Source organism: Alnus glutinosa, chromosome 1, assembly GCF_958979055.1.
Source record: "Alnus glutinosa chromosome 1, dhAlnGlut1.1, whole genome shotgun sequence".
NCBI classification, from domain to species: Eukaryota; Viridiplantae; Streptophyta; class Magnoliopsida; order Fagales; family Betulaceae; genus Alnus; species Alnus glutinosa.
This window is the reverse complement of record NC_084886.1, coordinates 39,904,094-40,048,272: the sequence shown is the minus strand read 5'-3', so window position 1 is coordinate 40,048,272 and position 144,179 is coordinate 39,904,094. Positions and strand designations below refer to the sequence as shown.

Genomic DNA, 144,179 nt, shown 5'->3' with positions numbered 1-144,179 from the left:
TAATTTACTAATATTTTTAAATTATGTGTGATATGTCATTATTCAATATATGAGTTTTTCATGTTGACGACGTACAGGAGAGGATGACGCAGAGTTTATCTAGTGATCCAGCCGCCACGCAATGCGTCTTAGCAGACACGGTGCGTTGGGCACCGAACGACGCTTACGAACAGGCGGTTGGGAGGCCTAAGTATGAGGGGAGGGTTCGGCAGGTTGGGCCGAACGTTACACCTGTTCGGGGGACATGTTTCTCATATAGGCCTCGGTCACAGGGGGGGACCATCTCAGGGCACGTCTCAGGATTGGGCTGAACACGCTCGGAAGATGGAAGAGATCCAAGCGGAGCTACGGGCTGAGCGAGTGAGGAATGACCGGTTGGAGCAGCGCGTGCAACAGTTCGACGCCATGGAGTAGCGCATGCGACAGTTTGAGGTCTTCATGTCCTCCATGGGAGTATCAACACCATGTCTTGGTACTCAGTCTTCACCTACACACGTAGGTAGTACGCCGTCTATTAGTAGTGAATCTGCAGGTATGATTTATATTGTGTATAGGACAAAATTAATTTCAATTTGTTTTCATTACCCCTTTAATTTTGCAAGTAATATTATATACTTTAATTGTCTATATTATTTGCAGGTAATTCGACAACGGTTGGTACGTTGTCGCTTGTTGGACGACGGCTGAGCCAGCACTCCACTGTCGCTACACCTTCGCCCGCTACACCATTCCTTGCGCAGCAATCGCCGGTTGGCGAGAACACGCCTGGGACGGTACCTCGTGATTCGCAGGGACGCCCTTCAGATTTGTAGATATTTTGTGTAATAATTTTTTGTTTGTAAATATTTGCGTAGTTAACGAATACGTTATTAACTATTGGTTTGTGTAATATAATTTTGTGCTGTTTTTGGGTGAAATAAATATTGAGTTATTTGTGGTTGGAAATAATAAAATTTGAAAAAAAAAATAATAAAATTAATTAACCCAAATAAATTTTAAAAAACAATAACAAAATTAAATTGAAAAAAAATTCCAAATTGAATTTTTAATTTAATTATTTAATTGTATTTTTAATTTAATTTAAAAATACAATTAAATAATTAAATTAAAAATTTATTTAAATAAAAAATTCCATTTGGAATTTTTTTTTTTTAAAAAAAATCGGTTTGACACGTGTATTGAGATACACGTGTCTGTCAGTTTGGCACGTGTATGAGCATACATGTGTCAAACCGTTTTGACACGAATATTGCAAATACACGTGTCAAATCTAACACGTGTATGCCAATACACGTGTCAAACTGTACAGTTAATGACTTCCACATTTGACACGCGTGAGACGCGTGTCAAAATGCACGTGTCAAACCGTTTGACACGTGTACAGTGTTATACACGTGTCAAAATGCACGTGGCAATTTGTAGTGATTATGCATTATATTTTGGGGTGGATTTATCCATGCCTAAATCTTTGATATTTTTAATTTATTTTTTTAAAAAGAAAAGAAAAGAAAAGAAAACAGGAATATTTCGATAGTTTTGAAAAAAATTTAACAGAAAATCTTAACGAAGAGTTGAAACTGAAAACTTAAATAAACACTTTTTAAAATTTAAAGTTATGATTGCAAGATTCGGCTTTTATGCGGTAGTGCATATCTGCTGTGATATGTATTAAGGCTCTAGATGCAATGTTAGGAAATAATCCCGACTTTGCCAAATGGGCCAGATATTTGGTCCATCAAGCCCAATAACAGATTGCCAAAACCAGACCTATTGGGCTTATCAACTAAAAGGCCCAAAGAGTCAGGACAGTATTTTACCAAGGCAATCTCACCTAGAGTCTGTAAAATACCGAGTAAGCATGCACCACAAGGTCGATTGAAAGCCAATCCTACGGTAATCATAAGGACCAACTCACAGTTTACAGATGGTTAAAGACCTTTTTCACAATCTACACGACAGCGATTATTGCGGAAACACGCCCCACGATCTAGAGTCGATTGACGATCGACTCCACGAGGGTCGTATTGCATGTACCACGATCCCACAATCTAAATGGTCAAAAGTACTCCGGACCCGACACGTGGCCCAGCAAAATCACCGGACCACTCTCAACATTTTGTCTATAAATACCTCACGACCATGCAGGTAAAGAGGATGGACTTTCTTCAAAAGAAAAGAGATATACATTTGAGATAATATTGACTTAAGCATCGGAGTGGGATTGTCGGGTCCCCCTCGATGCAGTTTTCTCTTTTACAGGTTGGCTCTTCCAGTCCAGCAAGTTACCAAATCAGAATCTGTTCTAACATGCAACCAAGTGAGTTTCTAAAAATTCACTTTTCTGTGACTTTACTACGTTCCTTTCTTAACGAATCCTTCTTCTTTTTTTGGTACAAAGCCACACATAGACAGATGGATCGACCTACTTTTTTTATTTTTTATTTTCATCTTTTTCTATCTTTTGCTTGTGGGAAACGTCAATCTCCTTTTAATGCTTACTTGGGAGACCCCAAAATTGGAGGGGAAAATATTTTTGCACAATAATTACACAACACAAAACACATGAGGTGTGACTTATGTGGTTGGGACCCACTACATGGCGCTTACCCCATGTGTCTTGTGTTATGCAAGTGTTGTGCACCAATCACAACTCGAACTGAAAAATTGAAACGTCTCTGCACCCAAAGCCATGACCTCTTATTCTTCTAGGACTTGGATTTCTTAATGAATTTGCATAATCAAACTGAACACAAGTAAAAATAGGTCCGAGTGTGTACTAATGGGCATCCAACCCCCTATTTCCAGATATAGAGGTCGTCCAAGACTCCCCTCATAGGTTAGTTTTTGTTTTGTGTACTTTTTTATTTTTTTTTAACATTTTAGAAGTTTTTATTGTTTATGAAAACAAAAAACAACAAAGATTTCTTTTTGAGATGGTGTTGCTTAAAAGAATTAGTTTTTGCAGAAACAGATGTTAGAGAATATATGTTAGAAACTATATTTCCTATATTGAAAGGAAATATATTATATTAATATTGTATGTTACTTTCATTTTATAAGTTTGATTGGAATTATGTTTGATGGTAATCAAATCAATCAGATTTTATAACCATTTTTACCTATCTCAATTCTTCTATAAATATGAGTATTTTGTATTGTAAATCAATCAAGAAATAAGAGCATAATGCAGCCATTTGAGTTTTATTCTGTGGACGTAGGTCATATATCGAACTATGTAAAATTGCTTGTCTCCATTTTATTATTTCCGTTTTTGTCTTTATTTTTCCATTTCCAATGGTCTTGTGAATTTTTTTGTTTTGTTTTCTTGTATTTCCTTTTGTTCTTGATAGTCAATATTTTGCATATCTCCCCACCATTGATCTTGCATATATAGCATATGATACAAAAAAAATAAAATAAAAAAAATTAGTTGCTCTCAATGTTCAGATATGTGGCCACGATGCCAAGCCCATTCAATGGTTCTCCTTTAAATCCACAGTCGATTTCATCTCCTTCGGCTTATTCGATTTCGTATCCTCCGGCATATCCCTCTCCAAACCCCTTAGTCTGCACCACCTTCATCCCACGCCACCACAATCGTGCCATCAGTCCACTGTTGTCAACCACATAAACAACAACCTTCTCAGTCGTGATGTTTTGTATCCGGACACGACCCGGCAATTGTGACTCCATCACCATATCAGAAGTCGTACCACCCCCACCGAAAGCCACGTCGGATCCACCAAGTAGCCCTCTGGTGATCTGCGCCGCTAGCATCCCATAAAGATCCACCAGGTTCATCCGCTTCTCAACCACCGTCCACTGCAAATCCATCCACCACCAATCCACCGAGACTTCCTCACCGGAAACTGCCCAGCTTCCTCTCCTGAGAGCCACCTTGTGCATCTTCTCCTCCATTAGTCCACCGCCATACAAGGCTGTGCCGTCAGCCATCACCCAATCCTCGAGCACCTTGTGGATCTCCTTGGTTCACCATGCTGTATCAATGCCTGCTCTGGAGGCTAGGCGTAAGTTCTTATTTTCCTTGGTTTAAAGTGAACCGGTCAAACCCTAAAGATTGTAAGGGAGACGACAAAAAAAAAAAAGAAAAAAAAAGGGGGGGGGGGAAGAAACCGAGAAAAGAAAAGGAAAGCAAAATTCTCGCTTAAAAAAAAAAAAAACAAGAAAAAAAAATCCAGAAGATGCCAAGTTGCCTATATTATTTTGGCCATTTGTTGGCCTATTATTTTGGTCATTGTTGGTCAAATTGTTGACCTCCCATCGTTTAGCCTTTGTGGTATTGTTTAAAAATCATGCTAATTTCAGCCTATAGTTGGCTATCATTTTGGCCTATAGTTGGCCCGGCCATTCTTTTGGCATTTGTGATATTGTTTAAAACCCATGCCTTGTTTAGCCCATAGTTGGCTTTGATTTTAATTGGCTCATAGTTAGCTTATTAAAATTTATGGCGCACCGTCACTGATCACCTCCAGTCAACGCCATCAACCGTCGTCAATCGTTGTCATCTCCAAACAAAGAAGAAGAACTTATTGCAAACTCAAGCTTCTAGAATCCTTACACCTTGAGTTTTGGGGGAGGGGAGGGGGGGGGGGGGGGGGGATGTTAGAGAATATATTTCCTATATTGAAAGGAAATGTATTATATTGATATTGTATGTTACTTTCCTTTTATAAGTTTGATTATAAGTAGATTTGATGGTAATTAAATCACTCAGATTTGATTATCATGCTTATCTATCTCAATTCTCCAATAAATAGGAGTATTCTGTATTGTAAATCAATCAAGTAATAAGAGCATAATGTAGTCATTTGGGTTTTAGCTTATGAACGTAGGTTATAGACCGAATTACGTAAAACTTCATGTTTCTATTTTATAATTTCCACTTTTATTTTTATTTTTCCATTCGATTATGTTTTCTTTTGACAGGGGTTGTTTGGGTGAAAAAAAAAAAAGAAGTCTTTTGCAGGAAAAAAAAAAAAAGTGTGTTAGAGGAGGCGTAGAGGCTTCGTACAAGCAAAGAGAGAAATAAAAAGAAAAAGAAAAAAAACAGGTCTGTGTGTAGAAGCTTCGTACAAGAAGAAGAAGAAGAAAAAAAAAAAAAAAAGGACTTGTTAACTTCCATCAATCTGAAATGCCAAGCATCATGTGAGTTTGTTGTTCATGAGAGATCCTCAAGAAGGGTTTCGTTAGCTTGGCCAAGCATTAGCATTACAAGGAGACGTTTTCTACAAGCAAAGATAGAAAAAGAAGAAGAAAAAGATAAAACAGGTTTGTCCGTCTGTGCATGGGTTTGGACAAGAATGAATTAAAAAAAAAAAAGAAAAAGAAAAAAAAGGCTTGGTTAAGAAAACGAAGGGAGTAAACTCAGTCAAGCAAAAAGAAATTGAGTAAAGTCACGGAAAAGTGGCTTTTTGGTAGACGGCGTCAGTTTTTTGCTTTAAATTCCTTTGGTTGCTTTTGGACCCTTAATGCATGTCACAGCTGCGCAGTCAGCAGATATGTGAAAGTCTACCGCATACAAGCTAGATATATAATTATAATGGTAATGAAAGATAGTAAAAGAAAAAAATAAAAAAAATTCACTATTTATAACTTCTAATCTTTCGTCATTTTTTAATCATAATTACAAACTTTAAAAAGTGTCAATTTAAGATTTTCATTTTTTAATTTCAACCATTCCATGCAAAGTCAACGTTAAATCAAACAATTAGCGAGTAAAATGTCTCTTATACCCCTAAGATGTTTATAAAATTTCAAAAATACCTTGATATAATAATTAAAAATTATTTTTTTTTTAAAAAAAATAAAGTCTGACCTGCCGTGGGTCAAAAGTGACCCACGACGGGTCACAAGTGACCTACCGGGAGTCACAAATTGGGTTTCATTTTTGTTAAGATATAATATTGAATTAGGACAGAACGGTTAAAATAGAAAGATGAATATTTTAAATTGACATTTTTTAAAATTTGATGTTATGATTATGATTGTAAATGTAAAAAAAAATAAAAATAAAAAAATCAAGAATTGTAAGTAAAGTTTTGAAATATATATATATATATATTAGCAGTGCCAAATTCTAAGTGGTTGCAACCCGACCAGGAATGGTCAATTAGAATGACGCATATCATGAAGCCTCTTTCAGATTTGAGGGACAAAATTGAAGCTGAAGCCCTGGTGTGGATGAAAGGATGGTGGCAGCCATCGCTGAATGGAATTAAGTGAACTTCTTCAGTCCTTTCTTTTGGCTAAACAACAAATTCTGTGTTGAATACTTTTTCAGGTGTAAGTGGGGACATCCGAGATCGAAGAGAATGAAATTGGTCAACAAAGGGGGCATTGTCACAAAAGGTAGCTTTCAGGCTCAGTCTATAAATGCCAAGCTCCCCAACTCAAAAAACGCACCAAGTTCAATCAATCCTGCAACTCCTCTTCGTACGTAGTTTTCCTTTTATCAAGTCCAAAAGTCTTTGTTTATCATGGGAGTTTTCAATTACGAGGCTGAGACCCCCTCCGTTATCCCAGCGGCTAGGCTGTTCAAGGCCTTTATCCTTGATGGCGATAACCTCATTCCAAAGGTTGCACCTCAAGCTGTTAGCAGTGTTGAGAACATTGAAGGAAATGGAGGGCCTGGAACCATCAAGAAGATCACCTTTCCCGAAGGTTAATTAATTATAAGTTTTATGTCCTAATCTCCATATCGCATCTTTTGTTTTGCATCATTCGTAGCATCATAAATATATATATATATAGAGAGAATATTGAATGGAAGAAGTAACATGTGCTTTTCTATATATATTTGTGTATATCTTTCAGGCAGCCCTTTCAAGTACGTAAAGGAGAGAGTTGATGAGGTTGATCACGTAAACTTCAAATACAGCTACAGCGTGATCGAGGGTGGTGTCGTGGGCGACAAACTGGAGAAAATTTGTAACGAGATCAAGATAGTGGCAGCTCCTGATGGAGGATCCATCTTGAAGATCAGCAACAAGTACCACACCAAAGGCGACCATGAGATGAATGCAGAGCAGATTAAGATTGGAAAAGAAAAGGCCGAGGGACTTTTCAGGGCCGTTGAGAGCTACCTCTTGGCACACTCTGATGCCTACAACTAAATACTGCTTAGTTTCGATCGGCTTGCATGTGTTTTTGTCTAGCCATAAATACTGCTTAATTTCGGCTTGCTAATAAAAGAGCTTGCGCTTGTGATCATCTGCTTGCTGGAGATGTTATGTTGTAACTCGGAAGAATGCAAAGCAACCACTAATTTGCATCCATACAAATAATAATACAAATTATATATTGAAATTACAGTCTTACTCGCAAATTGATATTGATTTATATACTGCATGTGATTTTACCCACGGATATGACCGTCCAAATATAGTTTTTTTGAAGTCAATCAAATTAACTACTGACAGAAAGGTAGCAGTACTATTAGTTAATTACGTATCTTTCTCTATCATCTTGAAACATTACAAATTGATTAATTAATTGATCATTATTGATTGACTAACTTCATCATATTGCTGGACTTCGATTGCATCAAATTTATCAAAGTTACAAAGTTTTGTAGACATGCATGTCTAGAAAAAGAGAAAACATTATATATATATATATATATATATATATATATATATATATATATATTCAAAGGTCTCTTCCAATATATAGAAAAAGACCAATCAGTCAAGTGTCCAAGGTTACAAAGATCCCTAATAAACTAAGTCAAAGGCACTACGAATAGAGTTTCCTCTATCCGGACAAAGTCAGACTCATACCACAATAGACCAGAACTGCTAAAAAATAACCTAGTTAACAGAGAGATGCCTCTACGGTGTATAAAACGTTACTTGATCTAGGAGAGGATATACAATCTATGCTATAAAATAGCTTTTATAGACCAAGGTTCTGATTTTAAAAAGTAGAGCACCTGCGTAAAACTAACAACAAGACACACACACAAAAAAAAAAAAAAAAAAAATCGTATTATTATTTTAATTTTGTAATAAAAACATCTTTAAGTAAAAATGAATTATCTTCCTAATATGATAGATATATCTTGAATTATTGTTGTGAGTTTCATTTTATAGATTTGTGTGTACATGAATGTGTTTGTGAGTATATGTAGTTTTATGTGTGTGTACGCACATGCGTGATTAAATAACACAAATACTATAAGGGAGTTAACACATCTAACAATATCTGCATAAACACCATGTCTTAGCTTACTAGAATTCAATACTGAATTCTTACAAATAAATAGCCTATGAGCCTATTCAAATAGGCTTCAGAATACCTAATTTGACACAAACTCGGATTTCCATAGGCGGCTTCTGGACCATGCTTCTGGTTGTCCAGACCTGCAACTGAAACTTTATAAAATACTGGAGCGCGTCCGGACCTAGAAACCCTAGCGTCCAAGCGGTTGCATAAAGTAGTTCCTCCGTCTGCAGTCACCGCATAAACGTTCGGACTCTTTGCTAACAGAAACTTACTGACTTCAGTGTTATGGGCCGTCTGGACCGTCTTTAGGACCATGAGCTATTGACTCTATCATCTGCTGTAGCGTTCGAACCCTAATTAGACACTGAGTTTCTAACTTGGGCGTCCAAACTTTGGCAACTGGGCGTCCTGATGATGTGAAGGGAAAACCGACTTTTTGAGCTGTAAATCTTCAAGATTCTTTCATTCACCAGGATATTTTCTTCTTAGTGATATATTGTGAAGATTCTTGTTATGATCAGTCCTTTCTATTTTGGAAAATATATTTTGCAATATTCTTTTGGAATCCTCTGGAATTTCGGTGTCCCTGTTATGGAAGTCTCTGATATGAAAGTTTCATATATGGATGCGTTTTTGTCAAGACAGAATGAGCCAACTAAAATAAACCAACAATATCGTTGTACTAATTACGTTCATATATAATTTTCTTAATAGTAAAAAATAAGCTCTATAAACTTGTGGAGGAACGACGTCACATACTATATACAGTTTCGGGCCCATAATATATAGAGTGACGAAGTCAGAAATTTTTATAGAATGGGGTTAGGAACTAAAAATTTTTGTTAGTATGGACAATTAATAAGCTAATTTTTTTTTTTTAGCTAAAAACTTTATATTTTTATTTATTTTTTATTTTTAAGAATTGAGGGGAGCATGGCCTACCGGCCCTGTAAATCCATTCCGGAATATATATATACACTATTCTAGATGGAAGAGTTTTCTAATTAATCTGTTTATGAAGATTAGGTTTTTCCGCAGAGATTAGTACTGTTATACGCCTCTAAAGCACAACCTTTTTTCTCTTCTCAAGACTACCATGCATGTGTGATTCTTTTCTTTCTAGAGTTATTAATGTCTTGCATAAGGAAATAAATATTCACAAAATATATGGACAAAATTTTATTTTATCTAAATTAGATTATAAAAAAATCTGTGAAAATCCAATTTATTAAACCGAGATGTATATATATTCCCACATGCATTCTTAGAGCATAGGTTAGGTACGATCGGGGAGCCTTGGCGATAAAGCAGGAAGTTTAAGTTGTAGAATGCTTTAGTAAGGACGGCATCTAGAATGCATGGACTGACTGGTCGAGGTTTTAAAAGTCGGACGACGCCAATAAGGACTTGAAGCTTCACTTTCATTGTCTTGCGGTTTTTCTTTCAAAGTCGGCCGGCCATCCACATCCTTTTGTTTCCACTACGTACAATATCTTTTGACACATAAGATTTTATGCAATATGATAATGAAACCATTGACATCAAATTTCATAAAATATTCGTATACATATAAGATCGAGAATCTTCTAATTAATTAATTTTGATCTACTCCGCCGTCAGTGTGAACTCCATCGATCTGGGGCTTATTTTAGCTTGTGATAAGCCTGATAAGGTAAAGCAAGTGTTTGTATAAGCTTTATCATGCATTATATTTTGGGGTGGATTTATCCATGCCTAAATCTTTGATATTTTTATTTTTTATTTTTTATTTTTTAAAAAGAAAAGAAAAGAAAAGAAAACAGGAATATTTCGAAAGTTTTGAAAAAAATTTAATAGAAAATCTTAACGAAGAGTTGAAACTGAAAACTTAAATAAACACTTTTTAAAATTTAAAGTTATGATTGCAAGATTCGGCTTTTATGCGGTAGTGCATATCTGCTATGATATGTATTAAGGCTCTAGATGCAATGTTAGGAAATAATCCCGACTTTGCCAAATGGGCCAGATATTTGGTCCATCAAGCCCAATAACAGATTGCCAAAACCAGACCTATTAGGCTTATCAACGAAAAGGCCCAAAGAGTCAGGATAGTATATAATACACGTGTCCAATTTGGACGCGTGTAAAAATACGCGTGTCCAATTGGACACGTGTATTAATGCACGTGTCAAATTGTTATTTTTTCCCAAATATATATTAAAAAAAAAAAAATTGTGTTGTGTTTATTTTTTGAAAAAAAAATTAAAAAACTCCTTATCTTATTAACCATATAAATCTGTGAAAATACGGTGTACATAGCTTATACACATAAAATTATGTTTGAAAGCTATATGCTATATGTAAATTCTATACTTGGAGTTTATGCTTTTTAGATTCCTTATTTATATATATATGGTATACTAATAAGTACGTAAACCCTAACATAACTTACATATTGTACTATACGCATAATTAAACAAATTTGATGCTATATATAAAATTAAACCAAATAGTTCAAATTAGGGTTTAGTTTTGTACATCATCTACGTTTAGAAATAACAAAAAAAATTTAAAACATAACAAAGTTAAAAAACATATATTTAATACTACATATAAAGATATGCATGCATGTAAACGGTTTAGAAACTATATACAGTAACCTTGTTATTTATGGCTATATATAGTAAATGCAATTATTTTAAGGGTTCCGCGCTACATAATGAATTAAATACTTATGGTTTACTCCCTTATATAGTACATACATTTAGGGTTTATGGCTATATATAGTACATACACTTAGGGTTAGGATTAGGGTTTATAGCTATATATAGTATATACACTTAGGGCTAGGGTTTATACCTATATATAGTATATATACTTAGAATTATGGTTTATATATTATATACACTTAGGATTAAGGTTTATAACTATATATAATATTTACACATAGGGTTTATAGCTATATATATATATTCTTAACTATATATCATAATCTTAAATTTGTATCATATATGTAAATACTATACTTAGGGTTTACATGTTGAGTTCCTTATAAGTACGTAAACCTTATAGGGTTTACATATTGTACTATATGCATTAACATACATGTATGTACTGTAAATAGTATTCTTATTTATACATTGTACTAAATGCATAATTAAACCAAAATCGGTACTTTATTTATATATATATAACACCAAATTAAGATTTGGTTTTATACACCATTTACATTAAGAAAATAAAAAAAAATGCTTCGAACAAAGTTAAAAATCCTATCCATAATACTATATACATACATATATATATATATATAATATGCATGCATGTAAACAGTTTATAAACTATATACATTTATATACTTTATGGCTATAATACATAGTATACAATATATACACATAGAGTTAGGATTTATAGCTATATATAGTGTATAGTGGGATGGTTTATAGATATATATAGTATATAGGGTTAGGGTTTATAGATATATATAGTATATACATTTAGGGTTAGGGTTTTTAGCTATATATATATATATAGAACATACACTTAAGATTAGGGTTTATGGCTATATAAAGTATATACACTTAGGGTTAGTGGTTTTAGGGTTTAATTTTAATTTAGGGTTTAGTATAGTATATATATATATATATACTTAGTGTCATGGTTTAAATTTAGGGTTTATGTACATATATATAATACATACACCTAGGGTTAGGGTTTATGTACATATATAGTACATACACTTACGGTTAGGGTTTACAGCTATATATAGTACATACACTTAGGGTTAGGGTTTATAGTTATATATAGTACATACACTTAGGGTTTATAGCTATATATAATACATACACCTATGGTTAGGGTTTATGTACATATATAATACATACACATAGGGTTAGGGTTTATGTACATATATAGTACATACACTTCCGATTATGGTTTATAGCTATATATAGTACATACACTTAGGGTTAGGGTTTATGTACATATATAATACATACACCTAGGGTTAGGGTTTATGTACATATATAGTAAATACACTTACGGTTAGGGTTTATAGCTATATATAGTATATACACTTAGGGTTAGGGTTTATTGTTATATATAGTACATATACTTAGGGTTTATGTACATATATAATACGTACACCTAGGGTTAGGGTTTATGTACATATATAATACATACACCTAGGGTTAGGGTTTATGTACATATATAGTACATACACTTACAGTTATGGTTTATAGTTATATATAGTACATACACTTAGGGTTAGGGTTTATGTACATATAAAATACATACACCTAGGGTTAGGGTTTATGTACATATATGGTAAATACACTTACGGTTAGGGTTTATAGCTATATATAGTATATACACTTAGGGTCAGGGTTTATAGTTATATATAGTACATACACTTGGGGTTTATGTACATATATAATACGTACACCTAGGGTTATGGTTTATGTACATATATAATACATACACCTAGGGTTAGGGTTTATGTACATATATAGTACATACATTTACGGTTATGGTTTATAGCTATATATAGTACATACACTTAGGGTTAGGGTTTATGCACATATATATTAAATATACCTAGGGTTTGGGTTTATGTACATATATAGTATAGTATATACGTACACTTAGGATCTGGTTAGGGTTTATATATTTATACATATAATTTTTAATTTTTATTAAAAAATTATTAATATTTTTACAATTGGAGACGTGCAATAAAATTAGACGTCTCCAATTAGGAACGTGTATATTGTACACGTTCCTAATTGGCCACGTGGCCACCTGCCTCGTGGCCAAATTTTGGCCAGGTGCACAGCGCGAGACAATTCCCGCGCGCCACCAGGCCATTTCTGTAAGATTTTTTTTAAAAAAAAATTAAAAATTAAAATGGGTAGCTTCCTCTCTGGAAGCTACCCATCAATCTCTCTCACCCTCACTTTCATTGTCTCTCTCTCACGCTCGATCATTCTCTCTCTCTCTCTCTCTCTCCCTCTCCCTCTCCCTTTCCGTCAATGTCACCGGCCACCTCACCGACCTCCGCGAGTCCGGCCGTTCCTTCGGCCAGCTCACTGTCTCTATCTCTCTATATCTCTCTCTCTCTCTCTCTATACCTGTCGCTCTCTCTCTACATCTCTCTCTCTTTGAACTCCGGCTGGCTCCAAACACTCCGGTGAGCTTCAGGTCCGGTCCTCTCTCTCTCTCTCTCTCTCTCTCTCTAAATATCTCTCTGCATCTCTCTCTCTGCATCTCTCTCTCTTTCTGCATCTCTCTCTCTCTGCATCTCTCTCTCTCTACATCTCTCTCTGCATCTCTCTCTCCGACTTGTGTTTCAATTTTTTTTTTTTGTGTTTAATTAATTTTTTTTTTCCCACAATGCAGGTACAAAATCCACAACAAATATATACCGCATAAATTGTGAGTAATTTTTCCTTATTTTTGTCATTTATTTTTTCGCTATAATAAATGTGGTATATTTAAATGTATTTGTTTAAAATATATTCCTATTTGTTTTAATATTTTCGGACAATAAACGTGGATTTAGCATTTAATAGTCGACAATTTTTTTTCACCATGCAATGCTACTGATTTGGTTGGGTTTGTATATAGATTGTTATGTTGTTTTTTTAAGTTTTTTTGTAGTTTTGTATGTGAAATATGGTTACATTTTTTTTTTCAGATTTTTTTTGATATATTTTACTGTACTACGAATATAGTTTCGCATGGGAAACCAACGATTACAAATTGACCGTCCACTTTTTATAATATTACTCGTAGTATAAAATTTACAATATCATTTTGCCACTTTATACGTTGGTGTGAGGAGAAGACATATTTTTCCTAAGCATTCTTTACAATTCGCCTTAACAACAAAATTTAAAATAGCAACATAAAATAAATATAAGCATTTTACATATGGTCGACACAGACAAATTCATAAAAAATCCAAATATTAAAAAATTATTTCTAAAAATGGTTCACATATACCAAATCACCTTAAAATAAATTGTGGAATTGTTTAAAGTCAAATTTCAACAACAATGCTATATACTCTATTTCAGCATTTTTTTTTTATCTACAGAAATAATAACATAGTTTAATTATACATTTGTGTTGCTATTATCTTTTTTGACAAATTCTTACAAAAAGGATTTTCAAACGAACTTTCCCTCATTTAATAATAAAATGATCGTACCCTAACCCTAAACCCTAAACACTAAAAAAAAACAAAAAATCTTAAACCCTAAACCCTAAACCCTACGAAAAAAAACCCAAAAACTATAAACCTTAAAAAAACAAATACAACAACCCTAAACCCTTAAAAAACAACAATCAAACACGTAAATCCTTAAGAAAAAAACCTAAACCCTAACCCTAAACCCGAAAAAAACAACAATCCAAAACCCTAACTTTAACCCTAAACCCTTAAAACAGGAAACACGTAAACCCTTTAAAAAAAAATATCCTACACTTTCTAAAAAAAAAACCCTAACCCTAAACCCTAAACCCTAACCCTAAACCCTTAAAAAAACAAAAAATTCCTACACTTTAAAAAAAAAAAAAAAAAACTAAAACCCTAAACCCCAACCCTAAACCCTTAAAAAAACCAAAATCCTACACTTTCTAAAAAACTAAAACCCTAACCCTAAACCCTAAACCCTAACAAACCCTAACTCTAAACCCTAACAAACCTTAAACCCTAAACCCTTAAAAAAAAAAAAAAAAAAAAAAAAAAAAAAAAAACTAAAACCCTAAACCCTAAACCCTAACAAACCCTAAACCCTAAACCCTTAAAAAAAAAAAATAAACCCTAAACCCTAACATCATGAGCAGTTCTGCGAATGGTACCGTGCATATGTAAGGAAATAGTGGTAATTTTGAAATTGAAAAAATTTATGCGGGTTCAATATAATTAACCAATGTGATGTTTAATATTTGAAATTATAACATAGGTCGATAGTCTGGACGATCAACGTAGGGAGGAATTGGGCCACAACTTGGTTATGCGTTGTAGAGGGCTAAAGGAGACAGCGGTCAAGTACAACAGGAACGTGGTAAATGAGAAATTGTTTCGCACGCTTGCCCATGATGTGGGAAGGAGGACTCAGAACAGCGACGTATGTGTTCCAACCGTTGAAAGTGAAACGTACTACGGGCAGTTAACCGATATAGTTGAGGTCGAGTACTATGACAAGACTACGTACGTCCTATTTAAGTGCAATTGGGCAGACCCAACGATGGACAAAGATTCACAATAGACGAGTATGGCCTAGTGTTTGTCAACTTCAATCACCTCGTCCACAGGGGAGAACTGGTTCAGGACGAGCCGTACGTGCTTACATCTCAGGTAGATCAAGTACTCTACGTCGAAGATGGAAGGAACCCAAATTGGGTTTGTGCGGTTAGGACCAAACCGCGCAACGTGTACAACGTTGGCCAGGGGGTAGGGAGTAATGAGGATGGTACAACCTACCATGAGTGCGTGCCGCTCGTACTAGCCACTGATGACCTACCCGATACGAATGATGAATTCGAGTACGACAGGCCCGACATTGATCCGATTGAAGCTCCCGTGATACAATGATTAATATATTTGTTGTGAGTATATATTGTTTGTACAATTCGCTTGAACTCAATACAAATTTTTATTATTTGCATAAATTTCTATGTATAATTTGCATATTCATTAAAAATATATAAAATACAAATTCTAATTAATTTGTCTACATTTGTTCGCAGGTATTGATGGACCAGAGACCCCCTCCTTATGCATATCGAGCACCTCGCCCACCCGTGCCCCCCATGACCACGCCCACTGATTCGACGATATTATATACTGCGGCGTGGCCACACCACCCAAACGGGGCTTATAGACCATTGTTGCCGGGTATAGTGGCCGTGCCCACGTCAGATCACGGGCAGACCAGCACAGCTGGACCTTGCAGTTCTCCATTGTCGGAGCTCCCGACATTATCTCAGATAGGGTTCACCCAATCGGGTAACGTGGCTCGATGGTGGGTGCGAGAGGGGATGGGGTCATAGGGTTATGCGCCGTACTTTCCGTATACATATAGTGTACCTATGACGTGTAACCCTGATAGTGAGACGCAGGATGGTAGATTTTCACAGTCACAGACCGGGGAGATGCAGATGCCGGCTGTGGGGTTGGGACAGATACCGGCACAGGCGACAATGCAGAGCCAAATTTTGGGGGCGAGACAGATGCCAGCATCGGGGGCGAGTCAGGGCCCGAGGCATGTAGAGAGCCAGATGCCTTTATCTGGTGAGAGCCAGGTGCCACTTTCCGGTGAGAGTCAGATGCCAAATCTGGGGGGGAGCCAGAGTACCCATGAGGAGGACGTTGCGATGTTGGGTACCGATCAGTTGGCCCCCGGTAGCCCCCAGGATATGGATTCAGATGATGATCAATAGCCTCCACCAGCTGGAGGGGTTGGCGAGGAGGTTGCAGGCGACCCAGCGACCTAGCACATAGAGATTGACCATATTCGATTGATGGGTAAGTACATATTTAAACATACTTAAAACTCATATTATGTTACCAAAAATTTAATTTTTTGTTTGAAAGAAAAATAACTTGAATTTACAATTTGTTTATATATATATATATATATATATATATATATATGTTTTTTAGTGTTAATCAATTAAATGTTGAATATTTTTTTTCATTAGGGTATAATCCAGACGGAACCATATATTATGAGGTGATTAAGGACCCAGAGAGAAACTGGGTGCTCCCGAGGGGGAAGAAGGTTGTATTGCAGTACAATGATGCTCTACAACCTGTAGGACGAGCCTGCAATCGTTTTCGGTGGGCTGAGGACAAGCATATCAGGAGCGGGTCCTACATACATATGAGGGACGAATGGGCGAGGGTAAATAAGCAGATTAAGCATGCAATGTGGGACGCGCTGATGATATGTTTATGAATATAATTTATTTATTTATTTGAATTAAACTTAAGATTAATGTTTTTCTTGAAGTTTTTAAACCTATAATGCTTTGATTGAATGTGCAGGAGGAGTTCTACCTACCTATATCAGTAGACGAGCGCAAGGCACAACAGGAAGCATGGAATGATATTGGCCGTAAGCACCGCTCGTGGAAGTCGAGGTTCAAAACCAAACTATGTATTGGAGACAATGACACGCCCGAGAGTATTCGTGCGAGAATGCCGGACTATTTTTTTGCAAAGTATGACGCAACAGATGTAGAGTTCCTGCTGAACGATTGGTGCACTGAGCATAAAAGGGTATGTAGGCCAAAAAAATGTTGTGGTTTTTTAATAACAGTTCATTTAATTTTAGTTTTAATTTAAGTGTGTCAATGCTTACATTTTTATTTTCATGTTCAATGCATATGCAACCTCTGAACGGATGAAGAGGCTGCGGGAGCAGAATGACCTTCCCCATTGTACGGGATCTAAAAGTTATGCCAGATTTAATCACGATGAGGTATGAAAAAATATATGTTTATGTTTTTAATATTTGTTGCTAATTGTTTTTCTTTTTCTTTATGCTATTTTTATCGCTATCTGTTTGTTATATATTTTAACTGCATGACGACAGACATGTACATCTGGCACGCCCCCCACTCGCGCAGCGTCGTTCGTGAAGACCCACACAAGGAAGGACGACACTTACGTGAACGAACGTACACGGGTCCTATGCGTATGCTACTAATTTAATTTACTAATATTTTTAAATTATGTGTGATATGTCATTATTCAATAAATGAGTTTTTCATGTTGACGACGTACAGGAGAGGATGACGCAGAGTTTATCCAGTGATCCAGCCGCCACGCAATGCGTCTTAGCAGACACGGTGCGTTGGGCACCGAACGACGCTTACGAATAGGCGGTTGGGAGGCCTGAGTATGCAGGGAGGGTTCGGCAGGTTGGGCCGAACGTTACACCTGTTCGGGGGACATGTTTCTCATATAGGCCTCGGTCACAGGGGGGACCATCTCAGGGCACGTCTCGGGATTGGGCCGAACACGCTCGGAAGATGGAAGAGATCCAAGCGGAGCTACGAGCTGAGAGAGTGAGGAATGACCGGTTGGAGCAGCGCGTGCAACAGTTCGACGCCATGGAGCAGCGCATGCGACAGTTTGAGGTCTTCATGTCCTCCATGGGAGTATCAGCACCATGTCTTGGTACTCAGTCTTCACCTGCACACGTAGGTAGTACGCCGTCTATTAGTAGTGCATCTACAGGTATGATTTATATTGTGTATAGGACAAAATTAATTTCAATTTGTTTTCATTACCCCTTTAATTTTGCAAGTAATATTATATACTTTAATTGTCTATATTATTTGCAGGTAATTCGACAACGGTTGGTACGTTGTCGCCTGTTGGACGATGGCTGAGCCAGCACTCCACTGTCGCTACACCTTCGCCCGCTACACCATTCCTTGCGCAGCAATCGCCGGTTGGCGAGAACACGCCTGGGACGGTACCCCGTGATTCGCAGGGACGCCCTTCAGATTTGTAGATATTTTTTGTAATAATTTTTTGTTCGTAAATATCTGCGTAGTTAACAAATACGTTATTAACTATTGGTTTGTGTAATATGATTTTGTGGTGTCTTTGGGCGAAATAAATATTGAGTTATTTGTGGTTGGAAATAATAAAATTTGAAAAAAAAAATAATAAAATTAATTAACCCAAATAAATTTAAAAAAATAATAACAAAATTAAATTGAAAAAAAATTCCAAATTGAATTTTTTATTTAATTATTTAATTGTATTTTTAATTTAATTTAAAAATACAATTAAATAATTAAATTAAAAATTTATTTAAATAAAAAATTCCATTTGGAATTTTTTTTTTAAAAAAAGAATCGGTTTGACACGTGTATTGAGATACACGTGTCTGTCAGTTTGACACGTGTATGAGCATACACGTGTCAAACCGTTTTGACACGAGTATTAGATACACGTGTCAGATTTGACACGTGTATGCAAATACACGTGTCAAACCGTTTTGACACGAATATTGCAAATACACGTGTCAAACCGTTTGACACGTGTATTTGCATACACGTGTCAAATCTAACACGTGTATGCCAATACACGTGTCAAACTGTATAGTTAATGACTTCCACATCTGACACGCGTGAAATGCGTGTCAAAATGCACGTGTCAAACCGTTTGACACGTGTACAGTGTCATACACGTGTCAAAATGCACGTGACAATTTGTAGTGATTTTTGTAGTGATTATGCATTATATTTTGGGGTGGATTTATCCATGCCTAAATCTTTGATATTTTTAATTTATTTTTTAAAAAAGAAAAGAAAAGAAAAGAAAACTGGAATATTTCGAAAGTTTTGAAAAAAATTTAACAGAAAATCTTAACGAAGAGTTGAAACTAAAAACTTAAATAAACACTTTTTAAAATTTAAAGTTATGATTGCAAGATTCGGCTTTTATGCGGTAGTGCATATCTGCTGTGATATGTATTAAGGCTCTAGATGCAATGTTAGGAAATAATCCCGACTTTGCCAAATGGGCCAGATATTTGGTTCATCAAGCCCAATAACAGATTGCCAAAACCAGACCTATTGGGCTTATCAACGAAAAGGCCCAAAGAGTCAGGACAATATTTTACCAAGGCAATCTCACCTAGAGTCTGTAAAATACCGAGTAAGCATGCACCACAAGGTCGATTGAAAACCAACCCTACGGTAATCACAAGGACCAACTCACAGTTTAGAGATGGTTAAAGACCTTTTTCGCAATCTACACGACAGCGATTATTGCGGAAACACGCCCCACGATCTAGAGTCGGTTGACGATCGACTCCACGAGGGTCGTATTGCATGTACCACGATCCCACAATCTAAATGGTCAGAAGTACTCCGGACCCGACATGTGGCCCAGCAAAATCACCGGACCACTCTCAACATTTTGTCTATAAATACCTCACGACCATGCAGGTAAAGAGGATGGACTTTCTTCAAAAGAAAAGAGATATACATTTGAGATAATATTGACTTAAGCATCGGAGTGGGATTGTCGGGTCCCCCTCGACGCAGTTTTCTCTTTTACAGTTTGGCTCTTCCAGTCCAGCAAGTTACCAAATCAGAATCTGTTCTAACATGCAACCAAGTGAGTTTCTCAAAATTCACTTTTCTGTGACTTTACTACGTTCCTTTCTTAACGAATCCTTTTTTTTTTTTTGGTACAAAGCCACACATAGACAGATGGATCGACCTACTTTTTTTATTTTTTATTTTCATCTTTTTCTATCTTTTGCTTGTGGGAAACGTCAATCTCCTTTTAATGCTTACTTGGGAGACCCCAAAATTGGAGGGGAAAATATTTTTGCACAATACTTACACAACACAAAACACATGAGGTGTGACTTATGTGGTTGGAACCCACTACATGGCGCTTACCCCATGTGTCTTGTGTTATGCAAGTGTTGTGCACCAATCACAACTCGAACTGAAAAATTGAAACGTCTCTGCACCCAAAGCCATGACCTCTTATTCTTCTAGGACTTGGATTTCTTTATGAATCTGCATAATCAAACTGAACACAAGTAAAAATAGGTCCGAGTGTGTACTAATGGGCATCCAACCCCCTATTTCCAAATATAGAGGTCGTCCAAGACTCTCCTCATAGGTTAGTTTTTGTTTTGTGTATTTTTTTTATTTTTTTTTTAACATTTTAGAAGTTTTTATCGTTTATGAAAACAAAAAACAACAAAGATTTCTTTTTGAGATGGTGTTGCTTGAAAGAATTAGTTTTTGCAGAAACAGATGTTAGAGAATATATGTTAGAAACTATATTTCCTATATTGAAAGGAAATATATTATTATAATATTGTACGGTACATTCATTTTATAAGTTTGATTGGAATTATGTTTGATGGTAATCAAATCAATCAGATTTGATAACCATTTTTACCTATCTCAATTCTTCTATAAATATGAGTATTTTGTATTGTAAATCAATCAAGTAATAAGAGCATAATGTAGCCATTTGAGTTTTATTCTGTGGACGTAGGTCATATATCGAACTATGTAAAATTGCTTGTCTCCATTTTATTATTTCTGTTTTTGTCTTTATTTTTCCATTTCCAATGGTCTTGTGAATTTTTTTGTTTTGTTTTCTTGTATTTCCTTTTGTTCTTGATAGTCAATATTTTGCATATCTCCCCACCATTGATCTTGCATATATAGCATATGATACAAAAAAAATAAAATAAAATAAATTAGTTGCTCTCAATGTTCAGATATGTGGCCACGATGCCAAGCCCATTCAATGGTTCTCCATTGAATCCACAGTCGATTTCATCTCCTTCGGCTGATTCGATTTCCTATCCTCCGACACCCCTTAGTCTGCACCACCTTCATCCCACGCCACCACAATCGTGCCATCAGTCCACTGTTGTCAACCACATAAACAACAACCTTCTCAGTCGTGATGTTTTGTATCCGGACACAACCCGGCAATTGTGACTCCATCACCATATCAGAAGCCGTACCACCCCCACCGAAAGCCACGTCGGATCCACCAAATAGCCCTCTGGTGATCTGCGCCGCTAGCATCCCATAAAGATCCACCAGGTTCATCCGCTTCTCAACCACCGTCCACTGCAAATCCATCCACCACCAATCCACCGAGACTTCCTCGTCGGAAACTGCCCAGCTTCCTCTCCTGAGAGCCACCTTGTGCATCTTCTCCTCCATTAGTCCACCGCCATACAAGGCTGTGCCGTCAGCCATCGCCCAATCCTCGAGCACCTTGTGGATCTCCTTGGTTCATCTCCTTGGTTCACCATGCTGTATCAATGCCTGCTCTGGAGGCTAGGCGTAAGTTCTTATTTTCCTTGGTTTAAAGTGAACCGGTCAAACCCTAAAGATTGTGAGGGAGACGACGAAAAAAAAAAAAGAAAAAAAAAAAGGGAAGAAACCGAGAAAAGAAAAGGAAAGCAAAATTCTCGCTAAAAAAAAAAAACCAAGAAAAAAAAATCCAAAAGAGGCCAAGTTGCCCATATTATTTTGGCCATTTGTTGGCCTATTATTTTGGTCAATGTTGGTCAAATTGTTGACCTCCCATTGTTTAGTCTTTGTGGTATTGTATAAAACTCCTGCTAATTCAGCCCATAGTTGGCTATCATTTTGGCCTATAGTTGGCTCGGCCATTCTTTTGACATTTGTGATATTGTTTTAAACTCATGCCTTGTTTAGCCCATAGTTGGCTTTGATTTTAAGTGGCTCATAGTTAGCTTTTTAAAATTTATGGCGCATCTCTCAGCATCGTCGCTGATCACCTCCAGTCAACGCCATCAACCGTAGTCGATCGTTGTCATCTCCAAACGAAGAAGAAGAACTTATTGCAAACTCAAGCTTCTAGAATCCTTACACCTTGAGTTTTTTTTGGGGGGGGGGGGGGGGGGGGGGGGGGATGTTAGAGAATATATTTCCTATATTGAAAGGAAATGTATTATATTGATATTGTATGTTACTTTCCTTTTATAAGTTTGATTATAAGCAGATTTGATGGTAATTAAATCACTCAGATTGGATTATCATGCTTATCTATCTCAATTCTCCAATAAATAGGAGTATTCTGTATTGTAAATCAATCAAGTAATAAGAGCATAATGTAGTCATTTGGGTTTTAGCTTATGAACGTAGGTTATAGACCGAATTACGTAAAACTTCATGTTTCTATTTTATAATTTCCAATTTCATTTTTATTTTTCCATTCGATTATGTTTTCTTTTGACAGGGGTTGTTTGGGTGAAAAAAAAAAAGAAGTCTTTTGCAGGAAAAAAAAAAAAAAAAAAAAATGTGTGTTAGAGGAGGCGTAGAGGCTTCGTACAAGCAAAGAGAGAAATAAAAAGAAAAAGAAAAAAAAACAGGTCTGTGTGTAGAAGCTTCGTACAAGAAGAAGAAGAAAGAAAAAAAAAAGGACTTGTTAACTTCCATCAATCTGAAATGCCAAGCATCATGTGAGTTTGTTGTTCATGAGAGATCCTCAAGAAGGGTTTCGTTAGCTTGGCCAAGCATTAGCATTACAAGGAGACGTTTTCTACAAGCAAAGATAGAAAAAGAAGAAGAAAAAGATAAAACAGGTTTGTCCTTCTGTGCATGGGTTTGGACAAGAATGAATTAAAAAAAAGAAAAAGAAAAAAAAGGCTTGGTTAAGAAAACGAAGGGAGTAAACTCAGTATAGTAAAAAGAAATTGAGTAAAGTCACGGAAAAGTGGCTTTTTGGTAGACGGCGTCAGTTTTTTGCTTTAAATTCCTTTGGTTGCTTTTGGACCCTTAATGCATGTCACAGCTGCGCAGTCAGCAGATATGTGAAAGTCTACCGCATACAAGCTAGATATATAATTATAATGGTAATGAAAGATAGTAAAAGAAAAAAATAAAAAAAAATTCGCTATTTATAACTTCTAATCTTTCGTCATTTTTTAATCATAACTACAAACTTTAAAAAGTGTCAATTTAAGATTTTCATTTTTTAATTTCAACAATTCCATGCAAAGTCAACGTTAAATCAAACAATTAGCGAGTAAAATGTCTCTTATACCCCTAAGATGTTTATAAAATTTCAAAAATACCTTGATATAATAATTAAAAATTATTTTTTTAAAAAAAAAAATAAAGTCTGACCTGCCGTAGGTCAAAAGTGACCCACGACGGGTCACAAGTGACCTACCGGGAGTCACAAATTGGGTTTCATTTTTGTTAAGATATAATATTGAATTAGGACAGAATGGTTAAAATAAAAAGATGAATATTCTAAATTGACACTTTTTAAAGTTTGATGTTATAATTATGATTGTAAATGTCAAAAAAAAAAAAAAAAAAAATCAAGAATTGTAAGTAAAGTTTTGAAATATATATATATATTAGCAGTGCCAAATTCTAAGTGGTTGCAACCCGACCAGGAATGGTCAATTAGAATGACGCATATCATGAAGCCTCTTTCAGATTTGATGGACAAAATTGAAGCTGAAGCCCTGGTGTGGATGAAAGGATGGTGGCAGCCATCGCTGAATGGAATTAAGTGAACTTCTTCAGTCCTTTCTTTTGGCTAAACAACAAATTCTGTGTTGAATACTTTTTCAGGTGTAAGTGGGGACATCCGAGATCGAAGAGAATGAAATTGGTCAACAAAGGGGGCATTGTCACAAAAGGTAGCTTTCAGGCTCAGTCTATAAATGCCAAGCTCCCCAACTCAAAGAACGCACCAAGTTCAATCAATCCTGCAACTCCTCTTCGTACGTAGTTTTCCTTTTATCAAGTCCAAAAGTCTTTGTTTATCATGGGAGTTTTCAATTACGAGGCTGAGACCCCCTCCGTTATCCCAGCGGCTAGGCTGTTCAAGGCCTTTATCCTTGATGGCGATAACCTCATTCCAAAGGTTGCACCTCAAGCTGTTAGCAGTGTTGAGAACATTGAAGGAAATGGAGGGCCTGGAACCATCAAGAAGATCACCTTTCCCAAAGGTTAATTAATTATAAGTTTATGTCCTAATCTCCATATCGCATCTTTTGTTTTGCATCATTCGTAGCATCATATATATATATATATATATATATAGAATATTGAATAAAAGAAGTAACATGTGCTTTTCTATATATTTGTGTATATCCTTCAGGCAGCCCTTTCAAGTACGTAAAGGAGAGAGTTGATGAGGTTGATCACGTAAACTTCAAATACAGCTACAGCGTGATCGAGGGTGGTGTCGTGGGCGACAAACTGGAGAAAATTTGTAACGAGATCAAGATAGTGGCAGCTCCTGATGGAGGATCCATCTTGAAGATCAGCAACAAGTACCACACCAAAGGCGACCATGAGATGAATGAAGAGCAGATTAAGATTGGAAAAGAAAAGGCCGAGGGACTTTTCAGGGCCGTTGAGAGCTACCTCTTGGCACACTCTGATGCCTACAACTAAATACTGCTTAATTTCGATCGGCTTGCATGTGTTTTTGTCTAGCCATAAATACTGCTTAATTTCGGCTTGCTAATAAAAGAGCTTGCGGTTGTGATCATCTGCTTGCTGGAGATGTTATGTTGTAACTCGGAAGAATGCAAAGCAACCACTAATTTGCATCCATACAAATAATAATACAAATTATATATTGAAATTACAGTCTTACTCGCAAATTGATATTGATTTATATACTGCATGTGATTTTACCCACGGATATGACCCTCCAAATATAGTTTTTTTGAAGTCAATCAAATTAACTACTGACAGAAAGGTAGCAGTATTAGTTAATTACGTATCTTTCTCTATCATCTTGAAACATTACAAATTGATTAATTAATTGATCATTATTGATTGACTAACTTCATCATATTGCTGGACTTCGATCGCATCAAATTTATCAAAGTTACAAAGTTTTGTAGACATGCATGTCTAGAAAAAGAGAACACATTATATATATATATATTCAAAGGTCTCTTCCAATATATAGAAAAAGACCAATCAGTCAAATGTCCAAGGTTACAAAGATCCCTAATAAACTAAGTCAAAGGCACTACAAATAGAGTTTCCTCTATCCGAACAAAGTCAAACTCAGACCACAATAGACCAGAACTGCTAAAAAATAACCTAGTTAACAGAGAGATGCCTCTACGGTGTATAAAACGTTACTTGATCTAGGAGAGGATATACAATCTATGCTATAAAATAGCTTTTATAGACCAAGGTTCTGATCTTAAAAAGTAGAGCACCTGCGTAAAACAAACAACAACACGCACAAAAAAAAAATCGTATTATTTTAATTTTGTAATAAAAACATCTTTAAGTAAAAATGAATTATCTTCCTAATATGATAGATATAACTTGAATTATTGTTGTGAGTTTAATTTTATAGATTTATGTGTAAATGAATGTGTTTGTGAGTATATGTAGTTATATGTGTGTGTACGCACACGCGTGATTAAATAACACAAATACTATAAGAGAGTTAGCACATGTAACAATATCTGCATAAACACCATGTCTTAGCTTACTGGAATTCAATACTGAATTCTTACAAATAAATAGCCTATGAGCCTCTTCAAATAGGCTTCAGAATACCTAATTTGACACAAACTCGGATTTTCATAGGCAGCTTCTGGACTATGCTTCTGGGTGTCCAGACCTACAACTGAAACTTTATAAAATACTGGAGCGCGTCTGGACCTAGAAACCCTAGCGTCCGAGCGGTTGCATAAAGTAGTTCCTCCGTCTGCAGTCACCGCATAAACGTTCAGACTCTTTGCTAACAGAAACTTATTGACTGCAGTGTTTGATGGGCCGTCTGGACCGTCTTTAGGATCATGAGCTACTGACTCCATCATCTGCTGTAGCGTTCGAACCCTAATTAGACACTGAGTTTCTAACTTGGGCGTCTGGACTTTGGCAACTGGGCGTCCGGATGATGTGTAGGAAAAACCGACTTTCTGAACTGTAAATCTTCAAGATTCTTTCATTCACCAGGATATTTCCTTCTTAGTGATATATTGTGAAGATTCTTGTTATGATTAGTCCTTTCTATTTTGGAAAATATATTTTGCAATATTCTTTTGGAATCCTCTGGAATTTCGGTGTCCCTGTTATGGAAGTCTCTGATATGAAAGTTTCATATATGGATGCGTTTTTGTCAAGACCGAATGAGCCAACTAAAATAAACCAACAATATCGTTGTACTAATTACGTTCATATATAATTTTCTTAATAGTAAAAAATAAGCTCTGTAAACTTGTGGAGGAACGACGTCACATACTATATACAGTTTCGGGCCCATAATATATCGAGTGACGAAGTCAGAAATTTTTATAGAATGGGGTTAGAACTAAAAATTTTTGTTAGTATGGACAATTAATAAGCTAATTTTTTTTTTTTTTAGCTAAAAACTTTTTATTTTTATTTATTTTTTATTTTTAATAATTGAGGGGAGCATGGCCTACCGGCCCTGTAAATCCATTCCGGAATATATATATACACTATTCTAGATGGAAGAGTTTTCTAATTAATCTGTTTATGAAGATTAGGTTTTTCCGCAGAGATTAGTACTGTTATACGCCTCTAAAGCACAACCTTTTTTCTCTTCTCAAGACTTCCATGCATGTGTGATTCTTTTCTTTCTAGAGTTATTAATGTCTTGCATAAGGAAATAAATATTCACAAAATATATGGACAAAATAAATCTGTGAAAATCCAATTTATTAAACCGAGATGTATATATTCCCACATGCATTCTTAGAGCATAGGTTAGGTACGATCGGGGAGCCTTGGCGATAAAGCAGGAAGTTTAAGTTGTAGAATGCTTTAGTAAGGACGGCATCTAGAATGCATGGACTGACTGATCGAGGTTTTAAAAGTCGGACGACGCCAATAAAGACTTGAAGCTTCACTTTCATTGTCTTGCGGTTTTTCTTTCAAAGTCGGCCGGCCATCCACATCCTTTTGTTTCCACTACGTACAATATCTTTTGACACATAAGATTTTATGCAATATGATAATGAAACCATTCACATCAAATTTCATAAAATATTCGTATACATATAAGATCGAGAATCTTCTAATTAATTAATTTCGATCTACTCCGCCGTCAGTGTGAACTCCATCGATCTGGGGCTTATTTTAGCTTGTGATAAGCCTGATAAGGTAAAGCAAGTGTTTGTATAAGCTTTATCATGCATTATATTTTGGGGTGGATTTATCCATGCCTAAATCTTTGATTTTTTTTATTTTTTATTTTTTATTTTTTAAAAAGAAAAGAAAACAGGAATATTTCGAAAGTTTTGAAAAAAATTTAACAGAAAATCTTAACGAAGAGTTGAAACTGAAAACTTAAATAAACACTTTTTAAAATTTAAAGTTATAATTGCAAGATTCGGTTTTTATGTGGTAGTGCATATCTGCTGTGATATGTATTAAGGCTCTAGATGCAATGTTAGGAAATAATCCCTACTTTGCCAAATTGGCCAGATATTTGGTCCATCAAGCCCAATAACAGATTGCCAAAACCAGACCTATTGGGCTTATCAACGAAAAGGCCCAAAGAGTCAGGACAGTATTTTACCGAGGCAATCTCACCTAGAGTCTGTAAAATACCGAGTAGGCATGCACCACAAGGTCGATTGAAAACCAACCCTACGGTAATCATAAGGACCGACTCACATTTTAGAGACGGTTAAAGACCTTTTTCGCAATCTATACGACAACGATTACTGCGGAAATACGCCCCACGATCTAGAGTCGGTTAACGATCGACTCCACGAGGGTCGTAATGCATGTACCACGATCCCACGATCTAAATGGTCAAGAAGTACTCCGGACCCGACACGTGGCCCAACAAAATCACCGGACCACTCTCAACATTTTGTCTATAAATACCTAACGACCATGCAGGTAAAGAGGATGGACTTTCTACAAAAGAAAATAGATATACATTTGAGATAATATTGACTTAAGCATCGGAGTGGGATTGTCGGGTCCCCCCGACGCAGTTTTCTCTTTTACAGGTTGGCTCTTCCAGTCCAGCAAGTTACCCAATCGGAATCTATTCTAACATGCAACCAAGTGAGTTTCTCAAAATTCACTTTTATGTGACTTTACTACGTTCCTTTCTTAACGAATCCTTTTTTTTTTTGGTACAAAGCCTCACATAGACAGATAGATCGACCTATTTTTTTTTTTTTTTTTTTTCTTCTTTTTCTATCTTTTGCTTGTGGGAAACGTCAATCTCCTTTTAATGCTTACTTGGGAGACCCCAAAATTGGAGGGGAAAATATTTTTGCACAATACTTACACAACACAAAACACATGGGGTGTGACTTATGTGGTTGGGACCCACTACATGGCGCTTATACCATGTGTCTTGTGTTATGCAAGTGTTGTGCACCAATCACAACTCGAACTGAAAAATTGAAACGTCTCTGCACCCAAAGCCATGACCTCCTATTCTTCTAGGACTTGGATTTCTTAATGAATCTGCATAATCAAACTGAACACAAGTAAAAATAGGTCCGAGTGTGTACTAATGGGCATCCAACCCCCTATTTCCAAATATAGAGGTCGTCCAAGACTCCCATCATAGGTTAGTTTTTGTTTTGTGTATTTTTTTTATTTTTTTTTAACATTTGAGAAGTTTTTATTGTTTATGAAAACAGAAAACAACAAAGATTTCTTTTTGAGATGGTGTTGCTTGAAAGAATTAGTTTTTACAGAAACAGATGTTAGAGAATATATGTTAGAAACTATATTTCCTATATTGATAGGAAATATAATATATTAATATTGTACGGTACTTTCATTTTATAAGTTTGATTGGAATTAGGTTTGATGGTAATCAAATCAATCAGATTTGATTACCATTTTTACCTATCTCAATTCTCCTCTAAATAGGAGTATTTTGTATTGTAAATCAATCAAGTAATAAGAGCATAATGTAGCCCTTTGAGTTTTATTCTGTGGACGTAAGTCATATATCGAACTATATAAAATTGCTTGTCTCCATTTTATTATTTCCGTTTTTGTCTTTATTTTTCCATTTCCAATGGTCTTGTTAATTTTTTTTGTTTTGTTTTCTTGTATTTCATTTTGTTCTTGATAGTCAATATTTTGCATATCTCCCCACCTTCATCCCACGCCACCACAATCGTGCCATCAGTCCACTTTTGTCAACCACATCAACAACAACCTTCTCAGTCGTGATGTTTTGTATCCGGACACAACCCGGCAATTGTGACTCCATCACCATATCAGAAGCCGTACCACCCCCACCGAAAGCCACGTCGGATCCACCAAGCAGCCCTCTAGTGATCTGCGCCACTAGCATCCCATAAAGATCCACCAGGTTCATCCGCTTCTCAACCACCATCCACTGCAAATCCATCCACCACCAATCCACCGAGACTTCCTCGCCGGAAACCGCCCAGCTTCCTCTCCTGAGAACCACCTTGTGCATCTTCTCCTCCATTAGTCCACCGCCATACAAGGCTGTGCCGTCAGCCATCGCCCAATCCTCGAGCACCTTGTGGATCTCCTTGGTTCACCATGCTGTATCAATGCCTGCTCTGGAGGCTAGGCGTAAGTTCTTATTTTCCTTGGTTTAAAGTGAACCGGTCAAACCCTAAAGATTGTAAGGGAGACGACGAAAAAAAAAAAGAAAAAAAAGGGAAGAAACCGAGAAAAGAAAAGGAAAGCAAAATTCTCGCTAAAAAAAAAAAACCAAGAAAAAAAAATCCAAAAGAGGCCAAGTTCCCATATTATTTTGGCCATTTGTTGGCCTATTATTTTGGTCAATGTTGGTCAAATTGTTGACCTCCCATCGTTTAGTCTTTGTGGTATTGTTTAAAACTCATGCTAATTTCAGCCCATAGTTGGCTATCATTTTGGCCTATAGTTGGCCCGGCCATTCTTTTGGCATTTGTGATATTGTTTTAAACCCATGCCTTGTTTAGCCCATAGTTGGCTTTGATTTTAATTGGCTCATAGTTAGCCTTTTAAAATTTATGGCGCATCTCTCATCATCGTCGCTGATCACCTCCAGTCAACGCCATCAACCGTAGTCGATCGTTGTCATCTCCAAACGAAGAAGAAGAATTTATTGCAAACTCAAGCTTCTATAATCCTTACACCTTGAGTTTTGGGGGGGGGGGGGGGGGGGGGGAGATGTTAGAGAATATATTTCCTATATTGAAAGAAAATGTATTATATTGATATTGTATGTTACTTTCCTTTTATAAGTTTGATTATAAGCAGATTTGATGGTAATTAAATCACTCAGATTTGATTATCATACTTATCTATCTCAATTCTCCAATAAATAGGAGTATTCTGTATTGTAAATCAATCAAGTAATAAGAGCATAATGTAGTCATTTGGGTTTTAGCTTATGAACGTAGGTTATAGACCGAATTACGTAAAACTTCATGTTTCTATTTTATAATTTCCAATTTTATTTTTATTTTTCCATTCGATTATGTTTTCTTTTGACAGGGGTTGTTTGGGTGAAAAAAAAAAAAAGAAGTCTTTTGCAGGGAAAAAAAAAAAAAAATGTGTGTTAGAGGAGGCGTAGAGGCTTCGTACAAGCAAAGAGAGAAATAAAAAGAAAAAGAAAAAAAACAGGTCTGTGTGTAGAAGCTTCGTACAAGAAGAAGAAGAAGAAGAAAAAAAAAAGGACTTGTTAACTTCCATCAATCTGAAATGCCAAGCATCATGTGAGTTTGTTGTTCATGAGAGATCCTCAAGAAGGGTTTCGTACGTTAGCTTGGCCAAGCATTAGCATTACAAGGAGACGTTTTCTACAAGCAAAGATAGAAAAAGAAGAAGAAAAAGATAAAACAGGTTTGTCCGTCTGTGCATGGGTTTGGACAAGAATGAATTAAAAAAAAAAAAGAAAAAGAAAAAAAAGGCTTGGTTAAGAAAACGAAGGGAGTAAACTCAGTAAAGTAAAAAGAAATTGAGTAAAGTCACGGAAAAGTGGCTTTTTGGTAGACGGCGTCAGTTTTTTGCTTTAAATTCCTTTGATTGCTTTTGGACCCTTAACGCATGTCACAGCTGCGCAGTCAGCAGATATGTGAAAGTCTACCGCATACAAGCTAGATATATAATTATAATGGTAATGAAAGATAGTAAAAGAAAAAAAGGAAAAAAAAAAATAATAATAATAAAAAATTCACTATTTATAACTTCTAATCTTTCGTCATTTTTTAATCATAACTGCAAACTTTAAAAAGTGTCAATTTAAGATTTTCATTTTTTAATTTCAACCATTCCATGCAAAGTCAACGTTAAATCAAACAATTAGCGAGTAAAATGTCTCTTATACTCTTAAGATGTTTATAAAATTTCAAAAATACCTTGATATAATAATTAAAAATTATTTTTTTAAAAAAAAAATAAAATAAAGTCTGACCTGCCGTGGGTCAAAAGTGACCCACGACGGGTCACAAGTGACCTACCAGGAGTCACAAATTGGGTTTCATTTTTGTTAAGATATAATATTGAATTAGGACAGAATGGTTAAAATAGAAAGATGAATATTTTAAATTGACACTTTTTAAAATTTGATGTTATGATTATAATTGTAAATGTCAAAAAAAAAAAAAAAAAAAAATCAGAAATTGTAAGTAAAGTTTTGAAATATATATATGTATTAGCGGTGCCAAATTCTAAGTGGTTGCAACCCGACCAGGAATGGTCAATTAGAATGACGCATATCATGAAGCCTCTTTCAGATTTGATGGACAAAATTGAAGCTGAAGCCCTGGTGTGGATGAAAGGATGGTGGCAGCCATCGCTGAATGGAATTAAGTGAACTTCTTCAGTCCTTTCTTTTGGCTAAACAACAAATTCTGTGTTGAATACTTTTTCAGGTGTAAGTGGGGACATCCGAGATCGAAGAGAATGAAATTGGTCAACAAAGGGGGCATTGTCACAAAAGGTAGCTTTCAGGCTCAGTCTATAAATGCCAAGCTCCCCAACTCAAAAAACGCACCAAGTTCAATCAATCCTGCAACTCCTCTTCGTACGTAGTTTTCCTTTTATCAAGTCCAAAAGTCTTTGTTTATCATGGGAGTTTTCAATTACGAGGCTGAGACCCCCTCCGTTATCCCAGCGGCTAGGCTGTTCAAGGCCTTTATCCTTGATGGCGATAACCTCATTCCAAAGGTTGCACCTCAAGCTGTTAGCAGTGTTGAGAACATTGAAGGAAATGGAGGGCCTGGAACCATCAAGAAGATCACCTTTCCCAAAGGTTAATTAATTATAAGTTTATGTCCTAATCTCCATATCGCATCTTTTGTTTTGCATCATTCGTAGCATCATATATATATATATATATATATATAGAATATTGAATAAAAGAAGTAACATGTGCTTTTCTATATATTTGTGTATATCCTTCAGGCAGCCCTTTCAAGTACGTAAAGGAGAGAGTTGATGAGGTTGATCACGTAAACTTCAAATACAGCTACAGCGTGATCGAGGGTGGTGTCGTGGGCGACAAACTGGAGAAAATTTGTAACGAGATCAAGATAGTGGCAGCTCCTGATGGAGGATCCATCTTGAAGATCAGCAACAAGTACCACACCAAAGGCGACCATGAGATGAATGCAGAGCAGATTAAGATTGGAAAAGAAAAGGCCGAGGGACTTTTCAGGGCCGTTGAGAGCTACCTCTTGGCACACTCTGATGCCTACAACTAAATACTGCTTAATTTCGATCGGCTTGCATGTGTTTTTGTCTAGCCATAAATACTGCTTAATTTCGGCTTGCTAATAAAAGAGCTTGCGCTTGTGATCATCTGGTTGCTGGAGATGTTATGTTGTAACTCGGAAGAATGCAAAGCAACCACTAATTTGCATCCATACAAACACTACAAAATTTTTTACAATTGGACGCGCGTCTACAGTATCGGTTACTGTAGACACGCGTCCAATTAGACACGTGTCTTATAAAAGACGTGTTTAATTGTACCATCTTCACAATTGGACGTGTGTATTTAATACACGTGTATTTGAATACACGTGTCAAATCTGACACGTGTATGCAAATACACATGTCAAATTGTGCAGTTAATGACTTCCACATCTGACACGTGTCTCACGCGTGTCAAAATGCATGTGTCAAACTGTTTGACACGTGTACGGTGTCGTACATGTGTCAAAATGCACGTGGTAATTTGTAGTAATTTTTGAAGTGAAATTATATATGGAAATTACAGTCTTACTCGCAAATTGATATTGATTTATATACTGTGATATGGATATGACCTCCAAATATAATTTTTTTAAAGTCATGAATCAAATTAACTACCAACAGAAAGGTAGCAGTATTAGTTACGTACGTATCTTTCTCTATCATCTTGAAACATTACAAATTGATTAATTAATTGATCATTATTGATTGACTAACTTCATCATATTGCTGGACTTCGATAGCATCAAATTTATCAAAGTTACAAAGTTTGGTAGACAATGCATGTCTAGAAAAGAGAAAAGAATACCTAAAGATAAGTAACTATGCTAATTAATTTGCTTGAGAGGTCAATTTAGGGGACGTTTGATTATTCTTTTAAGGTTTCTTTTCTGCATTTTATCCAAAAAGGAAAATGGAGAGGCGTTTGCTAAGCTAATCCATCTAGAAAGGACTGCGAATTTTGAGAAAGCTAAAAAGTCTAAAAAATATAAATATAAATATATAAAATTAAAACAGACTAAAAAGCTTAATTTTTTTAGTAAAAAGAAAAAGATAAAAGGAAATGGGTCTCTAGGATATGCTAAAAGAATAATTTAGTCCCTAAAGTCAAATTCCATTAATAGATTTAACGGATTCTGTTAGGTGTCACATTAGCGTCAATAAAATTATGACACGTGTCACTTTTAATAAAAAAAATATATATAAATATATAAAACTAAAACAGACTAAAAAAATTAATCTTTTTAGTAAAAAAGGAAAAAAAGAAAAAAGAAAATTGGTGGCTATCGGTTGGGCAGTCACCCCTAGAGGTGGCGAGGGGTGGCTCGCCGCTACCCCTAGATCTGGTTGGGGGTGGCTTGCATACTAAATATTATTGGCGACGACTTTTGTAGTTGTTAATATATAGGCTATTATTAGCGTTAAAGCTGTTATTGTCGCTTATGAGTATAGTAATAACAACATAGCATTTGCGACGACATTATTAGCAACAACTTATCGTCGTTAGCAACAATGACTTTTTTACTTTTAATGATGACGAAAAGTCGTCGCCAAAGACCTTTTTTTTTCTTTTTTTTCTTTTTAAATGAATTTAATGATAGAAATTCCAACATATTCTAAAATTTCCTTTCTTTGATTAAACAACAAATTCTTGTGTTGAAAATTTTCTTGTGTCGATAGGGACTTTGAGCTACTGACTTCGTCGTCTGCTGTAGTGTTCGAACCTTCATAGGACTCTAAGTTTCTGAGCTAGGCGTTTGGACTCTATAGCATGTGGGCATTTGGATGGTCTATAAGGAAAACCAACTTTTTTGACTGTAAAGTCTTCAGAAACTTTCCTTCTTCAGAATAATGCATTCTTAATGATTATTTTGTGCAGATATTTCCTTGTTCAGGTTTTTCCATATTGAAATTAATACTTCGCAACAATTCTTGTGGGATTACGGTGTCCCAGTTATGGTATCTCTGTTAAGCAATTTGATGTGAAAGCGTTTTTGTCAAACAAAATATATCTAATTAAAATAAACCAACAATAATAAAACTATTCACATCAAATTGCTTAAAATATTTGTATACAAATAAGATCGAGAATCTTCTAATTAATTAATTTCTACTCCGTCAGTGTCAACTGCACGTGGACCTTATTTTAACTTGTGATAAGGTACTAAAGCAAGTGTTTGTATAAGCTTTATCATGCTTTATATTTTGGGGTGGATTTAGACAATTTCTTGGTAGTTGGAAGAGGTATTATCTTAAATGAAAGTTTGTATAAGCTGCAACATTGTCAGTTGAGTTGTAGTTTAAGATAAGGATGGCAAGATTTAACAGAATTTACAAAAATATTCATGCATTGATTTTATTTTATTTTTCATAAAAAAAAAAAATCAGTATTTTAAGAATTTTGATTGGATTTAATAGAAAATCCTATCGCCTTGGAATTGAAAACAATAAAAGATGGATAAACTAAATTGACACTTATTAAACACTACAAAAAAAATTTAAATTTTAGTAACCTTGCTTTAGTAACTTGCAAAACCCATTTCCACGTTACTAAAGTGTATTAACCTTACTTTAGTAATGTGATTTTCAAGTTACTAAATTCATAGTTACTAAAATAATTTTAGTAATGTGAAAATCGTCCCCACATTACTATTTAGTAATGTGGAAAAATTTGTACATTACTAAAATTTTAGTAACGTGCAAAAGTGTTGCACGTCATTAAATAGTAACGTGCTACATTTGCGCGTTACTAACTTTTAATTAAAAAAAAAAAATACACATTACTAAAGTATATATATATATATATATATATATATATATATATATATATATATATATATATATATATATATATATATATATATATATATATATATATATAATATTATTATTATTATTTTTAGTAACGTGTGTTCACACATTACTAAAATTATGTAAAAAAAAATTTTTTAAAAAAAATTGTTTACCCCGAACGCACCCTCTCTCTTCATCTCTCCCTCCAGCTTTGATCCTATCATTTTTTCAGTGCCTTTCACCAAGCAAACCGCTCGCAAGTCCACCGGAGGCAAGGTTCTGAGGAAACAATTGGCCACAAAGACTGCTTGGAAGTCCACTCTGGTCACTGGCGGAGTGAAGAAGCCCCACAGCTCCATCCTTGGCCCACCGGGGAAGTACTAGACGGAGAGGGTGGCAGCCATGTACTGGGTTTGACCGAAGTCGATCTTTCCGGCGGGGATGAACATGAAGCCGACTTGGGAGCCGGAGTCGCACAAAACAAAATATATTTAAAAAAAAAAAATGAAGAAGATGAAGTATAAGAATTTAAAAATAACCCAACGGGATCGCACAACTGATAAAAACTTCTGGACATCTGCAAATTCAACCCCAAAGAAATGAATTAACAAAATTTGCGAAGAAAAAAAAGAAGAAAAAAGAAAAGAAACGGAAACCCACAAAGACAAAGAAGAAGAAATGGGAGAAGAGTAATGTACCTTTTCCTTCTTGTTTCTCTTTAAAATTGTAGCAGATTTTAATAAAATCAATATCTGAAACAAAGACGACACCCAGAGAGAGAGAGAGAGAGAGAGAGGAGAGTTGTGAGAAATGACAGAGTTGAGAGAGAGAGTGAAGAGAGTACACAGCTATTTAGAAAGAAAAAAAATATATATTGAAAAAATAAAAAACGAAAAAAATATTAAACTTTTGGGTGAGGTGCGCTTTCGTGTCTCGCGTGCACCCCCCTCCCCCCAAAAGGCTCAATCATGAGCTTTTTTGTTTTTTAATTAATTTTTTTGTATATATATATATATTGGTTTTTTTTTTTCCTAATTTTCATTTATATATTTTTTTTGTTTTTTTTTAAAGAAAAATTATTTTTCCTTTTTTTTAATTTAATAAAAAACAGATTTTTCTTTTTTATTTTTCTTTTGTTTTCTTTTTTCCAAAAAAAATTGTTTTCGTAATTATTATTTATTTTTTTCGTTTGTTTTATTAAATAAAATTCTTTTTGGTTTTTTTAATTTTTTTTCGTTTTTCTTTAATTTTTTTTTAAATAACTTTTTTTTTTTTTCGAAAAATTGGTTTTTATTCTTTTTTTTGTTTTTTGTTTTTTTAATTTTTTAATTTTTAATTTTTTAATTTTTTTAATTTTTATTTTTAACTTAATTTTGGTTTTTTTTAAAAAAAATCTTCCTTTCTCGTTTTTTTTTTCTTTTAAAAAAAGTTATTTTTATTTTATTTTATTTTTTTCAAATTTATAGACATTTTTGTCTTTTGAAAAACAAAAAGACATTTTTGCCTTATATTGTATGTTAAACTAACATATTAGATCATCCGATCAATCATGGTAGATCATCCGATCAAAATAGATTAATAAGATCGATAGATCCTTAAACTATCGATATATCATTCGATCGATTATGATAGATCATCTAATCGATCATGATAGATCAATAGGATGGATAGATCATCCGATCAATCATGATAAATCAATAGGATCAATGGATCATTCGATCAATCATGGTAGATCATCCGATCGATCATGATAGATTAATAGGATCGATAGATCTTCCGATCGATCATGATAGATTAATATGATCGATAGATTCTCCGATCCATCATGATAGATCAATAGGATCGATAGATTATCCAATCGATCATGATAAATCAATCGGATCGATAGATCATCCGATCAATTATGGTTGATCATCCGATCGATCATGATAGATCAATAAGATCGATAGATCATCCGATTAATCATGGTAGATCAATAGGATCGATAGATCAATATGATCGATAGATCATCCGATCAATCATGATAGATCAATATGATTGATAGATCATCCGATTCATCATGATAGATCATCCGATCGATCATGATAGATCAATAGGATCGATAGATCATCTGATCCATCATGATAAATCAATAGGATCGATAGATCATTCGATCAATTATGGTAGATCATCCGATCAATCATGATAGATCAATAGGATCGATAGATCATCCAATCAATCATGGTAGATCATCCAATTGATCATGATAGATCATGATCAATAGGATTGATAGATCTTCCGATTAATCATGGTAGATCATGATAGATCATTATTATTTAGTGATGTGTTAAATTTGACACGTCATTAATAATTTAAAATTTAAAATTATTTTTAAAAAAAAAAAAAAAAAAATCATACCTACTTAGTAATGTGCAAGAATTTTGCATGTTACTATTTTTGTAATGTGCAAGAATTTGCACGTTACTAATTTTGCATGTTACTAATTCAATAACGTGCAAACAATTTGCGCGTTACTAAATTTAGTAATGTGCAAAATTAGTCAGGTTACTAATTATTTAAAATTTTATTATTTTTTTAAAAATTATATTGACATAATATTTAGTAACGTGCAAATTTTAGCACGTTACTAAATAGTAATGTGCTAAATTTTGTTAGTAACGTGCAAAATTTTATGGTTACTACTTTAATAACATACCAAATTTAGTAATGTGCAAATTTTGGCACATTACCAAATAGTAACGTGCAGATTTTCGCACGTTGCCAAATAGTAACGTGTTAAAATTAGCATGTTACTAAAGTTTTTAGTAATGTGCGAATTGTTAGCACGTTACTAATGTTAGTAACCTACAAAAATTTGCACGTTAGTAAACCCTCAATTTTTTGTAGTGAAAGTTTGAGGTTATGATTGCAAAAGTGATAAAAGATCGTAAAAGGAAAAAGAAAAACTTCACTTACAACCCCTGATCTTTTATTACTTTTGCAATTATAATCTTAAACTTCAAAAAGTCTCAATTTAGGATATTCATTTTTTAATTTTTTTTCTCAATTTCAATCATTCCGTCCAAATTCAACGTTAATAGCAGTGTCAAATTCTAAATGGTTGCAACCCAGGAATGGTCAAGAATGACGCATATCATGGAGCCTCTTTCAGATTTGATGGATAGAATTAAAGAGGTTCTTCTAATCTATATATGCTTACTGTACGTTGTTTATTTATATGCTATATAGGGATCCCTTCAACCAAATTTGATGAGTGATGGCTGGTTTTTCTCCTCTCATTAAGGAGTAAAAGCAGCACAATATTATGAAACTGATTCCCATGATTGCCTATGATTTTTCATTATCAATCTAAAAGGAATAAGTCATAACTACTTATGTGCCATATATGGGATTTCCTACAACTCGGTCTATAAATGCCAAGCTCCGGCCCACTCAAAAAACACACCAAGTTCAATCAATCCTAGCTGCAACTCCACTTCCTTTGATCAAGTCCAAAACTCTTAGTTCATCATGGGAGTTTTCAATTACGAGGCTGAGACCCCCTCCGTTATCCCAGCGGCTCGGCTGTTCAAGGCCTTTATCCTTGATGGCGATAAGCTCCTTCCAAAGGTTGCACCTGAAGCTGTTAGCAGTGTTGAGAACATTGAAGGAAATGGAGGGCCTGGAACCATCAAGAAGATCACCTTTCCCGAAGGTTAATTAATTATAAGTTTATGTCCTAATCTCCATATCGCATCATTCATAGCATCATATATATATAGGTATTGCCGTATTGAATGGAAGAAGTAACATGTGCTTTTCTATATATATAAAATATGCGTATATCCTTCAGGCAGCCCTTTCAAGTACGTAAAGGAGAGGGTTGATGAGGTTGATCGCGTAAACTTCAAATACAGCTTCAGCGTGATCGAGGGTGGTGCCGTGGGCGACACACTGGAGAAGATCTGTAACGAGATCAAGATAGTGGCAGCCCCTGATGGAGGATCCATCTTGAAGATCAGCAACAAGTTCCACACCAAAGGCGACCATGAGATAAATGCAGAGCAGATTAAGATTGAAAAAGAAAAGGCCGTGGGACTTCTCAAGGCAGTTGAGAGCTACCTCTTGGCACACTCTGATGCCTACAACTAAATTCTGCTTAATTTTGATCAGCTTGCATGTGTTCTTGTCAAGCCATAAATACTGCTTAATTTCGTCTTGCTAATAAATGAAGCTGTTGTAGTCGTTTATGAGTACGTAATAATGACACCAAACATATGGAGCCAATTGCTTATGAATAGAAGTTAAGTTCTTAAATTTCCTTTCTTTGATTAAACAACAATTCATGTCAAAAAAAAAAAAAACGACAACAACAATTCTTGTGTTGAAATTTTTTCCTGGTGTCGATAGGGACATCCGAAGAGAGAATGAAAATTTTCTGGTGTTGGGCTGCAAAGGGGGCATTGTCAACAAAATTAAGGTCACTTTCAGGTTCAGTATATAAATACCAAGCTACAGATCTGAAAAACGAAAATAAACAAACTGACTCTCAAGATCTGAAAAACGAAAATGATTTTTTATTTTTTATTTTGTAAAATAAGATTACACCAAAACTAAGCAAACTTCACAAAGAAGGGGCGAAGGATCCCAACAATCTCTCCAAAACAGTCATTACACTGCCAATCAAAAATATAAAAAATTACTGAAAATATATAGGATTAAGAAATAAAACCAATCTAATAAATTCTTGGCCCACGGTTAAGAACGGCAGTTTTTTTTAAACAATCCAAAGATTGGGTTGTTTAGAGCTGCTACATGTGTGAGGCCAACAAATTGAATGTTGGTAGCCATAGTGAGAACAGTCGCACTAAACCAACTGGGTTAAAGCTCTAACAGCAGATTCTCTAAATCTCATTTCTTTCTCTTATATGTATGAAAAACTTTGAAAAAATTTCTTGACTCAGATTTCTTTGTTGTTCCCAAAACTAGAAAACACCAAGGGAACTAAAAGTTGTACCCTAGATTTATGAAAGCAAAAGTGGTTCCCTTAACATTATTTTAATATAAAGGGATAAATACATTTTTGCCCCCTATTTCAAGTGTGGTAAGCCTGATCATTTCCTGAAGAATTGCCCAATGAATCCTGCAGAAGAGACAAAGTCGCAAGGAATTGGATCGCAACAATGAAATTCTACTCGAGCACGAGTATACTCTCTCGTTCTTAACAATGCTGATAAGGAGGAATTCGCAAATATGGAGACAGATACCGTATAAGGTTAGTACTTGTACCCATCGTAGTCGGTAAATTGACCAATAAAATAGATCATGGTACTATATAAAATATTATTTTCTTACACTATTTTTAAAAGGATAAGAACAATCGCTTATCATAGTCAAAGTTTTCGGCTATGATAAGTTTCTTTCTAAAAATAGTACGTGGAATTTCAACAATAGAAAGATAAGATAAAAAGACCACTAATGAGACGATTGATAGAAAGAAAATATACATTAGGGTTAAGTACAAAAAAGCCTCCCAAACTATCACCCGTTCTCCGGATGGCCCCTCGAATTACTAGTGCTTGTAGTCCGGCCCCCCAAACTGCCAATTGTTTGTTTTTTGGTCCCCTCCATCTGTTTATGCCGTTTAAATGGATGGAAAACACTAAATGTGCATGGCACGGGACGTTTAAGGCTAAAAATCCAAAAATGCCCTTCGCATATCATATGAAGGGTGTACTGTGTCCAGCACAAAGGACACATTCGGCCTCCTCAATCTCCTCAATCTTGGAGATTCTTGGTGGCGGTTGTTGGTTGGTGACTATCGGCCAACTTGTTTGCGGTGGTTTTAGCTTCTTGGTGGCTGTCGGCAGGTTCTGTGCCGACTTTTGGAGTGCCTTCGGCGATCTGTGGTGGAGACATGTGGTATATTTATGGTTGGGTTTTCCACTTGTTGGAATTCTGGTGTTGGTTTTGGTTTTAGGTTTTTCTCTTATCATTGGTGCGGTGAGCGTGGATTTTACTGGTGCCATTTTTTGTGTTCTTCAATGACTTGTGTCGTGGTGCCAACTTCAGCTTCCAAGAAAAAGCATTCCTTACTGTTGTACTGAAAGGGATATAAATGAAGTCTGATACAAGCATATGAAACAAATCAAACAATCACTGAATGTTTCTAACGTGATATAGAGTAGCGCTCTCTTAACAACATGAAAACACGGCAGTAGCAACAAGAACAGAAACACAGCAACATCAATAGCAACGACATTAAAACAACAGTTAGCAAATTAAGGGTGTTCGATCGGGTTGCAGCTCCTTCAGTCAGGTTGTATTCCAAGCTTTTAGCACAAGCCACACTATCTCCTGAAAGTAAGTTGAAGAGTAACTATTTAAAAGATATGGAGATTAATTTGACAAAAACAGAGCAATCGCTAGTAAAGGAGGCAATGGATTGAAACCTGCTTCACACTGGAGACTTTCTAGTGGTGATTATTTTCTTCTTATGCTGGTCGGCTTGAACATTTTTGTAACGTCCCGCTTTTACGCTTTTATAAAAAGTGTATGTGAAATTTTTTCAATTTTCACGTAACATTACTAACTTATTAGAGTTATAAACTAGCAGCGGAATATAATTTTTTTTAACAATGACACATCAGAGCTGACTAAATAACATTGTTATATAAAAATAATAACCTTTTATTCTGATATAATAATTATATCCAAAATAATAACATATGTGCCACAAGCGACACTTAATAAATACATAATTACTGTCTTTTCCAACATAACAAATATTACTTATTAAAATAATTATTCCAGTAGTCTTAACCTTCGATCTACCCTGCAAAAACTCGCATGAGATTGCAGTGATCACCACAATCGCATGCTATGGTCAAGTGAGTCAACAGTCATTGACCATAGTGAAATACTGCATTATTTAAAAGTACACTGAGCAATCAAATGATGACAGTTATAAAAATACATGCACAACCTTATATACTTCTCGCATTAACCTTAAGAAGAACCTATGTTCCATCCATTTGAAGCCTATGCTTTACTTATTATGAGCTTATCCTTCGTTAAATAAAAGCCTATGCTTTTTTCATTACGAGCCTATGCTCAATGCTTAATAATGGAAGCCTATGCTTCATTAAATCTCTCAGGGGGCCTATGCTCCCACTGGTGGCCTATGCTCACCAGCTTTGTTATTAATCATTGAACCTTTGGTTTATCCGTCGGTCTTATCAGTGTATTGATGCCTTGGTACCTAAACTTTCGGTTTACCCGTTGGTCTAATCAATTGCTTGACGCCTTGGTACGTAAACCTCAGTCTCCTCAATTCACTGACGCCTTGGTACCTAAACCTCCAGTCTTTTTACTAACCCATTCATAACTCATAATATGATCATGCAAACAACATCATATACATAATTCCAATCAAAGCATATTAAACATATCAAATGCCAAACCATATGCATACAATTAAATAAAGCAGACTTCAACACATAATCAAAAACCACCACACGTATCATCCCCAGTAAGTAAGAAATACTCACAGTAATTCTTCTAGTTTCAGGAAAGCGTTCACAGATATAATCACTGCAATATATACATATATAATACAAGCAAATAGTGAATTAGTATAATTCACTAAAAATGCATTTTAATTCTATTCTAATTTCGGACCTTTAATTCTTAATATAATTTCCTATTTAAATATTATCTCCATAAATACAATTTGTCCAATTACATTTCGTTACTAATCTTTTATGCGGATCTTACTACGACATTTATTAAGGCCTTTAAACATAATGTCGTTTAGACATTATAACGGCATATAAACTAGATTAATTGTAATGCCACATATTTCATGTGGGCATTATAACATCATTTATAAATAATGACTAAAATACCATTTTTTAGTTAAAATGGCATTATAAAAGCTTTAACTTTAAAAAACACACATATATATATATATATATATATATATATTTTATATCAAATAAACATATCAACTTACCAAATATAAATAATGAGCTTTATGTTTCAAAACAAATGAATAGAATAATAACCTTATTTTATTTTTTTAAAATCCGGGCAGAATAACGACATTAATATTAATAACACCTAAAAAATTTAAAATATTAGGGCGGCGTAGTTGCACTTTTGTAAAATAGTTACTTTTTACTCGGGCATTATAATGGCGTGATTTATTAATTAAATACGTTACTTGAAATAACCTGTTAAAAACACAACTTAAAACGTTAGATACTTAAAATAATAAAAATTGTAAAATCACGAAACTTATAAATTAGAAATTTACAGAACATAAATCAAGGGCTCACTAAATATCTCAAAATGGTATTTTGAGATATTAAAGAATCCATTTATTTCATTACTTTTTATATTTTTCTTTTTCTTTGCCTTTTGCTGCTTTTTACCTTTTAAGTTGACTAACACAAACAAAAGGAGGACTTACGTGAGAAAGAGAAGGAGATGGTCCATCAAGAATTGTACCTCACTTCCTTTTTGTTCTTTTTTTTTTGAACTTTTTCCTTTTCTATCCTAGTTGACCGAGAGAGAGACTTCTTTTGTTTTCCTTTCTTATTTTTTTTTTGTTCTCTCTAAAGACACACCCACTGCCACAAGAAGAGAGAGTTTGAGAGAGAAGAAGACTTACCAAGAGAATCTTTTTCTCTTTTTCTGATTCTGAACCGTGAGAGATACAAGAGAATTCTCTCTTGCAGCAACTCACATGAGCCGAAAGAATCAAAGGGAAGAAGAGTGATCCTTTTTTTTATTCTGCAGCAAATTGAGAGATACAAAGAGGACTTTTCTGCAACTTTTAAAAGAAGAGGTGCTGCTGTTTTGGGCTGTGAAACAGTGAGTTTATTTGCTGTTTTTTATATGCAGCAAAGAGGAGAAGTGTTGCTGGTTTTACAGAAAATTGCAGCATCTATGAGTTGCTGCAATAAAACAGAAAACAGAGAAGAGAAAAGGAGGAAGAACAACTGATTTATGCTGCTGAACTGAGAGGAAAAACCAGAGAAAGAGGGCACAAGAGAGTTTTTTCGCTTGCTGAGACTGAGAGAATAAGAAGGAATGAGAAGATGTGCGTGAAGGGAAGGGCTGTACCTCTCAATATATAGCAGCTTGGATGGTTAGGATTGCTTGGATCAAAAATCATCCAACGGCTGGGATAAACACAGGTGGGTTGTGAGCTGTCTCGTGAATCATTACAGATGAAAGAATGTCTTCATTCACTTAATCTACAAGTAACTAGAATTAGTTCCCAACTTGGTAGCTAACTTGAACGTGTATATGAACTTGCCTAGTTTCTTCTCTCATTTTTTTGAACATGTGGGCTGGGCTTCACGTGAGAAATGGGCATCAATTTGTAGGCTGGCCTGGGTTTTCAAGAACTAAAAATGGGCTGGCTTATGTAAGAATAAAATGGACCCACCAATGTTAGATATGAATTTTCGTTTAAATCAAAGGAATAATTTTTCGTGGGTGTTTTCAGGCATTAAATGGAGTCCAAAAATTATGAAATTCAGAGGGTAGTTAGAGGGCTTCGAGACAAGTGTTTTGGCTTTTGAATCAATCAAAACAGAGTTCGTTTGACCCTATTTTCATTATTCCAAAATTTAATGTCCGTTTGAACTTTTATTAAACTGAAACTATAAAGGCTCCTTAATAAATAAATATTTACTTTTATAAATATTCATATTTATTCATTTTCCTTATTATTAAGTCTTAAATCATATTTTAAGATATTTTATTCAATATCTTAAAATACGGGGTGTTACAATTTTCTACAAATCCCTCGGGCATGCTCGTTAAAATTATTTCCTGAATGTTGCTCAGATTTAGCAACTTGTCTGGAAGCTCCTTTAGTTCACGACAGGATCGGATTTCTAAATCTCGGAGATTCTGCATTGCTCCTTCTTCCACCTTCCATTTCTCCAATTTCATTAGCATCCAGAGGGTCGCCCATTTAGCGCAAACGACGTGTTTGTTGCTGGGATTGGAATCGTTACAATCGTATGTTGGGGTCAAAGGTTTTTAAAACAGAGCTTCTACGTGTATGGGCGACAGTTTGGAACTCTAGAGCCAGTAGAGGGTAAAATGCATGAAATATTTGTAAGCATAATATATAAATAAAATGCTATAAAATAATAAGCAGCGGAATTATAAATACCTCCAGCCATATTTTGTTCAAGCTTGATGAAGAACGAAGAACGAAGAAGTTTTCTACAACACCAAAATCTGTAAAAACAAAATTCAGAGAGTTCTTTTGGCATATGCCTATGAGTGTGCCAATAGATGGATACACATGGCTCTATATATAGGTAGGCTAGGGACCCTCATCATCAATAGATAGCTGATTATTCTCCTCCCATCAAGGAGAATAAATCAGAAAATTTAATATAAAAACCGTTTTAAACCGTTACGATTTCATATAACTTAATGTGGAATAAATCATATTCAATCCTTATATTAAATAATTACCGTTATGATAATTATTTAAATTCCAACCGTTACAATAAATTAAATAATTACCGTTATGATAATTATTTAAATTCTAACCGTTACAATGAATTAAATGTGTCTAAGGGACACATATGTAATTTCTTACATTCTCCCACTTGACCCTTATGACACATATAATTCCCTAGATGTCCGATTCTTCAATATGATTATCACTTTATTTATTCCAGCCATTCATGAAATCCTCCCACTCACATAAAGAATATTACACATGAATCATGGCGGTAAAACTTTATATAATAAGTCGTCCCTTCCATGTATTACATATAAAATATTCCTTAAATGAGTACTATATGGGCAATCAAACTTTATGAATAAACTTCCTATAAGTTATTCGGGTCCAACTTTAATTTTATCCCCATGGATAATGTAACAAATGTGCACAAACTTTATTAATAATAACTTGATGTCTATAGACAAATTAGAAAGAACTAAGTACAAAATGAATCAATGAGTCCTATATGCTCCACATGACTTTTAAACAGCTTTACCGGTAAACCTTTAGTTATAGGATCCGCAATCATCAATTCAGTACTGATATGCTCAACGAGCACTTCATTTCTTTTGATGTTCTCTCTCACACGAAGATACTTGATGTCAATATGCTTACTTCTGCTTCCACTTTTATTATTCTTAGAAAAGAATATGGCAGCACGATTATCGCAGAAGATCTTGATTGGTCTCGCTATAGAATCGACAATTTTGAGACCACCAACAAAATTTCTTAACCATAGCGCCTGTGTAGTGGCTTCATAGCACGCAATAAATTCTGCTTCCATTGTAGATGTAGCAACTATAGTTTGCTTGTTACTTCTCCAGGATATAGCCCCTCCAGCCAAGAGAAAGATATACCCTGAAGTAGATTTTCTACTATCTACACATCCAGCAAAATCTGAATCTGAATACCCAACCACCTCCAAATGGTCAGTGTGTCTGAATGTCAAACCGTAGTCTTTTGTTCCTTGCAAATACCGCATGACTTTCTTTGCAGCTTTCCAATGTTCCATTCCTGGGTTACTTTGATATCGACCCAACATTCCAACTGCCATCGCAATGTCAGGTCTAGTGCAAACTTGTGCATACAATAGACTGCCAATTACAGATTCATATGGAATGTTCTTCATCTGCTCCTGTTCCAATGCATTTCGGGGACATTGATCATTACTGAATTTGTCTCCTTTAATGATAGGTGCTACAGAAGCCGAACAGTTCTTCATTCTGAATCTTTCCTGAATCTTTCCAAAACTTTTTCAATGTAGGCCTTTTGAGACAGTTTTAATATTTTCTGTTTTCTGTCTCTGTGAATCTCTATGCCAATGACATAAGAGGCTTCACCCAAATCCTTCATTTCAAAATTTTGAGAAAGAAACTGTTTGGTTTCATGCAGCAAACCTAAATCATTACTTGCAAGTAAAATATCATCTACATATAGGACTAAAAATATGACTTTACTCCCACTGACCTTAAGGTATATACATTGATCAACAAAGTTCTCAATAAAACCAAATGAGGTAATAACTTTGTGAAATTTAATATTCCATTGACGGGAGGCTTGTTTTAGTCCATAAATAGATTTATTTAGTTTGCAAGCTTTCTGAGTATTATCATCAAAACCTTCAAGTTGTTTCATGTAAACCTCTTCTTCAAGATCCCCATTCAAAAAAGCTGTTTTCACATCCATTTGATGTAGCTCTAGATCAAAATGATCTACTAATGCCATGGTTATCCTAAATGAATCCTTCTTGGATACTGGAGAGAAGGTTTCATGATAATCAATACCTTCCTTTTGTGTGAAACTCTTGGCCACAAGTCTAGCTTTATATCGTTCAACATTACCAGAAGCATCCCTTTTGGTTTTGTAAACCCATTTGCAGCCTATGGCTACAGCTTTCTCTGGTAAGTCAACAAGATCCCAGACTTGATTTTTAGCCATGGATTCCATTTCTTCCTTCATGGCATTTAACCATAATGTGGAGTGTTCCCCACTCATGGCTTGTGAAAATGAATTTGGATCATCCTTAGGCCCAACATCGAAATCGGACTCTTGGAGGTATACAATATAATCACTAGAGATTGCTGGTCTAATTATTCTAGAAGATCTTCTTAATCCTACTTCCTCCTCATGTTGAGGGGTTTGAGTAGGTTCGATATGAACTTGTTCCTCATGAGTTGACTGTTCTGAAATTGATTGTGGTTCAAGGCAATTTGTTTGGATTTCCTTAAACATAATCAAACGTCTTTTAGATAAAGGAGAATCAGTCAACTCTTGTGCTTCCTCTAATTCAATCCTTTGAGGATAAGCACTCCCACTATGTTCAAGATCTTCTAAGAATTTTGCATTCATAAACTCAACAATTCTAGTATTATTAGAAGGACAATAGAACCTAAATCCTTTGGAGTTGACTGCATAGCCGATAAAATGACCGCTGGTTGTCCTTGGGTCTAACTTCTTTATATTTGGATTATAAATCCTCACTTCAGCAGGACAACCCCATATGTGTAAGTGATTTAAACTTGGTTTCCATCCATTCCATAATTCAAATGGTGTCTTAGGGACAGCTGGTAGCGATCCAACCGATGATTTAAAAATAGGAATTTCATTTTACACTTAATCGGTTTTCACAACAACGTGGATTTTAATATTTTTAACCACCCGCAATAGTACGGGACTTTGTAGTATAGTACTAGGGAGGGTATCGTACCACAAGGATTGGAAGGTTGTTCAATTTATGAAGTACCTAAAACGTTACCTAATTTAATTATGAAAAAGATGATTTGTTTTGTTCTAACACTAAGCTAAACAAGTAAAAATGAAAAGTCTAAGAATAAGGAAAGTGTAGGGCATTGATTTCACTCAATCCTTAAGCATATGGTATATTGTATTCCTCTCGGATTTCTTTCACAAATGCAATACGAGCGCGTAATGATTGTCAATCACACGACGACCTCAATATGAAATTACTTTAGTTAAAGACAATGATAAACCATCTATTCATACACAAGTCATTTAACTCAAATCTAGGGTTGAATGATTCATGCTTCCTAGTATGGATTATAAGGTCTATTAATAAGCATACACATTCATGGAAAAAACATAAATCATCTTAGTTCAACACATAATCTCCACCTAAACTTACACTAGAATGGAAAAACCTTTAAGCAATAATTAAACTAGAAAGAGTGTGGAGAGATATGTGTTCCCTAGCATGAGTTTATCAAATTCACATAAATTATGTCATGAGCACCATTACACAACCATCTTTAGGTTATGTAATCATTACACTTGTATAGAAATCCAAGAACAACACAATCTACCCCATGGCCCTTAGAGAGAGTTCATCAACACCCTACAACTAAATTAGCTACTCATGGAGTTATGGAATTCTCTTATAGAAGAAGAAGAACCCATTACTCTAGAGGATATAAAAATTACAACCCACACTAATAAGATGTAAAAACTACTAACTTTAATTATTGAATCTACTTTAACAACTAAAAAGATACTCAAAAACAAGCTTTAAAGAAAAGAAATTCTAAGTAGAACATTAAAGAACAAGCTATGGGCTCTGGAATCTAAGGATTCCATAATTGTTTTCAACATAAAATAACACAAAAACAAAAGGAAGAAGAAGAAAGAAGTGCTGGAAATATAAGGAAATTATAAAGAACACTTGAATAATTCAACTCCAACTTCACTTTACTATAAAAATGAGTTTAGACTAAATTACAGCATAAACATACCTTGAAACTAGCTCTCTGGAAAACATAAAGAAAAGAGTGCATCACTCCAATGCACAAAAGCTCAAAATACAATTTATCAATTAAACTAACTATATTATTAACCCACACGTCCATCCTCTATTTATGGAGGAATTGGTATGAAAAACCAAGCTCAAACAATCACTCTCAACCGCACAAAATGATGGTGACAACTTTTGATTAGAACCGCACAACTTGAGGATGAATTTGAGCCACACAAAAAGCTGCCGACATCTGCAGATCTTTCTGAAATATCCGAAGTCGATCGATCGACTTCTTTTGCCTTGGAGATTTCGATCGATCGAATGTAGATCGATCGATTTATTTTCTCAAGGAAATGTCGATCGATCGAATATACTTGATCGATTTTTCTCTTCTAGGCAGGAACACTTGATCTTCACATATCTTCATTAGGCTTCACTTGTTGATTTTTTCTTGTTTTTCAATTAAGACCTAAAAAATAGATGAAACACTAAAACATACTAACACGTTATTTAACAACACAAACTAGGGTTTAACATATGTAAATTAAGGGGCTTTGAATGTAAACATTCAACGCTTATCACACCCCCAAACTTACATAATGCTAGTCCCTAGCATTACAATTTAAAGATTAAATTTAAACAACTACTATAAATCCTCTTTCGTGGGAATCACGATTGCACTTAGCACATGCAATAAGCCTTTTAAACCCCTAGGCTATCCTAGTGGACGAGTGAAGTCTCGTGAAGGTTTAGCAGAAATGCTACCTACAAACATTTATGTTAACCCAAAGAATAAAGTATCTTCAAAATAATGGACTCCTATTCATGAATAATTTTAAACTAACAAACCCATCTTACACAATTTCGAGAATTCCTTTCTATTTACTCACAAATGGCTGGACAAAATATCATATGTTCAAATCGATGCACTTAGATATTAACATATAGCTATGGTGTTTCAAAGTATTTCATACATATATGTGCTTCTAATGTCTCAAATTTATTTAAATTTCTCACAAGATGGAATAACCAAGGCATAGGCAATGTTTTAATTTTATTTACAATATTAACATGGTTGTGCAATGCTTAACTCCATTAAGCGTCTAATTGACCTATGTACAAGTGTTAGGCCAGTGACTCCCAAACCAGACGGCTTTAGGGCACTAGATGTAGAACATCCCAAAGGGCTTAATAACTTAAGTCAAAAAGAACTACGAAGTCAAACTAACCATTTTTTATTTACTTACATCTTTTGACGCGAACACTCAATGCTTAATGAGGCAAGAGGTCCGGTTACTCAATGAAGCTTTTTTTTTTTTTCAACTCATGCCATTATAATGCCCAAGTCATCCATCCCACAAGGCATTCAAATTCAATCTAAGACACTCAAAACAACTATGTATGGTTACAACTTAAAATCATACCCCACAAGCAAAATGCCAATGTATTTCGTGATTTTCAAATTTTTCAACACATGCATTTTCATAGCCCAAGGTGAGTGAACAAATTAGAATCTCTACTTGTGTTTATGTGTTCGAAAGTTTAAATTTGCCAATGAAACGCAATTCACAATTATAAATCAACAGTATTCTAAGGAGTAATATGTACATGTTAACAAAAAAATAAAAATTATGGACAAAATCTGAAAAGTGTCTCCATACCCCCAAACTTAAAGGACACATGGTCCTCAATGTGTATATCAAAGGTAAGCACAAGATCAGGTATAAAAGAAAACCTGATTGGGGAAGGTATGGCTCAGAGCATACCCCCAAACTTAGAGGGTGGAAATAGTTTAACCTGAAAAGCAAAACTAGAAACAAAAGTAATATACAAAAGAAAAAGAAACAATAAAGAAATATTTCACATTCCGAACGACAATATTAAAACCATACGTTATCCGTTACATCAAAATGACATATCAAAAGTACATTGTGTAAAACATAAAATATCCCAAAAGAAAACACAATGTCTATCAAAAGAAATACATGTCATAATCAAAACAAAGCAAAGAAACATAGGTGCCCAACAACACTCATGGTGCGGCATCCGGAGGTGGTGGAAGACGTCCTAGAATCTGACGTAACATGTCCTCCATAGCACTCTGCCGAGCCAGGATCTCCGTACGAGTCTCTCGCATCTCAGTATGCGTGTCGCGCATCTCTCCAACTAAAATGTCCAACTGACTCTGTAGTAATGAGAAATCAGTGACAGGGGACGGAACTGAAGTCTGCCCGGGAGATGACTGCTCACCCTCGTGTGTCGCCTCCGCACGTGCATCATCGACCTCCATGTCGGCCTGTGGTTCGCCCAACTGTGGCATATGGGAAATACTCTGCGTCCACTGAGCTAGACCGAACACTGGAATACTCCTATCTAAGTTGGCCCGCTCCGGAAAATGAATTCCACTAGAAATGATAAGCTTGGTAATGAGGCACGGAAATGGAAGTGGTCTCTGTGCAGCGTTCCACAGCCGCTTCTCGATCATATCTTCCCAACACTTGTACATTTGCCTCCAAATTATCTCTGGGACGTTCACCCAATATCGCTTCTCAAAAGCATAAAGAGCATGTAAAACGTCACCTATCCTCTGTGTTTTATGCCCCAATGGACATACATTTTTCTTTAAGACCGAATCGACTAGTAATAGGTGAGGTGGCAATTGTTCTCTCTTCGCACAAGTGCGTTTAAAATCGCCGTAAGCCCTTCCAAACATGTCATGAATAATGAAATGTAAATCACAATGGGGAGGGTACTCACCAAAACGGCCTCTCGGGTCGGTAGTGGGGCAACCAAGTGCTCTAGCAATATCTTCAACGCTCACGTACACTTGTTGGCCCAAGGCGATGGAAGACAAGTAAGCCGGATTGTCCGTGTCATAAGTAAGATTCTGGTAGAACACACGGACAAATGGCGGATAGAAGAAATCATCGGCGGGCTTCAAAAGTGGCAACAAGTTGCGCTTCCGGATTTGACGATAAGCCCATTTTACCTCTTCTTTCTCTCGGAATTCACCGACAATGTCGAAACGAGTTTCGACATTGAACGGTTTGTGCCGCCATTCTGGTGTAACAAACTCACCAAGGTGGCCGGGACTGTCGGGGGAGAGAGGAGAGTCTTGTTCCATCAAAAAGGCTCCTTGAGGACTTTTTACAAACACGTGGTGGGCCACAAAAAATTTGCTAAGGAAGGAAAAATTTTTGACTTGGAATTGGTGGGAAATGGAGGAAAAGGGAAGAGGAAGAGATTGGAGGAAAAAAAATTTGATGAAAAATGAACAAGAAATGAGGAAATAGGGGAGTTGGGAAGAAGGAACCGAAAGGGAAGAAGAAGTGCTCTCGGTGGTTTTTGAAAAAGGAAGAAAATGAGTGAGTGAGGAGGGCACGGGGGTTTGAAAACCCTGTCACGTGGCTAGTGGGCGATGTCGATCGATCGACTTATAAATTCGATCGATCGACAATTCGATCGATCTACTTATAAATTCGATCGATCGACAATTCGATCGTTCTACTTATAAATTAGATCGATCGAATTCCCCCTCCCCTTTTTTTTTTAAAAAAAAAAATACAAACAGAGAGATAAAAACAGTAAAAATAAAATAAATTAACAAAACAAAATACACGGTGATGAAACGTATGCACAACAAAACAAAAGTACCACCGAGTATACTTAGGTAAATAATGTACAAGATGAAGCTCTAAGTATCAAAAGTAGATGGGATCCGTTAGATCAACGGATTCCACATCTTCGTTATGCGCCATGCCCTGAATGTAGGGTTTTAATCTCTGACCGTTAACCTTAAAAAATTGGCCAGTTTTGGGATCTTTTAACTCAACCGCTCCGTGAGGGGATATAGATGTGACTATAAAGGGCCCATCCCATCTCGAACGGAGTTTACCAGGAAACAGGCTAAGTCTAGAATTGTAAAGCCATACCTTCTGATCTGGAACGAAAGTCTTCGGCCGGATGTGTTTATCATGAAATGCTTTCGTTCTTTCCTTGTACATCCGGGCACTTTCGTAAGCATCATTGCGGAGCTCTTCAAGCTCGCTCAATTGTAACCTTCTGTAGGACCCTGCAGATTTCATATCAAAATTATAGGTCTTGATTGCCCACCAAGCCTTGTGCTCTAACTCTACAGGGAGATGGCATGCCTTGCCATAAACAAGCCGATATGGCGACATGCCAATCGATGTCTTGAAAGCTGTACGGTAGGCCCATAATGCATCATTGAGGCGCAATGACCAATCCTTGCGATCCGGCCGAACCGTTTTCTCTAAAATTCTCTTTATCTCCCTATTAGATAATTCCACCTGGCCACTTGTCTGAGGATGGTAGGGTGTGGCAACTTTATGAGTGACAGAGTATTTGACAAGCAATGTTTTTATGAATCGATTACAAAAATGTGTTCCTCCGTCACTGATAATTGCTCGAGGCATACCAAATCTACTAAAAATATTTGTCTGAATGAACTTCACAACAACTTTATGATCATTGGTTTTGGTTGCCACAGCCTCTATCCATTTTGATACATAGTCTACCGCCACTAAAATATACTCAAATCCGAAAGATGGCAGGAAGGGTCCCATGAAGTCTATCCCCCATACATCAAAAATTTCCACAATTAGGATGGGGTTTAGAGGCATCATGTCCCTCCGGGATATTGTTCCAAGGCGTTGACATCGATCACACACCTTACAAAAATTGAAAGAATCCTTAAACAAGGATGGCCAGAAGAATCCACTTTGCAAAACCTTCGCCGCAGTCTTTTGCGCACTAAAATGTCCTCCACATGCTAGAGTATGGCAAAACATGAGGATACTATGAATTTCACCTTGTGGTACACAACGGCGAATAATCTGATCAGCACAGTACTTGAAAAGTTCAGGATCCTCCCAAAAATAGGATCGGATTTGCTTGAAAAAATGATCCTTAGCTTGCTTAGACCAATAAGAAGGGACCTTACTTGTAGCAAGATAATTAACTATGTCAGCATACCATGGTATTTCTTGAGGCGTGATCTCAAGCAGTTGCTCATCCGGAAAGGAATCATGCACTGGGAGGAGAGAGGACTCAAGAAATATACGAGAAAGATGGTCAGCTACAACATTTTCAGATCCTTTCTTGTCCCGTATCTCTAGATCAAACTCTTGTAGTAAGAGTATCCATCGAATCAAACGAGGCTTTGTTTCCTTTTTGGCCATTAAATGCCTCATTGCGGCATGATCAGAGTATACAATCACCTTGGACCCTAAAAGATAAGAGCGGAATTTGTCCAAGGCGAAAACAACTGCTAGTAACTCCTTCTTTGTGGTGGTATAATTTGCTTGTGCTTCTAAAAGAGTCTTACTTGCATAATAAATCACGTGAGGGAGCTTGTCCACACGTTGACCTAAAACAGCACCCAATGCATAGTCGGATGCATCACACATAATCTCAAAAGGGAGAGACCAATTGGGAGTCTTCATAATCGGAGCTGAGGATAGAAGAGAGCGAAGTGTCTCGAATGCATCTAAACATGCTTCATCAAAGTTGAACGAAGTTTCCTTGGCAAGAAGATTGCACAAGGGTCGTGAAATTTTGCTAAAATCCTTGATGAAGCGACGATAAAAGCCAGCATGTCCGAGAAATGAGCGTATTTGCCTAACCGTGGTAGGTGGTGGAAGTTTAGAAATCAACTCCACTTTTGCCTTGTCTACTTCTATACCTCTTTTGGACACTATATGTCCCAGAACAATCCCTTCTTGAACCATAAAATGGCTCTTCTCCCAACTTAATATCAAATTTGTCTCCTTGCATCGTTGAAGAACGAGTGAAAGGTTATGGAGACATTCATCAAATGTAGGTCCAAAAACGGAAAAATCATCCATGAACACTTCAAGAAATTTTTCTACCATATCCGAAAAGATAGACATCATACACCTTTGGAATGTTGCAGGTGCATTACATAATCCAAAGGGCATGCGTCTATAAGCAAAGGTACCAAAGGGACAGGTAAAAGTTGTTTTCTCTTGATCCTTGGGATCAACGGCCACTTGGTTATATCCCGAATAACCATCCAGGAAACAATAATAACTTTGGCTTGCAAGACGTTCTAGGATCTGATCAATAAATGGCAATGGAAAATGATCCTTCCTAGTTGTAGAGTTGAGTCTCCTATAATCGATACACACATGCCATCCAGTGGTCATGCGTTGAGGAATTAGGTCACCAGAAGAACTCTCAACCACAGTGATACCAAACTTTTTAGGTACCACTTGTATGGGACTCACCCATGTACTATCCGAGATGGGATAAATGATACCCGCATCTAATAATTTCACCACCTCTTTCATGACTACTTCCTTCATATTAGGATTCAATCTCCTTTGTGCCTCCCTGGAGGGCTTAACATTATCCTTAAGATGAATACGATGCATGCATATGGAGGGATCAATCCCTTTCAAGTCTCCCACACTCCAACCAATTGCTTCCTTGTGTTCCTTTAGAACATCGAGTAAATTACTCTCTTGGTCATCCTGTAGGTTAGATGCAATAATAACTGGGAGAGTATCATTTATACCTAAGAAAGCATACTTAAGTGTCGCAGGAAGCTGCTTAAGCTCAAGCTTTGGTGGGGAGATCAGAGAAGGAATAGGAGGGATGCCTGACGTACTAGGTAACGGCTCCTTTGGTACTTTCCAAGGAGGAAAGTCTATTGCAGCCATATTATCAAGTAATGAATTGACTTCGCCAACATAATGCTCAATATCAAAATCCTCAAAGTCAAAGTGAGATAGACAAGCCTCCAATGGATCTTTAATCAAAAGGTGGGGGAGTGTGTCTTTAACAGTTTCTTCAATCATGTCCAATAAGAAACACTCATTAATATCTGATGGATGCTGAAAAGCATTGAAAATGTTCAACTTTACCTTCATGTTCCCAAAGGTTATCTCCATTTCTCCTGTCCTGCAATTTATGCAAGCGTTAGCCGTAGCTAAGAAAGGGCGTCCAAGGATGACTGGGATAAACCTTGCGGGGTCTGGGACAGGTTCTGTATCAAGAACAATGAAATCCACTGGGAAGTAGAACCTGTCCACTCTAATGATTACATCTTCAATTATACCACGAGGTTTCTTTACGGATCTGTCTGCAAGTTGTAAGATAACCGTCGTGGGCTTCAACTCTCCGAGTCCTAATTGCTCATAGACCGAGTAAGGTAACAAATTAACACCTGCACCTAAATCAAGAAGTGCCTTGTCAATGGTATGGTCTCCAATAATACAAGAAATAGTGGGAGCACCCGGATCCTTAACTTTGGGGGCTACAGCATGTTGTATCAAAGAACTTACTTGCTCGGTCAAAATAATTTTTTCTGGACTACGCTTCCTCATCTTACGCTTTTGAGTACACAAATCTTTTAAAAACTTAGCATAAGGTGGGATCTGTCTGATAGCATCAAGAAATGGTATATTAACTTCTACCTTTTTAAAAATATCCATCATTTCTTGATATCTTTCTCCTTGCTTCACAGCACTAGGAGGCTCCTTGAGACGTTCAGGGAATGGAGCTCTAGGCTCATAAGGTATCTCAGGAGTGGTTTTCAACTTATCTTTTGGATTCTCAAGGGGTATCTTTGGATTTGATCGGGATTCACCTTCTTCAGTGTCTTTCTGCCTGACCTGATTATTGACTGTCCTTCCACTCCTCAAGGTTGTAACCGCTTGGACTTGCTCATGGGTGGTGCTGTCGGAAGCACTCCCATCGACCATGTATTGTCCCTTAGGGTTGGCTATTGGTTGGGAGGGAAGTTTCCCTTCTTTTCTCTGATTAAACGCATTTGCCAGCTGTCCAACTTGACCTTCTAACTTGGCAATCGATTGGGAATGAGAATTCAGCAATTGAGTATTTGCTTCCAAGTTACCAAGTGCAGTTAAAACCTTATCCTCAAAAGCAGAATTTCTAGGAGGAGCAGCTGACTGATACTGATGGGGTCGATAATTGGGATTATAGGATTGATTAGGAGGCAAAGGGTGTGCCTGATTATGCACTCCTATAGTCGGTCCCTGATGCCCTGGAGCTCGCCAAGAGAAATTTGGATGATTTCACCATCCCGGGTTATATGAATGAGAATATGGATCATTAACCGGTCTGGAGATGGCTGCATTTACTTGCTCATGCTGAACTTCAGAGAATTGTCCTATGACGGAGCAATCTTTCGCCTGATACGATGGATTAGAGCAAAATGAGCAAACTTCCTGTGGAGGTGGAATGTGAGAAACAGTTGTAGGTGCAAAACCAGCAGCCATAATCTGATCTAATTTCCTTGATAAGGCATCTACCTTAGTAGTCACATCTAAGGAATGGCTTACTCCGAAAATTGTCTCACTTCTTTGGTTCTTAGACGCAGGTGCCCTACGACCAGATGATGAATGGTGTAAAGAATTTTCAACTAAGTTTTCAAACAGAATCCATGCATCATCTTCACTTTTAAGCATAAACGTACCCCCACAGGAGGCATCTACCATTTGTCTATGAGGCTCTGTCAAGCCATCATAGAAACACTGAATAAGTTGCCACTTGGGAACAGCATGATGTGGACACCTCCGTAGAAGGTCCTTCATCCTATCCCAAGTTTCATGAAAAGGTTCCCCCTCTATTTGTGAAAAACCGGTTATGGCTTTCAGTATTTGGTTTGTTTTCCCTATGGTAAAGTACTTCTTAAGGAACTCGTGTTGCATCTGAGCCCAAGAAGTGATAGAGTTAGTCTCTAGGGAATTCAACCAATATTTCGCTCTATCTTTTAAAGAAAATGGAAACAAACGCATACGCAAAGCATCTTCAGAAATGTTCTGTAATCTCATAGTTAAACAGATCTCAAGGAATTCATCAAGATGCTTATAGGGGTCCTCGTTATCAAGCCCATAAAAAGATAGGAGCATTTGAATAATGCTGGGCTTAATTTCATAATGAGCTGCCGTAATGTCCGGCAGCTGAAGGCTTGAAGAAGGGGTGTATGTAGTGGGAACATAATGATCCCTCAACAACACGGGCTTTTGTTCTTCAGCCATAGGTGTTTTCGAGCGGGCTTTTCGACGTGAGTTCTGTTCGGATCTACGACGTCTAGGAATCCGCTCTAGGTCTAGGTCGTATGGAATAATAGGCAATAATAGCGACCGTCGACCGAACATAAACTAACAAAAATGAAACAATATATACAAGACCAAGACTTAGAAAAAATACTGGTTTCAGCAGAGTTCCAGTTGATGCAGTAGTTTCTGTTGCTCCACCAAAGTCGCTCGATCTACTTCAAAATGGATCGATCGATTTTTCGATCGATCGAATTAAGTATCGCACGATCGAATTCTCTCTGCAAAAGAACAAACTCTACCGAATTCTAAAAGAGTGATATTTGTACAAAAAACATGAAATATTGACAAAAATAGAAAAGAAAATTAGTTTCTGCCTTGAAAACAGCTGTTGAGATGTCACTGAGATAGGTCGATCGATCGATCGATTTTTTTGGTTTTAAAAATAGATCGATCGATTTTTTTTTGGTTTTAAAAAAAGATCGATCGATTGTACTTCTGCAGAAAACCGAATTCTGCAGAAACAGAACCAAAGCAGTGTCTAAACCCAAAAACAGTTTAAAACAGAACCTAAACCGCTTATGCACAGAATATACAATATGAACAGAATTAAACTAGATAAAATCCTAAACACTTCACAAACAACCGTTTGCAATCCCCGGCAACGGCGCCAAAAATTGGTAGCGATCCAACCGATGATTTAAAAATAGGAATTTGGTTTTACACTTAATTGGTTTTCACAACTACGTGGATTTTAATATTTTTAATCACTCGCAATAGTACGGGACTTTGTAGTATAGTACTAGGGAGGGTATCGTACCACAAGGATTGGAAGGTTGTTCAATTTATGAAGTACCTAAAACGTTACCTAATTTAATTATGAAAAAGATGATTTGTTTTGTTCTAACACTAAGCTAAACAAGTAAAAATGAAAAGTCTAAGAATAAGGAAAGTGTAGGGCATTGATTTCACTCAATCCTTAAGCATATGGTATATTGTATTCCTCTCGGATTTCTTTCACAAATGCAATACGAGCGCGTAATGATTGTCAATCACACGACGACCTCAATATGAAATTACTTTAGTTAAAGACAATGATAAACCATCTATTCATACACAAGTCATTCAACTCAAATCTAGGGTTGAATGATTCATGCTTCCTAGTATGGATTATAAGGTCTATTAATAAGCATACACATTCATGGAAAAAGCATAAATCATCTTAGTTCAACACATAATCTCCACCTAAACTTACACTAGAATGGAAAAACCTTTAAGCAATAATTAAACTAGAAAGAGTGTGGAGAGATATGTGTTCCCTAGCATGAGTTTATCAAATTCACATAAATTATGTCATGAGCACCATTACACAACCATCCTTAGGTTATGTAATCATTACACTTGTATAGAAATCCAAGAACAACACAATCTACCCCATGGCCCTTAGAGAGAGTTCATCAACACCCTACAACTAAATTAGCTACTCATGGAGTTATGGAATTCTCTTATAGAAGAAGAAGAACCCATTACTCTAGAGGATATAAAAATTACAACCCACACTAATAAGATGTAAAAACTACTAACTTTAATTATTGAATCTACTTTAACAACTAAAAAGATACTCAAAAACAAGCTTTAAAGAAAAGAAATTCTAAGTAGAACATTAAAGAACAAGCTATGGGCTCTGGAATCTAAGGATTCCAGAATTGTTTTCAACATAAAATAACACAAAAACAAAAGGAAGAAGAAGAAAGAAGTGCTGGAAATATAAGGAAATTATAAAGAACACTTGAATAATTCAACTCCAACTTCACTTTACTATAAAAACGAGTTTAGACTAAATTACAGCATAAACATACCTTGAAACTAGCTCTCTGGAAAACATGAAGAAAAGAGTGCATCACTCCAATGCACAAAAGCTCAAAATACAATTTATCAATTAAACTAACTATATTATTAACCCACACGTCCATCCTCTATTTATGGAGGAATTGGTACGAAAAACCAAGCTCAAACAATCACTCTCAACCGCACAAAATGATGGTGACAACTTTTGATTAGAACCGCACAACTTGAGGATGAATTTGAGCCACACAAAAAGCTGCCGACATCTGCAGATCTTTCTGAAATATCCCAAGTCGATCGATCGACTTCTTTTGCCTTGGAGATTTCGATCGATCGAATGTAGATCGATCGATTTATTTTCTCAAGGAAATGTCGATCGATCGAATATACTTGATCGATTTTTCTCTTCTAGGCAGGAACACTTGATCTTCACATATCTTCATTAGGCTTCACTTGTTGATTTTTTCTTGTTTTTCAATTAAGACCTAAAAAAGAGATGAAACACTAAAACATACTAACACGTTATTTAACAACACAAACTAGGGTTTAACATATGTAAATTAAGGGGCTTTGAATTTAAACATTCAACGCTTATCAACAGCCTTAGATGGTACCCGGTTTAATACATACACAGCAGTTTTTAAGGCTTCACTCCATAGAAATAAAGGTAACTCAGAATTACTGAGCATGCTCCTTACCATGTCCATAAGTGTGCGATTTCTTCTTTCTGCAACACCATTTTGTTGTGGTGTGCCAGGCATTGTGTATTGAGTAACAATGCCTTCTTCTTCAAGAAATTGCGCAAATGGACCTATCATTTGTCCCTTTTCTGTGTACCTTCCATAGTACTCTCCGCCTCTATCAGATCTCACGATCTTGATTTTCTTGTCCTTTTGTTTCTCTACTTCTACCTTATAGGTCTTGAAAGCATTGAGTGCTTCAGCCTTATCATTTAGAAAGTAGAGATACATGTACCGTGTATGGTCATCAATAAAAGATATAAAATATCTTTGACCATTTAGGCAGGGAGTAGGAAAAGGTCCACAGATATCTGTATGTATGATTTCAAGAATCTCAGAACTCCTTCTGGCACCTTTAGTGGTCTCGTTGGTTTGCTTTCCCTTTATGCAATCCACACAAGTACCAAAATCAGTAAAATCAAGAGTTTTTAAGACTCCATCATTTACTAATCTTTTGATTCTCTCTATGGAGATATGTCCCAATCTCCTGTGCCATAACAAAGCGGAGTTTTCATTCACAAGGCTCCTCTTTATGCCAACACTAGAATGCAATGATAAATGATTGTTTTCAAAGTCGGGATCTAGATCAATTTTGAATAAACCATCAATTTTGGTTCCACCACCAATAAAATTTTCACCTTTAAAAATACTAAAGGTAGAGTTTATAAACCAAAAACTAAAACCAATAACATCCAGTTTAGAAACCGAAATTAAGTTTCTAGAGAAACATGGAATAAAAAATACATTTTCCAAATCTAAAATATAACCAGTTTTCAAAATTAATCTAAATGTCCCGACCGCTTCCACATGAGAAAACAACTTATTTCCGGAATAGACCCGTTGCTCATTGCTTGCCGGTTTCCTTGTGTTGAGAAAACCCTGCATTGTATTAACAATATGGATTGTAGAACCAGAATCAATCCACCATGTATTACAAGGAGTCTCAACAAAAAAAGATTCATGACATACTAGAGATATGATATTACCTTTCTTTTCAAGCCATCTTTTGTACTTTTGGCAATCCTTCTTCATATGCCCCCCTTTCTTGCAGAAGAAACAAGTATCCTTATTGTCATTTTTCTTGATTGACAACTTGTTATCTTTCTTGAGATGCGGGGCACTTTTGCCTCTTTTACTCTTTCCCTTATCATGAGTAGCCACAAAGTGAACACTCTGTGGTTTCTCCTGCTTTAGCCTTTCCTCCTCCTGAACACACATAGTCAGAAGTTCATTTACTGACCATTTATCCTTATATGTGTTATAGGACATCTTAAAAGGAGAGTACTCAGTCGGGAGTGAGTTCAAGATGAAATGAACTAAGAAGGAATCAGAAATATCAATCTCTAGGGACTTCAATTGAGCTGCCATGTCCCTCATTTCCATAATGTGCTCTCGCACACTTCTGGATCTGTCAAAGGTTTTGCTTGAGAGTTTCTTCATTAGGGTGCTTGATAATGCCTTATCGGAACTTACAAATTGTTCCTCAACAGCCCGCATGAACTCTGTTGCCTTTTTGCATTCAGGGATAGAATCCCTAATGCCCTTAGTTACGTGAGACTTCATAAACATGAGACTTAGGCGATTAGATCGCTCCTACCTCTCATGCTTCGTAACTTCTAATGGCGTACTAGTATCCATGAGGGCAGGTGGTTCGTCCTCACGGAGCGCCAAATCAAGTTCTAAGCACCCCAAATAGAAAAGTAAATTTTCTTTCCACTCAGAAAAATTGTTCCCATTAAGCATTGGAACAGTACTTTCTAGAATAGCAGTAGTAGAAATAGCTGCAATAATCAAGGAAAAAATTTTAATGCTATGAAACTTTATTTTGAATTAACCAATGCTAATTTAATAGTAAATAGTAAATTTCAACCTACCTGTGGGCAAAGGTTGCATCACGCATGAAATTTACCCTTTATTAATAAGACTAATAAATTTAAATATTAATAAATAAAATTCTCCGTACCTGTGGGCCTAAGAGAAATTTTATTTTTAACATTAAATTTATTATCTTATTCTAATTAAATCATAAAAATAAAAACTTCCCTGTGGGGATTAGCAATTAAGTTTATGAATTAATTACATAATCGATGTTAATTTTTCTATATGAAGTTCATTTGTATAACCTTGATGTAATTATTATTCTAAAATTGGGATGCTGTGGCTCTCTCAAAAATATTATAATAATTACTACTTCATTAACATCTATTAACTGTATAGATGCTCACAAAAGTCCTAAGAATATAACAAACCAATACCTAAATAGGGTAAACAATAATTTTCCAAGGTGCAACCAGGTGAGTTCCCAGGAAAGTGAGGGGGGTCACAACGGACACACTTAAATCCCAAGACTTTCCTTAGGCAGAACTTTTCTAGACATTGCATTCTCGGATATTACTGTAAACACGCCAGCATGTATGGTATTGTTAATTATTCTTAGGTCTAGGCATCAAACAAATTATATTTAAACAATATAGTTAAAATTAATTATATTCCTAAGTTCAAGTATTAAAGAAACAATAATTTTAATATTGAACATATAAACATAACAAAATAAATTTATGACATGATAGCATAATAAATATCATGACCTAATGGTTTAGTAAGTGGCCTTAGGCCCTTTACACTTGGAAACCCAAGTTCTAAACCCCACAATAACCCAATTTTTTTTTTTTTTTTTTTTTTTTTTTTTTTTTTTTTTAAATTCTTGATGGGCTACTATAAATGGTTTGGGCTTTTAGGGCTGGGTCAGATAACCTCATTGGGCTGACCCATTCGGGTCGGCCCACTTTATAACCCAAAAACTGTATGGGTTTTAAACCCTACCCAAATACCCACATGTTAGTGTAGCAAGTTTCTCAATAAAAATATTCATATCTATGCTTTCATGCTTTACAGTGTTCATGTTTTACGATGTGCAATTATTACGAGATTTTCACACATATGTAAAATTCCCAAAACAATATGTGAAATTATCAATAAACAGATACACAGAAATTTGCACAATTCAACTAATAAAGAATTACCAAAACTAAAAGCTGAACAAATTGGCATAGAGGCTGGCTCTGATACCACATGTAAGCATAATATATAAATAAAATGCTATAAAATAATAAGCAGCGGAATTATAAATACCTCCAACCATATTTTGTTCAAGCTTGATGAAGAACGAAGAACGAAGAACGAAGAAGTTTTCTACAACACCAAAATCTGTAAAAACAAAATTCAGAGAGTTCTTCTGGCCTATGCCTATGAGTGTGCCAATAGATGGATACACAGGGCTCTATATATAGGTAGGCTAGGGACCCTCATCATCAATAGATAGTTGATTATTCTCCTCCCATCAAGGAGAATAAATCAAAAAATTTAATATAAAAACCGTTTTAAACCGTTACGATTTCATATAACTTAATGTGGAATAAATCATATTCAATCCTTATATTAAATAATTACCGTTATGATAATTATTTAAATTCCAACCGTTACAATAAATTAAATAATTACCGTTATGATAATTATTTAAATTCCAACCGTTACAATGAATTAAATGTGTCTAAGGGACACATATGTAATTTCTTGCAATATTACCAACACGTGGTGTTGTATATCTGCCCACGGGTATGGCTAATCTGCACCCTTTATTGTAGTTTTGTGGAGTTTGATTCTAGTTTAAGGTCTGGGCTCGTTCGCACCAGCTCTGGATGGGTGAGAATCTTGAACAACTAAACTTGGGTTATTCGACATCTATGTTAATGTTTCCACCATTATAACATTTTACATAATTTTTGTTCAATAACATGCAGTTTGACGATATAGTGACTGTCATCTTCATGTCGCATACAACGGTGGCTGCAATTGTTGCTTTGATTTTGGATTGCTCACTCTCTCGTGAAATTGACAACAGTAGAAAAGACAGTGGCTTGAATTGGTGGGAGAAGTTTAGTATATATATATATATACTGAATTGGTGGAGCAATTTCATTTCATATATTTTTTTGATTCCTAATTCTAATTCATTTGCAGCTAGCTGGGATTTACAAGAATGTGATAGCCACATATACAAGCACAAAGCAAGAGTGGATTAGCTTTCCTTTTCTGTTTTCATGTTCCTTGCACATCACTTTCTTCTCTTTGCATTTATATCAAACACCTGTTCTACATTCTCGACAAATAATCCACCTTCCCCTATCAATGGCATCATTAACCTCTTCCACTACCCAACCCACCCCACAAACTTTCTCCCTCTCATCTACTACACCACTTATTGTTACAAACCTCACTCACCTTATCACCATCAAACTCAATCATTTGAATTTGGCAAGAGACGCATTTTTGCTAGCCGGCCAATTGGGCCGTGAAAGCTTGCCTCATGAGCCCATTGACACCTAGTGCAGCAAAAGTGTGAATTGCAGAAACCAACCTCAGGGCAACGTGACAATTAATCTATCTGAACTCTCCGAAATCTTGCAAGAGTAGTTTACGATGGAGAGGTTGTGACCCACAGCTGACCATGGATGGGTGGTTACTCTTCGCACTTTTCTTCATCTCCATCTTCCCCTTCACTTCCACTCTAAGATTTCTGTGCTTGTTGAGATTCGGTAAGCCTTTACACTGCATTGGTATTGACAAGGCTAAGGAGTACGTCATCCAAGGTGGCAATGCGTTGCGAAATCATGTAGAGAGGAGCTGCATCTCATGCTGCAGGACAATGTACCATCGTAGAAGACGAATGGCATTGCTGTAATATTTTGGCCCTAAACCACTCATGTGTTTTTCTTACAAAGGGCAATCTAGTAATTTCAATGTTAAAATTAAGGGCATTTGCGAATTTTACTGTCCTTCAGAGTAGGACAGAGTCACTTGCACGGCACGTGACTCCTTTCCATCCATATAGACATCATAAACTGACGAAAGGGGCCAAAAAAACAAGCAATTGGTAGTTTGGGGGGTCGGACTGCAAGTACTAGTAGTTCGGGGAGCCATTCGGAGAACATGTGATAATATGGGAGGCTTTTTTGTATTTAAGCCTATTTTCTCATATCATTTCTCTCCCTTGATAATTAGGGTTAAGATAACCCATGGTTAATAATTAAATCTTACGCTTAAAATTCATGTCACTGGACTTAAGATTTAGTAATCTAAAATCTTCCTTTAATATAAACTTTGTACGATATAAGGTTTATGAATTTCAATGACGAAATTCTGGTAAGGGGGGAGGAATGTAACACCCCGTAATTTAAGATGTTGAATAGAATATCTTAAAATATGATTTAAGGCCTAATAATAGGAATAACATACATATGAATATTTGTGGAATAAATATTCATGAAGATAGGTATAAATATTAAAGAGATTAAATATTTATTAGAAATACATGTATAAGTGTATAGGAGTTAAAATTGATTAGAAATTAGAAAGTAGACTAAGTCTAAATCAATTGATCGATTATAGAATCGATCGAGTGATTGTTTAATGTCTGAAAATCGATTGTGCGTGGTTGGAATCGATCAAATTGATAGAACTGGAAATCAATCGATTGATTAAGTAATCAATCGACCGATTTATATGGGTGCTGAAACAGATGGAATTCTGACTAAGTATAATTGATCGATCGATTATTTTATAGTGTAAAATTGAGATCGATCGACTTATTGTTCAATGCGATCGATCGATTATTTTATAGTGTAAAAATGTGATCAATCGACTTATTGTTCAATGCGATTGATCGATTTTTCTAAAGTGTAATTGGGTTCTCTCTCACTCTCTTCTCTGCAACTTTTCTCTCTCGATTACTGTCTCTCTCTCTCTCTCTCTCTCTCTCTCTCTCTCTCTCGGTGGTCCAACAGCAAGGTAAATCAGAGCTCTCTCTCTCTTCCATCCGTGGGTAAGTCTCACCCAAGCTTTCTTTCTCTCCGTCTCTGTTTCTCTATCTCTCTGTCTCTCTCGGCTCCACTTGCAGATAAGAAAGAAAAAAATAAGAAAGAAGAAAATAAGGAAAGCCAAACAAAGAAAAAGAAAGAAAGAAAGAAAGATAAAGAAGAAAAGAAAAAGAAAAAGAAAGAAAAACGATATTTGTTTTTATATAAAGTTTGGTTTTAATATTTGTGATTTTTTGTGAAATCTAACGTTTTTTAAGTTGTGTTTTAAACAGGATTTTCGAAGTGGAGTGATTAAATATAAAAGTACGTCGTTATAATGCCCGAGTGAAATGACATTATTTTACAAAAGCGCCGTTACGCTGCCCAAATACTTTTAAGTATTTTAGGCATTTAATATATTAATGTCGTTACTCTGCTCAATTTTATAAGGTTAAAATAAGAAATAAGCACGAGGTTATTTTATTTCACTTGTATTTAAAGTATAAAACTCGTTAATTATATTAACATATTTATTAAGTTTATTTGATATAAAAATAAGTCAAATATGGACTTAAATATATTTTGGTATCTCACTATTTCAGTTAAAATAATTGAAACAGTGCTTGCCTTAAACTCATTGCTCTGCTCAATAATAAGAAATAAGCACAAAGTTATTTTATTTCACTTGTATTTAAAGTATAAAACTCGTTAATTATATTAACATATTTATTAAGTTTATTTGATATAAAAATAAGTTAAATATGGACTTAAATATATTTTGGTAACTCATTGTTTCAGTTAAAATAACTGAAACAATGCTTGCCTTAATATTATTTAATTTAAGGTTAAGTTATTTTGACTTGCAAAACTCTATTGTAAAAATAATGACTTTTAACTATTTTATCTATTTTTATAAAATGGGTATTTTGGTTATTATTTATAAATGCTATTATAATGCCCGCATGAAATATGTGGCATTATAATTAATCAATTTTATATGCTGTTATTATCTCCAAATGACATTATATTAGTTAAAGATCAAAAATGGAAAAAAAGATTAGTAATAAAATGTAATTGGACAAATTGATATGTGGAGATAATTAGGAGATTATTAAGGTTTAAAAGTCAGAAATGAAAATAGGATTAAAATGCATTTTTAATGAATTATACTGATTCACTATTGTTTGTACTAATTTATATTGCAACAAATATTTGTGTGTGGATACTTTCTAAAGCCAGAAGAATTACTGTGAGTATTTCTTACTCACTGAGGATAATACGTGTGGTTTAGTCTTCAATGACTAGTGATTGCTGTTTTATTTAATTCTATGCATATGGTTTGGCATTTGATATGTTTAACATGCTTTGGTTAGAATTATGTATATGATATTGTTTGCATGATTATACTCTGGTAAAGTTATAAGTTATGAATGGGTTAATAAAAAGACTGGAGGTTTAGGTACCAAGGCGTCAGTGAATTAAATAAACCAACGGATAAACTGAGGTTTATGTAACAAGGCGTCAAGCAATTGACTAGACCAATGGGTAAATTGAAAATTTAGGTACCAAGGCATCAATACACTGATAAGATTGACGGATAAAATAAATGTTAAAGGAATAATAATAACAAAGCTGGTGGGCACAAGGCCCTATAAAGATAATAAGCTAGCGGGCACAAGGCCCACAATGGGAGCACAAGGCCTCATTAGTTATTAGACTAGCGAACAAAAAGCTCACAGTTAAGGCACAAGGCCCTAAGAATCATTAAGCTTTACATTTTAGGAACACGAGGCTTAAAGATAACCCCTTAGTTAAGCACAACGCTTTAGTAAGAATGAATGCAAATATATGACTTAAGTAAATAAAGAGTTAAAGTAGATAAATGAATGTGATTGAATGTATGTGGATATAACTGTCATCATTTGATTGCATTGTATATGGTTAAATAAATCAGTGTGTCACTATGGATGAGGACCGTTGATTCACTCGACCACAACATGAGATTGTGGTGTAAACTACAATCACATGTGAGTTTTTGCAGGAACAAAGGAAGTAGCTTAAGGACGAGACTTTTAGCATATAATCATTATTTGGAGAAAACAGAAGTTATGTATTTATTAAGTGCCGCATGTGGCAGATATTGTATTATTTTAGAATGTAATTATTATATCAAAACAAAAAGGTTATTATTTTTATATATTAAGGTTATTCAGTCAGCTCTGACGTCTCATTGTTAAAGAAAAATTATATTCCGCTGCTAATTTATAACTCGAATGAGTTAGTAATATCACGTGAAAATCGAAAAAATTTCACTTACGCTTTTTGTAAAAGTGGGGCGTTACACTTTGTGGGGTGCAGCTTAGGCACCTAATCAATTGCAGTTCTAGTACTACTTGTCTGTGATTAGAGGTATGGATGCAGGAGCATTCAATTACATTGAGAAAATAGACCCAAGGATGTGGTCAAGACATGCATTTAGAGTGAGTAGTTGCAGTGACATATTACTAAACAATATTACTAAGTGTTTCAATTCATGGGTGTTGGAAGCAAGAGGAAAGCCGATTCTGTCTTGCCGGGAGATGATAAGGTGGCAACTCAAAAATAGGTTCAATAAAAAAAGTGCTGGAGCAGCAACTTAAAAGAATGTAATTTTCCCTAAGATCGTGAAAAAATTGAATCGAAACAAGGTAGATGCTAGGAACTTCATTTGTCAATGGAGTAATGATTTGCAGTTTGAGGTTGATCATAGTCATAAGGCTCAGAGAGTCGTTGATATGAGAAGATTGAACATGTGGATGTGGTAGGTGGCAGCTTAATGGTATTCCTTGACCACATGCAGTCTATGTCATATATGCAAATAACCAAGTCCATGAGATTTATGTTAGTATTTGATACTTGATGGAGACATATAGACTGTCTTATGCCCCTGATATTAATCCCATGCCTAGACCTAATGAGTGGCCTGTTGACCGTGATGTGGATCCTATAGAGCCACATATACCAAAGAAACAACGTGGTAGGCCAAGAAAGCCTAGAAAAGAAGAGTTTACGAGAATGAGTTAGATGAAAGTGTCAAGGTCACTCGTAAGGGGTATGATATTTGTTGTGGAAACTGTGGTCATAAGGGCCACAATGCTAAGAGTTGCTGCCAACCAGAAAATCCAAATAGGAAGAAGTATGCCAAAAGGATTAGGAACTTGAAGCCAAATCCAAATGTTGTAGGTTATTTATTTATTTATGAAATAAACATAATTTGATTTACAATTGAATGCTATAATTATGTTATGGACTTGTTTGTTTATCTTGTGTGGCAGGGAGGACTATTAGAGATAGGCACGGTTGGTCGACAATCAAGGGACATCCCACAAATTGCAAGAAAACTGAGAAGACAGAGGCAAAGGCAAAGGGTGAGCTTCTCATTAAGATTGTAATTAACCTGTTGTCGTGTGGATCATATTTTAATGCCTTTTGTTAAGTTGTTGATTGTGTTGCAGCCTGGGGGATCATAACCAATGGAGCAAATTCAAAGAGGATCACAGCAAGATGTGGAAATTCAAACAGAATCACAACCACTCCAGCCAAGGACAACTCAATAGGGATTTGACAAAAAAGATTTGAAAGATTTGTAATGTGTTTGAGACATTAACATTTGGTCATGTTTATGTAAGGGATATGTTTTTTGGGAAGGGGGATATAATGGTAAGGGATATGATTTTTTGTTTATGTAAGGGATAGGATAGGATTAATATTTGGTCATTTGAACATTGGTTATTTGGTCATTTGTATATACTATCATGAGACATTAACATTTGGTCATGTTTATGTAACGGATGTGTTTTTTCGTTCATGTAAGGGATAATCTGTATGTAACTTTAATTTTAATGTATAGAAATTCTTGAATTATTTTGGGTTGTCAATTATTAAACAGGTTATTTTGATACACAACAGGGGTACTAAATACTTATTGTGTACGATGAGATATTAACATTTGGTCATTTGGTCATTTGTTCATGTTTATTTAAGGGTTATGTTTTTTGGTTTATGTAAGGTATATAGTGGTTATGTAAGGGATAATCTGTATGTAACTTTTGGTGTATAGAAATTGTTGAATTATTTTGGGTTGTCAACAGTTGTTAAACAAGTTATTTTGGGTTGTCAATTGTTAAACATGTTATTTCGATACACAACAGGCATACCAAATATTGATTGTATACCATAACTAAGGTACTATTTGTGATACAAAATATGAAACCAAGGTATCATTTGTAATACTAAATGAAATCATAAAGGGCAAAACATAACTGGAATTAAACCGCAAAGGGTTCAAACTTACATAATTCACATACATATGTCAATCTACTTCATCAAACAAAGTCATTTAATAAGTACAACATAAGCAACCAACAACATTGTAAACCATGACAACAACAAAGCATACATAAAAATTTCTCTCTTGCCCTATAGATGTCATTTTTCTTCTATAGACACGTGATCATTTTCATGTGTTTATCATCCCTCTTCTGCAAGTGCTTAACCCTTTCCATGCAGCCGTCATTTTTCATTCCCCGAATCTTTAATCCTTGCCATGCATCTATCATTTTCATCCTCTAGGTCCTTAACCTTCTTCGTAATCTCAGGTAAGACCTCCATACCTCTTACACAAGTTGGTTTGTCCAGCCATTTGAAAAATCGGCATGTAGCTTTTGTTTGTATGTTGGAGTATACCAGGCCAGTCAATAAGAACCCATTCAAATAATTCAGTGGAAGTACTTCAATCATGAAACTACTCACTCTTGAATCATAGGTGGTGCAACCCAAAAATTGTTTACCACAGTTTTCCCTAGTCCAGGAGGTCTTCAAAGGTACAGGTAAATCACAAAAACATACATAGGACATCTCACCATGGTCCACCGACAAAGATCCAAATGATGACTTTGTTTGATTAAAAAAAAAACATTAATTGATTGTAACCGATCGTAACTCCGAACAAAACAAATTTAAATATAGGTTAAGAACACACCTTATCTAAGCCACGAGAAACTTCCTTCCCTTTCGACTCTCATATGCAACTTGATGTCATCTCGTTCGATTGTGACTTAGGTTCTGCGTTTGGTTTATCCACAGGAATTTGGACGGAAGTACAGCTGGTATCGTCCACGGGAAGCTAAATTTGCTTGATCTGCTTCAACTTCTGCGTTTGGTTTGGGGAGAAACTAATTGTACCGGAGCTGGTTTGGGTTCCACCATTTTCGGGATTTTGGGGGAAATGGGGCGAGGAAGACAACACTGGTTAAGAAAACAATTTACGTGGATTTTGAACAAATTATGTGGAATTGATTTAACATGTATGATGTATTATGTGGCATTTAGGATAGGTGTCGACTTTTGAAGGGGGTTTAGTGGCAATGACATAGACTACAGTTAATTTTTGGAAGGAAATACTATCTTCGTCTTTCGCCAATACCAATGTATCATTTGCGATATGCAATGAATCACATGGGACAAAAAATAAAGGTATTAAACCATATGAAGTGGAACGTATTTACCCCTAATATAAATAACTTTCTCTTTCATCTCTTACAATATTTAAATGATTTCTTTTTCATCTCTCTTCAACATTTAATTTAAAAGAATATTTAAATGGTATAGAGAAAGGATAAAGGGAGCTATTGTGGAAACTGATCTTCTCCATTTCAAATGAAATGGACTTAGTGTTAAAAGATGGGCAAAATTGTCTCAACATTAAAATTGAGACAATTTTGCCCCTCATATTTTCCTAACCAGCTCCTCACCATTTCATTTGAAATAGAGAGATCATTTTCTAGTTATTGTGGAGTGTATTTAAATATGGAAGAAAAAGTGGTTACATTCCCTAAATTGAGGAAAAGTTTAGGGGAAGCTTGCTGCTTGTGCTCTTAAAACCGTTATAGAGGAACACAACTCCGAAGTCAAGTAAGAGTGGTGATTGACGCTTTGCTCGCAAGGGTCATCGGTTCTATGAAGTTTCGATAGGCAAAAAGGAGAGCACTGGCTATAAAGAGACTTGGAAGAGAGGGGAGGAAGAATCGAGTTAACATAAAAGCCTTAAATTTGCCACTCGGGCATCTGGATGAAATAAGTAGATTTATAGCTTAAAAGTCATAAATTTGTCATCTGGGGTGGCACACAGGGTACAATGGTTGTATAGTTCAACATGTAATGGCATAGGCGTTGTGAGGCCCATGTAAGAGCACAAGTCATTTCTAGAACCGTATACTTTGTCTCATAGTTAGTGAACTTCTTGCGAAGAGAAGAAGCTGGGTGAGAAGAATGGGGCAGAGGAGGGATTTGTCGACTCGAGAGGAAGGAAACAATTCTACTAATTAAGATTTCACAAAAAAAAAAAAAAAAAAAAAAAAAAAAAAAAAAAAAAGAAGAAGAAGAAGAAAGGTGGGAAAAGGAAGGGATATGATTCCCTCCACCTTGAGCACTCATATATAGGGAAGGAGGAAAAAACTCTAGCATGGGGATGAAAAACTATCATAGAGGAGAGAGAAGATTAAAACGAAAAGTTAATTAGCTACTATTTTCACTAGGTTTCTAAGAGTCTATTTGGGACTGTGTTAAGGTGCTTAAAAAGTACTTTTAATACATTAAAAATTGTGCCATGCAAAAAATGGGTGCATTTGGTAAAAAACATAAAAAATACTTCTTTGACTTTTTTACTCGAAAAAAGCTCAAAATTACATTTTCAGAGAAGCTTAGAGCATCTTTGAAAATGTGTTGGCAAATGAAGCTTTTATATCTAGAAAGAGTTTTTGAGTCAATTTCTTTTTAAAAGTGCATTTTGAACTATTTTTAGAGCAAAAAAGTCAAAGCACTTTTTGGGTTTTTTTACTAAACATACCCATTTTGTCTTTACATAGCTTTCTACGTACTAAAAATACTTTTTATGGTGAATCTGCCAACTAGAAAACAAATTCAAGACCATGCAAGTCTCTTCCATTTAGGGGATAAAGGAGAACAAGAGTCTTGTATATGACAGTACTCACATAGGACTGATGAATTGTTGTGTATCAGAGGTATTGAAGATCTGTCTATGGCTGTGTAGAAGCATGTCATTTGCTTCTAGACCCAGAGGAGCTAACCCAGCAGCCCATGAGCATGTTCTTTTGGGGGCCTTAAAAGTTGAGACTAAAGGCCCCTATCTTGCTGTGAGTACTTAGCGGTTGTTGCTATTTTTATTTTATTATTGTATTTTTTTTCTTAGGACTACATAGGCTGAGGTAATTCCGACAGCTGGCCAGTTTCAACCTGAGCAGGACTTCCTACAACAGACAAAGGCGGGGCTCAATTCTCATTTCTCACAAAATTAGGAGGTGTGGGCAAAGGTTACCCCTAGATTTTTATAGAGTTTCGGTTCGCCTTTTTTTTTTTTTTTTTTAAATATATATATATAAAATAAAGCATCGTCATTTTATGGATTTAGCGATAAATTTTTATTTTTTAATGTAATTCAGCGTTATTTTGAGGCCTATAAATGTATTTCTTCCCCCACTACAAACCCTGAAACAACCCATGTGCTGGTTAACTCTTTGAGACTCTCAGTTGGAGTTCTATTTTCACTTGTTGAAACTGGCAAGGATGAAGACACATATATCTTCCGACACTTCTCCTCTGACACTTCAAAGGTGGAAGTCATACAGAAATGACTTTCATCAAGAAAGAATCAGAGGTTATCCCAACTTTCTGATAGTGGCGGAGGTAGAAAGCGTAAAGCCCAATTTTTTCCTTTGCTACTTTTGATCATACCCACTTTTTTTTTTTTTTCCTGTTTCTCATGTAATTATAGTCTTCACCAAGAGGTAACCAAGGACATGGTGATAGAGAGTGGTGAGTAGGGATTAATTAGTAATGCAATACATCAGTACCCCTTCCATCTCTTAGAGTCTATGTAGCGTGGTCTCTTATAACATTTGGTACATGGAGAGTGGTTTTTTAGTTGGAGGGACCAGGCCACCTAGAATTTGAGAAATTGAGGGAGACTCAAACTCATATCTCCCCTTCACTAGCCATATGAGTAAGCTCGTTAATTACCAATTAAGTCAATCCTTCTGGTGGCTCGTAATTGTTGGGGTTTTGTTTGTTTGTTTTATTATTTTATTTTTATTTTTTATCTTGCTGCTCTTGTAGATCTTTTCTTAGCAATTAAAAAAACTTCTCATGATTTAAAAAGAAAAGAAATCTGTTTGAACCGACAAAATATTTTTATTTTTGTGGTCCTAATTAATAATCTCTTCTAGATCTTCTTCTTGTTTATATGCCATGAAATATAAGTTTCAAGGTTTGTGAAAGCATAGAAGAAGAGAAGAGTATAATAAATGAAGGTTGCTGTTGAATGAAGAGAAGGTTTATGGCCCTTTGCTGGCTTGCGGCAGCCATCATTGAATGAATGTAAAACTTTTTAAGTTCGGGCAAATTTCAAAATGGCGAATGTGAACTAGTAAAGCCTTCGGACAAAAATGGGTATCCAACTGTTTTATACTCCAAAAATAAGCATTTATATATATATATACATATAAACGCATATATAGGAATATCTGGCAAATACGTAAATTTAATACAAACAATCACAAAAGGATGGTTTCTCTTTAAGCATTAAGCAATATAAAGTTCAAACAACGCAAAGAAGAAAAATTTGACGTTCCTCAATTTTATTTTATTTTTAACCTACTATAGGAAAAACTTTACTTACCCCATGATATTTTGACACTATAGCAATTATCATACCCTTAAAATTAAAAAGTTTCAATGTCGGCTTTCCATATTTTAAAAGTTTGTAATGTTATCCCTCCCATTAGGTTTTAGTGTTAAATCAACTAGTAAACATGTGAAATGTCTCTAATATCATTATAAGACTAATAAAAATACAAAAATACCCTTGATTAAAAAATTAGAAATTTAAAAAATAAAAAAAAAATAAAGTGAAAAAAAATAAAAACATAAAAAGCTCTGTGGTCGTGGGTCAGCATGCCCACGACCGGCCTTAGCCGTGGGTCTGCTGACCTTGGTCATGGATCACATGAACCACAGCCAGGGCTTGTGTTCTTCTTATTATTATTTTTGGGTAAAACATGCAATAGTATTTTAAAAATTATGACATTGATCTTTTGTTAATACATATAGATGGGTGACAATGCAAACTTTTAAAACATGTATGAGATCAAACCCGATATTACATCTTCTTAAACTTTAAAAATATGCTTGCAAAAGTACCAAAATACAGGGAGTAAGTGAAGTTTCCTTTACTATATTTATGGTTAACGTAATCTCGTGATCCCTACTTTTGTTCTCTTCACAAGTATACAAGAGCTATTTTGTTTGATATGCAGGAAAGGATTGATGCTAATTACTTCAGCATGTGGAATCAATAGGGTTTTTGTCGTTTATATTTAAAAATTTCAAAGATGCTTTCTTTGACGAAATAACAAATCCTTCTCTTAAAAAATTATGATTTAAGTTTCATAGTGATCGAGGATATCCAAAAGAAAATTTGAAACTACCCTAAAATTCTTTGATCTAAAGTACTCTATGTACTCATATCTCCCATGCTCAAAAACTATCTAGAGTTCAACCAATCCTCCTCATCATTCTTCCTTTGACCGTACGAACATTTCCAAACTTTCAGCTCGTCATGGGTGTTTTCACTTACGAGGCTGAGACCACCTCCGTTATCCCACTGGCTAAGCTGTTCGAGGCGTTTTTCCTCGATGCTGACAACCTCATCCCAAAGGTTGCACCTCACGCCGTTAAGAGTGCTGAAAACATTGAAGGAAACGGAGGGCCGGGAACCATCAAGAAGATCACCTTCGGGGAAGGTTAGTTTTTGTCCTTATTAATCTCCATTAACGCATAATTTTTTTTTTTTTTTATCATTTTACGAGTAAGAATTGAAGGTTTGTTTTCTATGTATTTTAGGCAGCCAATTCAAGTACGTGAAGCACAGAATTGATGAGGCTGACCAGGAAAACTTCACATATCTCCCAAGCACAAAAACTATCTAGAGTTCAACCAATCCTCCTCATCATTCTTCCTCTGAACGTACATTTCCAAACATTCAGCTCGTCAATTGTGTTTTCACTTACGAGGCTGAGACCACCTCCGTTATCCCACCGGCTAAGCTGTTCAAGGCGTTTTTCCTCGATGCTGACAACCTCATCCCAAAGGTTGCACCTCACGCCGTTAAGAGTGCTGAAAACATTGAAGGAAACGGAGGGCCGGGAACCATCAAGAAGATCACCTTCCGGGAAGGTTCGTTTATGTCTTAATTAATCTCCATTAACACATAATTTTTTTTTATCATTTTACGAGTAAGAATTGAAGGTGTTTTTTCTATGTATTTCAGGCAGCCAATTCAAGTACGGGAAGCACAAAATTGATGAGGGTGACCAAGAAAACTTCACATTCGGCTACACCGTGATTGAGGGTGATGCTTTGAGTGACAAACTTGAGAAAATCTCTAATGAGATCAAGATAGTGGCAGCCCCCGATGGAGGATCCATCTTGAAGAGCACCAGCAAGTACTACACCATGGAGACCATGAGATCATGGAAGATCAATTTAAGGCTGGCAAAGAAAATGCGACGGGAGTTTTCAAGGCTATTGAGAGCTACCTCTTGGCAAATCCTGAAGCCTACAACTAAATTTTTTTTTATGAGCAACCTACAACTAAATTAGCTTATGAGTTGGAGTGATCATTGTTGCTTGCATGGTGTTTTGTGTTTAGCCAATATTGGCTGGTTTGTGCTTGCTAATTAATAATATATACTGGCTTCGTTGGTTAAAGTTTTTACTTTTTGCCTTCGATTTATTTCTCTTCTCAAAACAAAAATAATAACAAATAATTTATACACAAAATAATCTTAAAAAACAATAATTTTTACATTTGTGTCGCATCATAACATGTACGTACATATATTGTTCAATTCAAACACAAAAAGCATTTCTTAAATTCATGCATTACCAAACAGAGCCAATGTTTTTGGTTATTTTAGCTGGAGAGTGGAAACTGGTAAAATGTAAATTTTTTATTTTTTTTTAATTTATGAATTAATGTTATGTCACATGCATTGAACACATATATATATATAATGAAAGTCAACTTGAAGGGTGTAGAGTACTGTAGACTTATTTCCTTTCAGGTAAATTCTAAGTAAACATGTGATCAAGATTTGTTATCAACAAAACAATCCATGTCAAGTGTTATAATAGAAGGTTAGAATACGAGTCTTAATTTCTTCTTCATCGTGGAGCATTACAAAATGGTAAGTTATTGATCAATTGACACAATCTGTCAAATTGCTGGACTTGATCAATATATATCAGCTTTACCAAATTTAAAAGGTTAGTGAAATATATGTCTTAAGAAGAGAAGGATATTGAGATGATTGTGCTGGCCGGTTTTTTTGAGAGCTTAATTTTGGATTGACTACATACCAAAAGAAAGGTTAATTTCTTGAGATGATTGTGTTTTATTTTCAACCTTTACTTGGCATAAGTGATAATTTATCAAGGTATTAGAGCCAAAGATTATGAGTTCGAACCTTGACTCCATTAATTCACCACATTTCAATTTATTATTCCACGTGTTGGGCCTCACCTATTAAAGTGAAGTTTGAGCCCACTTGTGAGGAAGAGTGTTAAAGTATTGATTAATTAATTAAATTTACCTTTTCCTATCAGCAATGAAGGAGGAAGGGGGGGCCGGTAGGGGCCATGCCCCCCACCCCAATTCCTAAAAAAAAATTATTAAGTTGCCCAAATTTTTATTTTTATATATAAAAAAGAAAGAGAGAGAATATGATAGACTAAATGAAAAAAGAATATAGTAGACTAAATGAAAGGGGTTTAATAAAGCAGTGCATTATATTGGAAGAAGACAGATGTGGACTTGATGAGTCACATGTCTGGCAAAGCTTGATTTCCTCAGAATGTGTGGCAAAGATAACGTAAAATGAAGATTCATTTCAATATAGCTAAATGGCATTAGAAAAGTCTAGAAGATACGCATTTCATTTGTTTTGTATTGTGTTTAGCATAATGTGTTTTGTGTAGAGTATAGTGTGTTTTATGTAATAGTCAATGGGCTATTGTATTAGTTAGAGTGGACTGTTATAACAAAAGGAGCAAAAGAATGCTAACTTCCAGAGCCATGTCATTTAGGTAAAGCCTTGCAAGAATACCAAGAAGCACACAATTCATCCAAAAATTTCTGAAATTTTTTATTTTATTTTTAATTTTCTGGAGAAGTCCACTATTGGGTAAGTAGATCCTTATTTTTTTTTTTTGTCTTGATCTGAAACGCGTCCGATGGTTGATGTGATTTTGATCTGGATCTACATTATTTGGGCCATCAAAGGGGTGATCTGTAATTTCTAGCTGTTATTTGGTAACTTATAGATCGGAGATCTAACCGCGTCTGAGTTCCTTTTGTGTGTTTGTGTTTCCGGCATTGTTCATTAGATTTTGGATGCTGCCTGTTTTCCCTATTTTTTTCCTCCTCCTTCAACTTTGTTTTGATTTCTTGCGGTGCGTGCTCTTTCATGGGGCTTTCTACATGTTATCTAAGAAGCGGAACAGAAAAACTTCATTAGAAGTGATGTGGGTAAAATCATATATAATGGGAATCGGTGTTTTCTTGGGAACAAGAAATTTCTCATCTCATTGTTGGAACAAGAATCGGTAAAAAGATGGCCACTTTTCTTTTCTTTTTTTCTATTCCCCTCCTCTTCTTTCTCCATGCAACTTTTTTTCTTCTATTTTTGCATATGATGTTTTCTTATCAGATATTGCAGATATCATATGTAGTTTGGGCAGGGATTGTTGGCGGAGGAGTTGGGATTGTTCACGGTCTCAAAAACATATCTGTTGGTTTGGCATGGGAAAGACCTAAGGAAAAAAAGAAAGAAAGAAAGAAAGAACATGAAGCACATCTATTTTTATTTATTTTTCATTTTTTTTTAAATAGAAAAAGATAAATATGCACACTAGTGACGTGAGAAATGAGTGTAGGAAGCGCATCTATTTTTTTTTAAAAATGCCTTTTCACATCAGTTGTGCGGTTGTTGTGAAAAATGAGTGCAGGAATTTCTCATACGAAGTTCCTTCTAGATATGATGGACGTACAAAGTTCAAGCTTGAGCTGCAGTATTAATGAATCTACGTACTGGGAGGCTAGAGACAGTGTGTTGGCTACGTTGGTAGTGGCAGCCATTTGTTAATGGAAGCAAAATTCTTCAAGCAACATTCCCTGATGAACAAGCTAGCTAGGGCCATTGCCACACAAAACTCTCAACCTTATTTTATAAATACCAATCTCCAGCACCCACTTCTAGCCAACTCAAAAAAACTCCCCAAGTTCAGTATTGTATCCTTCTCGATCCTTCTCTTCATATTCTTCCCTTTATCACATCCAGAAGTCTTAGGTCATCATGGCTGTTTTCAATGACGAGTTTGAGGCCACCTCCGTTATCCCACCGGCTAGGCTGTTCAAGTCCTTCGTCCTTGACGCCGATAACATCATTATGAAGGTTGCACCTCAGGCTTTTAAGGGTTCTGAAAACATTCAAGGAAATGGAGGGCCCGGAACAATCAAGAAGATCACATTTGCAGAAGGTTAATTACTTTCTTTCTTTCTTTTTTGGCTATATGTAATAGCATCATATGTAGATGTTGGATGGGAGAGGGAACATGAGCTTTTTCTATATTTTTCAGGCAGCCATTTACATCACATCAAGCAAAGGGTTGATGAGATTGACCACGCAAACTATAAATTCAGCTACAGCGTGATCGAGGGCAGTCCTTTGGGCGACACCCTTGAGAAGATCTCTAAGGAGATCAAGATAGTGGCAGTCCCTGGTGGAGGATCCATACTGAAGATCACCGGCAAGTACCATACCAAAGGCAACATTTCGGTCAATAAAGAACTGATTAAGGCTGACAAAGAAAAGGGCGAGGGACTACTTAGGGCTATTGAGAGCTACCTCTTGGCGCACCCTGATGCTTATAACTAAACCTTGTGTTTGTTTGTCCCATAAAAAATAAGTTGTGGCTTCTTTTCTTTCTTTCTTGAGATGTTGTAACTTGGAAGAATGCAAAGTGAATTAATGTTCTATTACTTTGCATACATATATACAAATGAAGAAATTATTTGGAAATTACAATATTACTCGTTGGGTTCGGATTCACCCGCTCCAGGCCCAGTTAGAACTAACTTCTCTAGTATGTTCTAAGCCCAGCCCAGGAGGTCTATTACCCGAATGGAAGGCAGCCGCATGTATTATTGGTAACTGGTAATTGATCATTATCTTATTTGCCCAAGATATTTTCGTACGTATGAATATGTCTAATTTGCCGGGGTAAAAGCCTTTGAAGTGGCAGCTGTAATCATAAATGACTTGTCTCATCCATGCCTTTAAGAACTTCCCCGCTAGTATGGCCTTAGCCTTTATGGTGCCTTACCTATTCCAGGCATATAGGTCCTAAAAGATCTGGCCACCTTTTCTATCAAGAAGGCTGCTGACATTTATTAGCTGACATTTATTAATACTAGGGATGAGAGATGATAGCTTGACTTTTGTGGTATTCGAAAAGGAGAGTGATTCTCTTACAACTACTCCAACACAACTCTTACATAACCCATACACATTAGGTGGGACTCATGCATGTAAGTCCTACGTGTGGGTTCCACCCAATATATCTAGAGTTATAAAGAAATCATTATTTATCTGAAAAGGGGAGTGATTCCTTACAACCCTTTTCACACAACTCTCACACAACCTACACACATTGGGTGAGACTCATGCATGTGGGTTCCACCCAATGTATCTAGGGATTGTATAGAAGTTATATGGGAGTTGTAAGAAAATCATTATTCATTTGAAAAGGAAGTGATTCCCTTACAACCAAAAAATTAAAATGATATACTAACCTTGTCATAATACTAATTGATTAATTGATTAATTATAATTGGTACACTTACCTAGTCATAATACTAAATTTGAGACCATGTTTATGAAAATTAAAAAGGATGGCACAATATATATTTTTTTTAACATAAATTCTCAAACTCTTCTTTCATAACAAAAAAATGAAACACTTGACCTTCATAAAACAAGGATCTAGGGACGTACAGCTACCTTAACAACAATACTAGAGATACTCGTAGGAGTATCATCCAGCCAACGCAAATCAATGGTACTAGCAGCCTCTTTAGCAAGACAATGGGCTGTGGAGTTGGCTTCGCGATAAGCAAAAACAAAATTACAAGTACGTAAGTTTTGCCTCTCAATATGAATAATTTCCAGTAGGTGTCCAGATCTAGAGAGATAAGGAGGATCTGAGCAGCATCTCCTTCAAAAATAACACTGAGAAATCCAACCTCTTTCATGAAAAGAACTGCTTCCGGAGCAACTAAGGTTTCTGCAATCTTTGCATCCATTTGCAAAATTTTAGTGAGACTTCAAGCCCCCAAAAAAAAGCCCCATGCAGTCCCTAGCCATGATGCCCAAACCAATACAACCCTTTGTTTTATTTATGGCAGTGTCCCAGTTGATCTTTATAACACCATTCGGGGGAGGACTCGACATTACACGCTCATGGATAATGGTAGTTGCTGCTACAGAATGGTTCACCAATTGGTCCATCTGCCTACACTCCTTACATTCTCATACAAACTTAACTGCTACAGTATATACTTCATCTGGATGGGTAAAAACTCCTTCAAAAACATATTTATTCTTTCTAAACCATATTCCACGTGCCAAAACTGCCAACAACTCTAGATTCTCCATGCTGAAACATTGAAGACAATCTTCAAATAGCCCCTTAAAATTCAAACCTGTACCACAACACTTCTAGAAAGGAGATGTTTTACTTCCCCACACATCCTTGGCTGCTAGGCATGTCCAGAGGGCGTGGATTACAAATTCCTCCTCAACTCCACAGCATGGACAGTTGGCATCTTCTATTATCTTCTTCTTAAAAAGATTCAAACGTATCGGAAGAATATTATGGCAAGCCCTCCAAGTAAACATCTTCACTGTAGTTGGTACTTCCATACCCCACAATGCCTTCCACATATCCTGTCTTGGCCCAGAGTGAGAGCTTTTAGCTGCCACACGTTCTTGTACTTCTTTTCCTAGGTGGTAAGCATTGCGCATTGTAAAGATGCTACTAGTGGTTCCACTCCATATCAGTTTATCTTCATGCAGCAAAGGGCTAAGCGGGATATTTGCAATAACTTGAGCTTCATCACCACAAAATAACTCTTAGATTAAATCCACATTCCAGCTTTTGGAAATAGGGTTAATCAAAGAGGCCACCAAACACTGACTATCAATAACTCGTTGCACTTGATAAGTTTGTGGAGTGGGCAGCCACCGGTCCCCCCAAACCTTGATTTTGTAACCATTTCCCACCCACCATACTAATCCATGATGCAACAACTCCCTGGATTTCCATATGCTCTACAAAGGAGGGCCGAGTGCCTAAGGGTGCCTCTATAAAACCACATCGAGGATGGTATTTGGCTCGGATAATTTGTGTTGAGATAGAATAAGGGTTTTGGATTAACCTCCACCCTTGCTTAGCAAGTAAAGTGTGACTGAAGAGCACCAAATCTCGAAATCCTAGGCCTCCCACGGCTTTGAATCACCCCAATCTTTCCCAAGACATCCAATGAATTTTGGAATTTTTGGCCATGTGATTCCACCAAAAATTTTGCATTAAACTGTTTATCTCCTTGCATAAAGTAATAGGGAGTTAAAAAGTAAACATGTTGTATGTCGATATTGCTTGGGTTACTACTTTAAGCAGCACTTCTTTTCTAGCTTGGAACAAAAACTTGACCTACCAATTACTGATCTTCTTCATCACTTTATCTTTTATAAAGCCGAAAGCTTGTACCTTAGACTTGCCCACAAAAGAAGGAAGCCCAAGATAGGTATCAATCCTATCGGTTTCTGTCAGCCCTGATAGTCCCAAGATCTCTTGCTTCCTCTCTTGGCTGGTATTTTGGCTAAAGAATTAGGATGTCTTCTGCAGATTGAGCTTTTGGCCCAACCCATTTTCATAAATGCTCAGAATCCTCATAATTCATCTCCATTCAACTGAGTTCGCCTTGCAAAAAATTATGCTGTCATCCGCAAAGAGCAAGTGACTCAAACTTGGACCCCTCTGATGTCACGCCCCCGTTTTGGGATATAAGGGGAACGCGAACTTGAGCTATAAAACATCTCTATAATTTAAAACATGTACACAATTTCCCAGGAATAGCGCATGGCTATATTTCATTATAAGAACATATACATATTAGTTCTTTAATTATTACATCATTTTTCTAGGAATTCAAAATAAATATGTACAATACAAAAGTTAAACCGGTCTTTATCGATCTATTGCTCTTAGGGTGTGGTCTATGCCATCCATAAAGAAAATACTCCGGTCTACAGTGTCATCTGAAAAGATTTGGGGGGAAAAAGGGGTGAGTTTGACAACTCAGTAAGGAAAACACAATAACAAAAGTGTAATTTTCTTTTCAGGAATTCTAAAAAGAATTCAAATAATTTAGCAAATAAAGAAACAGTTAAATGACATACAATTATATCAAATGTAGAATGGTGCATGAATCATTTATGCTACGTGTAAGTTTTAACCACCCTTGGTCCAATATCCGCTAATTAACCATGAGCGGCGCACGTTTGGCTTGTCTCGAAAGACGACTATGAGCCCATCCTGTCGTCACAGGGGAGAGCCGAACCGGGTTGGAAACTTCCCTAGGTGAAGGCCTCCCCGGCCGGTAGCCCACACTTTAGTCCTTCCGTGTGGTTGCCATGCTACCCACATAACACATAGCACATAACACGTAACACATATATGATCCGGATCGTCTATGACATGGTACCGCGGGGGTAAAACTGTGTGCATATAAAACATGTACTATGAAATCATTAACCTTTGCTCATATGGTGCACATATAACACATATATTATGATATCATCAACCTTTGCTCATATGGTGCACATGTAACACATACTATGATATCATCATCTTTACTCATATGGTGTACATGTATCAAAAATAAACCTAGTATGATCACATGAGATTTCAATCACATCATATAACAAGAGCATATTTATAATGGTAATATAAAAAGAGTTGAAAGAGTTTAGAAAATCCCCGACTTTTCTTTTTGAAAAAGTTTTATTAAAACTTTGCCGGGGTTTTGAGGTAGTATTTCCCTTACCTGGTATTTTCTGAGCAGTATTTTAGCTACCTTTTACCTAAATAAATTGCAAGAAGAATTTTTAGAGAAATATTCTGAGATTTGAAATATAAAACTTAAACTAAGGTATCTTCTCCTTATATTTCTTTTCTTCATCAATTAATTACACACACACACACACACACACACACACACACACACACACACACACACACACACACACACACACATATATATATATATATTATTTTTATAACGGATAAACATAATAGCTTACCATATGTAATTAATGAGTTTTATGTTTCAAAACAAGTTAATAAAATAATAACTTTATTTTATTCTTATAAAATCCGGGCAGAATAACGGCATTAGCATTAATAACATCTAAAATACTTTAAAATGTTAGGGCGGCGAAATAGCACTTTTGTAAAATAGTAGCCTTTTACTTAGGCATTATAACAACATATTTTATAAATCTTTTGTGTCACTTGAAAACTTGTTTTAAAACACAATTTTAAATATTAGTACTTATAAAATCACAAGCTTTAAAACAAAACTTTAATTGACACTAAATATTTTCATCTTTTCTTTTCTTTTTCTACATTCCTTGGTCCTTTTCTATAGACTTTTTTTCTAGAACCTCTTCTTTTCTTCCTTATCTCTTGAATGTAGAGAGAAGAGCTTGTTCTTGCAAAGTAAGTGATTAAAAATGACTTACGAGAGAGAGAAAAAGTGGGTCCTTTTCTTGTCTTTCTTTTCTTTATTAATATTTATTGCTTCCTTTTTTTCCTTAGTTGACCAAGACCATCTTCTTTGCTTTTCTTTCTTTTGTACAATACACACACACACACGAGAAGATTGAGGGAGAGGCGCCTACTGTTTCTTCTACTTTTCTTTTGGGTCTTCTTTTCTTCTTTTCCTTTTTGTACCCACCAACTTACACACATATCAGAGATATAAACGAGAGAGAGAGAGACTTACAACACCCAAAAATCCGGAAATTTCTTGGTTTCCTTTCCTTTTAGTTGCTGTCTACTCGTAACGGAGGGAGAGAAGAAAGCTTTGAGAAGAGATTCTGCTTTCTTTCTTTCCTTGCTGAACCGAAACAAAGATGAAAGAGGGCTGGATTTTTTTTTTTTTTTTTTTTTTTCTGTTTTCCTAGAAGAGAAAGTTTAATAGCTCTCTTCTTGCTATCTTAGCCACTGGACCGAGAGGAAAATCAAAGGAGAAGGAGAAGTAACTTGCAGAGAAAGAAGAGAGTTTTTGGGCTTCTTTTATACTAATTTGGACGGCCAAGATCAACTCCTTTGGATCTCATCTAATGGCTGGAATTCATCTTGGGGAGCAAGAATGATCAAAGGCTGGGATTTATGCTTGGGCAGCACGTTTGATCCAACGCTTGAGGAAGCCGGCGTGGGCAGCAAGAAGAATCAAAGGGTGGAATTTATACTTGGGCAGCAAGCTTGAAAAAAATCAACAAAGAGAAGAAAGAAGAAGCCACGTGTGGTGAGGTGCTTTACTTGAATCATTTGGACTGGGTTGACAGGCTGATGTAGATATGGACTGGGCTGGGCTCTTAAGGAATAAAAATAGGCCCACAAATATTATATATCAATTTTCGTCCATAACCGGGGTTGTAGTTTTTGCGGGTGTTTTCATACCCTTAAAGAAGTTCAAAAATTATGAAATTTTGAGGGTAGCTAGAGGACTTCGAGACAAGTGTTCTGGCTTTTGAATCGACCAAAACGGAGTTCGTTTGACCCTATTTTCGTTATTCCAAAGTTTAAGGTCCGTTTAAAATTTATTGGACTAAAACTATAAAGCTCTTTAATAAATAAGTATTTATATCCATATTTAAAATACGGGGTATTACATCTGAGAAGTAGGAACACCAATGATTACCCCCTTCCGCTCAGCTTGTTGTAATAAAGCACTAAGAGCCTCTACGCAAATTAAGAAGAGGTAGGGGAAATGGAATCCCCTTGGCGAATCCCTAGTGATGGCTGAATATTTCCCACTGGGCTGCCATTGATGAGGATAGGTAGGAGACTGAGCGAACACAAGCCATAATAAGTTTAATCCATTGCTCCACAAAACCCAACCTTTGCATGATTGCCTCTAAGAAATGCCATTCAACTCGGTCATAGACTTTACTTATATCGAGTTTAAAACCCATGAACCTAGTTTTGCTCCACATCTGGGTTTGCATAGAGTGCAAGATCTCAAAAGCCGCCAGAATGTTGTCCGTGATTAAACGACCTGGAATAAAAGCACTATGTGTGCAGGAGATAATTTCTGGCAACACTAGTTTAAGTCAGTTAGCAAGAACCTTAGAAATTAATTTGTACAACACATTACAAAGGCTAATAAGTCTAAACTCAGACACACTTTCAGGTTGTTGGGTTTTAGGAATAAGAGCTATATTAGTTTTATTTATCTTACTATCCAACATCCCAGTATGAAAGAAATGAAGAATAGCTTAGCATACCTCAGTGTGTATAGTTGCCCAGTTGTGCTGATAAAAACATACAAAATACCCGTCAGGGCCATGAGCTTTTAGGGGAGCCATTTGTTGTAAAGCCGTAGAAATTTCCTCCAGTGTGATCTCTGCCAGTAACTTATGATTCATCGTTGGAGTCACCTTGCAGTCAATTGCACCAAGAGAACTCTCCAGATCAAGTTCATTTCCAACAGTGAAGATGTTATTATAATACTGAATAAAAGCATCTTCAATGTCCTCTTTTGATCGACATACTCGGCCTCCCATCTCCTTCATCATCTCAATATGCTTTCAGCAATTTTTTTGGCTAGCACAAGCATGAAAGTATTTTGAGTTTTGATCCACATACCTCAACCAGTCCTCTTTTGCGTGTTGACTCCAGTGCAAATCTTCTTGTGTTTTGAGAAGAAAAAAAGATATCTGATATGGATGTCTAGAGATAATTACGCCCGTTTTCTTGAGAGCTTAATTTTGTATCTTCTGCATTTGGCATGGGTTCATTCATACATTACAACCAATAATTAATTCGTCTGCAAATCAGGGCCATTACAAACAAAGGTTTTAGACGGTTAGGATTTTATCAAATTCAGTTGATTTTTATAATATCTATAATAATGAGGGTGTTTACTATTTAGGGATTTAAATGGTGAACTAGGATTACTTAGCATGTAGCCCCAAACCCAGGTTTTCTATATTTCTAAGCTTTGAGATATGTAATAATATATATAGATATGTAATTATATATATATATATATATATATATATATATATATATATGTAATTATATTTATATATATATATATATATGACGAGTAATGTTATATGCAAGACTTTTATATGTAACATGACTTTTAAAATTATCATTCGATTTGGGATGGATCATTCTGCATTTTTTATTTTTTGAAATAAAGATATAACACTTTTATTTCTCATTCAAGAAAATCAAGTAAATTGCTCTAACAAAACAACGTCACATATACATCTAGGAATTTCTTCAAGCCAAACCTGATCTATAATATGTTTCAAGGCATCCTTTGCTAAGCCATGCGCAACATTATTAGCGACTCTACTAATATGGTGAATCTGCCAACTAGAAAACAAATTTAAGACCATGTGAGTGTCTTCCATTTAGGGGATAAAAGAAAATAAGTACTCACGTATGATTGATGAATTGTTTTTATTTTTTCTTTACTTTTTATTTTTATTTTTTTTTATAGATACTTGAAAACAAAATTACAAACTAAATGCTTGACATACCAAAGCTTAACAAAATGAAAACAACAAAGTAGAATCTAAAACATATATTACAAACAAGAATGCAAAAGGGTAGGCATCCCAACAAAAAACCCCAATCTAATATAGCAGTGCCAAAGTAGTAACGAAGGAATGAATGGTGAGTTTTCAATTCCAGAAGAATCAAAAAGGTTTCGGCCCTATCAACCTTGAACAAAGCCGAGGATCTGCCCGCATAAGGCAAAGAACAAACCAAACCAGCAATGAATAGGGGCATGACCCGTGCAAAGACCTTCAACCCTGTCCTATGAAACAACCCTTTTGTAAGGGTTGGGCGGGCACTGATTTTGATTTGTTAGTAACAATCCCTTTGCAGGGGGTGAGAATGAACAAGCACAACAATTATAAGATCAAAGTTCATAAAAAATGGTTCTTCAAGAGAAACCAAAACCCAACCACGAACAAAATAAATACAGAAAATATAAAACTTGTTATAGAGTATTGGTGGCGGTATAACCATTGCTTGGGGTTGGTGCTAATGGCTAATTGTAGTGGAGATCAGCTTGCATGGCATCAGACTCTACCGCGTGGAGTGCACACTCTAGCGCGTGAGTGCCAACAGACAAACCTGCTGATGGTGAATTTAAGGGGAAAGAGTTGGGAATCCGATGGTGTGGAGCGTATGGTGAAAAGGCCTCTTGAAGTTAGTTGATCTAAGTTGAAAAACATCAGATCTAAGAACTTCAAAATACTAGTGATTCCTCAGCCAAGAGTGGTAGGAGGCGCACGAGTCCAGTCCAGCTAGAGAAAACTCTAGCTTAGAAAAAGCTATAGAAAACTCTAGCTGGATAATACCTCAAAGGAGACATAAGCTGTGATGAAAAGGATGGAAAGAGGAAGAAAAGGGAGGCAAGGGAGGGGGGGAGATAGAGAAGCTTTCTCTCCCATGGTGGGCTTTGCAGGAGAGAGAATAGAGAAAGGGGAGGGGTTCATGAGAGTTCGGGATAAAAGATGTTACATTTTTTTTTTATTGATGAATTTTTTGTATCAGAGGTGTTGGAGATCTATCAACGGCTGTGTAGAAGTATGTAATTTGCTTCTAGACCTGGGAGCGAACCCAACAGCCCATGAGCATGTTCTTTTGGGGGCCTTAATAGCTGAGACTAAAGGCCCCTATCCCGCTGGCAATACATAGTGGTTGTTGCTCTTTAATATTATTATTATTATTATTATTATTGTATTTTTTCTTAGGACTGCATAGGCTCTCATTTCTGACGAAATTAGGAGACGTTGGCAGAGGTTACCCCTTGTATTTTATAGAATTTCAACCCACCTCTTTGAGCAAGGACAGAGCCAAAAAGTATTTTGGGCAGAGGTCAAGCCGTTAAGGCATAAATTACAAATATATTAAAATAGGAGTAGGGGTCAAAGCATGAATAAGAAATATATAAAGATTGAAGATGAAATAAATATATAAAGACGAAATTAATCAATTTTGTTTTGACAAAAAAAAAATACAAAACAAAACAAAAGAAAATATACAAAATATGTGTTTCATAATACATTAAATTTCAGCCAAAACACCTATTAAAATGGAACTCATCGTGTTTTTGAATCCCGAAAACCATCTATGATTGAATCTATGCTAATTGTTGCAGCAACTTCTCTTTCGATATACACCATTAGAGAATTCATCAGAAACTCATCTTCAATTTTGTTGCGAAGCCTAATTTTGACAATATTCATGGCTGAAAATGCTCGTTCTGTAGTTGCGTTAGAAACGGGAAGAGTAAGCACAAGTACAATAACTCGAAAAACAAGTTGGTAGATAGTTGATTTTCTGGTACTAACCAACCATTGGCACAATTCAAAAATATTTGACGGTGCTTGAAAACTCGAATGTTGAACTACATTATGCTTATAATGGTTAAGTTCTATTTCCAACTATTCCTTTTCAAAATCAATAAAGTCTTGCGGATAAAACTTTTTTACCAACTGAAAAATATCATTAATTCTGAAAGATTCACATGCGGCTCGAGGATCAAGAGGTGAGCCGAGAATAAGCAACTCCACTGCATGCTCACTAAACCGGCGATTTAATTCTTGCAATTGAGAATCTATTGAGGTACAAAACATATCCAATCGATAATGTTGCTCAATTGTAAAGTCGGCTTGTTAATGGCGAGCTCAACCTCGTCTCTCAACATAACGAGTATTCATATCTGGGACATCTATATTGCGTTTCCCACAAAATGACTTCACATTGGTAAGTAAATCATCTCATTTATCGCCTCTATATTGTTGGATAGATGTTTTAGTGGATGAAACAAGATTCATGGCATTTAAAATATCTTGAGATTTTGATTGCAATTCTTGACATAAATGATCAGTGATCTGCATTGTTTCTTTCATGAGGTGCAAGATGAAGACAAATTCAAATGAAGTCATTACCTGATAAACTGATTTGCTTCTGCTCGTTGGGAAGAAGTAGTTCCCACATCAATTGTTTTCAGAAGAACTTCACAAGCTGGACTAAAAATTTTGATCAAGCTAGAAACTGATCTCAAGTGAGAACTCCAACGAGTATCTCTAGCCATTGTAAATTACTAATTTGATTGAGTCCCCTTCCACTCTGAATCACATCAATTTCAATCAGGTAAGCCATTTCAGCAGTTTAAGCAATTCGCAATTCTTCAAATCGATTGCATGAGACACAAACGATATTGACAATAAAAGTCAAATTAGTAAAAAAAATTGATGAATAGGAATAACTTCCTTTGATGCCGCAACTAATGCCAATTGCAAACGATGTGCGAAACAATGAATGTAGTAGGCATATCGACAATCATTTGAAACCAAAGCTTACAACCCATTCCAACCACCTCACATGTTACTTGCGCCGTCATATCCTTGCTCTCAAATATTTTCAATCGCAACTTATGTTGAGACAATACAAAATATATACTATTTTGTAGGGTTACTCCCGCAATATTAGAAACATGAACAAGCCCAAAAAAGTGTTCCCACACAAAACCATCTTTGTCGACAAATCTTAAAATTATAGTGATTTGCTCCTTCATTGGCTCATCACAAGCTTCATCAACAATTATGCAAAAATTTGCATTACCAATTTCTTTGCAAATTGTCTCCTTCACTTTGGTTGAAAAAATATGTAAAATTTCTTTTTGTATCATTGGTGATGTGTAAGAGGCATTTTTTGGAGCTTTAGCCTATTACTTCAGCAATTTGTTCATTATATGAAACTATCAAATTCAATATTTCAAGAAAATTTTCACAATTCGTTGAATTCACACTTTCATCCCGACCTCTAAAAGCAATACCTTGAAAGGCAAGTATTCGAACAACTTCAATTGAAGCTTTTAACTGCAGTCGATTATTTGCAATTTGTTCAAAGTGAAATTTTCAAACACATTTTGTATGTGTTGAGACTGGTTCTTCAAGTCTTCATATGACCACTCAGCAATTCTATGAAATGAATTAGAATCTTTTCCTATATGATTGAGAAAAGCACAATTTTTTCCATCTCTAACTTTCTTCCAATTCTTGAATCCATTTATAGTGAATATACGTTGCGTAGGATGCCCAGATGGCTTATTAAAGAGAAAGCATGGTAGACAAAATGCTGCATCTTTTTTCTTCGAATATTCAAGCCATGTAGGAAATAGATTGAACCACGAAGGTTGAAAGCTACGAAGATGATTTGGATTTTCAGATTTTGGGTATTCTTCAAGGATAAATTGGTACAGACTAGCCTGAATGTAAGCTCATCGAATTTCATCCCGTTGATTAACATTATACTCCCATATTTGACGACGCAATCCACGATCAAACTCCAATGAACTAATATCAAATTCATTGATGTAAACTCTTCGAGATTTTTCAGAAGAATTTTCAGAAACTATGATATCAGAAGTTGGCGATGATGTATCACTAACATTGGCATTTGAACTTTGTGCATTTTTTCTTTTGAAAAATTCAAGTATTGTATTTGGCTTTCCCATCATCTACAAATAAATTGACATGGTTATATTGAAGTCTTTAGAAAAGTAGAATATAATAGCTTTCACATGTCAAATTCTCCAATTAATTGTTTAGACTTATAAACTATAATGACAAATATTCTCAATATTTAATAACCATAATATTCTAATTACAATACCACTTATATTAGGAATTGAGCTTAGAAAACTAACCTAAAAAAGTGTGACGTGCGTTGAGTGATTTTGCATCGCTTCTATGTTGCAAATTAATTATTGTTCTTTATCGTAAAAATTCGATTAAATCAACCATTTTCAAAATTTTATTTGTACACAGTACACAAAACAATTAAAGAACCTATTAAAAAAAAAAAAACTTGGTAAACTTTCTAGGTACAAAGTATGTTCACTCGCTAAAAGGTGCATCAATCTTCAATATCAAGTTTGGTTACCCAAAAGGGTATCTGTTATTTGAATCTGAAGTCTGTTGTTCAGTAAGCATGGGTGGCAAATCAAGTTCTTAATCACACAAGGTATTAACTGCCATTTGCACTCGAACAAAAGGAGCGCCAATCTTCAATATCTATTTTGGTTTCAAAAAGGGTATTATACATATCACTATCACAGCATCATTCTATCAACTTTTTCGATATAGAGAACAAAAAATAATTTTTTTCTAGTCTAATTAGTCTAGAGAAACGTCACAAAAGAAGCCACTTCACTCTATGAAGGGATTATCCCACAAAAACTTAAATTTAATTATTTATATTTGGACTCTATAGTGACAAACGTCACAATAGCTTACAGCTTTTTCAAGGGACAAGTCAAGTCACAAAGTTGAAAGTACACAAATACACAATAATTTTTCAGTTTTCTAGTGTCTAGAGACTTCCATAAAAAAAATAAAAAAAATAAAAAAAATAAAAATAAAAATAAAAATAAAAATAAAAATAAAAATTTTAAATTTTTAAATTTTTTTTTTTAAAAAAACTTGTTTTCAATAGTTAGACTCTCTCAGCTCTCCTAGTCTCCTCTCCTTCCTCAGAAAGGCGAAAGCAAACAAAACAAAAGGTCATAAATAGTTATCATCACCAAAAAATATGAGCAGATTACCATGGTGTCGTGGACCTGATGTGCAAAGCGATAATGGTGTGCTTACTGCTTGGCCGTGGTGTCGGATTTGGTGTGCAAACTGAAAACTGCAGTGGGTCAGCTAAGGGGTGGAGAAAAGTACAGAGATATTCTTGTTTCAATTTTTTTTTTATTAAATATTTTTGTTTTAGAATTTGAGTTGTTTGGCTGTGTTGGAACTGGAAACGCCCCCCTTAATTATGTGCTTGTCGGTTTTTGATGTCTAGAGACTACAAGTCTACAAATTTGTGGATTTAGGCTTTTTTTTTTAGGTTTATTTGGTTAAGGAACAAAAATTAATTGGGTAAGGGCCAACAAATTGAGAAGGGGCCAATGGGCTAATTTTTAATTTTTAATTTTTAGGATTTTTTTTTATCCTTATAATTTTATTTTTTTTCAAAAAAGTTGGGGGGGGGGGGGGGGGGCATGGCCCCTGCCGGCCGTCCCTTCTCCTCCGTCTCTGTCTCTTTGAGACTCTCGGTTGGAGTTCCATTTTCACTTGTTGAAGGAAGGTGTCTTCGTCTGGCTAGGATGAAGACACATATCTTTTCCGACACTTCTACTCTGATCCTTTATGGGCAGAGGTCATACAGAAATGACCTTCATCGATAAAGAGTCAAAGGTCATTCAAACTTTCTGACAGTGGCAGAGGCAGAAAGCTTAAATCCCAATTTTTCCTTTGCAACTTATGATTGTACCCACAATTTTTTTTTTTCCCTGTTTCTCTTGTAATTATAGTCTCCACCAAGAGGTAACCAAGGGCATAGTGATAGAGAGCAGTGAGTAGGGGTTAATTAGTAATGCAATACATCACCCCTTTCATCTCCTAGAGTCTATATGGTATGGCATCTCATAACATTTGGTGCATAGAAATTGGTTTGTTGGTTTGAGGAACCACGCCACATAGAAATTTAAGAAATTGAGAGAGACTCAAACTCATATCTCCCCTTCACCAACCATATGAGTAAGCTCCTTACCAATTAAGTTAATCCTTCCTGAGGCTCGTAATTCTTGGGGTTTTTTTTTTTTTTGGTTTTTTTGTCTTACGGTTTGCTGTTCTTGTAGATCTTTTCTTAGCAATTAAAATTTTTTTTCATAATTTAAAAAGAAATCTGTTGGACCGACAAAATATTTTCATTTTTGTGGACCTAATAATCACTTCTAGATCGATCTTCTTCTTTGTTTATATGCCATGAAATATAAGTTTCAAGGTTTGTGAAAGCATGGAAGAAGAGAACAGTAAAATAAATGAAGGTTGCTGTTGAATGAAGAAAAGGTTTATTGCCCTTTGCTGGCTTGCGGCAGCCATCATTGAATCAATGTAAAAAATTTTAAGTCCTGCCAAATTGCAAAATGGTGAACATCTAGTAAAAGCTTTTGAACAAAAATGGGTACCCAACTGTTTTATAGTCCAAAAATAAGCATAGGTACGTTACATATAAACGCATAGGAATATCCGACAAATACGTAAATTTAACACACAAACAATCACAAAATTAAGGATGGTTTCTCTTTAAGCATATTAAGCAATATAAAGTTCAAACAATGCAAGTAGAAAAATTTGACGTTCCTCACTTTTTTTTTTTTTGTTTTAACCTACTATAGGAAAAACTTTACTTACTTCCATGATGTTTTGACACTTTAGCAAGCATACCCTTAAAATTTAAAAAGCTTCAATCTCGGGTTTCCATATTTTAAAAGTTTGTAATGTCAATACCCTTACCATTAGGTTTTAGCATTAAATCAGACAATAAACAGGTGAAATGTCTATTATATCCTTGTAAGACTAATAAAAATACAAAATTACCCTTAATTAAAAAAAACCAAAATAAAGTAAAATAGAAAAAAAAGCTCTATCGTTGTGACCGGCCTTAGCCGTAGGTCCACGGACCTTGGTCATGGATCACATCACCCACAGCCATGGCTTGTGTTCTTCTTCTTATTATTTTGGAGTAATTACATTTTCGCCCCATAAACTACCGGCAATTGTCAACATGCTGTCACGAACTGACACCTCAACCATAAAAGAGCATTTAACTATCATTTCTGTACCTTTACCCCCTTCTGTTAGTTAAATTCATGAAAAGACTGAAATACCCTACTTAAAATCAAAATTTACAAAAAATACCCTCAAAATTAAACAAATAATAATAATAATAATAATAATAATAAAAGAAAAAAAGAAAAAGAAAAAGCAAAACAAGGGGGTGGCTTGCAAACCACCCCCAAAGGTGGCTCCGGCCACCCCTTATGCTGGGGGTAGCCCACAAGCTACCCCTAGAGGAGGTTCCGGGTGGCTCGCGGCCACCCCAGAACGTCTAAAAATTACATATTCTGTCCGATTTAATGAGATTCTCTGACGGAAGGGGACCGAGTAAAGGTACAAAAATTATAGTTGAATGCTCTCTTATGGTCGAGATGTATGTTCGTAGTGACATGTTGACAATGGCCGGTAGTTCACGTGGAGAAAAAAAGTAAATACTCCTATTATTTTTTTTTGTAAAACATGCATGATTATTTTGGGGATTATGGCATCTTATGCTAATACTAGTGGATGGGTGATAATGCAAACTTTTAAAATATCTATGTGATCAAACCCGATATTACATCTTTTTAAACTGATGTGCTTGCAAAAATTCCAAAATATAAGAAGTAGGTGAAGTTTCCTTTACTCTAACTATGGTTAGCCCTCGTGATCCCTACTTTTGTTCTCTTCACATGTATACAAGAGCTATTTTGTTTGATATTGAGGAAAGGATTGAGGCTAATTACTTCAGCACCTGGAATCAATAGGGTTTTTGTCGTTTATATTGAAAAATTTCAAAGATGCTTTCTTTGAATAAATAACAAATTTTTCTCTTAAAAAATTATGATTTAAGTTTCATAGTGATCGAGGATATCCAAAAGAAAATTTGAAACTACCTAAAATTCTTTGATCTAAAGTACTCTATAAATACCTCCCTCTATGTACTCATATCTCCCAAGTTCAAAAACTATCTAGAGTTCAACCAATCCTCCTCATCATTCTTCCTCTGAACGTACGTACATTTCGAAACTTTCAGCTCGTCATGGGTGTTTTCACTTACGAGGCTGAGACCACCTCCGTTATCCCACCGGCTAAGCTGTTCAAGGCGTTTTTCCTCGATGCTGACAGCCTCATCCCAAAGGTTGCACCTCACGCCGTTAAGAGTGCTGAAAACATTGAAGGAAACGGAGGGCCGGGAACCATCAAGAAGATCACCTTCGGGGAAGGTTAGTTTCTGTCCTAATTAATCTCCATTAATTAACGCATAATTTTTTTTTTTTATCATTTTACGAGTAAGAATTAAAGGTGTTTTTTCTATGTATTTCAGGCAGCCAATTCAAGTACGGGAAGCACAGAATTGATGAGGTTGACCAGGAAAACTTCACATTCGGCTACACCGTGATTGAGGGTGATGCTTTGAGCGACAAACTTGAGAAAATCTCTAATGAGATCAAGATACTGGCAGCCCCCGATGGAGGATCCATTTTGAAGAGCACCAGCAAGTACTACACTAATGGAGACCATGAGATCAAGGAAGATCAATTTAAGGCTGGCAAAGAAAACGCGACGGGAGTTTTCAAGGCTATTGAGAGCTACCTCTTGGCAAATCCTGAAGCCTACAACTAAATTAGCTTATGAGTTGGAGTGATCGTTGTTGCTTGCATGGTGTTTTGTGTTTAGCCAATACTGGCTGGTTTGTGCTTGCTAATTAATAATATATACTGGCTTCGTTGGTTAAAGTTTTTGCTTTTTGCCTTCGATTTGTTTCTCTTCTCAAAACAAAAATTATAACAAATAATTTATACACAAAATAATCTTAAGAAACAATAATTTTTACATTTGTGTCGCATCATAACATGTACGTACATCTATTGTTCAAATCAAACACAAAAAGCATTTCTAAAATTCATGCATTACCAAATTACATAGCCACTGTTTTTGGTTGTTTTAGCTGGAGAGTGGAAACTGGTAAAATGTCAATTTTTTTTATTATTATTTTTTTTAATTTATGAATTAATGTTATGTCACATGCATTGAACACACACACACACACATATATATATATAATGAAAGTCAACTTGAAGGGTGTAGAGTACTGTAGACTTATTTCCTTTCGGGTAAATTCTAAGTAAACATGTGATCAAGATTTATTATCAACATAACAATCCATGTCAAGTGTTATAATAGAAGGTTAGAATACGAATCTTAATTTCTTCTTCATCGTGGAGCATTACAAATTAAATGGTAAGTTATTGATCGATTGACACAATCTGTCAAATTGCTGGACTCGATCAATATATATCAACTTTACCAAATTTAAAAGGCTGGTGAAATATATGTCTTAAGAAGAGAAGGATATCGAGATGATTGTGCCGGTTTTCTTGAGAGCTTAATTTTGGATCGACTGAATACCATAAGGAAGGTTAATTTCTTGAGATGATTGTGTTTTGTGTTCAACCTTTACTTGGGATAAGTGATGATTTACCATGGTATTAGAGTCAAAGATTATGAGTTCGAACCTTGACTCTTAATTCACCACATTTCAATTTATTATTCTACGTGTTGGGCCTCACCTATTAAAGTGAAGTTTGAGCCCACTTGTGAGGAAAAGTGTTAAAGTATTGATTAATTAATTAAATTTACATTTTCCTATCAGCAATGACGAAGGAAGGGGGGGCCGACAGGGGCTATGCCCCCCTCCCCCCCCCCCCCCCCCCCCCCAAAATTCCTAAAAAAAAATTATGAAGTTGCCCAAATTTTTATTTTTATATATATAAAAATAAAAATAAAAGTATATAATAGACTAAATGAAAAAAGAATATAATAGACTAAATGAAAGGGATTTAGTAAAGCAGTGCATTGGAAGAAGACAAGTGTGGACTTGATGAGTCACATGTCTGGCAAAGCTTGATTTCCTCATAATGTGTGGCAAAGATAATGTAAAATGAAGATTCATTTCAATATAGCTAAATGGCAATAGAAAAGTCTAGAAGATACGTGTTTCAATTGTTTTGTATTGCGTTTGGCAGAATGTGTTTTGTGTAGATTATAGTGCATGTGATTTATATAATAGTAAAAGGGCTATTGTATTAGTTAGAGTGGGTTGTTATAACAAAAGGAGCAAAAGAATGTTAACTTCCAGAGCCATGTCATTAAGGTATAGCCTTGCAAGAATACCTAGAAGCACACAATTCATCTAAAAATTTCTTAAATTTTTAATTTTCTGGAGAAGTCCACTATTGGGTAAGTAGATCCTGATTTTTTTTTTTTTTTTTTTGTATTGATCTGAAACGCGTCCGATGGTTGATGTGATTTTGATCTGGATCTACATTATTTGGGCCATCAAAGGGGTGATATGTAATTTCTAGCTGTTATTTGGTAACTTATAGATCGGAGATCTAACCGCGTCTGAGTTCCATTTGTGTGTTTGTGTATCCAGCATTGTTCATTAGATTTTGGATGCTGCCTGTTTTCCTTGTTTTTTTCCTCCTCCTTCAACTTTGTTTTGATTTCTTGCGGCGCGTGCTCTTTTATGGGGCTTTCTATATGTTATCTAAGAAGTGGAACAGAAAAACTTCATTAGAAGTGATGTGGGTAAAATCATATATAATGGGAATCGGTGTTTTCTTGGGAACAAGAAATTTCTCATCTTATTGCTGGAACAAGAATCAGTAAAAAGATGGCCACTTTTCTTTTCTTTTTTTCTATTCCCCTCCTCTTCTTTCTCCATGCAACTTTTTTTCTTCTATTTTTGCATATGATGTTTTCTTATCAGATATTGCAGATATCATATGTAGTTTGGGCAGGGATTGTTGGCGGAGGAGCTGGGATTGTTCACGGTCTCAAAAACATATATGTTGGTTTGGCATGGGAAAGACCTAAGAAAAAAAAGAAAGAAAGAAAGAAAGAACATGAAGCGCATCTATTTTTATTTATTTTTTATTTTTTTAAAAAAAGAAAAAGATAAATATGCACACTAGTGACGTGAGAAATGAGTGCAGGAAGCGCATCTATTTTTTTTTTTTAAAATGCCTTTTCACATTAGTTGTGCGGTTGTTGTGAAAAATGAGTGCAGGAATTTCTCATACAAAGTTCCTTCTAGAAATGATGGACGTACAAAGTTCAAGCTTGAGCTGCAGTATTAATGAATCTACGTACTAGAAGGCTAGAGATAGTGTGTTGGCTACGTTGGTAGTGGCAGCCATTTGTTAGTGGAAGCAAAATTCTTCGAGCAACATTCCCTGATGAACAAGCTAGCTAGGGCCATTGCCACACAAAACTCTCAACCTTATTTTATAAATACCAATCTCCAGCACCCACTTCTAGCCAACTCAAAAAACTCCCCAAGTTCAGTACTGTATCCTTCTCGATCCTCCTCTTCATATTCTTCCCTTTATCACATCCAGAAGTCTTAGGTCATCATGGCTGTTTTCAATGACGAGTTTGAGGCCACCTCCGTTATCCCACCGGCTAGGCTGTTCAAGTCCTTCGTCCTTGACGCCGATAACATCATTATGAAGGTTGCACCTCAGGCTTTTAAGGGTTCTGAAAACATTCAAGGAAATGGAGGGCCCGGAACAATCAAGAAGATCACATTTGCAGAAGGTTAATTACTTTCTTTCTTTCTTTTTTGGCTATATGTAATAGCATCATATGTAGATGTTGGATGGGAGAGGGAACATGAGCTTTTTCTATATTTTTCAGGCAGCCATTTACATCACATCAAGCAAAGGGTTGATGAGATTGACCACGCAAACTATAAATTCAGCTACAGCGTGATCGAGGGCAGTCCTTTGGGCGACACCCTTGAGAAGATCTCTAAGGAGATCAAGATAGTGGCAGTCCCTGGTGGAGGATCCATACTGAAGATCACCAGCAAGTACCATACCAAAGGCAACATTTCGGTCAATAAAGAACTGATTAAGGCTGACAAAGAAAAGGGCGAGGGACTACTTAGGGCTATTGAGAGCTACCTCTTGGCGCACCCTGATGCTTATAACTAAACCTTGTGTTTGTTTGTCCCATAAAAAATAAGTTGTGGCTTCTTTTCTTTCTTTCTTGAGATGTTGTAACTTGGAAGAATGCAAAGTGAATTAATGTTCTATTACTTTGCATACATATATACAAATAAAGAAAATTATCTGGAAATTACAATATTACTCGTTGGGTTCGGATTCACCCGCTCCAGGCCCAGTTAGAACTAACTTCTCTAGTATGTTCTAAGCCCGGCCCAGGAGGTCTATTACCCGAATGGAAGGCAGCCGCATGTATTATTGGTAACTGGTAATTGATCATTATCTTCTTTGCCCAATATATTTTCGTACGTATGAATATGTCTAATTTGCTCGGGTAAAAGCCTTTGAAGTGGTAGCTGTAATCATAAATGACTTGTCTCATCCATGCCTTTAAGAACTTCCCCGCTAGTATGGCCTTAGCCTTTATGGCGCCTTACCTATTCCAGGCATATAGGTCCTAAAAGATCTGGCCACCTTTTCTATCAAGAAGGCGGCTGACATTTATTAGCTGACATTTATTAATATTAGGGATGAGAGATGATAGCTTGACTTTTGTGGTATTCAAAAAGGAGAGTGATTCTCTTACAACTACTCCAACACAACTCTTACATAACCCATACACATTAGGTGGGACTCATACATGTAAGTCCTACGTGTGGGTTCCACCCAATATATCTAGAGTTATAAAGAAATCATTATTTATCTGAGAAGGGGAGTGATTCCTTACAACCCTTTTCACACAACTCTCACACAACCTACACACATTGGGTGAGACTCATGCATGTGGGTTCCACCCAATGTATCTAGGGATTGTATAGAAGTTATATGGGAGTTGTAAGAAAATCATTATTCATTTGAAAAGGAAGTGATTCCCTTACAACCAAAAAATTAAAATGATATACTAACCTTGTCATAATACTAATTGATTAATTGATTAATTATAATTGGTACACTTACCTAGTCATAATACTAAATTTGAGACCATGCTTATGAAAATTAAAAAGGATGGCACAATATTTTTTTTTTTTAACATAAATTCTCAAACTCTTCTTTCATAACAAAAAAATGAAACATTTGACCTTCATAAAACAAGGATCTAGGGACGTACAGCTACCTTAACAACAATACAGGAGATACTAGTAGGAGTATCATCAAGCCAACGCAAATCAATGGTACCAGCAGCCTCTTTAGCAAGACAATGGGCTGTGGAGTTGGCTTCGCGATAAGCAAAAACAAAATTACAAGTACGTAAGTTTTGCCTCTCAATATGAATAATTTCCAGTAGGTGTCCAGATCTAGAGAGATAAGGAGGATTTGAGCAGCATCTCCTTCAAAAATAACACTGAGAAATCCAACCTCTTTCATGAAAAGAACTGCTTCCGGAGCAACTAAGGTTTCTGCAATCTTTGCATCCATTTGCAAAATTTTAGTGAGACTTCGAGCCCCCAAAAAAAAGCCCCATGCAGTCCCTAGCCATGATGCCCAAACCAATACAACCCTTTGTTTTATTTATGGCAGCGTCCCAGTTGATCTTTGTAACACCATTCGGGGGAGGACTCGACATTACACTCTCACGGATAATGGCAGTTGCTGCTTCAGAATGGTTCACCAATTGGTCCATCTGTCTACACTCCTTACATTCTCATACAAACTTAACTGCTACAATATATACTTCATTTGGATGGGTAAAAACCCCTTCAAAAACATATTTATTCTTTCTAAACCATATTCCACGTGCCAAAACTGCCAACAACTCTAGATTCTCCTTGCTGAAACATTGAAGACAATCTTCAAATAGCCCCTTAAAATTCAAACCTGTACCACAACACTTCTAGAAAGGAGATGTTTTACTTCCCCACACATCCTTGGCTGCTAGGCATGTCCAAAGGGCGTGGATTACAGATTCCTCATCAACTCCATAGCATGGACAGTTGGCCTTAGCCTTTATGGCGCCTTACCTATTCCAGGCATATGGGTCCTAAAAGATCTGGCCACCTTTTCTATCAAGAAGGCTGCTGACATTTATTAGCTGACATTTATTAATATTAGGGATGAGAGATGATAGCTTGACTTTTGTGGTATTCAAAAAGGAGAGTGATTCTCTTACAACTCCTCCAACAGAACTGTTACATAACCCATACACATTAGGTGGGACTCATGCATGTAAGTCCTACGTGTGGGTTCCACCCAATATATCTAGAGGTTGTGTAGGAGTTGTGTGAGAGTTATAAAGAAATCATTATTTATCTGAAGAGGGGAGTGATTCCTTACAACCCTTTTCACACAACTCCTACACAATCCACACACATTGGTTGAGACACATGCATGTGGGTTTCACCCAATGTATCTAGGGGTTGTATAGAAGTCATATGGGAGTTGTAAGAAAATCATTATTCATTTGAAAAGGGAATGATTCCCTTACGACCAAAAAATTAAAATGATATACTATCCTTGTCATAATACTAATTGATTAATTGATTAATTATAATTGGTACACTTACCTAGTCATAATACTAAATTTGAGACCATGTTTATGAAAATTAAAAAGGATGGCACAATATATATTTTTTTTTTAACATAAATTCTCATACTCTTCTTTCATAACAAAAAAAATGAAACACTTGACCTTCATAAAACAAGGATCAAGAGACGTACAGCTTCCTTAGCAACAATACTGGAGATACTAGTACGAGTATTATCCAGCCAACGCAAATCAATCATGGTACTAGCAACCTCTTTAGCAAGACAATGGGGTGCGGAGTTGGCTTCGCGATAAGCAAAAACAAAATTACAAGTACGTAAGTTTTGCCTCCCAATATGAATAATTTCCAGTAGGTGTCCAGATCTAGAGAGATAAGGAGGATTTGAGTTGATCTTTGAAATAATCTGAGCAGTATCTCCTTCAAAAATGGCACCGAGAAATCCAACCTCTTTCTTGAAAAGAACGGCTTCCGGAGCAACTAAGGTTTCTGCAATCTTTGCATCCATTTGCAAAATTTTAGTGAGACTTCGAGCCCCCAAAAAAAAGCCCCATGCAGTCCCTAGCCATGATGCCCAAACCAATACAACCCTTTGTTTTATTTATGGCAACGTCCCAGTTGATCTTTATAACACCATTCGGGGGAGGACTCGACATTACACGCTCACGGATAATGGCAGTTGCTGCTACAGAATGGTTCACCAATTGGTCCTTATATTCTCGTACAAACTTAACTGCTACAATATATACTTCATCTGGATGGGTAAAAACCCATTCAAAAACATATTTATTCTTTCTAAACCATATTCCACGTGCCAAAACTACCAACAACTCTAGATTCTCCTTGCGGAAACATTGAAGACAATCTTCAAATAGCCCTTTAAAATTCAAACCTGTACCACAACACTTCTAGAAAGGAGATGTTTTACTTCCCCACACATCCTTGGCTGCTAGGCATGTCCAGAGGGCGTGGATTACAGATTCCTCCTCAACTCCACAGCATGGACAGTTGGCATCTTCTATTATCTTCCGCTTAAAAAGACTCAAACGTGTAGGAAGAATATTATGGCAAGCCCTCCAAGTAAACATTTTCACTGTATTTGGTACTTCCATACCCCACAATGCCTTCCACATATCCTATCTTGCCTTAGAGTGAGAGCTTTGAGCTGCCACACGTTCTTGTACTTCTTTTCCTAGGTGGTAAGCATTGCACACTGTAAAGATGGTACTAGCGATTCCACGCCATATCAGTTTATCTTCATGCAGCAAAGGGCTAAGCAGGATATTTGCAATAACTTGAGCTTCATCACCATAAAATACCTCTTGGATTAAATCCACATTCCAGCTTTTGGAAATAGGGTTAATCAAGGAGGCCACCAAACACTGACTATCAATAACTCGTTGCACTTGATAAGTTTGTGGAGTGGGCAGCCACCGGTCCCCCCAAACCTTGATTTTGCAACCATTTCCCACCCGCCATACTAATCCATGATGCAACAACTCCCTGGATTTCCATATGCTCCGCCAAACAAAGGAGGGCCGAGTGCCTAAGGATGCCTCCATAAAACCGCATCAAGGATGGTATTTGGCTCGGATAATTTGTGCTGAGATAGAATAAGGGTTTTGGATTAACCTCCACCCTTGCTTAGCAAGTAAAGTGCACCAAATCTCGAAATCCTAGGCCTCCCATGGCATTGGATCACCCCAATCTTTCCCAGGACATCCAATGAATTTTGGAATTTTTGGCCATGTGATTCCACTAAATATTCTGCATTAAACTGTTTATCTCCTTGCATAAAGTAATGGTGAGTTGAAAAGCAAACATGATGTATGTCGATATCGCCTGGGTTACTGCTTTAAGCAACACTTTTTTTCTAGCTTGGGACAAAAACTTGACCTACCAATTACTGATCTTCTTCATCACTATCCTTTATAAAGCCGAAAGCCTGTACCTTAGACTTACCCACAAAAGATGGAAGCCCAAGATAGGTATCAATCCTATCGGTTTCTGTCAGCCCTAATAGTCCCAAGATCTCTTGCTTCCTCTCCTGGCTGGTATTATGGCTAAAGAATTGGGATGTCTTCTGCAGATTGAGCTTTTGGGCCAACCCGTTTTCATAAATGTCCAGAATCCTCATAATTCTTCTCTATTCAACTGAGTTCGCCTTGCAGAAAATTATGATGTCATCCGCAAAGAGCAAGTGTCTCAAACTTGGACCCTTCTGAGAAGTAGGAACACCAGTGATTACCCCCTTCCGCTCAGCTTGTTGTAATAAAGCACTAAGAGCCTCTACGCAAATTAAGAAGAGGTAGGGGAAATGGAATCCCCTTGGCGAATCCCTAGTGATGGCTGAATATTTCCCACTGGGCTGCCATTGATAAGGATAGAGTATGAGATTGAGTGAACACAAGCCATAATAAGTTTAATCCATTGCTCCGCAAAACCCAACCTCTGCATGATTGCCTCTAAGAAATGTCATTCAACTTGGTCATAGACTTTACTTATATCGAGTTTAAAACCCATGAACCTAGTTTTGCTCCACATCCGGGTTTGCATAGAGTGCAAGATCTCAAAAGCCGCCAGAATGTTGTCAGTGATTAAACGACCTGGAATAAAAACACTTTGTGTGCAAGAGATAATTTCTGGTAACACTAGTTTAAGTCGGTTAGCAAGAACCTTAGAAATTAATTTGTACAACACATTACAAAGGCTAATAGGTCTGAACTTAGACACACTTTCAGGTTGTTGGGTTTTAGGAATAAGAGCTATATGAGTTTTATTTATCTTACTATCCAACATCCTAGTATGAAAGAAATGAAGAATAGCTTAGCATACCTCAGTGTGTATAGTTGCCCAGTTGTGCTGATAGAAACATACAAAATACCCGTCAGGGCCAGAAGCTTTCAGGGGAGCCATTTGTTGTAAAGCCGTAGAAATTTCCTCCACTGTGATCTCTGCCAGTAACTTATGATTCATCGTTGGAGTCACCTTGCAGTCAACTGCACCAAGAGAACTTTCTAGATCAAGTTCATTTCCAACAGTGAAGATGTTATTATAATACTGAATAAAAGCATCTTCAATGTCCTCTTTTGATCGACATACTTGGCCTCCAATCTCCTTCATCATCTCAATATGCTTTCAGTAATTTTTTTGGCTAGCACAAGCATGAAAGTATTTTGAGTTTTGATCCACATACCTCAACCAGTTCTCTTTTGCATGTTGACTCCAGTGCAAATCTTCTTGTGTTTTGAGAAGAAAAAAAGATATCTGATATGGATGTCTAGAGATAATTACGCCCGTTTTCTTGAGAGCTTAATTTTGTATCTTCTGCATTTGGCATGGGTTCATTCATACATTACAACCAGTAATTAATTCGTCTGCAAATCAGGGCCATTACAAACAAAGGTTGAGACGGTTAGGATTTTATCAAATTCAGTTGATTTTTATAATATCTATAATAATGAGGGTGTTCACTATTTAGAGATTTAAATGGTGAACTAGGATTACTTAGCATGTAGCCCCAAACCCAGGTTTTCTATATTTCTAAGCTTTGAGATATGTAATTATATATATATATATGACGAGTAATGTTATATGCAAGACTTTAATATGTGACATGACTTTTAAAATTATCATTCGATTTGAGATGGATCATTATGCATTTTTTTTTTTTGAAATAATGATATAACACTTTTATTTCTCATTCAAGAAAATCAAGTAAATTACTCTAACAAAACAACAACACATATACATCTAGGAATTTCTTCAAGCCAAACCTGATCTATTATATGTTTCAAGGCATCCTTTGCTAAGCCATGCGCAACATTATTAGCGACTCTACTAATATGGTGAATCTACCAACTAGAAAACAAATTTAAGACCATACGAGTGTCTTCCATTTAGGGGATAAAAGAAAATAAGTACTCACGTATGATTGATGAATTGTTTTTATTTTTCTTTACTTTCCTTTTTCTTTTTCTTTTTTTTTTTTTTTTTTTTTTTTTTTTTTTTTTTTTTTTATAGATACAAAACAAAATTACAAACTAAAGGCTTGACATACCAAAGCTTAACAAAACGAAAACAAAAAAGTAGAATCTAAAACATATATTACAAACAAGAATGCAAAAGGGTAGACATCCCAACAAAAAACCCCAATCTAATATAGTAGTGCCAAAGTAGTAACAAATGAGAGAATGGTGAGTTTTCAATTCTAGAAGAATTAAAAAGGTTTCGGCCCTATCAACCTTGAACAAAGCCAAGGATCTACCCGCACAAGGCGAAGAACAAACCAAACCAGCAGTGAATAGGGGCATGACTCGTGCAAAGACCTTCAACCTTGTCCTATGAAACAACCCTTTTGTAAGGGTTGGGCGGGCACTGATTTTGATTTGTGAGTAACAATCCCTTTGCAGGGGGTGAGAACGAACAAGCACAACAATTATAAGATCAAAGTTCATAAAAAATGGTTCTTCAAGAGAAACCAAAACCCAACCACGAACAAAATAAATACAGAAAATATAAAACTTGTTATAGAGTATTGGTGGCGGTATAACCATTGCTTGGGGTCGGTGCTAATGGCTAATTGTAGTGGAGATCAGCTTGCATGGCATCAAACTCTACCGCATGGAGTGCACACTCCAGCACGTGAGTACCGACAGACAAACCTGCTGATGGTGGATTTAAGGGGAAAGAGTTGGGAATCCGATGGTGTGGAGCGTATGCTGAAGAGGCATCTTGAAGTTAGTTGATCTAAGTTGAAAAACATCAGATCTAAGAACTTCAAGATACTGGTGATTCCTTAGCCAAGAGCGGTAGGAGGCGCACGAGTCCGGTCCAGCTAGAGAAAACTCTAGCTTAGAAAAAGCTATAGAAAACTCTAGCTGGATAATACATCAAAGGAGACATAAGCTGTGATGAAAAGGATGGAAAGAGGAAGAAAAGGGAGGCAAGGGAGGGGGGGATATAGAGAAGCTTTCTCTCCCATGGTGGGCTTTGCAGGAGAGAGAATAGAGAAAGGGGAGGGGTTCATGAGAGTTCGGGAAAAAAGATGTTACATTTTTTTTTTATTGATGAATTTTTTGTATCAAAGGTGTTGGAGATCTATCAACGGCTGTGTAGATGTAATTTGCTTCTAGACCCAAGGGAGCTAACCCAACAACCCATGAGCATGTTCTTTTGGGGGCCTTAATAGCTGAGACTAAAGGCCCCTATCCCGCTGGCAATACTTAGTGGTTGTTGCTCTTTATTATTATTATTATTATTATTGTATTTTTTCTTAGGACAGCATAGGCTCTCATTTCTGATAAAATTAGGAGACATGGGCAGAGGTTACTCCTTGTTTTTTATAGAATTTCAACCTCCCTCAGCCTTTTTTTTTTTTTTCTGAAATATATATATATATATATATATATGGTGTCGTCATTTTATGAATTTAGTGATATTTTATTTTTTTTAACGTAAAACAACGTTATTTTGAGGCCTATAATTAAATGTACTTCTTCCCCTACTACAAGCCCTAAATCAACCCATGTGCCGGTTAACTCTTTGAGCAGGGACAAAGCCAGAAAGTATTTTGGGCAGAGGTCAAGCCGTTAAGGCATAAATTACAAATATATTAAAATAGGAGTAGGGGTCAAATCATGAATAAGAAATATATAAAGATTGAAGATGAAATAAATATATAAAGACGAAATTAACATCAATTTAGTTTTGACAAAAAAAAAAAAAAAAAATACAAAACAAAAGAAAATATACAAAATATTTGTTTCATAATACATTAAATTTCAGCCAAAACACCTATTAAAATAGAACTTGTCGTCTTTTTGAATCCCGAAAACCATCTATGATTGAATCTATGCTAATTGTTGCAGCAACTTCTCTTTCGATGTACACCATTAGAGAATCCATCAGAAACTCATCTTCAATTTTGTTGCGAAGCCTAATTTTGACAATATTCATTGCTGAAAATGCTTGTTCTGTAATTGCGGTAGAAACGGGAAGAGTAAGCACAAGTACAATAACGCGAAAAACAAGTTGGTAGATAGTTGATTTTCTAGTACTAATCAACCATTGGTACAATTCAAAAATATTTGACAGTGCTTGAAAACTCGAATGTTGAACTACATTATGCTTATAATGGCTAAGTTCTATTTCCAACTGTTCATTTTCAAAATCAATAAAGTCTTGCAGATAAAACTTGTTTACCAACTCACAAATATCATTAATTCTGAAAGATTCACGTGCGGCTCAAGGATCAAGAGGTGAGCCGAGAATATGCAACTCCACTACATGCTCACTAAACCAGCAATTGAAAATCTATTGAGGCACAAAAAATATCCACTCGATAATGTTGCTCAATTGTAATGTCCGCTTGTTGATGGTGAGCTCAACCTTGTCTCTCAACACAACGAGTATTCATATCTGGGACATCTATATTGCGTTTCTCACAAAATGACTTCACATTGGTAAGTAAATCATCCCATTTCACCTCTATATTGTTGGATAGATGCTGTAGTGGATGAAACAAGATTCATGGCATTTAAAATATCTTGAGATTTTGATTGCAATTCTTGACATAGATGATCAGTGATCTGCATTATTTCTTTCACGAGGTGTAATTATATAGATGATCAGTGATCTGCATTGTTTCTTTCACGAGGTGTAATTATATATATATATATATATGACGAGTAATGTTATATGCAAGACTTTTATATGTGACATGACTTTTAAAATTATCATTCGATTTGAGATGGATCATTATGCATTTTTTTTTTTTTTGAAATAAAGATATAACACTTTTATTTCTCATTCAAGAAAATCAAGTAAATTGCTCTAACAAAACAACGTCACATATACATCTAGGAATTTCTTCAAGCCAAACCTGATCTATAATATGTTTCAAGGCATCCTTTGCTAAGCCATGCGCAACATTATTAGCGACTCTACTAATATGGTGAATCTGCCAACTAGAAAACAAATTTAAGACCATGCGAGTGTCTTCCATTTATGGGATAAAAGAAAATAAGTACTCACGTATGATTGATGAATTGTTTTTATTTTTCTTTACTTTTTCTTACTTTTCTTTTATTTTTTTATTTTTTTATAGATACTTGAAAACAAAATTACAAACTACAGGCTTGACATACCAAAGCTTAACAAAACGAAAACAACAAAGTAGAATCTAAAACATATATTACAAACAAGAATGCAAAAGGGTAGGCATCCCAACAAAAAACCCCAATCTAATATAGCAGTGCCAAAGTAGTAACGAAGGAGAGAATGGTGAGTTTTCAATTCCAGAAGAATTAAAAAGGTTTCGGCCCTATCAACCTTGAACAAAGCCAAAGATCTGCCCGCACAAGGCGAAGAACAAACCAAACCAGCAGTGAATAAGGGCATGACCCGTGCAAAGACCTTCAACCCTGTCCTATGAAACAACCCTTTTGTAAGGGTTAGGTGGGCATTGATTTGGATATGTGAGTAACAATCCCTTTGCAGGGGGTGAGAATGAACAAGCACAACAATTATAAGATCAAAGCTCATAAAAAATGGTTCTTCAAGAGAAACCAAAACCCAACCACGAACAAAATAAATGCAAAAAATATAAAACTTGTTATAGAGTATTGGTGGCGGTATAACCATTACTTGGGGTCGGTGCTAATGGCTAATTGTAGTGGAGATCAGCTTGCACGGCATCAGACTCTACCGCATGGAGTGCACACTCCAGCGCGTGAGTACCAACAGACAAACCTGCCTGATGGTGGATTTAAGGGGAAAGAGTTGGGAATCCGATGGTGTGGAGCGTATGCTGAAGAGGCATCTTGAAGTTAGTTGATCTAAGTTGAAAAACATCAGATCTAAGAACTTCAAGATACTGGTGATTCCTCAGCCAAGAGCGGTAGGAGGCACACAAGTCCGGTCCAGCTAGAGAAAACTCTAGCTTAGAAAAAGCTATAGAAAACTCTAGCTGGATAATACCTCAAAGGAGACGTAAGCTATGATGAAAAGGATGGAAAGAGGAAGAAAGGGGAGGCAAGGGAGGGGGGGAGTTAGAGAAGTTTTCTCTCCCATGGTGGGCTTTGCAAGAGAGAGAATAGAGAAAGGGGAGGGGTTCATGAGAGTTCGGGAAAAAAGATGTTACATTTTTTTTTATTGATGAATTTTTTGTATCAGAGGTGTTGGAGATCTATCAACGGCTGTGTAGATGTAATTTTCTTCTAGACCCAAGGGAGCTAACCCAACAGCCCATGAGCATGTTCTTTTGGGGGGCCTTAATAGCTGAGACTAAAGGCCCCTATCCCGCTGGCAATACTTAGTGGTTGTTGCTCTTTATTATTATTATTATTATTATTATTATTATTATTATTATTATTATTATTATTATTATTATTTTTCATTTTATTGTATTTTTTCTTAGGACTGCATAGGCTCTCATTTCTGACAAAATTAGGAGACGTGGGCAGAGGTTACCCCTTGTTTTTTATAGAATTTCAACCCGCCTCAGCCTTTTTCTTTCTGAATTATATATATATATATGATGTCGTCATTTTATGGATTTAGTGATATTTTATTTTTCATAACGTAAAACAACGTTATTTTGAGGCCTATAATTAAATGTACTTCTTCCCCTACTACAAGCCCTAAATCAACCCATGTGCCGGTTAACTCTTTGAGCAGGGACAAAGCCAGAAAGTATTTTGGGCAGAGGCTAAGCCGTTAAGGCATAAATTACAAATATATTAAAATAGGAGTAGGGGTCAAAGCATGAATAAGAAATATATAAAGATTAAAGATGAAATAAATATATAAAGACGAAATTAACATCAATTTAGTTTTGAAAAAAAAAAAATACAAAACAAAAGAAAATATACAAAATATGTGTTTCATAATACATTAAATTTCAGCCAAAACACCTATTAAAATGGAACCCGTTGTGTTTTTGAATCCCGAAAACCATCTATGATTGAATCTATGCTAATTGTTGCAGCAACTTCTCTTTCGATGTACACTATTAGAGAATTCATTAGAAACTCATCTTCAATTTTGTTGCGAATCCTAATTTTGACAATATTCATGGCTGAAAATGCTCGTTCTGTAGCTGCGGTAGAAACGGGAAGAGTAAGCACAAGTACAATAACTCGAAAAACAAGTTGGTAGATAGTTGATTTTCTGGTACTAACCAACCATTGGCACAATCCAAAAATATTTGACAGTGCTTGAAAACTCGAATGTTGAACTACATTATGCTTATAATGGTTAAGTTCTATTTCCAACTGTTCCTTTTCAAAATCAATAAAGTCTTGAGGATAAAACTTGTTTACCAACTGACAAATATCATTAATTCTGAAAGATTCACGTGCGGCTCGAGGATCAAGAGGTGAGCCGAGAATAAGCAACTCCACTACATGCTCACTAAACTTGCAATTTAATTCTTGAAATTGAAAATCTATTGAGGCACAAAAAATATCCACTCGATAATGTTGCTCAATTTTAAAGTCAGCTTGTTGATGGCGAGCTCAACCTCGTCTCTCAACATAACGAGTATTCATATCTGGGACATCTATATTGCGTTTCTCACAAAATGACTTCACATTGGTAAGTAAATCATCCCATTTATCACCTCTATATTGTTGGATAGATGCTTTAGTGGATGAAACAAGATTCATGGCATTTAAAATATTTTGAGATTTTGATTGCAATTCTTGATATAGATGATCAATGATCTGCATTGTTTCTTTCATGAGGTGCAAGATGAAGACAAATTCAACTGAAGTCATTACTTGATAAACTGAATCTGCTTTTGCTCGTTGGGAAGAAGTAGTTCCCACATCAATTATTTTCAGAAGAACTTCACAAGCTGGACCAAAAATTTTGATCAAGCTAGAAACTGATCTCAAGTGAGAACTCCAACGAGTATCTCCAGCCATTGTAAATTACTAATTTGATTGAGTCCCCTTCCACTCTGAATCTCATCAATTTCAATCAGGTAAACAATTTCATCAGTTTAAGCAATTTGCAATTCTTCAAATCGATTGCATGAGACACAAACGATATTGACAATAAAAGTCAAATTCATAAAAAAAATTGATGAACATGAATAACTTCCTTTGATGCCGCAACTAATGCCAATTGCAAACGATGTGCGAAACAATGAATGTAGTAGGCATATCGACTATCATTTGAAACCAAAGCTTGCAACCCATTCCACCCACCTCACATGTTACTTGCGCCGTCATATCCTTGCTCTCAAATATTTTCAATCGCAACTTATGTTGAGATAATACAAAATATATACTATTTTGTTGGGTTACTACCGCAGTATTAGAAACATGAACAAGCCCAAAAAAGTGTTCCCACACAAAACCATTTTTGTCGACAAATCTTAAAATTATAGCCATTTGCTCCTTCATTGACTCATCACGAGCTTCATCAACAATTATGCAAAACTTTGCATTACCAATTTCTTTGCAAATTGTCTCCTTCACTTTGGTTGAAAAAATATGTAAAATTTCTTTTTGTATCATTGGTGATGTGTAAGAGGCATTTTTTGGAGCTTTAGCTATTACTTCAGCAATTTGTTCATTATATGAAACTATCAAATTCAATATTTGAAGAAAATTTTCACAATTCGTTGAATCCACACTTTCATCCCGACCTCTAAAAGCAACACCTTGAAAGGCAAGCATTCGAACAACTTCAATTGAAGCTTTTAACTGCAGTCGATTGTTTGCAATTTGTTCAAAAGTGATATTTTCAAACACATTTTGTATGTGTTGAGACTGGTTCTTCAAGTCTTCATATGACCTCTCAGCAATTCTATGAAATGAATTAGAATCTTTTCCTATATGATTGAGAAAAGCACAATTTTTTCCATCTCTAACTTTCTTCCAATTCTTGAATCCATTTATAGTGAATGCACGTTGCGTAGGATGCCCAGATGGCTTATTAAAGAGAAAGCATGGTAGACAAAATGCTGCATCTTTTTTCTTCGAATATTCAAGCCATGTAGGAAATAGATTGAACCACGAAGGTTGAAAGCTACGAAGATGATTTGGATTTTCAGATTTTGGGTACTCTTCAAGGATAAATTGGTACGGACCAGCTTGAATGTAAGCTCATTGAATTTCATCTCGTTGATTAACATTATACTCCCATATTTAATGACGCAATCCACGATCAAACTCAAATTAATGAACTAATATCAAATTCATTGATGTCAACTCTTCGAGATTTTTTAGAAGAATTTTCAGAAACTATGATATCAGAAGTTGGCGATGATGTATCATTAACATTGGCATTTAAACTTTGTGCATTTTTTCTTTTGGAAAATTCAAGTATTGTATTTGGCTTTCCCATCATCTACAAATAAATTGACATGGTTATATTGAAGTCTTTAGAAAAGTAAGAAAAAAATTTTGTAAGTTAGCAATTAATGAACTCACATAAAGAATAATAGAATATAATAGCTTTCACATGTCAAATTCTCCAATTAATTGTTTAGACTTATAATCTATAATAACAAATATTCTCAATATTTAATAACCATAATATTCTAATTACAATACCACTTATATTAGGAATTGAGCTTAGAAAACTAACCTAAAAAAGTGTGACGTGCGTTGAGTGATTTTGCACCGCTTCTATGTTGCAAATTAATTATTGTTCTTTATCGTAAAAATTCGATTAAATCAACCATTTTCAAAATTTTATTTGTACACAGTACACAAAACAATTAACGAACCTATTAAAAAAAAACTTGGTAAACTTTCTAGGTACAAAGTATGTTCACTCGCTAAAAGGTGCATCAATCTTCAATATCATGTTTGGTTACCCAATTGGGTATCTGTTATTTGAATTTGAAGTCTGTTGTTCAATAAGCATGGGTGGCAAATCAAGTTCTTAATCACACAAGGTATTAACTGCCATTTGCACTCGAACAAAAGGTGGATCAATTTTCAATATCTATTTTGGTTTCAAAAAGGATTTTATACCTCTCACTATCACAGCATCATTCTATCAACTTTTTCGATATAAAGAACAAAAAATAATTTTTTTTCTAGTCTAATTAGTCTAGAGAAACGTCACAAAAGAAGCCACTTCACTCTATGAAGGGATTATCCCACAAACGCTTAAATTTAATTTTTATATTCTGACTCTCTAGGGACAAACGTCACAAAAGCTTAAAGCTTTTTCAAGGGACAAGTCAAGTCACAAAGTTGAAAGTACATAAATACACAATGGACCTGTTTGGTAAGTTGTGGAAAATGAGATGTTTTATTTGAATAGTAGTAATAAATGATTGATGTGATATAGAATTTGAGAATGTTTTATAGAAAAGTGAAAAAGTTTTGTTTTGTAGTGAGTTTTTTTATTTGAATAGTAATAAAAAATTATTGATGTGATGTAAAAAGTATAAAAAAGTTGGAATGTTTTTTATTTGATTTTTTTGGGAGAAGTGAAATGGAAATTGAAATGGGATGGATTGGTTACCAAACAGACCCAATAATTTTTCAGTTTTCTAGTGTCTAGAGACTTCCATAAAAAAAAATAATAATAAAAATAAAAATAAAAATAAAAATAAAAATAATAATAATAATAATAATAATAATAATAATAATAATAATAATAATAATAATAATAATAATAATAATAATAATAATAAAAATAAAAATAAAAAAAATAAAAAAAAAATTTAAAAAAAAAATTTAAAATTTAAAAAAAATAAATAAATTTTTTAAATTTTAAATTTTTTTATTTTTTTTTTTTAAAAAAAAAGATTGTTTTCTAGAGTTAGACTCTCTTGGCTCTCCTAGTCTCCTCTCCTTCCTCAGAAAGGCGAAAGCAAACAAAACAAAAGGTCATAAATAGTTATAATCACCAAAAAATATGTGCAGATTACCATGGTGGCGTGGACCCGATGTGCAAAGCGATAATATTGTGCTTACTGCTTGGCCGTGGTGTCGGATTTGGTGTGCAAACTGAAAACTGAAGTAGGTCGGCTAAGGGGTGGAGAAAAGTACAGAGATATTCTTGTTTCAATTTTTTTTTTTTTATTAAATATTTTTGTTTTAGAATTTGAGTTGTTTGGCTGTGTTGGAACTGGAAACGCCCCCCTTAATTAAGTGCTTGTCAGCTTTTGATGTCTAGGGACTACAAGTCTACAAATCTGTGGATTTGGGCTTTTTTTTAGGTTTATTTGGTTAAGGATTAAAAATTAATTGGGTAAGGGCCAACAAATTGAGAAGAGGCCAATGCGCTAATTTTTTATTTTTTATTTTTAGAATTTTTTTTTATCCTTATAATTTTTTTTTTCAAAAAAGTGGTAGGGGGTGGGGGGGGGGGGGGGCAGGGCCCTTGCCGGCCCCCCCTTCTCCTCCGTCTCTATTTCTTTGAGACTCTCTTGGTCGGAGTTCCATTTTCACTTGTTAAAGGAAGGTGTCTTCGTCTGGCTAGGATGAAGACACATATCTCTTCCGACACTTCTCCTCTAATCCTTTAAAGGCAGAGGTCATACAGAAATGACCTTCATCGATAAAGAGTCAAAGGTCGTTCAAACTTTCTAACAGTGGTAGAGGCAGAAAGCTTAAATCCCATTTTTTCCTTTGCCACTTATGATTGTACCCACAATTTTTTTTTTTTCATGTTTCTCTTGTAATTATAGTCTCCACCAAGAGGTAACCAAGGGCATAGTGATAGAGAGCAGTGAGTAGGGGTTAATTAGTAATGCAATACATCATCCCTTCCATCTCCTAGAGTCTATATGGTATGGCCTCTCATAACATTTGGTGCATGGAGATTGGTTTGTTGGTTTGAGGAACCATGCCGCATAGAAATTTAAGAAATTGAGAGAGACTCAAACTCATATCTCCCCTTCACCAACCATATGAGTAAGCTCCTTACCAATTAAGTCAATCCTTTATGAGGCTCGTAATTCTTGGGATTTTTTTTATTTTTTATTTTTTTATTATTTTTTTTTTTTATTGTCTTATGGTTTGCTGTTCTTGTAGATCCTTTCTTAGCAATTAAAAAAACTTTTCATAATTTAAAAAGAAATCTGTTGGACCGACAAAATATTTTCATATTTGTGGTCCTAATTAATAATCTCTTCTAGATCGATCTTCTTCTTTGTTTATATGCCATGAAATATAAGTTTCAAGGTTTGTGAAAGCATAGAAGAAGAGAACAGTATAATAAATGAAGGTTGCTGTTGAATGAAGAAATTAAAGGTTTATTGCCCTTTGCTGGCTTGCGGCAGCCATCATTGAATCAATGTAAAAAAATTTAAGTCCTGCCAAATTGCAAAATGGTGAACATCTAGTAAAAGCTTTTGAACAAAAATGGGTACCCAACTGTTTTATAGTCCAAAAATAAGTGTAGGTTACACATAAACGTATAGGAATATCCGACAAATACGTAAATTTAACACATAAACAATCACAAAATTAAGGATGGTTTCTCTTTAAGCATATTAAGCAATATAAAGTTCAAACAATGCAAGTAGAAAAATTTGACGTTCCTCACCCTTTTTTTTTTTTTTTTTTTAACCTACTATTGGAAAAACTTTACTTACTTCCATGATGTTTTGACACTTTAGCAAGCATACCCTTAAAATTTAAAAAGCTTCAATGTCGGGTTTCCATATTTTAAAAGTTTGTAATGTCAATACCCCTACCATTAGGTTTTAGCATTAAATCAGACAATAAACAGGTGAAATGTCTATTATATCCCTGTAAGACTAATAAAAATACAAAATTACCCTAAATTAAAAAAAAAAAACCAAAATAAAGTAAAATAGAAAAAAAAAGCTCTATCGTCATGACCGGCCTTAGCCATAGGTCCACGGACCTTGGTCATGGATCACATCACCCACAGCCAGGGCTTGTGTTCTTCTTCTTACTATTTTGGAGTAATTACATTTTCGCCCAATAAATTACCAGCAATTGTCAACATGCTACCACGAACTGACTCCTCAACCATGAGAGAGCATTCAACTATCATTTATGTACCTTTACCCCCTTCTGTTAGTTTAATTCGTGAAAAGACTCAAATACCCTAACTTAAATCAAAATTTACAAAAAATACCCTCAAAATTAATCAAATAATAATAAATAAATAAAAAGCAAAAAAAGAGAGAAGGAAACTAAGGGGGTGGCTTGCAAACCACCCCCAAAGGTGGCTCCAGCCACCCCTTATGCTGGGGGTAGCCCGCGAGCTACCCCTAGAGGAGATTCCGGGTGGCTCGCGGCCACCCCAGAACGTCTAAAAATTACATATTCCGTCCGATTTAATGAAATTCCCTGACGGAAAGGGACCGGGTAAAGGTTCGAAAATTGTAGTCGAATGCTCTCTTATGGTCGAAATGTCTGTTCGTAGTGGCATGTTGACAATGGCTGGTAGTTCACGTGGAGAAAAAAGGTAATTACTCATATTATTTTTTTTTGATAAAACATGCATGATTATTTTGGGGATTATGGCATCTTATGTTAATACTAATGGATGGGTGATAATGCAAACTTTTAAAATATTTATGTGATCAAACCCGATATTACATCTTTTTAAACTGATGTGCTTGCAAAAATACCAAAATATAAGAAGTAGGTGAAGTTTCCTTTACTCTAATTATGGTTAGCCCTCGTGATCCCTATTTTTGTTCTCTTCACATGTATACAAGAGCTATTTTGTTTCATATTGAGGAAAGGATTGAGGCTAATTACTTCAACATCTGGAATCAATAGGGTTTTTGTCGTTTATATTGAAAAATTTCAAAGATGCTTTCTTTGACTAAATAACAAATCCTTCTCTTAAAAAATTATGATTTAAGTTTCATAGTGATCGAGGATATCCAAAAGAAAATTTGAAACTACCTAAAATTCTTTGATCTAAAGTACTCTATAAATACCTACCTCTATGTACTCATATCTCTCAAGCTCAAAAACTATCTAGAGTTCAACCAATCCTCCTCATCATTCTTCCTCTGATCGTACGTACATGGGTGTTTTCACTTACGAGGCTGAGACCACCTCCGTTATCCCACCGGCTAAGCTGTTCAAGGCGTTTTTCCTCGATGCTGACAACCTCATCCCAAAGGTTGCACCTCACGCCGTTAAGAGTGCTGAAAACATTGAAGGAAACGGAGGGCCGGGAACCATCAAGAAGATCACCTTCGGGGAAGGTTAGTTTCTGTCCTAATTAATCTCCATTAACGCATAATTTTTTTTTTTATCATTTTACGAGTAAGAATTGAAGGTGTTTTTTCTATGTATTTCAGGCAGCCAATTCAAGTACGGGAAGCACAGAATTGATGAGGTTGACCAGGAAAACTTCACATTCGGCTACACCGTGATTGAGGGTGATGCTTTGAGCGACAAACTTGAGAAAATCTCTAATGAGATCAAGATACTGGCAGCCCCCGATGGAGGATCCATCTTGAAGAGCACCAGCAAGTACTACACCAATGGAGACCATGAGATTAAGGAAGAGCAATTTAAGGCTGGCAAAGAAAACGCGACGGGAGTTTTCAAGGCTATGGAGAGCTACCTCTTGGCAAATCCTGAAGCCTACAACTAAATTAGCTTATGAGTTGGAGTGATCGTTGTTGCTTGCATGGTGTTTTGTGTTTAGCCAATACTGGCTCGTTTGTGCTTGCTAATTAATAATATATACTGGCTTCGTTGGTCAAAGTTTTTGCTTTTTGCCTTCGATTTGTTTCTCTTCTCAAAACAAAAATAATAACAAATAATTTATACACAAAATAATCTTAAAAAACAATAATTTTTACATTTGTGTCACATCATAACATGTACGTACATATATTGTTCAAATCAAACACAAAAAGCATTTCTAAAATTCATGCATTACCAAACAGAGCCACTGTTTTTTAGTTGTTTTAGCTGGAGAGTGGAAACTGGTAAAATGTCAATTTTTTTTTAAAAAATTTATGAATTAATGTTATATCACATGCATTGAACACATATATATAATGAAAGTCAACTTGAAGGGAGTAGAGTACTGTATACTTATTTCCTTTTGGGTAAATTCTAAGTAAACATGTCAAGATTTATTATCAACAGAACAATCCATGTCACGTGTTACAATATATAGAAGGTTAGAATACGAATCTTAAGTGGAATTTCTCATAAAGTCTTGTTAGATCTCATGTACAAGGATTGCCAGAGGTCCAGAGCAACCTCAAGTTCTTCCACAGGACCTATCCCGTCTCGCACGTACCCGCCCCACATTGAACCCTCACAGCATGGTTTTCCTTTTAAAATTGCGATTTATGGGTCCAAAAGATGCAACCTGCAATGGTGCGGGGCGGGGTCAAAAAGAAGGGAAAACCACCCCCCTGCCTGCCCGCCCGCCCTATGCTCACCCCTACTTGTAGTTGATAGGAGGATTCAGATAAAACTCGGTACCATTATGTGGTTGAGGGACTAAAACAGCCTATGAGCTTAAGTGTGAAGGCCCTAAAGTGTGGTTGAGGCCAAACTCACCATTTTTTTAAAAAAAAAAATAAAAAAATAAAAAATAAAAAATAAAACAAAACAAAACAAAAAGTATATATATCCTCCTCAAACTAATACCCAATTGACAATGTCTTCTAGAACTATAGATTGTAACAAAAGTTCTCCTAAACTACGAAAAAGTTGTCAATGTCCCCTAATAACAAAAGAAAATCTAAAATAAAAAAGGCCACCCTTTTAGCCAAATAGGGTTGTTAAACCACCCCTAAGGCCATGGATCGAGATAGCTCCCCTCTAGCCGGCCAAGGGGTGGTCGAACCAACCCCTAGTCATTGGGAATGGTTCGGCCACCCTCTTCGAACATATCTAGGGGTGGGCAAACCAACCCTTATGGCCAGCCATGGGGTGATTTGGCCACCCCTAGATATAGCCGAAGGAGTTAGGCATTTGAGAGGTGATTGGGTTACCTCCATTTGGCCAAAAGGGGTGAACCTTTTTAAATTTTTAGATTTTTGTCATTGTTCTTTTATAATTTTTAGTTTAAAGTTTTGTCTTGTTGAAAAAAAAAATTAGGGTTATTTTTGTCTCTTTTGCTAGTCATAGGTGGACATTGACAATTTTTTGGTAGTTTTGGGTGACATTGTCCCAATTTAAAGTTTCAAGAGATATTGTCAATTAAGTGGTAGTTTGAAAAGAGTATGTAAATTTTTCTATTATTTTTTCCTTCTTTTTTTATTGTGTTAAAGAAATGAGGAAAAAAAAAAAAGGAGAGTTCCATGGACTATCTTGAAAGACAGGGCGCTTGAGCTCATTAACTAGAAACTAGGAAAGGATGAGACCAAGTTCAAAGTTTTATGTTTGGCTGCCTAATGAACAGTAGAGTTTGTGCTGAGGTGAACTTTTGAAAAGTGTCGTGAAGACTCTTTGCTTTATTAGCTTGAATAATTTTTTACTTTATTAAAAAATTAAAATCTAAAAGAAAAAACAAAAACAAGATATGGGGAAGAGTGGCTCCTCCATCCCCAGCTGTGGGGAGTGTTCTCCACTCGCCAGTTGTCCTACATCATGCTCTTAATCAACTCTTCTTCCTTTCTTTTTCATATATCTTTTTTTGGTTTCTGGTTTATGAGAGCATATACAGAAGAAAAGAGTGCTATAATAAATGTGAGACTAAGTATTTGGCATGGAAATACTACAAGAAATTTGATCATTAGCAACCACATTATTAGCGGCCAGTGCATGGTGGCCGCTAATAATACACTATTAGCGGTCACCTAATTGTGGCTGCTAAAAATGGACGCCAATAATACACTATTAGCGACTACCTAATTGTGGCTGCTAAAAATGGACGATAATACACAAAAATATTAATATTAGCGTCAAAATTCGGATCGCCGCTAATAAGTGGTCGCTAATAACTTGGTGGGAATTGGCAGGAAATTCCGAGAAGCTATTAGCGGCGACATTATTCGCCGCTAATAACAAAACTATTAGCGGCAAGATATTGTCGCCACTAATAATATTTTGATGTTTATATTTTGATAAAAAGTGATCATTATTAGCGGCCACTTATATAATAATTTATTATTAGCGGCTACTTATAAAAGTGGCCGCTAATAAAATATAAGTTGCCGCTTATAAAATATAAGTGGCCGCTAATAAAAAGTGATCATTATTAGCGGCCGCTTATAAAATTGGCCGCTAATAAAATATAAGTGGCCGCTAATAATATTTTATTAGCGGCCACTAATAGTTTTTTTAAAATTTAGTTCCACTTTAACAAACACAAGTTTACAAACTGATGTAACATTTTAAATAAAGACTAAAATGCCCTCATCTGTTTATATATATATATACAGCCTAGAAAAGAAAAAGAAAAAATTCTTTTAGTGTATTTTTTGTAAATTTTTTTTATTATATGTGGACCATTCTATTCAATTTTTAGTAAAGATTCAATTTTTACATCTAAATTATTTGGTTGTTGAACAATTAATTTTAAACAATCATATGTTATACAAAATCAAAGGGTCTTGTCATTTCTCCCATATCCATGAAGGTTATTCTCGTTTTTTCTCACAAAATCTAGGTACAGCCATAAGTTGTGGAATGTTGAGGATTTTTCCATTTCTGTTGACTCAAACTTTATCTTGCATGGGTGCTCAATACTAAAATTACTGAAATCACTAATTAATTGATGGCAGCTCAAAATACAATTTTGAAGGAAATGACAAGATTCAATTCCTTGCTTGTGATCAACCATGATATAACATGCTTTGGATTTTTTAATCATCTTGGTGCTCTAGTCTCATCGATGGAGGTAAGATCGAATAATCATACAAACTTGGCTCTATGGATTTTGTATTAGTATGATCAATCCCAATAAGAACATCCGATCGATCATTTTGCAGCTATTTTGATCGATCATGAGTCGTGACTCTATGAAACCCTTATTATTATTATTATTATTATTATTATTATTATTATTATTATTATTATTATTATTATTATTATTATTATTGCCATTGTACACTAGAACCATCAATCGTAATACAAACATCAGATCAATCATTTTGCGTTAGTCTGATTGATTGTGATAAAACCAATCAAATGATCCTTGTGCATAAGACCGATACTTGTGTATTGATCCTAATGCATATTTGAAAAATTGAAATGACTTCTAAAAGTAAAGTGTGTGCATAAGTGTCAACAAAAATTAAAGCACAGCGGAAAGTAAATGACACAGATATTTTTGTTGACGAAGTGGAAACCCAGTTAAGAGAAAAACCACTCCGGGGTAGCCAAACCCAGGAATTCCACTATTCAGAAGACAAAGCTAGATACAAGACAGTAACACTCACATGTACCGATGCAGTGGTCGTACCTTGATCTCTGACGTGTAACCCAACACGAACGCTTCCCAACCAGGTTCACCTACCTGAAGGAGTCTTCAATGGAACTCCTTACCTTAGAGCCGACCTCTAAGATAGACTTCGGTTTGCAGCACTGCAACACTTGAAAAACGGCTTCAGAGGGATTGATGACTTCTCTGAGCTCTAATGGAATTCACACCCTTAGCAAGGCTTTAGAGGAAATATCACGTCTCTAAGCTGTAGAGAATTCACACCGAATTCTTGCAGCTCTAAGTGCCCAAGGACCCCCCCCTATTTATAGTCTGGGGGTCAGAATGAGCGTCAGGCAAAATAAGCCTGTGAGCCGTCCAGACGGTGGACCATGACCGTCCGGACGGACAACTGTACGACAGGATTTTTTGAAATTTTCGCGGAGAAATCTTTCCAGTATAAGAACATCGTTCGGACGGGATGGCTCGATCGTCCGGACGAACGCACGTCCGCTACAAGTAATTTGGATAACAGGCTTCGCGCGTCCGGACCAAGGGGCAGGAGCGTCTGGACGGCTAAACTTCAGCACGCAATTTCCATAATAAGGCTTGAAGCGTCTGGACCTTAAAGACTGATGTCCGGACGGTTGAACTGGTGCAAATCTTGCCTTATAGAAAACATCGTCCGGACGGGATCACATATCGTCCAGACGGTAGCAGTCGTCTTCCCATAACTGTGTCTTGAGGCAGAAACTCTAATGCTTGTCAAACCCTGAATGGCGTCCGAATGGTATAACCACATCATCCGGACAGATGCACTGGAACACTGGGATCTTCTCGAACTCTGATAAGCTTCTAGACACTGATGGATGTCTGGACGGAAAAGATCTTGTCGTCCGGATGGATGTTGCTGATTGATGAGTGTCTGAACGGAATACCACGTCGTTTGGATGGTTAGCAGGGAACCGAAATAAACTTGCTTCCAAGCTTCACAGAATCTTCTTGAAGGACATGACTGAAGAGTAGACTCTGGATAAGGCAGCTTCCCTTGATGAAAACAGCAACATTACATAGAAGTGATTTTGTCAACAGAATGCAGCCAACACAAAAACTAACAATATTAGTTCGATCGATCGTGGTAGGATCGCATGATCAATCGAATATCCGATCGATCCTAGTGCATTAGTTTGATCTAACTTGACTCCATGAATTTTGTTTTAGTATGATCAGTCACAATAAGAACATCTGATCAATCCTTTTGCAGCTATTTCAATCGATCATGACTCTATGGATTTTTTACTATTCTTGTACATTAGAACTGTCAATCATAATACAAACATCCGATTGGTTGTGGTAAGACCATCCGAACGATCCTTGTGCATAAGACTGATCATTGTGCATTAATCCGATCGATTGTGATAAGATTGTTGGATCGATTGAACATTAAATTGATCTAACATATGATTGATCCTAAGCACTAATCCGATCGATCGTGATATACTTTAGCCCCTAAAACTATGACCACATTTTCATTTAAGCCTTCAAACTTTAAAAATTAACATCGGGGCCCCCAAAACTACTACCACGTGTCAAATTAGACATTTTGTCATTTTTATGCTCAAAATGCACTTGAGGTTATTAAAAAAATTACCATTTGTTAAAAATGAAAATTATTAAAAAATAAACAAAAGGGGGAAAACTAAAAATACCAAAAAGGGGTAGCCTTTTTCATATTAGCTCCATTAATTTTTGTTTTTTTTCTTTTCAATTTTTTTTTAATAACTCCAAGTGTATTTTGGGTAGACAAATGCAAACGTGTCTAATTTGACATACAGTGGTAGTTCAAAGGCCCCGGATGCCATTTTTTAAAGTTTGGTGGTGTAAATAAAAATGTAGTGTCGATTACAATAAAAAATGGATAATTTCACCATTGGTCTCTGTGATATACTATAATTACAAATCGATTCCTGGAATCAAATTTCGATAAAATTTTTGACAAATTCTATTAAATACCACGTCAAACTAATAAGATGGCGATACGTGTCTATCTTAATGTAAAAATATAAATTTATTAAAAAATAAATAAATATACTTATTTAAAAAACAAAAAAACAAAACAAAAAAGGAAAGGAAATGGCAAAGGGGTGGCTAGGCCACCCTAAGTGGCCGGGGGTGGCCTTCAGGCCACCCCTGGACCTTCTAGGGGTGGTCCGATGGCCACCCCCCGTCTCTGGGGAGGCTGCGGCCACCCCCAGAGGTGGCAGGGGGTGGCGCGCGGCCACCCCAGTGGACAGGGGTGGTGATCAAGCCACCCCTAGTAGGTCCAGGGGTGGCCCGAAGGCCACCCCCAAGCCATTGGGGTGGCCGCATGCCAACCCTGGCCACGAGGGTGGCCGCACACCACCCCCGACCGACACTAGGATGGCGCGCGACCACCCCCATAGGCTGGGGGTGGCCCAGCCACCCCTTTGCCTTCCCTTTTTTCTTTTTTCTTTTTTGTTTTTTTTAAAAAAAAAATAAGTATATTTATTTATTTTTTAATAAATTTATATTTTTTTTATTAAGATAAACACGTGTCACCATCTTATTGGTTTGGCGTGGCGCTAACGTTGGATTTAACAGAATCTGTCAAAAAAATTAACGGAATTTGACTCCAGGGAACGATTTGTAATTATTACTTACCACAAGGACCTCCGATGAACTTTTTGAACCATAAGGAGTGAAAACTAATTATGGCATACCACATAGACCCATGGTACAATTATCACATAAAAAAATATAAATCTATTAAAAATGTAAATAAATAAACTTAATTATTTTTTGTAATCAACACATGTCGTGTTTCTATTGGGTATGATGTGGCGAACTAACAGATTTTGTTAACTTGGTGGACGAACAACGAGTTCAGGCAGTGATTCAAAATTTTAGTTTATCAGAAGGACCCTACAATAATTTTTTGTACCACAGGGAGTGATTCGTAATTTAGGCCAACCTAAGGATTAATTGTGCAATTATCCCAAAATTATATGTCAACCACAGTGATATCTAAATTCACTTTGATACCATAGGAAATGATTTGTTAATTAGGCCAATTACAGAGATTGATTGTGCATTTTTCCACTTTTTAAAAAATAAATAATAAAAAGAATTGTTTTTTTAAAAAAAAAATTAATAAATTTCATTTTTTAGCAATATATTAAAACATAATTAATTAAATGGGAAAAATGAAAATTAAAAGCAAGCGGGAATAGTGGCGCTAAATGAAAATTTCGCACCAAATTAAATCTAACTGTTTGCCCTAAATTCCTAATTCTAATCCCCTTTCTCTCTCATATTCTCCTCTCTATTTCTCGCCTAGCTACTTCACTACAAGAATACGAGGCTCGTCAAATCACATTCTCCTTTCTGTTTTTCAGGTAGAGGCTCTCTTCTTTCTTTCAAATGATTTATGCTGTTTTGCCAAGCTGTTTCTCATCTATTTTCTAATATTTTTCTCCAGCGATTTCATTTCGTCACTGCAAATCCACAACGAAGCTTCTCTATTGGTCAGAATCTCTCTCTCTCCACCTTTTGTTTTTCTCATATGGCAACTTTATGACGCGGGATGCCAAACACGAGCCATAGATCACATCTGTCCAACTTTTGTTTGGTTTGTCATCTTATGCTGGACTTTGGAAGTGAGGACATATGGACCACACCTGACTTTGGATCTTTCAACGTTTGCCTCTCTGTCGTTTATAGGATCTTTTAACGAGTAATTAAATAAAAATATGATGGATAAATATGTGGTGAGTAATGCTTAAAAAAGATACTGAGTGCTTGTTTAAAAAAAATCTAAGTGTTGATTTAAATATAACTGCTATATATTATATAATCACTATTATATATGGAATTAATTGGCTGATTTAAATAGGATGAAGTTGATGTTGGTCTGGATCCAGGTCCCTTTTTTTATATCTTTTTTTTTTTTTTTTTTTTTTTTACAATATGGAGTAGTAATTCTTAATTTCTTTTTCTGTTGAGTGCGCGTGGTAGCTCTTCTATTATGCTTGCAGTTATCTAGTATATAAGAGCATAGACTATGATTTATGCTTTGTTGTCACAATTAGTTTCCAGCTATTTTGGAGTCCTAGGCATATGATTGTTTTGATATGATTGTTTTGATGTTTACTATCGTAAACAGTTAGTAAAAATTAACTACTAAGATTGAGTCAATTGCATCAATTGACTCATTCGGGCTTCCTTTTTAATCATTTAAAATTGTTTAATGTTGATTTTAATTATAATTTTCAAACAAGAATTAATTAATGTACTATATTATTGCTTCCTTTTTTTGGGTTAATAATTTACCCAATGGCAAGCCATTCACATTCTTTGATTTCCCAATGAAATTGAGCTGAAAAAATATATAGAAAAGAAAGAAACACCGACCATGGCTATGACTCTGCCAGCTTAAAATACAATTATTCAAAACCATATAGAAATTAAGAACCAAAAGATAAACAACATCAATAACTTGCCTTTTTAAACCAAAAATCATGTATCATTCCAGCTTATAGAACAAGACATCTACTTTTAAAAGCTTAAACTAATAAGAATAGATATTTAATAATTTAATAAATACTTTGGAATTATTGATTAAGACAAGGTTCGAATTCAAGACCTTTGGTCTAATACCATGTTAAATCATCATTTATCCTAAACGGATAAACCGATAAAAAAATATAAATTTAATCATTTAATGAATACTAAAAAAAATAAATAAAGAAGAGAAAGAGAAGAAAAAAGAAAGAAGAAGATCAACCCCATGCCATGCCAAAGCCCAAAAACCCATTTAAAGGCATGAAAAGTAGACGAAGACAATGGACAATGATTGGCAAATAAGAGTGCACCCCACAAAAGATATTTTCAGATTTAATTTCCTTCTAGTTATTCAAAAGCATATAGAAATTAATTAAGAACTGAAAGATAAACAACATCACTCGAATTAGTCAAATATTATTGTAAACTAAAAACAAACAAGTCATTGATCATCTTAAGATTAAATTAAACAGACGATGACATGAAAAAAGAGCAAGTTTCTAACATGCACGTACGTAGATCTCAAATATGGTTCTTGATCACTCTATCCTACTAACACATAGATCGCATATATGATTCCAGGAATGTACCCCAACAGTGTCAGCAGCAAACATATCCAAAACTCCACCTGCAACAATTCGAAAAAAAGAAAAAAAGTTCATGAAAATATTAACAATTATTACGATGAGATTAGTTATTAAAGAAATAGTGATCAATGACAAAGACCATCAACCAAATCTATGTACAGGTACCCTAGACCAATTTCTGTCGCCCTCGTGGATTCCTTGTGAGAGACACCATTACTCAGCACCATGTGTACATGTATGTATGCATGTATGTGTGTGCGTGTGTGTGTGAAAGAGAGAGAGTCCTTTGGATGTAAGAAGGGAATCATATATATATATATATATGTATATACTCAATCTCACTTCGCCCAAAGGCAGCAGGGACAATGTCTTAGAAGAATGCATATATATATATATATATATATATATATATATATATATATATATATATATATATATATTACTCAGTCCAGGCCTTTAATGGTGGTGGGGTTGAATCTAAAGCCCGTACTTTCTCATGTCATTTTGGGTCTTATTTTACTTTTAACGTTTAAAGGAAAACGGAGAATTGATGGTAACAGGTCAATGCTAAAAGCAGACAGCTGCCTCGTGGATGAAAATACCTACTTAGATTTAAATTGTCTACTTCCCTTTCCTATTCTTTTTTTTCTTTTTTTAAATGAAATCAGCGATTGTTTCTAAGTTATTTGGGAATGTATATTAGTATTTCTGGAAATAGCTTTCTTGTGGTATCTTAGCTTGTGATGTGTTGGGGTATATTTGTAGTCTAGGGGCTATGAACGTTGTCGAGATGACCTTTAGAAACATGAATATGGAAGCTAGAAATGAAAAAAAGAAGTAGGAATCTCCATACTTGGAGGAGGCAGCTTCTTTTCAATACATAACTACGTAGATAAAGTTGCATAGGCGTGAAAGTTAGTTTGAAAAGTTCCATTGTAGTTAATCGTGTGTGTTCAAACCACATTTACCTGTTTGAGAAGGCTGAAACCCTCCAACAAGCACAAATGACTCGCTCCATTGAAGCACTTGTCGAGTGTGCATTAAAATCATCGGCTTTGTTTGCCACTCTTTTTCATTATCTCTTTAATGATTTTGACATAAGTTGTCATTCTCTCTCTTTTTCATTCTCCTAAATCATTTCCTATTGGTATTCTTGTGACTTGGGTGTTAATGTAGGCAAAGAGTAAATAGTTATAGAGACATCAAGATGGATCGGAGTTGGATGCAAGAACCTACTCGATGTTCGGATAGATGTCAGGCTGGTGTTGAAGAATTCATAAGAATGGCGGGTAATTGTGTGGGAGTAGATGGTGAGACAAAGTGTCCATGTTGTAAATGCGGAAACAAATATTTTCATCATATTGACTTGGTAGAGTGTCACTTGTATGTACATGGAATTGACACTAAATACACTCGGTAGATATACACTCGTGCAATACCGTTGGATGTATCCAATTGAAAGAACACTTGGTAGATATAAGAGGTATGTGCAGAACAAAGCGCGACCGAAGGGTTCAATTGCCGAGTGCTACGTCACTGATGAGTGTTTGACCTTTTGCTCAATGTATCTTTGTGATATTGAGACCAGTTGGAATCGTGTCGAGAGAAGTGTTGACGTCGACCGAGAAGAAAATGAAGAAGAGTTGGATGTGTTCAGTCTACGAGTCCGACCGTTGGGTGCAGTGAAATTGGTAACACATGATGAGAATCTTTTTGCAAGGGCTAAATGGTATGTGCTTAGCAATTGTAAGGACACCACTTCATACTTGGAGTAAATGTAGTAATAGAGATTTCTTATCATTACTTTATGTTTACTCATGTCACAAGATGACGGCTAACATTTTACTGTGAATATATATGCAGGGAACACTATCAGTTGATCGAATGAGATGTTTGCCATGACATTCAAAAGAAGCATGAGGCTAATTTCAAGCATTGGTTTAGAGATAATATATACCATGGTGGGCGCAATGCAGAAAATGTCCCAAAACCATTACATGATCTCGCATGCGGGGCTGAGCGTCAAGTTAGATCTTATAGAGGTTGTATTGTGAATGGGGTTAGGTTCCACACAAAAAAATGTGCACAAAATCGTACTACCCAGAATAGTGGAGTTGTTGTTCGAGGTGAGCATGGCACGTCAATCATTGAGTACTATGGTGAGCTAAGGAACATTCTTGAGTTACGTTATCCTGGCACAAATCGGGTGTTCCTGTTTGAGTGTGATTGGTGGGACACTGGGAGTACGAGGGGAAGGAAAATAGACAACGGCTTTACGATTGTGAATACTTCTCGTAAATGGTACGAGTCTGACCCGTTCATTTTAGCAACTCAAGCTGCGCAAGTGTTTTACTTGAATGATCCCAAATTAGGTGATAGTTGGAAAGTGGTGCAGAAGTTGACCAATAGAAACATATACGAAATTCCAGCAATAGTGGATAGAGATGATGACCAAGGTATGAACGTTGATGTATACTAGGAATGTGTATGTGATGGGTGCAATATTGCCATTGTTGAAGACTCCACTATTTTATGTAGAGATGATGCAACAATACCTATTGATGAATTATATGTGCAACTTGATCCAAACTTGTTCGTTGGTAATAACCCGCTGATTGAAGAATACGACACAAACTCCAACGAGGAGGAGGAGTTATCTAGCAACAATGATACAGACTCTGAACATGCAGACGACTCTGATCACAAAGATTCATCTTCAAGCGACAATGATGCAGAATATGATGATGACATGTGTTAATATAATGTATTACACTTCTTGTAACGACCCACCCCCAATAACACAATATTGTCCACTTTTGGCTCCCCCGAACCAGACTTCCCAGGAGGTCACCCATCCTGGTACTGCTCTCGCAGAAGCACGCTTAACTACGGAGTTCTGATAGGTTCATCACCATCATGGCTTTAAAACGCGTTGTTGTGGTATCAGAGCACGCCGCAGCCATGGTGACCCACCCACAATATTGTCCTCTTTGGTATCTTGGGACTACTCGAACCCTCAACCTCAAGGCTTTGTTCCTTACACCCAACCATCTGAGCTCCAGACGCGTTGTGTCATAAAGGGTGCATTTATACATATAAGCACATCCTCATTCCCAGGCGATGTGGGATGTCACAATCACCCCCTCTTTGGACCCAGCATCCCCGCTGCGTCCCTCATTGGGCTTGTGCACGCTCCCACCATCTCAGGCTGGGCAATGGCTCTGATACCATTTGTAACAACCCACCCCCAATGACACAATATTGTCCACTTTTGGCTCCCCCGAACCAGACTTCCCAGGAGGTCACCCATCCTGGTACTGCTCTCGCAGAAGCACGCATAACTGCGGAGTTCTGATAGGTTCATCGCCATCACGACTTTAAAACGCGTTGTTGTGGTATCAGAACACGCCGCAGCCATGGTGACCCACCCACAATATTGTCCTCTTTGATATCTTGGGACTACTCGAACCCTCAACCTCAAGGCTTTGTTCCTTACACCCAACCATCTGGGCTCCAGACGCGTTGTGTCATAAAGGGTGCATTTATACATATAAACACATCCTCATTCCCAGGCGATGTGGGATGTCACACTTTTTGTTCCTTATCATTAAGGTGTAAAATGCGTTAACGATCTTCGTCAATCCAAACACCTCTATTAAATGCTGATGGAAATATAGAATAACTGAAAAAGATTCAATGAAATTTACGTGTCAATGTTGGATGCTTTTAAATTTTACAAATAAATGCAGTTGTATTTACATTTTGGTTTCTTTAATATAAAGGTGTAGAATAGTTAACCATCTGTGTCAATCCAGATACTTTTCTTGCCTTACATAATTTTCTTTTTGAAAACAACATATTGCCAACTAATATGACTGATCAATTTTTGTTTTTGTTTTTTGGTACAAGTCAATCAAGAAAATTAGACATGCACAGAGAAAAAAGAGTACCAGTAGCGTCTACTAAGCAGAAACGTATTCGGGGCCATGTGGAGGACATCCCAATGCCAATGGACAGCCATCCTGTCGAGGAGCAGCCAGATGCCCCACTTGCATCGCCGGTGGAGGGCCATCATATCGAGTAGCAGGCAAATGCCCCACTTACATTGCCAGTGGAGGGCCATCTTTCCGAGTCACAGGCTAATGATGTACACTCATCAGTGGGATGTAAGTAAACATATGGTCATTAGTTTTTTTTTAAAAAAAAAAACTAAAAGATTTTTTTTTTTTTTCCATTGAATTCATTAATGCTTACTGTTTTTATGTTTTAAGTAACAGCTACCACATCTGTTAGGTGCGGAAGAGGAAAGAACAAAAATAAGAAGTTGAAGGAACTGATGAAGAATGGTCCCATTGATATCGAGTTCTGGGGTAGGGAGCGATAATGCTCGTTTTTTTCTCGAGGTTGATTGGTGAGGTCCTCAGCGATCATTTGGACTTGCATCATGACTCTTGGATTGAGGTCCTAAGTGAGATGGTGCAAATATTAAAAAACCATGTGAAGGTACAAAATGTTGACCATTGTTTGTGTGTATTATGCCAATTGTTAGAAATAATGTCACAAAGTTTTGACCATTATTATTTGCGTAATTACTATGTCGCAGAGTTACTTCAGGTTGGATGATAATAATAGTGCACACGTGGAAGGTTTAGATTTTGGTCTAAGTAGAGGCTATTCAAAGACTCGCTCCAGCCTGCACTTGAATATATACAAGCCTCATTTCAAAGACATTAATGTTGAAGATCCGGCTGCGGTGGCCGATGCAAGCGCCAAGGCGAGGGCCACTATTCCTACTCATCTTTGTCGGGAACAATGGTCTTTGATCTGACTCATTTGAAACGAACGAATGGAAGGTAAATATATATTCTTAAAGTAATTGGTTAATTAGGATTTATAGTGTTTGATTATAACTGTAAGTAATATAATGAATATTTGATTTTTGGATGAACACTATCAAGAGAAGTGTGCTCGAAATGCGGCCAATAGAAACTACTTGAAAACAAATCACACTATTGGCACCTGCTCATTCATTAACATTATTCACAAGAAGGTAAGGAGTTTAAAGCATATTTTTTATCAAAGTAATTTTAGTTTATTACCATTAATTATGTGTTTTATGTGCAAACAAAAATAACTGGTGCCAAGCCCAGTCCTCTAGAATTTTATAGCGATACGCACAAAAAGAATGACAGGTCTTTTGTTAACAAAGTTGTTGAGAGCTTATATGTAGGTTTATAAAAGGATTACTTACAACGGATATAAATATTCAGCTTGTGTGAGTGATTTAGTTAATGTTCATTTTGTTTGTGCAGAATGAAATGGAAGCAAAAGTTCACTCAGACAGCGCGAATTGCACTAAAGAAGAGGCATTCACGAAAGTGCTCAGGGTTTCACGCACGGGGCATGTTCGAGGGATGGGGTTAGGTGCCGTACCTACCCAGACAAAATCTTCTTGAGCAACATCCTCAAGTCAAATTGACGTTCACAAGGAATGCAAGAAGCATCGGGAAGAGCTTGAGACATCTTATCAGTCCCTGTGTGAAAAGATGGCCGCATCCCAGGAAAGGATGCGGGAAGAGGTTCGAGCAGAGATGCGTACAGAGATGCGTGCAGAGGTGAAGGCAGAGATGCAGAAACTGCTATCACAATTTCACGGGTTAGAGAACTTTTCCAATCGCATTTTTTTCATACAGACGCATTTGATATGTAATTATTAGAAAGATTATTAATAATGATTTGAACTCTACTCTTCTCAGGCATGGAGAGAGATCTATCATAGGTTAATCAAGCCAAGGCAGTAAGGAGTGATTGATGCTCTGTAATAGTTTTTCTTAGAAACTACTATCATTATTGTTAGACAATTTCTACTATAATAGTTTAAATGTTTCGAACAATTATGATTTTTATTTAGTATAAAATATTTGAACAGTTATGTGTGTTTTGTAATATGCGTAATTGATGTTTTGTAAATGATGGTTTGTGTTACTATATGGTAAAAGATTAAGACAATTTTTTTAGTTTAAGAACTTTGAATAGTAAACTTCCCTTGACATGTTTACCAAGGTTAAAAAACTTTGAGTAAACAAAGCAAAGGAGTAGAACTATATAATAAAATTTTCTTTTTAAGTGTTTGTAGGATGACAACAGAGAAAGATGGCCGAGCTAGAAATTGCGGTGCTAAAGGGCTCAAGTGATCGATGGTAAGTTATTTCAATCCTATTGTCATTTACTTACAGGTGGAAGTACTGTAAATTGTAGCAAGCGAGCGGCTTGCATGGAGTGATAAGGTTGCGTAAAAATTATTTGTTGTGTTTGGATATGGTTGTTGGTTGGTTGTTGGTTGGATATTTTTGTTAGGTATGCTAAATGAAGTGCCATTTATGTGCCTAGGTATGTGTGTGTTTTCCATCTTTCTCTAATTACCAACCCAATAGAGCATATATAATTTTTATCTGGTTTTGGATGTTGATATTGTGAAGAAATGGAACTTGTGATTGTTTAGTTAGATTTCAAAGATAGACTCCTTTCGGGTTTGTGTCATTTTGTTTTATTTTGATTAGAGATTCTGGGATTCGCATGATTTTGTTAATGATGTAGTAGTATTAACAGAATTGGGGATTCTGTTGATCTGGGTTTGTCGTGCTTATGATTTTTTTGATTTCAAATTGTTTGGAAAGAACTGATCAAAAAGATAATGAATCATCGTTGCTTTGTCAAGTGTCATAATAACAATTCAGCTATAGATATGGACCATATGGTTCTGAAAAGTTTAAATTTTGAATTCTTTCACTCTTTTGTCAATTTTTTGTTTTTTCAAAAGGTTTGAGCTATTCGTTGAATTATGATTGTGTTTGAATTAAGATTAGAGGAACACAAAAAAGAAAGATACAACTGGCTGCTTGGTTATCTTGAATTTTGTTGTTTTGCTTGATGGACTTGCTGAGTTGTTTTCTTATAGGTTGCTTTTGTTCATTCTTACTATATATCAGAAAATGTTTTGAAAACCTAGCTTTGTCATGTTTTCTTAGAATGTTGAGGATGTGTTTGGTTGTCTGTAATCATGTAACATAATCTCTCTCTCTCTGCTCTAGTTTCTTGTTATTGGATTAGGAACGTGTATACTTGCGCCATCACCCCCAAAAAAAAGAAAAAAAAAAGAATAGTGTATAGTCGAGAGTATTCTCAACTCAAAAGAAATGGATACAAGTTTTTTCATGTATCTACTGTGGTGTATATCCTCAGGAAATTGCTTGATAAAATAAAAATATGCTTATGCTGCTTAGGTTCCAAGACTTGAATGCTTTACTTCACACTGGTACTTCAATAAAGATGTATATTTTTTCAGCTTGGAATATGGAATGTGTAATGAATGAGAGCTTTGACTTGTGTGGCTTTGGTCGAGAATATGTGATAATATTAGTAGTTTGTTTTAGTTGTTGGCATGAAATCGCGGGATTTTTTGTTTGGTTGTTTGTTTCTGTGTGTGGGTTATAAAAGTTAGTTTATGCATAGAATTCACGTTTTATTTTAAAAGTTTTTGGGGTTTTATAATGTCACACTACAAAAAATCATGATTTTAGAAACATACGAATTTTCGCGCGTTACAAAAATTAGTAACATGCTAGAAATTCCACGTTACTAAATATTATGTGAAAATAATTTTTAAAAAAATAATATAATTTTAAATATTTAGTAATGTGGTAAATTTTGCACATTACTAATTTAGTAACCTGCAACATTTGCCACGTTAATAAATATTATGTCAATATAATTTTTTTAAAAATAATATAATTTTATATAATTAGTGACGTGGTAAATTCTTCCCTCTCTTTATCGGCAATGAAGTTTGCAAGGGGACCAATCACAGCGCAAGGGGACCAATCACAGTGCAAGGGTGTTCGTCCTTGCCTATCAGATCGATTCTAGAGTTCGATCAATCATACTTGGCATAGTTAATGTTCGATCTAACGTGCGATTGATAATAATAAGTACTAATCCGATCAATCATGATAAGATCATAGGATCGATAGAATTTCTTATTGATCAAGGTGTATTAATTCAATCGATCAAACATCCGATTGAACCTATTGCATTAGTTCAATCGATCGTGACAGAGTTCGATCAACTAGACTTGACACAGTAAAGGTTCGATTGAACATCTAATCGATCCTAGTGTAGTACTATGGTCGATCACGATGGATCGGATGAAATATCGATCCTATTGATCTATCACGATCGATCAGATGATCTATCGATCCAATTGATCTATCACGACTGATCGGATGATCTATAGATCCTATTGATTCATCACGATCGGTCGAATGATCTATCGATCCTAATGATCGATCACGATCGATGAGATGATCTATAGATCCTATTGATCTATCACGATTGATCGGATGATCCATCGATCCTATTGATCGATCATGATCGATGGGATGATCTATCAATCCCACTGATCAATCATGATCAATCGGATGATCCATCGATCCTATTGATCTATCATGATTGATCGGATGATCTATTGATCCTATTGATCGATTAGGATCGATCAGAAGATCTATCGATCCTAATGATCTGATCGATCGATGGGATGATCTATCGATCCTATTGATCTATCACGATCGATCGAGTGATCTATCGATCATGATCGATGGGATGATCTATCGATCTTATTGATCTATAACGATTAATTGGATGATCTATCGATTTGTCAAGATCGATGGGATGACCTATCGATCTTATTGATCTATAACGATCAATTGGATGATCTATCGATTTGTCAAGATCGATGGGATGATCTATCAATCTTATTGATCTATAATGATCAATTGGATGATCTATCGATTTGTCAAGATCAATGGGATGATCTATCGATCCTATTGATCTATCACGATCGATTGGATGATCTATTGATCCTATTGATCGATAACGATCGATAGGATGATCTATTGATCCTATTGATCGATCACGATCGATAGGATGATCTATCGATCCTATTGATCTATCATGATCGATCGGATGATCTATCGACCCTATTGGTCGATCACGATCGATGGGAATATAATCGATCCTATTAATCTATCACGATCGATTGGATGATCGATCGATTGGATGATCTATCAATCGATCAGATTATCTATCGATCCGAATGATCGATCACGATCGATGGGATGATCTATCGATCCTATTGTTCTATCACGATCGATCTGATGATCAACCCCGATCGATCGGATGATCAATACCGATCGATCGGATGATCAATCCCGATCGATCGGATGATCAATCCCGATCGATCGGATGATCAATCCCGATCGATCGGATGATCAATCCCGATCGATCGGATGATCAATCCCAATCGATCGTATGATCAATCCCGATCGATCGGATGATCAATCCCGATCGATCGGATGATCTATCCCGATTGATTAGATGATCAATCGATCCTATTGATTGATCACAATCGATCGGATGATCAATCGATCCTATTGATCGATCAGGATCGATCGGATGATCTATCGATCCTATTGATCGATCACGATCGATGGGATGATCTATCGATCCTATTGATTTATCATGATCGATCGTATGATCTATCGATCCTACTTGATTGAATGATCTATTGATCCTATTGATCGTTCGGATGATCTATCGATCCTATTGATCGATCATGTGATCTATCAATCCTAATGATCGATCACGATCGATGGGATGATCTATCGATCCTATTGATCTATCGCGATCGATAGGATGATTTATCGATCCTATTGATTTATCACGATCGATCGGATGATCTATCGATCCTATTGTTTTATCACGATTGATCGGATGATCTATCGATCCTATTGATCGATCAAGATCGATCGGATGATCTATCGATCCTATTGATCGATCACGATTGATCGGATGATCGATCGATCATATTAATCTATCGATTCTATTGATATATCACGATCGATCGAATGATCTATCGATCATATTGATCTATCATCTCTGGGGGTGGTTGCGGCTTCCCCAGTGGCCGGGAGTGGCGTGCAGCCACCCCCAATGGCCTGGGGGTGGCTGCGGCCTCCCCAAAGGCTGGGGGTGGCCATCGGGCCACCCCTAGAAGGTCCCATGGTGGCCTTCAGGCCACCCCTTCCTTTTTCTTCTTTTTTTTTTTTTTTTCTTTTTTAATTATTTTAAAAAAAAAATAAGTTTATTTATTTATTTTTTAATAAATTTATATTTTTTTATTAAGATGGACACACATCGCCATATTTTTGGTTGTGTGACGCTGACGTGACATTTAACAGAATCTGTCAAAAAATTTAACGGAATTTGACTCCAGGGATCGATTTGTAATTATAATTTACCATAAGGACCTCCTATGAATTTTTTAAACAATAGGGAGTGATATGTAATTATGGCATACCACAAGGACCAATGGTGCAATTATCCCTTAATAATATAATTATATTAAATAAAAATTATTCAGTAATGTGCCAAAATTTGCCAAGTTATTTTTTAGAAACAAATTAAAAAAAAAAAATTAAAGAAAAATGAAAAAAAAAATTGAAATTAAAAAGTGAATTTTTTTTAGAAAAAGAAAACAAACAAAAAAAATCTGAAAATTATGAGAACAATTTTTTTTTTTTTTTTTAAAAAAAAAAACGAAAAAGAAAAAAGTAAAACTAGTTTTCTATTAAATTAAAAAAAATCAAGAAAGAACAATTTTTTTTTTTTTGTTTAGAAAAACAAACAAAAAAAAACTGTAAATTAAAAAAAAAAAAGCCAATATTATATATATATATATTCAAAAAAACTAATTAAAAAATAAAAAGGCTATTCTTAAAAAAAAAAAAAAAAAAAAAAAAAACTCATACTAAGCCTTTTGAGTATCCCGTGCGCGTCAAGCCCCTAAAAGCTAAAAAAAAAATTGTATTTTTTTTTTCTTCAGCCTTTTTGGGTCTTTTAAAACACATTAAATTATTCACAAAACTGTTTTTGTGATGGGTAACAGATCTGATGGGTTCATAACTGTTTTTGTTTCTTTATTTTTGAATATCAACAAGTCTTTCATTTATTATTCTTCTTCCTTCAACTATATATATTGGGTTTTCTCTTTTTGTTATGGTGTTGAGATATATTTGTGATATTTGTAATATTTGTGAAACAATATTAGGAATACATAATGAATTCAAGAGGAGTGCAACTCTTTACTTGCAAATGATTGCCTTTTTTTTTTTCTCCAAAAGCTCTTGTTTTCCTCTGCCATGGTATCTCTCTTTCTTCGTTCCTCTCTGTGTCTATGTGGTGTGTTTGTTCTTACGGGTGAGAGTATTTAATTCATATTGATTGGGGTTTGCAGAATATGGCATGGAGTGCAGTGGTTTCATAAGAGGTAATTAATGAATATTCTTTAGTGGAGTGCAGTGCATTGCTTGAAGCCTTGAATATTGTTTTCAAGGTTTTTTCCTTGAAGCCTTGAAAAAATGGCCGAATCGGAGCCGGAGGGAGAGATGATTAGGATGAAGCCCTATGCGTTGGTGTTAACATTTTTTTTGTTTTTAAACATAATTTTAGTAACATGCTAACACACGTTACTAAAAATAATAATTTTTTTTTTAATTTTTTTTATATATATTAGTAACGTGTTTTTTTTTTTAAAAAAAAAAAAAAATTAATTTTTAATTTAGTAACGTGCAAAAATGTTACACGCCGCTACAATTAGTGATGTGATAATTTTATCACGTTACTAATTTTAGTGATGTGCAACATTTTTGCACGTTACTAAATTAAAAATTAAATAAAACGTAAATTATCACGTTACTATGTTTACTGGCATCTCATTTGTACGTTACTATATATTTACTAACGTGCAATTTTTCCTGCGTTACTATGCAATAACGTGATGTCCATTTGGATGTTACTAAAATTATATTACTAACTGAGGGATTAGGAACGTGAATATCACGCCACTGATTTCACGTTACTACAGTTCACTAACGTGCAACATGCAAAAGGCTTTTGCACGTTAATAAACCTAGGTTACTAAAATCGGGAATTTTTGTAGTGTCAGGTTAAAAGAGAATTATGAACATCTTGTAGTAGAAGTATGAGGAAGGAGAATAAGAAACCCCCTCTGGCTGTGACTTCTGGGAGATCTGTGCTTGGCTCAGAGACTTTTAAGTTGGAGCTTGATGGCTTAGGAGAGACTGAGCGGCCAAACTAGACTATTAGCGGCCAAATTATGCCGCCGCTAATAGTAAAGATTCTGTGTGCTAATTCCTTGATATAATACACACATAACAATATGTAGACACAACAGGATTGCTCTTAGATAACATAATAGAGATTTGAAGATATATTTTGTTTCAGTAATTAAATTGAATACTTGGAGTTAGAATAAAGGTTAAGTTGAGTTAATTAGATTGAAAAGATTAAACTAGGCAAATGGGTTAGAGATATAGAGGGAACTTTTTCTTCTTGAGAAGGTATGGGTTGATATGCATTATGCTAGTAGAGATTAAATTAATGCTCCCATATTCAGAGCTTAACTGACTGACCTAGTGTTCTCAACAAGTAATTTTTACCTTAGCAAGTTGAATACGTCACACCAATGGGCCATGAACTTATTAACTTATGCAATACAATTTTGCTTATGAGATGTACTTCTTTTTGAATATCTGCTCTCATTCTAAATTTCTGCATTGCTATATGCATGTAGAGATTTAATTAATGTAGTGAGGATGGGTGGATCTAAATTTATTAATATATATATATATATATATATATATATATATATATATATATATATATATATATATATATATATATATTTTCATTTTTTAATAGTATTAGTGGCTACAAATACTAGACTATTTTAACTATTATGTGACTGCTAATACTAGGCTCTTTTAACTATTAGTGGCTACATACGTGTCGCTGCTAATAGTCTAGTATTAGCGGCGACTCTTGGCCTCTGTTCACAAAAAATTGCAGCGGGTAAAATTATTTTTAGCAGCTACCAAGTTCGCCGCTATAAAACAATTATTAGCAGCGAGTAAAAAATGTAGCCGCTAATAGTCTTTAGCATTGGACTATTAGCGGCCACTCTTTAGCAGCCAAATTTGGCTGCTGTTGATCAATAGCGGCCAAAATAATATTATTAGCGGCCAAATTTGTTGGCCGCTAATAAACAAATTTTTTGTAGTGAAAATAATATATTATTCTCTCTCTCTCTCTATCTAGTTTGGAGAGTTCCTTATAGCCTTTCAATTCATTTTCAAGTGATCGATTATTTTTAACAAACACAGTAATTTCAGATATCCAAGAATCAATTAAGGCATGTGATTCACACAACTTAATAAATAAAGACTGTTTTTCATGCTCAAACATCATTAAGCTTTTCACAAGAAATTTTATTGACTTTCATCAATTTTATACATTCATTATAGAGCTTGTTATAAGTCGTCTGAAGGTCATACTCATCATCAAAACTATTTTGAGATGACTGAGAAGTATTCATAACAAAATGATTCCAAGATCTCACTCAGGAATTTAATCCAAAAAGAGTGAATCCGCTCTGATGCCAATTGAAAATATAAATCAGACTCCAAACAACACCTAGAAAAGAGGGTTGAATATGTGTATGACAATATAATACGAAATTTAAAATTTAATCAACCACAGACAAACAATCACCAAAATATAAAAAGCAATGAAGCAATTGACACATATATTTGGTAACGAAGTGGAAACTCCCACTACAAAAAAAGAAAAAAAGAAAAAAAAATGCACTTTTTGGCGTTTTTATCCTGAAAACAAATGACAAGTTGATCTTTTCTATTGTGGCTTAATTTTGAAAAATTTCAATTAACAAAAGAATCATTTCTGACATTTTACAATGCGCCAAGAATATTCAAATTTCTTGGCATGTCATTTTATGTGCCAGGAAAAGTGAAAATATTTTTTTGGCATATATAATAAAATTCCTGCCGTTTAGACATATGCCAGAAATTTTTTTGGGAAAATCAAAATCCCCCGCCTAGATACTCTTAGTTTCGCGCTTGATCTAGCT

General features: G+C 35.7%; 11 protein-coding genes, 4 long non-coding RNA genes and 1 pseudogene across 15 annotated transcripts; 11 read left to right on the top strand and 5 right to left on the bottom strand.

The window, feature by feature from the left end:
• The first annotated feature begins 6,416 nt into the window (after positions 1-6,416).
• On the top strand, positions 6,417-7,331 carry LOC133881080 (major pollen allergen Aln g 1-like). The gene is made up of 2 exons (XM_062320045.1): positions 6,417-6,681; positions 6,835-7,331. Exons 1-2 carry the CDS (start codon positions 6,498-6,500, stop codon positions 7,131-7,133), a joined length of 483 nt encoding a protein of 160 aa, XP_062176029.1. The 5' UTR covers positions 6,417-6,497; the 3' UTR covers positions 7,134-7,331.
• A 17,134-nt stretch (positions 7,332-24,465) lies between these two features.
• On the top strand, positions 24,466-25,386 carry LOC133881073 (major pollen allergen Aln g 1-like). The gene is made up of 2 exons (XM_062320039.1): positions 24,466-24,737; positions 24,890-25,386. Exons 1-2 carry the CDS (start codon positions 24,554-24,556, stop codon positions 25,186-25,188), a joined length of 483 nt encoding a protein of 160 aa, XP_062176023.1. The 5' UTR covers positions 24,466-24,553; the 3' UTR covers positions 25,189-25,386.
• Positions 25,387-32,734: 7,348 nt separating this feature from the next.
• Positions 32,735-33,540, top strand: LOC133881066 (major pollen allergen Aln g 1-like). Its single transcript, XM_062320033.1, has 2 exons — positions 32,735-32,992; positions 33,145-33,540. Exons 1-2 carry the CDS (start codon positions 32,809-32,811, stop codon positions 33,441-33,443), a joined length of 483 nt encoding a protein of 160 aa, XP_062176017.1. The 5' UTR covers positions 32,735-32,808; the 3' UTR covers positions 33,444-33,540.
• Positions 33,541-39,713: 6,173 nt separating this feature from the next.
• Positions 39,714-40,524, top strand: LOC133858904 (major pollen allergen Aln g 1). Its single transcript, XM_062294355.1, has 2 exons — positions 39,714-39,922; positions 40,061-40,524. Exons 1-2 carry the CDS (start codon positions 39,739-39,741, stop codon positions 40,357-40,359), a joined length of 483 nt encoding a protein of 160 aa, XP_062150339.1. The 5' UTR covers positions 39,714-39,738; the 3' UTR covers positions 40,360-40,524.
• Positions 40,525-42,036: 1,512 nt separating this feature from the next.
• Positions 42,037-45,124, bottom strand: LOC133869522 (uncharacterized). The gene is made up of 3 exons (XR_009900464.1): positions 44,882-45,124; positions 43,758-43,800; positions 42,037-42,310 (listed from the first exon to the last, which is right to left on the bottom strand). It is a non-coding gene; the product is annotated as an uncharacterized LOC133869522 (long non-coding RNA).
• Positions 45,125-62,989: 17,865 nt separating this feature from the next.
• LOC133860042 (uncharacterized) lies at positions 62,990-63,708 on the bottom strand. Its single transcript, XM_062295679.1, has 2 exons — positions 63,273-63,708; positions 62,990-63,024 (listed from the first exon to the last, which is right to left on the bottom strand). The coding sequence occupies exons 1-2, from the start codon at positions 63,706-63,708 to the stop codon at positions 62,990-62,992; spliced, it is 471 nt and encodes a 156-aa protein (XP_062151663.1).
• A 13,965-nt stretch (positions 63,709-77,673) lies between these two features.
• Positions 77,674-78,682, top strand: LOC133858902 (major allergen Pru ar 1-like; annotated as a pseudogene).
• Positions 78,683-81,396: 2,714 nt separating this feature from the next.
• On the top strand, positions 81,397-82,155 carry LOC133858901 (major pollen allergen Bet v 1-F/I-like). Its single transcript, XM_062294353.1, has 2 exons — positions 81,397-81,653; positions 81,753-82,155. Exons 1-2 carry the CDS (start codon positions 81,470-81,472, stop codon positions 82,049-82,051), a joined length of 483 nt encoding a protein of 160 aa, XP_062150337.1. The 5' UTR covers positions 81,397-81,469; the 3' UTR covers positions 82,052-82,155.
• A 3,144-nt stretch (positions 82,156-85,299) lies between these two features.
• Positions 85,300-87,621, bottom strand: LOC133858899 (uncharacterized). The gene is made up of 3 exons (XR_009898625.1): positions 87,244-87,621; positions 86,284-86,320; positions 85,300-85,495 (listed from the first exon to the last, which is right to left on the bottom strand). It is a non-coding gene; the product is annotated as an uncharacterized LOC133858899 (long non-coding RNA).
• Positions 85,554-86,267, bottom strand: LOC133858900 (uncharacterized). The gene is made up of 2 exons (XR_009898626.1): positions 86,042-86,267; positions 85,554-85,992 (listed from the first exon to the last, which is right to left on the bottom strand). It is a non-coding gene; the product is annotated as an uncharacterized LOC133858900 (long non-coding RNA).
• Positions 87,622-98,098: 10,477 nt separating the features above from the next.
• LOC133858898 (major allergen Pru ar 1-like) lies at positions 98,099-98,885 on the top strand. The gene is made up of 2 exons (XM_062294352.1): positions 98,099-98,376; positions 98,478-98,885. The coding sequence occupies exons 1-2, from the start codon at positions 98,193-98,195 to the stop codon at positions 98,774-98,776; spliced, it is 483 nt and encodes a 160-aa protein (XP_062150336.1). The 5' UTR covers positions 98,099-98,192; the 3' UTR covers positions 98,777-98,885.
• A 2,596-nt stretch (positions 98,886-101,481) lies between these two features.
• Positions 101,482-102,309, top strand: LOC133858897 (major pollen allergen Bet v 1-F/I-like). The gene is made up of 2 exons (XM_062294351.1): positions 101,482-101,755; positions 101,855-102,309. Exons 1-2 carry the CDS (start codon positions 101,572-101,574, stop codon positions 102,151-102,153), a joined length of 483 nt encoding a protein of 160 aa, XP_062150335.1. The 5' UTR covers positions 101,482-101,571; the 3' UTR covers positions 102,154-102,309.
• An 11,254-nt stretch (positions 102,310-113,563) lies between these two features.
• Positions 113,564-114,574, bottom strand: LOC133860034 (uncharacterized). Its single transcript, XM_062295668.1, has 2 exons — positions 114,169-114,574; positions 113,564-114,048 (listed from the first exon to the last, which is right to left on the bottom strand). The coding sequence occupies exons 1-2, from the start codon at positions 114,572-114,574 to the stop codon at positions 113,564-113,566; spliced, it is 891 nt and encodes a 296-aa protein (XP_062151652.1).
• A 5,981-nt stretch (positions 114,575-120,555) lies between these two features.
• Positions 120,556-121,345, top strand: LOC133858896 (major allergen Pru ar 1-like). Its single transcript, XM_062294350.1, has 2 exons — positions 120,556-120,819; positions 120,916-121,345. Exons 1-2 carry the CDS (start codon positions 120,636-120,638, stop codon positions 121,212-121,214), a joined length of 483 nt encoding a protein of 160 aa, XP_062150334.1. The 5' UTR covers positions 120,556-120,635; the 3' UTR covers positions 121,215-121,345.
• A 13,042-nt stretch (positions 121,346-134,387) lies between these two features.
• On the top strand, positions 134,388-134,965 carry LOC133872901 (uncharacterized). The gene is made up of 2 exons (XM_062310551.1): positions 134,388-134,620; positions 134,721-134,965. Exons 1-2 carry the CDS (start codon positions 134,501-134,503, stop codon positions 134,943-134,945), a joined length of 345 nt encoding a protein of 114 aa, XP_062166535.1. The 5' UTR covers positions 134,388-134,500; the 3' UTR covers positions 134,946-134,965.
• Positions 134,966-135,074: 109 nt separating this feature from the next.
• On the top strand, positions 135,075-135,972 carry LOC133868251 (uncharacterized). The gene is made up of 3 exons (XR_009900309.1): positions 135,075-135,167; positions 135,430-135,773; positions 135,874-135,972. It is a non-coding gene; the product is annotated as an uncharacterized LOC133868251 (long non-coding RNA).
• Positions 135,973-144,179: the final 8,207 nt, after the last annotated feature.

What these genes read in the sequence shown, in the direction of transcription:
- LOC133881080 (XM_062320045.1), top strand. Translation starts at nt 6,498, where the DNA reads ATGGGAGTTTTCAATTACGAGGCTGAGACCCCCTCCGTTATCCCAGCG. An exon ending in GAAGATCACCTTTCCCGAAG is followed by an intron (nt 6,682 to 6,834) that starts GTTAATTAATTA and finishes TATATCTTTCAG; the next exon opens with GCAGCCCTTTCAAGTACGTA.
- LOC133881073 (XM_062320039.1), top strand. Translation starts at nt 24,554, where the DNA reads ATGGGAGTTTTCAATTACGAGGCTGAGACCCCCTCCGTTATCCCAGCG. An exon ending in GAAGATCACCTTTCCCAAAG is followed by an intron (nt 24,738 to 24,889) that starts GTTAATTAATTA and finishes TATATCCTTCAG; the next exon opens with GCAGCCCTTTCAAGTACGTA.
- LOC133881066 (XM_062320033.1), top strand. Translation starts at nt 32,809, where the DNA reads ATGGGAGTTTTCAATTACGAGGCTGAGACCCCCTCCGTTATCCCAGCG. An exon ending in GAAGATCACCTTTCCCAAAG is followed by an intron (nt 32,993 to 33,144) that starts GTTAATTAATTA and finishes TATATCCTTCAG; the next exon opens with GCAGCCCTTTCAAGTACGTA.
- LOC133858904 (XM_062294355.1), top strand. Translation starts at nt 39,739, where the DNA reads ATGGGAGTTTTCAATTACGAGGCTGAGACCCCCTCCGTTATCCCAGCG. An exon ending in GAAGATCACCTTTCCCGAAG is followed by an intron (nt 39,923 to 40,060) that starts GTTAATTAATTA and finishes TATATCCTTCAG; the next exon opens with GCAGCCCTTTCAAGTACGTA.
- LOC133860042 (XM_062295679.1), bottom strand. Translation starts at nt 63,708, where the DNA reads ATGAAGTCTCACGTAACTAAGGGCATTAGGGATTCTATCCCTGAATGC. An exon ending in TAAGGGAAAGAGTAAAAGAG is followed by an intron (nt 63,025 to 63,272) that starts GCAAAAGTGCCC and finishes AATACAATGCAG; the next exon opens with GGTTTTCTCAACACAAGGAA.
- LOC133858901 (XM_062294353.1), top strand. Translation starts at nt 81,470, where the DNA reads ATGGCTGTTTTCAATGACGAGTTTGAGGCCACCTCCGTTATCCCACCG. An exon ending in GAAGATCACATTTGCAGAAG is followed by an intron (nt 81,654 to 81,752) that starts GTTAATTACTTT and finishes TATATTTTTCAG; the next exon opens with GCAGCCATTTACATCACATC.
- LOC133858898 (XM_062294352.1), top strand. Translation starts at nt 98,193, where the DNA reads ATGGGTGTTTTCACTTACGAGGCTGAGACCACCTCCGTTATCCCACCG. An exon ending in GAAGATCACCTTCGGGGAAG is followed by an intron (nt 98,377 to 98,477) that starts GTTAGTTTCTGT and finishes TATGTATTTCAG; the next exon opens with GCAGCCAATTCAAGTACGGG.
- LOC133858897 (XM_062294351.1), top strand. Translation starts at nt 101,572, where the DNA reads ATGGCTGTTTTCAATGACGAGTTTGAGGCCACCTCCGTTATCCCACCG. An exon ending in GAAGATCACATTTGCAGAAG is followed by an intron (nt 101,756 to 101,854) that starts GTTAATTACTTT and finishes TATATTTTTCAG; the next exon opens with GCAGCCATTTACATCACATC.
- LOC133860034 (XM_062295668.1), bottom strand. Translation starts at nt 114,574, where the DNA reads ATGGCTGGAGATACTCGTTGGAGTTCTCACTTGAGATCAGTTTCTAGC. An exon ending in TCGTTATGTTGAGAGACGAG is followed by an intron (nt 114,049 to 114,168) that starts GTTGAGCTCGCC and finishes GTGAGCATGTAG; the next exon opens with TGGAGTTGCTTATTCTCGGC.
- LOC133858896 (XM_062294350.1), top strand. Translation starts at nt 120,636, where the DNA reads ATGGGTGTTTTCACTTACGAGGCTGAGACCACCTCCGTTATCCCACCG. An exon ending in GAAGATCACCTTCGGGGAAG is followed by an intron (nt 120,820 to 120,915) that starts GTTAGTTTCTGT and finishes TATGTATTTCAG; the next exon opens with GCAGCCAATTCAAGTACGGG.
- LOC133872901 (XM_062310551.1), top strand. Translation starts at nt 134,501, where the DNA reads ATGCTCGTTTTTTTCTCGAGGTTGATTGGTGAGGTCCTCAGCGATCAT. An exon ending in TATTAAAAAACCATGTGAAG is followed by an intron (nt 134,621 to 134,720) that starts GTACAAAATGTT and finishes ACTATGTCGCAG; the next exon opens with AGTTACTTCAGGTTGGATGA.